Source organism: Corvus moneduloides, chromosome Z, assembly GCF_009650955.1.
Source record: "Corvus moneduloides isolate bCorMon1 chromosome Z, bCorMon1.pri, whole genome shotgun sequence".
Lineage (NCBI taxonomy): Eukaryota > Metazoa > Chordata > Aves > Passeriformes > Corvidae > Corvus > Corvus moneduloides.
In genome coordinates this window covers 49,702,457-49,846,635 of record NC_045511.1, presented here as the reverse complement: position 1 = coordinate 49,846,635, position 144,179 = coordinate 49,702,457, and the positions used below count along the sequence as shown (strand labels likewise).

The following is a 144,179-nucleotide window of genomic DNA, read 5'->3' as shown; positions in this document are numbered from 1 at the left end:
AGAGATCTGCTTGCATGCTATAGCAGGAAAGATCCTTTGGTTTCATACAGGAAGCTCCAGACAGTTTTACTAAACTGACTATATCTGAAATGTAGATTTTATTGTTTGAAGAAATGTCTTGCCTTCTTAGATGACTCTGGTTCTTAAAATCCCCTTTAAATAGGTTTGCTTTTCTGTGTATTTCTTCATAAACAATTTGAGATGCCAGGATTTTCATGCTGAAAAAAAGCGTTTGAAGCAGGTGTCTGAGACAGAGAAGAAAGGGTAGCTTTTTGATTAGTTATTTTTAGCTTGGGGAATATTTGGGTTTTGCTGTCCTTTGTTCTTAATGTGTTAGAATGGAAAATGAAACAGTAACCATTGTGTGAAGATGTCACTGAGAAGGTTTTTCAGTCACTCTGTAAATGTATTCCTGCTAATATATTCACATCTTTAAAACAATAATTTAGAAAATGCATGAGAAAAGGGGCGCTCAGTGTGTATGTGAATAAAAACTGGGATTAACAGGTAAAAATGTAGAATTGCAGCTGTTATGTTACTTTCCCTAGTCTGATTGAATATTTATGGAAGCATAAAATACTCAAAAATACCGTCAAATACTTGTGTATTTGTAATGATCCACTGTATGTAGCGTAAAATAGTCAGTCTTTCGACTAACAAGCTCTGTTTCATGAAGAAACTATATTTTTGGATAAAGAAAATTGATGCTTCACAAATTCAAACTGAATGTGTAGCTCAGTCTTTTGACACTGAGGATATATAATTTTTTAAGTGGTTTACCAAAGAGGAGGTGGTTGATTTTCTCTTTAGGTGCAAGACTAAATGTCACTCTAAAAGAAATTCTGGTTTACCCACAAATTATATGGTCCACACAGGATATTAGGAGGTAAAGAGGTCTGTGACTGATTATGGAAGGAGTAGAGGGTACACTTGGACAGTTATAAAATAGTTATTTTAACAGATTCTGTACATCTGAAGGCCAAAGCTAGTGATGAAGGGTATAGTGGCTAATCTGCTACAAGCTAAAAAGTGAAAAGAGGAGAAAGCTACATGACAAATGTTGGTTTAATGATGTTTGTAAGCATAGGCAGACTTTTAACGCAGACACACTCAAGTGGCCAGGAGCTAGTGAAGAGGTCTGAGGAGCTCCGAAGTTCAGTTGAAGCTTCCAGGTGTGACTCCCAGACCATGTGTTGGAAGCTCAGCCTCAGTGAAAAGGAGAGTTGAGGGTGCAGTAGTAACGCTGAACATTGTGTATGTGCGGCTAATGATCTGACGCTGAAGTGAGAAGTATTTCACTTTCAGCTACTTTATACAAGGGGATTGCAGTAGTTGAAGAACATTGGGATGTCTATAGAAGTAGATTTAGTGTGGATTATTTTTAAAAATCTACATTACAAGATCCAAGATCGCTGGCTTTTACTGCAAAAATGAACTATACCCATTGTTACAATGAAACCCCAAATCGAGGTCAATTTTGAATGGCAAACTCCTAAAGATTTTCTTTTGGTAATTAATCAAATAAAGGTAGAGCATTTGACCTCAAGTGAAACCTGATTTTTTTAACAGGAACGGAGGATAAAAAGACATTGCTAGAAGACAGGCATTACCCCACTATATATTATACTAATTGCTAGTATAGGGTATGCAGCAGTATATGTGGGATTTTCAGCTTCTGCCTTTGATGTCTTCGTGGTCCATATTAGAATGGTAACATGAAGCAGGTTTTTTTTCCTCCTGCCATGCTGCTCAGTAACTTCAGAACAATGTTTGTGTTCGTCTGTATCCTACAATGCTGTGGTAAATATGTGCATGTGTCTTATGGCGTCAATCTGTATTGCATTTACAGATTCCAGCAACTGTCATGCTATAAATAACCCTGTCACATTTTCTTGTTTTCATTCCTTTTGCCCCAGATGAAACAAATTGTGTGTTAAAGTCCATAAGAAGAGTATAGCAATTAACTGCATGGCATAATTTCATTCTAGTGTTGTTTGGTGGCATGTCACCTACTGTGGAAGGTACCAAGTGGTTTCAGGCTTTGATTTGACTGAATTCCTTCTTGAGATCTGAAGGGAATGTTCTTAATGCTGTTGTGTTAAAACTATGTATCATGAGTGCACCTTTTAAAATACATGCCAATACCGATTAAAATGATTGTGATGTGAATGTCCTTCTTTGATAGAAGGAAACTGTATAAAGCTCTAGAAAACTTCATCTTCATTCTACAAGTCTTATGCAATATATTTAAAAAACAACAGGAGAGAAGTCTAATATCTCAAAGGAAAAGTAAAATAGTAACAGATATCAGAGTGAATGTAATATGTAGCCTGTAAAACAATGGATATTGTGTTACAAACACAAGTGAGAGCTTGCATTGCACCTTTATCATATTTAGTTTTGAATACCACATTTCAGGAGAGAGAGAGATCACTGCATTCCTGAAAGTGCTTGGAGATTTTTTTTAGACATGATTAGCATTTTTTTAATCCAAATGAGATTACTAAAGAATGAGCTCACCTGTTTTGTTCCTTTTAGAGCTCAGAACAACACAGGGGTTATAAAATCACAGAGCACTCACTGTTTCAAGAAGCTAGTACTCCCTCCTGTAAGTAGTCATGGATTTGCTTTGACATTTTGCAGTCACCTCTCATGCATGAATGTTTTCCAAGCTAGAATTGTGTTCAATTAGGCAACAAATCAACTGCTCTTGTGCTCCTACAGGCTGCTTACTCTGTGTACAACATTGATTGGACCCTGTAATGTATCATCCTGCATCCCACTAACTCCAAAACTAGCATTTGTTAGAACCTTTTTTTATTTTATGATAGTGAATGGGGAAATCCAAACTGTAGAACTAGAGCACAGAATTAGTACTTAACCCCACAGATTTGACTCACCTTCTGCTCTCACCCCAAAGACTAAAAAATGTGGGGTTCCTTTGTTTCACATGCTTTTGCTTACCCTCCCTTGTAAAAACAATAATCTTCATAAAACATTAAGGCAGTGAAACGGGGGCCTTTTGTTGAGAGTTGTCTGGACAGTTCAATTGAGAAGCAGGAAGAATCACCTGGCCCCAGTATTAGAGATCTTGATTACTCAATTTGAGAACTTTTTTTTTATTTCACAGATAACTTTCTTACTACTGATGAAGAGAATGAAAAGATTGCTATGGTTATACATACCATGTACACAGCTTTGTAAATCATAGCAATGCTTTGACAATTTGGCATTTTGTGCAATCCCTTCTGTAGTTAATTAGAATTCAAGATTAATAGGACAGGGTGATGGGGAAAAAAGTATCCCTCTAGTACAGGAAAGAAGGACAAAGGAAAATAAGCTTGTGAGAGGTGAGAAAGAATTATTACTAACCAGGTGCTGTAATACCTTATCACATATGCATGAGGAAAGCATTGCCAGAGTTACAAATTGCAGGGCAAAAGGAAAACCAAGAAGGTAAAACCATAATGAAAAAGAAACAATGGGAAATTTAGAGGAGTGAGAGTACAGTACACAGGCAAATTGGAACTGCTAGATTTTTTTTTTTTTTAAATGTAGTTTGGGGGATAGTTTAATGAATCTAGACACAGAAAATAAAGGGCTGTGAGGACAGGACAACAACTGCTGTGGTTCGTAGCACAGCTGCTGCAGCTCCATGGAGATGTGGGCCCTTGAATCTATCAGTGAGACTACTGACTTCAGGCTGTTACGCCATAAGACTCTGTAAGCAGCTCTGCACCTCTCCCCTTCAAAACTGAAAGAATGGTAGTTTTTATGTTCCTGGCCACATCAGGGTCATCTTTGTGATAACCTGTTTGTGAGTGGATCAGATGGCCACTCTGATTGCTTTTCCTACAAGCTCAGAATTTAATTAGTTGAACTGGTGGGTGTTTTTTGTAGAACACATTTGGAAGTCCATATGCAGTAGTTGTTTTCTGCAGGACACTTTGTACCTCATGTATTTATTAATCTGTGCAGCTGGATCAGATGAGGAAGCTAGCTGGTAATTTGAGCACAGGTGACGGGATAAACACGGGCTGTAGCTGATAGATTACTTCAGAGAATCACTGAAACTTAGCAGGTTAATAATTTAGTTGTGATTGTTGGGTTGAATGCTAGATTGCTTTGAGAAAATTCCATTAATATAATTATGCTTATGCAATCAAATCTTTTAATCCAAAATGAATTGCAAGGTTCACAGGCTTAGTTTCAAATAAGATACAGTCCCTTGAGCTATCTGGTTGATAGAGAGAATCATAGATTAACTGAGGCTCTAGAGAATTTCTGGAGGTCACTGGGCACAACCTTCCACTGGAGGCAGAGCCAGCTTTAAAGCTGGATCCAAATTCAAAGTTAGATGAGGTTGCTCAGGAGTTTACCAGTCATTCTGATAGTGTCTTAGAGAGTGGTGGTAGCACCACTTCTCTAGCAACCACTTCTCTAGTACTTCAGTGTTTGGCCACACTTGCTATGAAGGTGGTCATTCCTAATGAGACTTCCTCTTGATGCTGCTTGTGTCTCTTGCCCTCTTCTCTTTTGCCGTGCATCCTCAAAAAGAGGCTGGCTCTGTCTGCTCTGTAACTATCTGGTAACAAGTTGCCTATGTTGGTAAGGGCCACTGTTACTTTGATCAAGCCTAGCACTCTCAACCCATCTTCAGTTATCAGGCGCTCCACGTCCCTAACCATGCTGGTGACGGTCTGCAGGACCTGCTTCAGTTTGTCAGCTTCTTTTTTGGGGAGATATTGAGGAGCCCAATACTGTTCACAGTATTGCTCTACCAGTATTTTTTCATCTTCCAGATTTGTTTGTTGTACTGGAGACTTAGTTTCCCAGTCTTCTTTCATTTATGTTGATGATAGCATTTGCTGTACTATAGTACTTACACCTGTGGGTTGTTTTCTTTGGGGACTTGGCAAACTATGGACTACCACAAATGAGACAGAGGTTAGAGACCAGGAGCAAAATCCAGGAAATCTCTGCAGAATCAAAAGAGGTATCTGGGTGAGGGAGGGGCCTTGCACAAACATCTGGTAAAGCTGTATTCTTTACCAGTACTATTTCCAAGTGTACTAACAGGTTAAATGAATTGCTTCTAAGAATAATGAGTGTTTTGTAATACATTAGCCAGGACTAGCTTAAGAAAAATGTAATGCTGAAACACTAATTGTAATTTGCAATTTTCATTCAAAAACACGCATAATTTTTTTTTATCGATTTATCATTTGGTCAAATCTTCGACTAAATATTACAGTTTTGGAAGGGTTCTTAAATGCTGCTTTTTGAGAGGCAAAATGCATCCCCTCTCCACTCAGTCATTTAGTGTCATTCTAATAATAAATGAAGGAAATGAAAACTATATTGCAGGTTTCATTGCAAGCTTTGGGACTGATTTTTTGCTACAATTAGATTACAAAGTGTGGTAAGACAAAAGCATTTCATAAAGAGGTATGAAAGATTTTTATGCTATTTCATGAAACAACTACTGGTTTTCATTTTTCCATACTCAACAGAAGTAGTAGGTTAAAATCTATTTCATAATGGCTTTAAAGCAAAAATTACTTTTTTTCATATTTAAAGATTATTTTTTCATGTTTGCATATTGGTTAGGAATTCATAGATCCGGTAATATCCAGCAGTAGAACTGTTGTTAGTAGCAATTGCTGTTTATGAGTTTGTAAGAAATGAGTGCTTAAACTGACTGTTTCAGTTATATTAATGAGTTGCACTAATCTGAACAACAGCCTTATACATACTGACAATAAGGTGTTTTTTTGTGGTCAGAAATCTGAAAGTTACAGATGTTCATGTTTTCTTGGTTTGCGTAATTGTATTTGATGAGCTGCTTGTGTTTTTTAATGCTAGGTGTACACTTCCTGTTTTGTGGACGCATTCTGTCCTGACTACAGAACAGGATACACAGTGGGATTAGCAATAAAATGCAATTGCCAAAAACTTGGTTGTTTTAACCATCATGTCAGCAAAAGCATTAGCGTTAACCCTGTTGTCATTTGGGGACAGTCTTACTTTGAGGGAGAAGGGGAGAAACTGAGAGACCTGTTCTTTGAGGTATTCATTGCACATTCATAACTGTGGGATGTTTTCTCACAAATTTTGTTCTTATTACTAAGATTCCCTGACAGTGGGAAGTAGAGAGCTCATGTCTCTCGGTGTCATGTTGGACTCAGTCTGGAGAACTTGGGATTCAAAATCTTCCCTACAGAACTGTTTCAGCAGAAGCAATATAGAGGATTGGCTACACACTGTATGAACTAATTTAATTTTCCCTACCTTTTGCAGAATTTAGTATCAGTGTTTTAACTATGCAGATTAGTGGTGAAAGATCAGATATTCTGTTTTGCATAGCAATAAGGAAAACCTACCTTTCAGTCAGTTTGACATATAATATACAAATGTCAGAGTGTCTGCAGAGAATCCTGTTCCTGCTGGCAGTTTGTAGTAATGAGAATAAATTGCAGTAAAGTGGGAATAAGCACCTCGTTTATTTGAGAGCATTTATCTTTGAAAAGTTTGAAACCTGAAATTCCAGGGACATTTTCTGCGATGATTTTATGTATCTATAAAGGCCAGTAATTGCAAGTTTTTCTAAGGCATTTGTAGCTGCCCTGGGATTTCAGTGGATCTCTAAGAATGTGATACCCTCAAGTCTCTATCCCAAAATGTTTACATTCATACAGGAATTAATAAAGCACAGACTTAGTGCATGCACAGACAAGCATCCACTTAATTAACTTCAAAGAGATGTGGAGAAAACTTTGAAAAATGCAGAAACTCCATTGTTTTAAAACCTGAGGCTTTCATGAGGAATGGTTTTTGCTTTTACTATGTCACTTCACAAAACTATTCTACAAAGATTTTATTTATAGAAAGAGTAAAATTTTGGTTTAATATTAACAGAAGTAAGCAGATGACATCGGTGAATACTTCAGCTACTGATTCCAAGGGCTATTTTTTACCAGTTGCAAATAAGAAAATGAATGGATGTTTCTGTTCACTTAAAAACATTTGTTTTAAAACATTCACTGAGAAATAGTGATGTAGACTTTATTTTAGGAACTTGAAACAGTGAATCATAAATTGGAGTATCTGTGAACAGAAGTGGTGGATACTTCAGGAAGGGGTAGGAATAACATTTGACTGGTGCTAAGATGTCCTCATCAAGCTCACAGCCTTGTCCTCAATTCTGGAAATTAGAGATTTAAATTCTGTGATGCAAGACATTGCATCCTGGATGTATGATTACGCTCACCTTTCTTTGCAACAAGCAGTTGGTATCAAAATCAGTTGAAAGAGATGTAACTTGCAGTTAAATGTTGATCCTTTTGTTGTGGCTTGTTACCTAATGCCATGCAGTTGGGGAGAACAGCAGTATGATGAGGAAAAGAGCAACTGTTGACATTTTTATTTCAGTGGCATATATGTATTTGAAATTTAGATTGATGGTGTTTCTATTCACCACTTGAGGGCTTTCCTTCTCCAGGGTCAAATTTGTGTTCCCTCCTTCTTACTATGGGCAATAATCTGGGAAATCTCAAGGTACAACAACCTTTCCTGCTGCTGTATGTCCCTTCATAGTTGATCAGTGCTGTCCATTGCTTAGTTGAAAATGTCATTTGATGCCAGTGCAAAGCAAAGAAGCTAAATGGTCAAATTCTGCAGCAGTCAACAGCTGTAAAAAACAGTGCAGTCAAGTCTCATATGCTTTGGCCCAAGAAGTGAATTACAAAGTAGATGCAGGTTTTACAAATCACAGAAGATTTGAGGCTGAAAGGGACCTCTGGAGGCTGTCAAGTTTTTAGTCAGTAAACATACTTGTGACCTTTAAAAATAAATAGGTTACTACTGCTTTGCTAGATAACGAAGTTCTGTGTCTAAATAATACCGCTTGCTGATGTAAAAGATAATGACCGTGTCAGACATAATGTTTAACCAGAAGATTCAATTTTACAGAAGATTAAGTTGCTAACAGTATTGAAGACCTAATTTTTCTCTTATGTTTTATATTCCATTAGAACTTAATGACGTTAGTGAAAGCAAAACCAAACTCTTAAAATATGTAGGGAGCTGGACTGGTGTTTTGACAGTCTTAATCGATGTTTGAGAATTTTGGTGTTGTTAAGTCAAATATTTTAAAGGCAGGCTTGGGTGGCACTAGTGGAAACAAAGAGGAATCAAAGCAAAGCCTTTGAAAGATAAACTGTGTGCTTGGGTCTTGGAGAGCCTGTTCTGAGCTGACAGCGAGGGAGTAGAGAAGTGAAGAAAAGATTCAACCACTGGTTTCACAACTGGATGTTTGGATAAAGGTCATGGTAGTTGTAGTATGGATACAGAAACAGGCTGTAGCTGCTAAATATTGGGAAAAGAACTTAAAACCCAGGGGTTAGTTTATTTTGCTCCTTGTGGGAGAATAAAGTACACGTTAGGTGTGCAGAGAAAATTACCATTTCAGCCACCAAATGTAGTCTTTCAAAATCATGGATACCATGAGTGGCTGGTATGGAAGGGTAGACAAAGCACATATTCTCTGTAGAGCCACACATTGAATACCATAAAATTTATCCTTTGTGCTACAAGACAGGAAAAAGGGTAGTGAAAAATTAAAAACTGAAAAAGAGATGAAGGGTGTCATTAGTGTCTTAGGCCTAAAGAACAGCCAATATCTGATAAGTAAAACTCTTAGATGGCATATTTTCTTGTGTTTTATAATCTACATTTCAATGATGATATTGGAAATGAATATATCAACCAGACACCTGAGAACTGAAAGCCCTGTGAATCACTACTAGATTTTATGTAGCTGACCTGTAGCTATGACAGTCTTCAGTGCCTTGGAAGTTAGTTTTATATATATACACATATATATTTTTTTAAAAATATGTATTTACACACACACATAAAGTGAATAGTGGCAATCCAGTGTACTTTAAACATAAGAGACAGATACCAAGGGACTTCCATCCTCTCTGTAAGAAACAGTGTAGCTACAGACTGAGAGGGAGAAGAACAGAGAACCAGAACCAGAAATACAGGAAAAACATTATTAACTAGTTTCAAAGACATTGTAAGATCCCTCACAAACTTCTGCGTTCATTTGAACTCTCTGAAGCCTCTTTGACTTTCTTTACATGTCATTCAAATACATGCTCTTTGCATTTTGACAGCCAGGTTGTGACATTTCCTTGTGTTTGTGTTCCCTGTCCCTCTTATGCCAGATTGTCGTCTCGTCTGGACCTTCCAGTTCATTGTATTTTTGCAACACATATCTTAATCTTAAATTCTACCCCTTGCCCCTGTGTCAAATTTAAGTTTCGCCAATGGATTCCAAGTTCTCCGAGGCTGCTGGCCTCAGAGGTTGTCCTTCTGTGTTCAAGCCAGGAACTCTTTTTTTATATGTATATAGGTCCTGTGCCTACAGCTAAGTGTTCGGGGGATTTTTTTTGTGCGAAAACTTTCTTTTTGCCAGGATGGTTGTAAGAGCAATTAGGTACCACTTACTTAAACTTCAGGTTTTGGGTCCCACTTGGCTTAGGGAGCTTTGCACTGTTGCCTTGCTGCAGGTTGGTATTTGTTTCTAAGGCTGGACAAAATATAGAGTACCTGCATTGCATTTGATTGATTGGAAGGAAGGACGTAAGACACGCTTTATTTTCTGTGAAAAGATTTGTCAGTATTAGTGTTCACTGTGCATGGACACCTGGTAGATAGAGAGGAACCTGATACAGCCCTGAAAAGCCAACAGCTGAAATATACAGGCTGTGTATTTAACAGCACTGCATCAGTTGTTACATTCCAGCAAGGATAACAAATGGTGGCAGAGGACTGAAATACCAAATTAAGTTCATGGCACTGCTCTGTGTGACTGTCATTTTCTCGGTTTAATGCCCAACGTATTCTGAAGTATTCTGAGAGCTGTCATCAGAAGTTAATCTGATTTTTTTTTTCCTTCTCTTTAAAGCTACACTGTTAATTAAAATACATGCAGAGGTTTTGGGAAAAATGGCTTTTAGAAGGCTTTTTAAAATTTCTAAATCAGCTACAGTATATGTATCATGTGATGCACAGGCTGGCTGTGGGAAGCACAAGCATGTAAAACCAGAATAACTTGTTGGCACTGGCTGCTCCCATGGGACTGCAAAACTCTGCAACATTCTTATTGGAAATAGCATCATTCCTTGCCACTCTACCCAGCCTTAACCTTCAGGTACATTTTCTGGCAATTCTTGTCACCTCTCGATCAAAAAAATATTTTGTTTTCTGGGTTTTTTAATGGCTTGGTTTTGCTTTTGCAGCTAGAATCTTTCGCTGATGATAAAATTTTGGACGTGTTAATAGACTAATGTTAGAATTAAATAGCAAAATCCAGAAGCATATGACAATATCACATGCGTTTTGCAAACATATTGGCAATGACTTATTCAGCATTTTATTGAGTGAAAAGGAGCTGTTCTAAGTGGTGTGTGCTGGCTTTTCTTTTATTTTTCTCATGTTTCTGCAGCTGAATATATGCTCACTTTCAGTATGAGTATGCAGGTCAGATATACTCTGTATTTTCAAAAATGCTTCATTACCCACATTTTTTTCTGAAATTGCTTGATTAACTGTTGCTTCAGAGTGACTCACAGCCTTATAGCTGATTCCCAAATCTAGTAAGACTGCTCATGCAATATTTGCCATGCATTAGGCTTGGCTTCAGATGGGGTGTTTTTTGTTTTAAAGGTCTCCCAGTGTGAGTGCTAGAACTAGTGCACATTGCTTGAATAATTAATATTCTCATTAATACACTCAGTTGGTAACAATTATGGCAAGTGAGAATTTAGTACAATTTACTTTACCTGTTAGGAGAACTGTAGGCCCATGTTTCTTATGAAAGAATGCTTTGTATGCACTGAAAATTCTAGTTTAAACTGTTTTCTAGTTAAAATTGGTATTCATATATAAATCCCTCTTTTTAAACACAAGGTGCCAAGTAAAATATTTGATCTTCCAATAAGGACCTTGTGTACATCAATTAAAAAAGTAGAGGTATATGTGAAAGAAGCAAGTACTGTACAGGCCCCTTGTTTGAGGGTGTTTTTCTCATTCCTCCTTCTGCACTTAGCCATTTGCTCTCTGGGTTTTCCACTGCCTGATGGTGCTTGCCCAACCTATCTGCCCTGCTGACATCCTTCTGTCAATAACCTCTGTGGCAGTCCTGGTCACTTCCCACTCCTGCCCTCGGCCAGCTGTGAAGTTGCAGTCCCAGTGTCTGAGGTTGAAGAGTGAAAACTCTGAGTGCTTCTGGTCTTGCATGTCTGATACAAGCCTCAGTTTTCATCAGCTTTTGAAAAGCCAACAAGTGAACAAATGCTTGTGAATGTAGAGACTGGCCTATATACTGAAGTGGCCGTTTGAGAACTGCTGTATTTTTGGAAGGAATTCTGGAAGAATTTCTGGAAGGATTGTAAGGATTTTAACATACCTTTCACCCAGGAAACTTTGAAGCACTTAGATAAGAATCAAAACACTGACTCTTCTGTTAAAAAAGAAAAGAGAAAACTGCATTAAAAAACCTTTTTGAAACTGTGACTCACTCAGTCAAATGGTTATTAAGAAGAAGCTATATATATCATGTGGCAGCTAGAAAAATCAACTTACCTTATTCATATCTGAAGAATTAATAATCTGTATCCTACTACTCAAGTTTTTAAATCATATTGTCATGTAATAAGTATATTGTGAAAATTGTTACAGCCCTGATAATAGGTTTAGAATACTTCTGTCTATTTTGTACTTCAGGACTTGTTTGTTCACTGATGCTAGCTCTTGTGGTTTATCTCCATTGGAGCTTTACCTGACTGAAGTCATGTATTTATATATACGAATTCATATATTTATATGCTTCTCTATTTGGTTTTTTTAATGTTTCTGCCCTGTATCATTCCTGAAAATAAGGGTAGACCTGTAAAGACCCAGAAAGCAGAAGGCAAGAAAAGATTAAAAATTCAGTAATTCTCTTATCCCTTCATATCTAGGCAATCTCATGATTTTGGAGGTGCATGACTCATGGTCACATACACTCAGAGAGCATAACACTGTCAATTCCACTTGATTTCAAGTTGCCTCCCTCTGGGGAAATAGTGCTCTTTCACTACAGGAGTCTGACTGAACATGTAATTTGTATTTTAGCTGTAGTTCTCATACACAGTCTATAGAGAGGCAAACACACATCCACACAGGATTCCCAGCAGGAAGTCCATTGCCACATTTCTCAATGCTATGTGATAATCTTTTAAATGCTGCCTGAAGCTCTCAGTCAGTGCTGTCTCTTTCTTCCCAAGCCCATGTCAGTGTTCTTTGTGCCTTACCCAAAAACACTTGTCATTTTTGGGCCTTACTAGTGCAGCATGTGATGTGCAAGTCACTAAAATGAGAACTGGGTCTCAGGCAGCAGCATTTCACAGTCCTATTTTCTCTTCCTTCAGAACGTATCAACACAGTGAGTATCAGAAAGCTCAGCTCTAGACTTGACCATGGAATTTAACATGGTTCACTGTAATTTTTTGCTGGGTGCCTTCTTTTCCTGCTCCTTCATTATGACAAGTTTAAAAATACTCAGTGACTCAAGTATTCATTGTCAATGTAAGTGAGACTGCGTACACTCAGCTGCAAGTGATGTTGAATCTACCATAGACTGTTGTCTTGTGGAAAAAAAAAGCTGGGTTTTTTCCAAATCCTACCTTTTTTTTTTTTTTTTTTTTGTTTAATTAATTTTAAATAGAGTTGAGACATAGGGTATGTGGTAACAGTGTAATAGTCATTTGCCACAGTATGGAGGGAGGTGTGCTAGCTTCCATGTGAGGGAAAAGTCAGCATTGCAGCCATAAATATGAGCCTTCTTGTACTTTCATAGCAGTCTCCTGAGAGTCTATTAACCACAATTGTCACTGAAAGTTTATACTTCCACCACAGTTTAAGGAAAACCTCTGTATGGTAAAATATTTTGGGAAAAACACATCTAGAATTCTACATGTCCAGTATTTATTCATTTTAATGAACACAAAATACCATGTTAAACTAGCATACTGTGTGCTTGGCTTCAAAAATCAAGGTGTTTCATAATCACTAAACTCACAACTTTCACAGGAGGCTGTCTCTAGCACCTTGTTTGGTCATCTAAATCATGAATTAGGAGATTTTGCAGGTGTTTGCATTATTCCTAAATTGATCTTGTGAATTTCAAAGTAATGGAAGCAGGATTTCCTCTGAGAGCCTTTCCTCTTGGACTACTTTCCTCTGTGGAGGTGTGGCTTTACTGCACATAATCATGCTTATATGTGTAGTTTGTGCAGAAAATGGCATCCCATTGATTTCAAAGGGTTATTTTTTGATTAGAACGTTTTAAAAAGTAAAGTGTAAAACTGCAGAGGAAAGAAATTGGAGCTATAAAGAGCAGTCATGAGGTAAACCAAACTGTGACGTGCTTAAAATTGGTGGGATTACCTGCAGGTCACCAGAGAAATGACACTATTTCAGTTTAGAGTGCAAGGATGTAACCCGTCGATACAAAAGGTGTGGTCAGATATCCAGGCCAGCTACTGCAATCACTTTCAGAAGGTGGCTACATACAGTCATCCCTAAGTAGTTGTATAAAGGTGCATTTTCAGGTGCTCATATCTGAAATTGCAGTCAGAAGTTTGAAAGGGGGTGCCCGGCAGCCTTCACATTGGGAACGCTGCCCTCCCCAGCATGACCTGTGAGTCAGGCACCTCTGATACACTGAGCATCTCCACTTGCAGATACCAGGTTAATGTTTTAACCTCTTCTTGACACGTCACTTGTCCTCTCAAGTCACAGGACCTTTCTTCTCCCTCCCTGTCTGTGAATTGTCCCAGTTGTCAGTTGGCAGGAACAGCTCTAGTGTTGCACTGCTTGCTCAGCGCTGCAATTTCCTTTCAGCTCTCTCTTCGAGGAAGTGAAACCATTGTGATGTATTTTTGCATTTTGAGGTGCCAAAGCAAAATGAAGCACTGCAGGCAGGAGAAAAAGGTAGCTGAGAAGAGCTGCTGTTACAGCGAGGAGGAAAACCCCATATTCACTCTGTGATAGCTTCTGACAACGTTTCAAAGCACATGATAAAGTGTGCACTGGATTTACCAGAATAAATAAGCCACAGGCCAGTCTTCACCTTGGGTATTTTGCTTCTCTTTCTGCTGTCAGCAATAAAAACTGCAATTACATTAGATGAACAAGTAAGTAATAGTTTTACTGTTAAGGTAGTATGTGTGTTCACTCTGAAGAAGCTCTATAATCTTACTGCTTAAACTGAGTTTTATTCAAGCTGTGAAATACATTTTAAGTCTGTCATTGGTAAGGAGGAAAAATTCTGATTATAAAATACAAACAGTTAGCAAGTTCCTTTTTTGGATTGGCTGAAATCCTGAAGTATGAAATTTACATATTTAGTAATTAAATTAGAACCCATGTAACAGCATAGGAAAATGAAGCTAACTTCTGGGGTATTTATAGCAAAGGAGATAGAAAGTAAGCCATGCTGGATAGCCCCAAAACTTGGACAGATTTTAGAAAAATACCATTAAGAGTTCAACAGCTTTTGGAATGGAGCAATTCCTGTTTTGGTTAGCAGAGGTACCTACATATTGAGCTGTACTTTGTAAAATGTAAATTATGTAATGTAAGATTTTTTTGTTGTTGTTCAAAAACTGTATGATATTTAAGAAACTGCCATGTTTTCAGTTTCTCGTAACTGATACTTTGCATGTTATGATGTTAGGACCATTCCTGAGTGTTTGCATGGCTTTCTGGAGATAGGTTATGTGGATTTAAAAAGATAGAATTGTTCAGGCTGGAAGTACAGTGGAGCATTCGCTGTGATATTATTTTATAAAAAATAACACCTACAGCATCCTGAGAAAGAATGCTTAAAAATACAGATATATTGTATCATGTAAGTTTTTCACAACTGCTATTAGTATGAACATCTATATACGTGTAGTGTGTCAGAAGGAAGACGTCATGAGCATTAATAAGAAGACTTTAAGTAAATGAAAGTTACGAAACAACAATTGATATTCCTGATTTGGAAGGTAAAGAAAAAGTTACCATTCATCGGCAGATCATTGTAAAGCGTTGGCTGTTGAGTTCTAATATTTGACCACCCTTTGGAAAACTTGGATTAGTTTTACTTTAATAGTAACAGTTGCAGTTTTAAATTTAAAAACACAGTAAGCGAATTAAATATTTTCAGTTCAGAATGACTGCTCAGCATCTTTAATGTCTTCCTGTATCTTTGTGGTTGAGAAGTGTGTCTGTCTTGTGATCTTGAGTGCTTTGCCCAAGATAGTTAACAAGGGGTTCTTTGGTTTTTGAGTGTCCTCTTGTAGTAAAGATTTTAGAAAATGTGCTCAGACACTTCACGCTTCAAAACAAAATACTGATATGCACTGAAAGTTTTAAGAAACAAACCTGCTTGAAAGTTTTTGGGATGGTAATAAAAGGAGCTTGTTATTAAGTTTCTCAAAGATACTCTTGAATTAAAAATACAGATTTGTGTTTCATGTCCTGAAGGACAAGTTTCTTCTATTTGCTGGAACCCCTGAGGCACTCCGCGTCTGAACACACCCAGCTGCCCACATACCAGCAGTTAAGAGGAAACCTTTTCCAAATTCAGGGACTTACTGTCTGACATCTGCAGAGTTGATGTTTTCATTAAAGGAAAAAAAAAAAAAGAAAATATTTCCAGTCCCTGTGTTTGCTAAGCAAACATTTCATATGTATAGTAAATGTAAACAGATGTAGCTTTCCTTTGGCCTGTCTGAGACTCCAGGAGAGCTGCAGCACAAAGGCAGCCATTTCCTAGACAATTCTACCTGAAAATACGAACTCACGTGTGTCTTATTGGAGAGAGCCCTGCCAAGGGAGTGTGCTTTAAAAAACTGTTGCTGACAACAGAATGTATGGTAAAATTTCACAAGTCAAGTTTGTGAAGGGCTGTTTGGGGTCTTTTTAAGTATCTGAACAAAATTACAAACCAGTCAGTGGGTTTATTCATGCAATAGAACATAGTTTTAGAGGTGGAAATCTGTTCTAGGATCTGCTTCACTGTTCACAGAAAGATACTTTTAAAAGGTTATGCTCACAAGTGTTATGACAATCCCTAGAAAGTTAATTTCTTGCTTTTACTCCATTAAGTATAGAACATAGAAATGTTAATCTGTACTTGCTCTTCTGAAAACTAGTGTCTTCAGATTGCACCCAGAGAATCTCAGTGTTGTTTGCTGACCATGGATTTTTGCCTTTCTTTTATATTTCTACATGGATATCTATAGATATGTATAAAATAGGTATCTAAAAAAAAAATAATAGATGTGTGGTGTTTGTGTTCACTGATCATGTAAAATGCTAAGCAGGAGAAGGCTTTATAATGGTCACTTCACTGAATTATTATCTTTATTTGAGTAGCAGTTGTTATTTGTTATGGCATTGGGATAATTCTGGTTTCCGATTTCATTATGAATGCGAGAATCAGATTAGATTTGTGACTCACCTAATCAAATAGGGCAGTTTTATTGCCTCAGTTTGAAATTCCATCTACCCATATATAGAGAGATCTTCTAAACCATTTCTGTGCAAGTTCAGTTGGTATTTTCTCAAAAGTAAAACAGTCTGAAAGAATGTAAACCTAAAGAGAAAAAAGTTTTAGGGATTTAAATATGGGGGTTTTTTCCTGCAACTGTGTTGCATTATTTTTGTGACATTTAGTAAGATTAACTTACTGAATATATAAATATGGAAATATTCGTCAACTTGCTGTCCAGAGACTGACTGTTTGGAAGTACTGACTGTGTACTTTTTTCTTCCCCTAGTGGCCACAGATGTCTTCAACTCCAAAAGTCTGGCCATTCAGGCCCAGAAGAAGATCCTTGGGAAAATGGTGTCCAAATCAATAGCAACTACTTTGATCGACGATACAAGCAGCGATGTTTTAGATGAGCTTTACAGAGTAACAAAGGAATATACACAAAATAAAAAAGAAGCAGAGAAGATCATCAAAAACCTCATTAAAATAGTCCTCAAATTGGCAATTCTCTACAGGAACAACCAGTTTAATCAGGATGAAATAGCATTGATGGAGAAATTCAAGAAGAAGGTTCATCAGCTGGCTAAGACGGTGGTCAGTTTCCATCAGGTGGATTATACCTTCGACAGGAACTTTTTGTCCAAATTGTTAAACGAATGTAGAGAGCTGCTTCATGAAATCATTCAGCGTCACCTAACTGCGAAGTCACACGGACGCGTCAACAATGTGTTTGATCACTTCTCTGATTGTGAATTTTTGGCTGCCTTGTACAATCCCTTTGGACCTTATAAAACCCATTTGCAGAAACTTTGTGATGGGGTCAACAAAATGCTAGATGAGGGGAACATATAAGTACTTGTATTAGAGGTGCTGCCTATGAGTTATTTGTAGATGGAACACTGTTGATTTATGAAGGAATAAGGGAGCATGCAAAGAGGTTTTTTACATTATGACAAATCTTTCCTAAATATCTTTATTAATTGATTTCTTACTATGCTCTATCTGTTGCTATTCACAGTCCATCTGGAAGAAAAACTGCACATGACCTTTTTTATTGTGCTTTGCCTATGGAAACAGCTTTATAAAGACAATCAAACAGAATGGTTCAAGTAGAGTAAGAGTCTTGCAAGATAGATATACAAACCAAAACAATAGGCTGTCAGACAATCTGCATCTTTCATAGATTTACAGAATTAATTCTAAACTATCAGAATCCAGTAATGTTGGTAACAGATTATCATGGTGATGGTACACTCTGTAATTTCTTTCATTTACTTGTAAAATAGACATATTTGATTCATTTATAGTCTTTTATGCTCTCTGCACAGATAACAGCTTCCTAGTGTTGCCATTATGAAGCATTGAGTTTTAAATAAAATCAGTGATGCTGTCACATAGAGTCTTAACAGCAGGCTTGTGCATCTCCAGCTCAGAGGTGAAAACTTCCTGTCTGCAAGGCAGGATCTCTCAAGTAGAGATCCTTATAGACCTGCACAGGTGCTTGCTTCCTTTGATTACATGGGGATTATTTGAGGAATAAGCTACAGGAAAACAGCCGAACTGGGGAAGAGTATTCCCAAGAAACCGCTTGTGGTACAGAATTTTAACTCTGCCTATGATAAGGTAAAACACAGTGACTTCTCTGTGCAATTCCTTAAGATATTTAGAATTCTGCTAGTAGAATCATAGAATCAATCATTTGGGTTGGAAGGGTCACAATTCTTTTCAAAAAGATGTGAGTCAGTATATTTGATATACTAGTCTGATGTGTATGATGATGTGAATTCACCAAAGTTGATAAATAAATTTCAAGCTAATTTCCTTTGTGTACAATGAAACTAGAAAGAAAAATTAGTGTTATCATTGTGTTACATACCATTTAACTAATGGAAAAATGGAATTTTGAATAAATTTTTTCTTCTTTTCATACTTCCTACCTTTTATCCTTCTTTTTCTTCCTCATCTTTTCTCTGCCTTGACATTGGGGATAAAAAATGTGACTTTCTAGACACTGTAATGTACTAAAAGCATGAAGTTAATACATTTCAAACAGCCAAAGACTTTTTGTTAGGAAGCATATAAAGAATTTGCTGTTTATTTAATTGCCAGTGTTTTTGCTGTTTGCTGTGTCCTTTTGTTTTAATGAGTAAACCAAAGAATATTTGCACTCCAAACTTATCTTGTCTTTTTTTCCCTTTCTCATATTTTTAATTCTAAATTGTGCCAGCAACAAAAGCATTGCAGCATCTGACATGATTGCAGCATGACTTGTGATTTTTAAGAGAGAAAACTAAGTTTTATTCATGTTAGGTTGGTCATTAGGCTCTCAATATTTCTAGAAATGTGCCAGAGAAATGTGTTCAAAAGGTGAACTCATTTTATTGAAGCCACTGGTGTTCAGCAGAGAGAGAAGATTGATGTACTACTACTCTGGAAACAACCGGGAACTGATGTAAGGATAGTACACCAAAATTTGCCGGGAAATAAATGATTAGGTTGACATCTGAAGGAACATCATGTAAGATCCCTTCCCATGTTTTATGTACACAGAAAATACACTGTGTTTCTGTCCATCAGAAGTCATGTATAGGGATGCAACATCATGGAGAAAGTCGCACAAATTTTAAGGAGTTTAGTTTCTGGTGTATTTATTTTATCTTCCCACCTAGAAAGAGAAAGCTGTTTGTTTTCTTTACCAATTCTTCCTCCTGGGAGGGGAATAAAAAGGAACTTGACTTCTAGAAATTAAAGTTTTAGCTACAAATCCTATTTTTAAATCATGTCCTGATTTTCCCAAAATGGCATAGTTTATAATGAATGGTAACAGTTACTGAAAGGAGGGGACAGTACCTTGTTTAGAACCATGTGTATTATACGCGTGTGCTGTGTAAAGCACAGAAGATTCTCTTTGGCCGTGACCTAGAATATTTTGATTGCTGAAATTTGAATTTTCTCTGGGATAAAAATTGCTGAAATAATCTTTGTACTTTGATAATTAACACCTACTTACATGTATATGAACCATGTATATTTTCAGGACCCAGGACCTTCTTATTGAGCTGCAGTACCCAGCCATTTATTGTTAGAAAAAGTGAAAATTGCCCATGGAGATTTGATTATAAGCATGAAAACTTGACAGCCAAGAGAACTTACATTTAGCTCACAACTGAGTTACATTCTTCTGAGATGCTGTAACAATGGTTCTTGTCTGGCATTCATTTTGAGTTACAAAAAAGGGGCTTCCATAAGTATGAAAGAAACCAGTTGTGTTGGGTTTCCAAACACCTACCACGTACTTCTGACATGACATAGCACTCGAGCTGTATATTTTTGCAGTAAATTTATTTTACCTGCGGCATACATAAATAGTAGCTTTAATTATGAAAATTCAGAAATAAACTGACGGCATTTTTCCTTGTAGTACGCTTGTATGAAGGCATTGACCCTCTAGCAGAAACTTGACATAGTCAGGATTTTAAAAAAGGTTACAGGGGTACTGTTAAATTACGGGTAGCATAATGCCATTATATGTGGTAGAGAATTGATAATACTGTGTTTTTAAAGAGTAATAATTATTAATACATTAAAATCCAGTCACCATAGGTTCATTTTATAATAGGCTTTTAAATCTCAGTACCTCACGTGTTGCATATTTTTAATGTCTTTTCAACACTTAGTTAATATGTAAAGCCTAATGCCATCAAAATAAAGGTTGAAGTTCTGGAAGTTAAAACTAATTTTATAGCCTTCTAGAGGCATTGAAAAATTTCTAAGTCAGACCTTGGATACCTTTTGCAATATGCAAACAAACATGATCTCGTCCATACAATGAAAACAAATTTTAGGGAGGTTATGGCCATTTTGTGTGGGCCGCCTTAGAAGGAATTCACTGGAACTTTTGCCACCCCTTAATTATGTTTGTATGCACAGACAAACAAAAAGAAACAATTGGGTAAATTACAAGTCTTATTCCTGGTTTTGAGTTCTCTTGAGATTTATCTCCATTTAGGAGGTACAGAGATCATCAGGAATCTGGAAGCTTTCAGCAACTGATGTGGGATGATTTGGGTTTTGGGTTTGGGGTTTTTTTTTTTTTTCCTAAAAGGAAAATATCAAATCATGTCTCTTCTAAAAAAAGATCCAACCCCACCCATAAATTCCTGTAAAACAATGGAGTGAGGAGATGGCCAATTGCTTTCTCATATCTCTCCCTAGTGAGATTACATTTTCCCAAGAAAATAGGGAACTGATTGTCATGGCAGTTGGCTTCAGTCACTTTCCAGCTCCTTCTAGCTGTAATGGCTATAATGTGACTATTTAAAGGTAAACTGGAATTCTGCATGTAGCTCTTAAAGGGAGCAGAATGTGCTCATTTTCAGGGTCTGGCAGAGAGAGACCCACACCACCTCATAGACAGAGAGGACAGCATTAAGAAAAGGATGGGTAAGTTTTATGTCGTATGGGCTCGGATGGTCTCTCTATGATGAGCACTGGCTGTCTGGTGACCTGGTACCACAGCTTTCCTTTGCCTTTGCCTGCCCTTCTGAGCAGCTGAACTACTCTTAAGACAGATCAACTACTTTCCTACTGTTTTTACCTCAGGATTACATTACATTGTGTATGCATCTAAGGATGATCTAAGGATCTAAGGAGGATCTAAGAGTAGATAGACTACGTTACCTGCTTCACTTAATGAAAAAACACAAACACCACTTTCCTGTTTGGTTGGGTTTTTTCTAAGGGGGGGAGTGGTGGGTTTGCAATGTAATTTGATCTCTGAAAGAATAATCTGCATCTTGATTTAGCTGTTAATACTGTTTTGGCTATAATCTGTACCCTCATCAGTGTAGTAAGCATTTAGCTGTGATTTCAATACGTGTACTTCTGAGCCTTTTTTTTTTTTTTCCAGAAGTGCTTTTGAATGTATTAGAGACTATATACTTCATACAAATGAGATGAAGATGCCTGTTTGCATATCCATTTGCAGAAAAACTTTGGTACAACTGCTCAACTGCTTTTTATTGAGATTTGGGCAGGTCATGCAACATTCATGGTTAAGTGGCAAACATCCGTGCTCTGGATAAAACAACTGTCAAAAGAGATTATAGTTGTCCAAAAAAGTTCTGTAATACCTTACTTCTATGTTTTTCACATAAATGAAACTTCTTTTGGGAAGGGAAAGTTTCCTATTTATCTTAAAACCAAATTGCTGTGCAAAACCACACTGTGGCTATTACTCTTAGTAATGTAGTTATTTCCAGTTTGTAAAAAAAAAAGACACCAAAACCCAACAGAAGAAAACTTACATTTGGAAGAAGTTCTGACATAATTTTGCATTCTAATTTTCTAATCTTTTCATGCTGAATTTTGCATACTGCAGTTGAAATTGTTACAGCTTTGTAATTCATATACACTATTAATATTATAGGTTAATGTGATTTTTTTTTAATGTCTATAAAAAGAAAGGAATAGTATCTCCATACAGGCTATGTCAAAGACCTTTCTCAGTTACAATAGTGCTCTGTCTGTGTAACAAATCAAGATTTCTTATGTTTAAACTACAAATTGCTGAAGTAGCCCCTCTTTTCTCAGTACTCAGTTTTATTATTTAGAGTTATGTTTTCTGATTTTAAAGTTGAGATTTATGGGCAAGACATTCCTGAATCAATACCCACTTTTTCTTATGAGCTTGGGAAATACAGGTGCTGATGTACATCTTCTAACCATCTGTAAATTTCTACTTGCTAGCACAGCACCAGTTTCTGGAGAAACACCCCTTACGGCACTTCTTTCTACTAGGGAGCAAATTGAAAAGAGGCGTCTTATAACTTTGGGATATACCATAATTACACAGTATCAAACAAAGAAGCAAACTATAATGATTAAGAATAATGTAATTAAGAAGGTACTTTGCTTGCCCAGCTTTCGCAAGCAATCAAAACTTATTTGCTATTTGTTGTTCTCCCCTGTGGGAAAGTCTTGGTTTGGTAGGTGGAGGACAAAGGCGGAGCTTCCTACAGTTACTGTGATTTAGATTTAAATTACTTTTACATGTAAGGCCTTCCATTGTTTACTCTAAAAATCTTAGTAGTGGATTTTAAAATCACACTTTTCATTGGCTTCATGACAAATTAATTCCTCTTTCAGTTTGTATTAAATATTTGGGTTTTAAATGTGCTTTTATTGTGCAAATAAATATGAGCTGAAACAAAATAGCAGCTGGCCTTGTGCATCATATCATGCTTCCTAGATACCTGGGGGTTTTTCCTTAGTCAGTAGGTGTTTTGTGTCCTATAAAGAAACTTCTTAGTGGATATAATTCTGAAGGTTTTCATAAATTCAGGTCACTCTAAGAGAAGAATTGTTGGCTTTCCACACACTTGTTCTCCGGTTTCCGCTAGCACCTCATGGCAACCCAGAGCTCTTCATTTGCAAGATATTTGTGGGACGTTTTGAAGTACATTTTTTTTAGAATTCATTTATTGTTGATTGTTCTGGCCAAGCTGCAGCTAATGGTGGATGAAAAATGTTGTTACATTTAAGTTGTGTGAGGGTTTTGTAATACAGGGAGAATGGTGGTGCAGATGGAATAAATCAGCTCAAGCAGGGCCCACATACCACCAACCCCTCTTCTTTTGTGTGCAAATATAAATGCACTAGTTATGCTCCATTACTGAACAGTGTTGAAAAACTACTTGGCTTTCTTGAGCAGGATTTACTCTTTTGTTTGGGGAATCTATTTCAGTAGCTGGGCTTGGCTAGGGTTCTGAGAAGAAAGTCCCCTGGCTGTTGATAGCCTACTGTTAATTAAGGGTTTCTGTGACATGAAAGGACAGCCTTTCCCCATTCCAGAAGCACTGAGCTGATGTCTTCAGCTTACTTCACTGACCGGAATGGAGATACTGTGGTTTTTTGCTTTGTTTGTTAAGGGGTCACTTTAATTTTTGTGGAGAGTCACAACTATGTATGATCTGCTAGGCCTACTAAGAGATTGCAGAAATAAAAGAGACAGAGGCTGACTGGTTTATTACCCCATGAGGCTTTGAGCCAGAGGGGGAATTAAGTGCATTGGTCCAGGGACATGACATGAGATCAGCTGTTACTTTCAAGAGAGCTGGTTCTGTATCTTAAGGATCTTGATAATTCAGCAACCGAAAAATTATCTCATCCTTGGAACTAAAGTGAGTCTCTTTGCCCAACTAAAGAGCTGTCTCACTTACCGGCTGCCTAACTTGATTGCAATGGTATGGACACTCCCAAAGGTACTTTTGCTGTGCCATCATATGAGAAACTACTAGGCAAAAGTGGAAAGAAAAGCTCAGCACTTTTCTGGGAGGAAGGGCTGTGATCAAACAAAGATCTCATTAAGTTTGCTTTGCCATCCACACTGTGATAAGGACTACTGCCTGCTGTAAGCACAGGCACAGGCATTTGACTTTGGCTAAGTAAGACATTTCCAGTGTATGTGATACCGCAATCTACAATTTACCCCAAAGCTAGAACTGAGAGGCTCATGCTATAAAATACAGAAACAGGGAAGGAGGCCCTTTGTAAAACAGTATCAAAGAAAACTAGTCTTTGCTACTGTTTGGAGCTGGGAGAACCTTGGCTGGGGTATTTTGACTTCTCATCTCATTTCTGATAGGAGAGCAAGTGCTGAAGAGGAGTACAATCAAGCTACAGGAAAGGCATTTATGTTGCTAGTTGGTTGACTGTTCTCCATCTTGCTTCTAGATAGAAGGCAATTCCATACTTCATGTATTCTTGACTAAAATGGTTCTTTACTTAGGTAGGGGAGGAATTCTCACCATGGAATATAGACAATCTAAACCTGTGGAGTTTTGCTTTCATTTGCATTCTTGGGGTGTTTGGAATGGAAGCTGGCAGAGTGGGTATTTCTGAGAGACAACAGGAACTCTGCTGTTAATCTGGGGGAAACGAATGTATGTTGTCCACAGAGAAAACTTCTGTAAAATTGGAATTAAGAAATGTTAAATGTCCTTTGTGGCAGCTTGAGAGAAGAGGCCATTTTAGAAGGCACAGTTTAAAAGTACCTTACCTTTGTGCACTTTGTGTTCATTACAGGAGCTGCCTGGATTTGTTCCTGTGAGGGTACTGCAACACGATGTATCAGACAACGAGGCCCGTGGAAAGAAATCTATATGGACTGATTCTTGATAGCTGTTTCAGAGATGTTTATTTCTCCAGCCGCACGGCCGGGGCTCTGCCGAGGAACCCTCACAGTCTGGACTGAGGGTCCTTGCCCACGCAGGGGAACACAAACCAACAACGGGGAATGAGGCTGACTGGGGCAGGGAAACCCCGTGCCTTCCCCCAGGGCCCCTCTCCCAGGGCCCCATGGCAGGGGGGAAGGGCCTCAACATGGAGTTACTGTACAAGCAGAACCTCTTGGAATTTTTTGCTGTTCTAAATCTCACTATGGCTGTTAATTCAGGAAGCAACTGCATCAAATCAGTTTTCTCAGGAGGCGTTTCAAGTCTTCCATCCATTCACTAAAGATTCAGCTCATGTGCAGAATTTGTTTACATGTAACTTGCTAGTAGTGCAAACATGCACCTGATTTCCACAGAATGTGACATATGGTTATTTGCCAGTCTTTCTACTTCTTGTTTTAGTTCTCGTTTTTTGTCCTTGTGGGTTTTTATTGTCTTTTTTTTTTTTTTTTTTTTCTTCAAGGGGACCAATTTAATGGATTTTTCATGAAGAATCATTTAGGACGAAATAGTGTGGTTGTGTTGTGGGAGTAACACCATAACCTTTTGCTGGCACCTCTCTAACATCTCACCACAGGATGCATTTTCAAAGCTGTAGATGTGCATAAGCAACTAGTTTCTGCTTCAAAAGTTTGTTCTACTACTGTGTTACGTCATACCTGCTCAGCAGTCCACCGAGCCCTGACTGACCCAGAGCTTTGGTCTCCCTTAAATCCTAAGTCTCTGATGGAATCCAATGGAGAGCTTCCATAGCGCTCTGCTTGTGCCCCCTGCATGAATTTTCCACTTAATTGAGTGGTATGTGCAGCAAATGCCAAAATTAATGTTTCTTGCCAAAACAGGGATATGAGACCTCCTGTGATGTGTGTTGTTGACAACAGCTATAAAAATGTTTGCATTTACATTTGCAGTTGGTGCATAAGAATGTGTGCACTGTTAACTACGCAGTAGGCTGCTCCCCAACATCTCATCAGGAAAGCTGCCTTTCAAGTTTGGAGGGTAACAAACAATGGATTCAATGGCAAAAAGACCCCACTTACCAATTGCTGTAGGCTCACAGAAAAATAAAAGAAGACAAGAGAATGCAAGCTGGAAGGGAAATACTGCTATATGCTGCTCCTGCAGAGGAAAGGAATTAATAGAAATATTATGTTCAAGCTATGAAGAATTCCTCAGTGGGGGTTTCTAAGTAGTTTTATCTAAACACTTTTACTGAGAGAGTAATTACTATGATGAGCCAGGCCATACAGTTAGTTTCTGTGAGATAAACATGTGACTAGCTCAGTGCTTAGAGCCCTCAATGACCAGCTCAGGGCCTGAGACCCCTCAATGACCTCTCTGCACTGGCAGCCAGAGAATGGCTGCAGAGAGAGAGAGAGGAAATGGGGAGGATGACCCGGCTGTAAGCAAAGTGTCTTTGGTCCCAGCAAAAAACATGGGTCTTCAAAACCTCAGGGACTTATAGAGCACCAGGGCTATGGGCAGGCACCATCTATTGGAGGCCATGCTTTTGCAGTATTCAGTGAAAGGTGCTACAGTTTTTAACATGGATTCAACATCCAGCTCCTGGCCACAGCAAGAAACGTCTCCCCCTTCAATCATGTTTGTAGAGAAGTCTTTGTTCCCAGTGAATAGGCCTCTGCAAATCTCCATGAGCAAAACCATTAAGCAAGCAAGTAAAGTGCTTGAAAATGATCTTTATAATCCAAAAAGATTTTTTAGCAATGTTAAAAAATACAGAATAAAAGCAAGTCAGTCAATTCTTTTATTCTCCCTGAATAAAAGTTTCTAAGGTGCTCACCATCTCCAGGAGCAGACAGTAGAAACCATTTCCGATGGGATTAAGGATCCCACAGTACCCACAACACATGCAATCCCCTAGTTTATAAATGACTTAGAAAAGAAAAAAAGCCCAACCCAATTATCTAACCTGTTAGTCAAAAGATGCTAGAACATACACCAAATTTGTTTCAGTGCACAGCATTAAAATTTACTGTTAATAAAAAGAACTTACCTGCTCTAGGCATTGAAGCATAACAGAAAAGAAACACCATCACAGTCAGTATTACCAGGTACTCTGTAGGTTTTTTGGCAAATTTTTCTAGTGAAAAATGTCTAATATGTCAGTATAAATGTTAATGACAAACATATGTTAGTCCACACTGCTCACTAAAAGACAAAATAAAGCAAATTTGCTCCTTCTTTTTGAACTCACTTATTTTGTTACCAGTTTCAACCAGTTTAAACCCTGTCTGGCTGAGTTTGGAATGTGGATATCCTGCTATTGCTCTCACACTCACTGAAAACTCTCTATGGCACCTGATCTTGATTTGTGGCTTGACACCTACTGTGTTCATGTTTCCACCTACCGTCACCTCACTTGGGTAAGCCTCATACCTTTTTTCAGACTGAAACAGAAATTTTCTGATACCTGTTTGACTTTTGGAACAAAGCTCTTCTGACTGCTAAGGAAACCCATCAAACACCTTTCCATCCTGAGTGGTTCTTTGTATTTTGCATCTTTTTAATACAGACAAGTTTCACTTTAAAAACATAAAATATAGAAGTGATGTACTGTTTCTCCAGTGCACTTTCTTTTGTGTTTTACAGGAAAACCCCCCAATCTGTTGAGGAAACTCGTAATTGTTTTGAAGTGTGAGCTCTCTCTTGATTTTAATCCCAGTCTATGCACAAAAATAAGGTAGCTGTAAAAGTTCCTGACTTGTTAACAAGGCCTGTTTATTCAGTATGTAAAGAACAAATTCTGCTATAGAAGTACCTCATGGACTGATTTTATTTGGGCCATATAACCACTAACTTCCAGGAAAATTCAAGAGTAAGTCCGGTCCTTGAATAGCCCTTTATCTATAAAAAACAGGACATGGAAGACTATGGAATGTGAAAGACTAGAGCTGAAATGGCTTCCTCAAGATCATGAAAGATCTGGTGCTGGACAGAACCAGCACTGAAAATGGACCAGGTTCTCTTAGGACTTGTTTATAGAAGTGCCCACAGATCTGAGCTGCTCTGGAGTGATACGGTTACATAGGAGATTATGCAAATAAAATTGGCACTGTAAGGATGACCACTCAGTCCTTGTGGGTATTTCCAGTCTTTACTAGACGCTGCTTTCACAGCATCTTGGAGACTTCCCTTTCTTTTCCCAGGTGGGAGCCCAATCCCACACTGTAGCAACAATAAACAAAATATTGAGTGTTGAGGCTGAACCAAAGCTCACAGATGTTAAGGCCTCAATCTGTTACTTCCTCAGGAAGAGCAATTGCAATCTGACTCACAGCTCTGCCCTCCTCCCCCCCAGGAAAGAGCTTCCTCCTCCTGCCAAGCACAGCACAGCCAAACAACAATCAGCGTTCTCTCTGCAAAACACACCCAGTTGCACCGGGCCTCTCACTGCTGGGAAATTTGCTCTTCTATTGAGCTCCATTCAAATGACATAGACAAACTTCAGAAGTTTAATTAGTTGTGAGGCTATTTAGTGCTGCGACAGAAAAACACACCTCCAGTGCAATGGGTTGTTTCTGTGCACATTCAACAATATTTCCCACACTTAAAAATTGTGATTTATTGTAGATTATTTATCTGATGCATGTTCCCTTGCCTGCCTCCAGAAATGTTTATCTTCTGTAGTTTCCAGTCGTTTCCCTGTGGGTGTTACTGTGCATGTGGGTACTTGGGGCAGTCTTACCGTAGCACGAGCTCGCTCTAGTGCCCGTGGTGTGAGTTGCAGATGGAGCTTTCAAACCCCTGGAAGCCGAACCGTGTCATAAAACCGCAGACCATTCGTCTCTGTTCCTACTGTTTCTAAAGGAGTGAATACCACAGATGATTTGAGGTAAGGATTTATAATTTATTCTATTTTGGGAGCCTCCAAATAGCTGTCACTCAGGAAACTATCGCCTTTCTTTGGTGTAGACAATAAAGCGTTTACAGCCAAGAAGATAAGCGGGCAGCAAAACCAATTTTTCTTTTCTATTAGCTCCAGAAATAATCCAAAGTTTACAAGAAAGCTTAATAATGAACTAAAGTTCATCTGTGCAGAGGGAATATGTAGATGATTTCCCCAAAAAATAATTCTGTGTGTTCCTTACAAAACCCTGTGTTCCCTGAGCACTCCCCAGATTTAAGCACTGTCCCTATGAAATGCCAGAACAATTACATTCTGAATAACACTGTCTCGCACAATACCCGCAGTAATATAATGATTAAGCATGTACATTTGTACTTAACTCACTGGCTGGTTCAACTAAACACAATGCACTCTGCTACTCTTCGTGCCTCACTCTGTTCCTCTGCTTCACCATGGGGTCACTCCCACAGGCTGCAGGTCTCAATGAACTGCTCCAGCATGGGTCCCTCCCACAGGGTGCATTCCTTCAAAACAGGCTGCTCCAGTCACCCACGGGGTCACAAGTCCTGCCAGAAACCCTGCTCCAGTGTGGACCTCCAGGGGCTGCCTCACTATGGTCTTCTCTACGGGCTCTGGGGAATCTGTTCCTGCAGCTGGACCACCTGCTCTCCCTGATCCTTCACCGGCCTGGGCATCTGCAGGGCTGTTTCTTCCTCAGCTTCCCTGCTCTTTCACAAATGCAAAAGGGCGTTTTATATTTTCTTAAAAAAGTTCCCAGAGAGGCACCACCAGCACCCTCTCTGAGGTGGGTCCTTTGGATCTGGTGGGAATGCTGTGCCTGGCACTGGCATCTCAGGCCTGTTCCCCATGGCCACCCTGCAGCCCACGGGCACCTGCACCCAGCACCGCCCTCCGCACATGGGCAGCCAAAGAAAGGGCGGTGTACTGCACTTTAACTGCTCGATATAGAAAGTTCCCACAACCAGGGCTGAAAGCAGTGATTTGGATAGGGAAATAGTACATAGAGCAAAAAAAAAAAAAAATTGCACACCATAAACTGTAGGGTTAATATAAAAGAAGTAACTGTGGATTAACTTCAAACGGAGGCGTGATGTCTTACACCAGGGCAGCCTGGTCTCACAACCCAGCCTGGCAACGGCCTCGTTGGACACGTGGATATGTCTGACAGGACAGCCCGCTCCTTCCCACCTTTCACAACCTCTTCCCTTCCCTCCTCTATCCTCTCCTCTGCATTGCTTCCTTCTCCTTCCTTTTCCTTTTCTTCCTCCATCCTCCCCTCCATATCCCTTCCTTTCCCCTCCCCAACTCTTCCTTTCCCCTCTCCATCCCTTCTTCTCCTCTTCTCATCCCACTGTATTGTGTGGAAAATCACACCATGAAAAGCCAGTGTCCACAAAGGAGACAGAGGAGTCCTCCAACTTTGTCTGAATAAAGGGAGCGAGTCCACCGGGGCACACGTCGGCGGGGTTTTCTCTCTCGAGGTTTCAGAGGACACAGCCTCCTTTCATCCTAAATTCCCGGCCGCATGTCACCCTCTTCCTTTCCCCACTGGCTGCGGTACTAGGAAGGTACAGCCTTCCTGAACCGCCTACCACATATCCCCCCTTGAACCTACTGTTTTACCCCAAAGTTCAGAAACTCAAGCTTGTGCAGACCCTTGTCTGTTTCGGGAGCCAAGCTGTCTGGGTTCTGTAGCAGACCTGCTGCCCAAAGTTACTAGAGACATTAAAACCCATTTCCAAGATGTTAACACCCATTCATACCTTCGCCAATAGAATTGTTTGTAAATACATCAGCACACATCTTCCCGATCACTTTTCCCTCCCCATCCTCTCCCTTTCTTTATCCCTTCCTCTCCTCATCCCATTCCATCATATCCCTTCCCTTACTTTCCACAACCCTTCCTCTCCCCTCCTTCCAGCCCTTCCATTCCCCATCGCTTTCTTTCCCCTTCCTTTCCCTTTCTCGTCCCGTCCCGTCCCGTCCCACCGCACACTACAGTTCCCAGCGGGCTGCGGTGCTGGCGCATGCGCGGTGCCGCCGCGTCTCCCCGCCCCGTGGCGGTGGGAGGGCGGGGGCCAGGGCCGGGGCCGGGCAGTGGGGCCGAGCGGCGCAGCGGGGCTTGGACCGGCAGCGCAGCGGGGCCGGGTGGCGCGGAGCGATGGCGGCGGCGGGGCTGAGGTTCGACGGGCGGGTGGTGCTGGTGACCGGCGCTGGAGGAGGTGAGCGCTAGCCGGGGGTTCCTCACCCGCGGGAGGCGGCGGAGTTGCTCGGGGACAGCCCGGGCGGTGCGGGCTCCGCGCAGCCGCCGCTGCCCGCGGCCCTGGCAGGTGCCTCGGGGGCGGCCGGTCCGGTTTCGCGGGGAAAAGCGGGTTGTTTCCCTCAGAGAAGGGAAGCGGGGCTGCGGGGGAGGCGCTGTCCGTGCCGGCCCCGGCCGTGCCAAGGCTGTGCAGGGGTCACGGCCGTGCCTCCTGCTGCCCTCAGAGCTGCTGCCGTCCGAGCGCGGCCCGGCACTGCCCAAGTTGGTAACCTCTCCGAACGCGTGATTTGTGCTCTTTAAACACGGGGAGCAGCGCCGTTGCTCCCCGGTCAGCAGTGGATGTCCTGGTATCCTAATTCCTTCCAGTTGTGCCTTGGACCTAGTGGCTGAGGCGTGTGACCCGTGTGGGTTTGGCACAGTGCTGCTCCAGCAGGGGTTTCACGTGTGCCACCGGTGCTGCAGAAAGCAGCCGCCCACCTGTTGCTGCCTTCCCCGCCCGCGGTGCTCCCGGGAGCCGGCCTGGAGGCAGGTGGGAGCGGGCAGCAGAGGGGAGAGGGAAGGACTGACCTCTGGCAGCAGCAGGGCTGGCCTGCGCTGTTGGTGGTCTGCAGGCGTGATCTCTCCAGGGAACGTGGTCTGCAGTGGAATGCTTGGTTTTGCCAGGAAGTGTTTTTGTATTTGTTATTATGGCGTGGAGTTGGTTGGTTGAGTTTTTTTGTTGTTTGTTTCTTCTCCCTTATTTTTTTTCCTTTCTCTGCATCCATGCTTTGACTTTTGCCTACTATCATAGTTAAGCAAAAATACGAGCTGTCAGTGTGGATGGGTGAGAGACAAAGTTAGTGCTTACGATGAGCTGCTTAGGAAACTTGTTCTACCATACTCTGAGAACGTTCTGCCCTCCTGACAGTGGAGTTTTGCTCTCATTTTGTGGCACTGCACATAGCCAGAGGAGTCATTTTGGGGCCCTAGATTAAGTGATATCTTGTGAAGAAGATGTTTTGGTAAGCACTGAACAGTCCATCTACATCATCTGAAGGTGACCAACTTGATAATAATTCAGAGCAGGTTTTTTAATGGTGCTTTTCTGCTTTTACTGGATCTATATTTATGGGCTTTTCCGTATATAGTAGGTTTCACTGAAGAACAGGTTAAGACCTTGCGTAATAGCAAAAGAAGGTCAGTGTGGCAGTAGCAAACCTTCTAAAAAGCATTGCACCAAGTAAAAGTTGCTTGTCATAAGTGTGTGTACAGTGACCCTTGTACTCCTAGTGTTAGACTGCTTGAAAATGGTTTGTTAATAGAGAAAACTCCCCTTGGATGTTTTATTTCACAACAGCTTCTTAATAAGTGGTTGATTAAATTTAAGCCAAGATAAAGGGAGGTCCTATTATCTACGGATTAGTTCTCCTTTTGCTTTTATTTTATTTACAACACTGTAGTTAGACTGCATTACTAATAGCATTGTTCTTCAGCGTTGATATTTTGGATGCTGGTGAACAGATCTAAGCTGGGAATTTATTTAGACATGTGTATCACTAATTTGTGTTACAGTGATGCCTGTTTTCACATACACAGATACCTAAAAAGTGTTTCTTTTCACTTTGAGCAGATCCTTTGTGAATTACTGTTCCTGCCTGTGTTGGGCATTGTTTGTGCAACCTATCTTGGTTTTTTTAAAATTAGTTTTGATTCTCAAGCATTCAATCCTTGCTTAGCAGTTGAGAAGGCCAGCACATATAACTGGTCTGGGTTTTGTGCACTTCTCATTTGTGTGGCTTTTCAAAACAAAGACAAAAAAAGATTTTCTTGGACTTGGGTTACATGAGGCAGTATGTGTATGCACCTCACATGTGATACTCTCTGTTGCAGAGGCCTGAGGAAGCCTTAAGGAAATTTTCAGCTTGTTGCTGTGAGATAAGTGTGCTTCAAAACAGTCTGAACAGTTCTTATTTTTTCCCCCCATTGTCTTTTGGAGAACTGGCTTTGAATGTCCTGGTGAGGGGCAAAGAGATACTGTTTGCATTCTGAGAAACTTCTTTCTGACTGATCATCTTTTGATCATTCAAATGGCTTTTTCTTTTGAAATTAATAAAAAAGGATCATTGCCATTGATCCAAATAACTTTTGACTGGTACAGTGGATAATATATCTGTAAATCATTTATTTTGATGAATGTTAAACACAGCTAGAATCTAAGCCAGAGTGAAGATCCAAGAACCTCGCTTTCGTATGTGATGCAGAAATTACAGTCTTCTCTTAGGATAGGCAAACTATGTATGTGTTTGATTAACTGAGGTATTAGGCATTTCTTTGTATGTAAGTGATTTTGTCAATACATCTTCAGTCACAGTTAAATTTTGTTTGGTTTCTTTTTCAAATAGTAACTTTAACTAGGGAAGTATCTTATTCACTTAGAATGTAATTAATTAACTTGAAACATCCCCTCCTTCAGTGTTACATCAGGACATTAGAGGTTCTTCCTTTCAAGTGTATTTTTCTATCACAAGAACAAACTCAGCAGCATACAGCTTTCCCAGATGCTTCTGTTGAATGCAGTAACAAAGAGTAAGCATGGTTTATTTGGATTTTTTTTTCCTCTTGACTGGAGGTTTTGTTTACTATTTATCTGTTTGTTTACTTTTATATTTTGTTCTTATAAAAGACTTAGAACTCCTGGGGGAAATAATGTTTTACTTTGAACCTCCAAGGTGTTTGTGTTGAATTGGTGCATTTTTCTTAACACAATAATTTTTGTGTAGCTTTTGTCTGAATTGTGATCTGAGTAACAAATTCACTCTTGTTTTTAACTTTTTTTTTTTTTTGTTTAAACTAGGTTTGGGCAGAGCATATGCTCTGGCTTTTGCTGAAAGAGGTGCTTCAGTAGTTGGTAAGTTTTATCTTAACTAACTTGATCCAGGCAGTAACCTTTGCCTTTTCACATAGCTTGCATTCAACAGTCCATGGCCTTTTTGACAGTAACCTTTGCTATTTAATGGTTTTCTGTCTTATCTTTTGCTGTTTAAATTTTGCTTCTAAGCTTTATTTTCTTATGAAACAAGTTGCCTAAGTTTGTCCCAGGGCTTACCTTTGCTGGAAAGCCTGTTGGAGTCAGATAATTTCCTAGATTTGACTTTCATCTGTGCATACAAGTCTTTACCACAATCTGAGGCCAGAGAATGTGTTGTCCTAGGTAAATACTGCTCAGAAGCTTCCAATATGACCATGTGAATATGCGAATATGTTGCCTTATAGTGCCTTTATAAATTTTATATCGTTTATAAAATTTCATAAAAATTATTTGGTTTTACTTCATTGATTAAAAATGAGTATGTGTGTAGACAACTTTAAAAAAATATCTAGGTTGTTTTTTCTTTTTTTTCTGGTAATTGCCATCTTTGATACTTGCTGTATTTACCATGGACGTGAATAATTTATGTTGAGTTCTTATTTAGCAAAAATTATGTCACTAAAGCAGCCCAAATATTTTGTGTTGACTCTCTGTAGCTGGTGGTGGTCTGGCTTTCCAGAATGATCTGAAAGAAAATGCATTCTGTTGCCTGATCACAGCTAACGCTCCTTTATCTCTTGGCCTTATTGTGTAATAACTAAACAGTAAGTTAAGAATTGACTGTAAGGGCAACTTCTTGTTTCCTTTTGGAAACTTCACAGTTCAGCTTGTCTTACAGTATTACCTCTACATGCTTGTATTTGTTTCTCTTGTTCTCTTACGATTCTGAATTCAAAGAGTTGAGAAGTTACTTGTATAAACATTTAGTGTTTTAAAACTGGAGCAGATTGAGACTTATGCCTTGTGTCTTTAAAACAAATTCCCTTTTTAAGTTATGGAAATGAAGGTATGTTGTAAGAACATACCTTCAAACCAAATACTCCAGAAGAATGTTTTCAGTTGGAAGGATAATGCTGGGTTCCAACATGGCACCTTTGTCCAGTCCTGCATCTCTGTTGAGTGAGTGGCCGTTGGTGTGTTAGACTTACAAGAGCAAGCTAGGTGGAAAACTCCCTGTTCTCATCAACCAAAGGCTGCCTGCTACCACTATTTTTTGTCATTCTTTCTCTCTTTCATGCCTGTCATCAGGAAAAGTTGAAAGCAGGAGGAAAGGATGGTTTGCTTTTTTCTTGCTTCATATGTCATGTCCTGACCTGCTGTTTCTTCCAGTCTGAGGGCTCTTGTGTTGCTGTTTCAGTTTAGCTTAGAGTCATGCTTTTGAAACATCTCTCCTGATACATTATTTTATTTGTATTTTTGTTTGCATAGTGAAATGGTAGTGAATTACATGAGTCCTTTATAAAACAAACTGGAAGATGCAATCCAGAAGCACACCTACGTTGTTCATGTGTGTTTGGTTTGTGACGCTAGACTACAGCAAGAAATGAGCTGGCTTATTTTTAAAAAAACTTGCGCTGTATGTGTCAGGTCCTCAGCACCGTTTCACCCTTCAGGCTTGCTTCTGCTGCTCTGCTAATGACACACTCATAGCCTCAGAGGAATTCTTCTCTGAGGTTCAGACTATAACCATGCTCTGTCACAACTACTGCAGTCTCTGGCTCTTTTCTGCTGTATGTTTTCAACTGAAAATTGCATGATGTAAAGCTTGGGCTTAAAATAATGTTATTTGTCTATTTTGTTGTTAGGGTTTTTTTTCATTGCTCTAACACTCTCTTGGAGTTATTATTTTCAAAGCCTAGAATAGCTCAACTCTTTCTTGCATACTCATTTTTGTTTCAACTCCATTAGTGCCTGTGCTTGGCCTAATGTACTTTTTTGCCCCTGAAAATTTTCCCAAATATTTAATTAAATTTTTGTCAGCAAAGTACTATTGAAGTGTAGGATAAACATATATAAACTTGTCTGTGATAGAGAGCTGTAAGGTCTTAACAAGACTGAATGGTTTGTATATATATTTACCACCAAATTATTCACTCTTCTTTCCCAGGACAAGTTAGAAATTCTAGTGTTGTTCCTGACTCACTTTACTTTAATATCGTGGATGTTGCAGACTGACCAGTCAGCCTGTGTTGTCTATCCTAACACTTCACTACACTTAGAAATCTTCCTTAGTGCCTCACTTGAATTGTGTTACCTGCATGTTTGGATTGTTAGATATTGATCTGTTAGCTTGGAGATTCTGTCTCCTTTCTTTTTTTGCATCAGTCTGTTAAGGTACTTGTACTTACTGCTTCAGGCTGGGCATTTTTGGGTCTGGTTTGATGGTTGATTGTTTTTTTTTGGGTTTTTTTTGTCATGTTGTATCTGTCCCATTTTGATGCTCTCTTCTTCTGGACTTTGGCATGTTCATTTACATAAATTTTCTGCAGTATTTCTACATTTCTCTTGAAGTGCTGCTCACAAAGCTGCATATAGGATTCCAAATGAGACTTCTTGATCTGGGTAATATAGAATGATTTTGTGATGTGTCATGCAAGCTGTGTTCCTGTTTACATGGAGAGTTTAAAAAAAAAAAGCATAAAGTGGGTCTATTTCATTTTGTGCTAATACAACAGACTTGCCATTGCTGTTTATCATCAAGACCAGCAAGAGCATCCTGCATATTTTGTGGCTTTCACTGTGTCTGGCTTCTTGAGGTTAGGAGGCAGAAGCTGGAATTCACCATTTCAAAAGATCATTTAGCAAAATACCAGTGTTGCATGTAAATTCACTCAGTTCTGGCTTTCTTACGATTCCAATTTGAACCCCTTTGAACAAAACTTCCTACCATTTTTTGAAGTTCTTTGTCCAAATACAATGTTTTTGGGATTTTTTGGGAGTGTTTTTGTTCCCCTGGTAATTCCATGAAGCTGTAGGATGTGCAAATACAGGAGTGCAGCAGAGTGTGGTGATGGTACGTTCCAGCTGCTGTTAGTGATGTGTCCCCCAGTGCGGAGAGCAGCCCGGAACAGCTCTGTGTGTCAGGTGGGCCTCCTATCCCACAGGAGCAGGATCTGAAGCTCCAGAGCAGGCACTTCTCACTTTGTTTAGACTGCTGGATCTCTTATTTAGTGGTGTTGACTAGTAACAGTTTGGCTACTCTATTAAACAGGAACAAAGTCTTCGTAGTCTTGCTTACAGTTCATGCAATAGTTAGAGACTGGAATAAATTGCCTGTGGTTGGGGTATAATCTAGATCTTAATCTCTGAGCTACAACACAATTACAGAGGTAGCCTGGGCAGGGCAAGCAGGTTGAATACATGGTGGAGGGGGAAAAAAAGTTCTATTTTCCATGTTATTTAAAGAAGAAGAAATAATATATGTTGCACTGCTTTTAAAAAAAATAATCATGTGTCCTACTATTTTTTTGTTGTCGTCTCTGGTTTTCAGTAAGATCCAGATGCAGCAGTCTTTATTAATACTCCTTGTAACCTCCAGTGTGATAATGAGGTAAGGACAGACCATGAAGTCTTGAGTGTTAACAAAAATTTCATTTCTTTGTCATGCACAGTGAATGATCTTGGAGGTGATTTCAAGGGATATGGCAAAAGCTCCTCAGCTGCTGACAAAGTTGTCGATGAAATCAGAGCAAAAGGAGGGAAAGCAGTACCCAATTATGGTATGTTATTTTTCCAGATCAGTGTAATGTTTTATCTGTAGGAGTAGTGGACATGTTGAATAAAAAGTTGATGTTTCTTAGTGAAAGACTACTACCAGCTTGGCAATAACATATAGATTAAACAAATATAATATCATATAGAGTGGGAAGACAGATGCTAAAAGCAAGTGCATCAATTGCTTCTTTTAATTAAGATTTGTTCACTAATGCCCTTCTCTGTTATCTGATTTTTTGACATTGAAGTATTAAGCAGCTGTCCATCTGGAGTTTTCAGCAGCAAAATGGGAATGGATGATTCTTGCTTGGTTTGCTTCATGTTTTTCTTGCGATGGCAAGTGTTGTGCCATTTAGACTTACTTTGTGGGATTTGCTTTAGGCCACGTGCAGATAATGGCTGAATTTGAATTTAGTTTTCACTGGGGTTGTACACAATTTATTTTTCTTAGCTCTGTGGAATTAATTGTTAATATCCTGGAAGTGCAGTGTATCCAGTTAATTTTATTTGAAAATTTGTACTTCTTTCTTACAGATTCCGTGGAAGATGGTGAAAAGCTTGTGAAGACAGCCCTTGAGGCTTTTGGGAGGATAGGTACAGTTGCTTAATTCATGTTGAAACTTGTTTGCAAAGGCAAAGCCATTATAAACAGTGCAATTAACAACACATGTATGAACTGTGTGATAACAGTAGTACACACCAACCCCGATGCCTCTGGTCAGTGAAATGTGAATAAGGGGCTTTTAGCTTTTAATCTGAATGGTCAGCTTTTCTGGGTTTTTTGGTGGTTTTTGCTGAAGTTTAAAGCTTAGTATATGATTCTTCTTTTCCTGCCCTTCAGAATTTTGGAGCTCCAGTAGTGGTTAACAATTTCTGTCACAAAACACAGAGTCTCTGAAGTGTTACAACTAGCTGCATAAAATTAGCATAGATAATGTTGCTTTCTGTTTTGGAAGCTCTTCTGCTTACATAATGTCAAAATGCATTAAATGAAATGAAAAAAGAAAACCCTGAGGTATTTTATCTAACAGTTAAAGTTCTTTTTAACCATGCAATTGCCACTATTTAAAACCACTTGGTGATTTTAACTCAGGGTTAAATGGCTAAAAGTACATGTAATCAAAGCCAACAGGAACCTAATTAAATATCTGACAAGAAATTGTTATGATCCAGGTTGCTTTATCAGCTTTGTGACTCTAGTTCCTCCAGTTATCATTTGGGCTGCTGCAACAAAGATGGTGGCACAAACTGCATAATTGGGGCGCTCTGAAATTCAAAGCCGGCTTCAAAATGGTACAGGATGGTTGCATCCTGCCGTTATTGGATTCCTAAGTGGCCAGCACTTCATAGCTATGCCTCCCTGTCAGGCTTGGTCCCATTGATGTCCCTGTCGGGTTGAGACTTACCTGTCCTGAAGTATTATGTTGTAATTATTTTCCAAGGGTAGAATTCATTAATCAGGACAAGGAACTATAGAATATATGGAATATGATGTATATGTCCAGTGTTCTTGTCTGTATATATTTAGAAGTGGGAGGAAAATAGAAACAGGCTTGTATTTTATCAGTGCATTGAATTAGTTTCCTTTTTTTAATTTCAGATATTGTTATAAACAATGCTGGGTGAGTATACCTGACGGTTTTGTCCTTTTTGAGTGTGGGCTTTCCCTTTAATATAAACAAATGTTGATCTTGTGTTTGTTTTGTTTTCCTAATGTTGCATTTAGGATCCTAAGAGACCGTTCATTTGTTCGGATAAGTGATGAAGACTGGGGTGAGTTGATTTTAAAATGGCTTCAGAATGTATTTTCTGTGTGAAAGGTGACAGGTACATCCCTCCCACTGGAACAAGAGAGAAGAGAAGGCGGGGAAGGCTTACCTTTTGCCCTGCAAGCTTAGTGACAAGCTGCTCGCGTTCAGTGTGCAAACCAGGTCTGTGCTGCAATGTGTGGTAGGTGTATGTAGTTCCAAAGGGGCAGAAGGGCTTTTCTTCCCACTACTGGTTGCCAAATGCAGTAAGAAGAAGAGCCATGTGATGACACAAAATAGTTTCTATGAGCAGAACATTCCTCGGGTCAGCACTGAGTGGCTGAATACAAAACAGGCTTAAAAGACTCTGAACTAACTAGAGAGGAAAGCAAGCTCATGTGCCATGAGATGGTGGATGGTAGTTAGCCAGTGGAGAAGACTTCTACAAAGATAGTCTATCTTCTGTAGTTCTTCTCTGAGTCTGCTTAAGTGCGGGAATTTTGAATGGTTTTGAATTCTGTACAGGAGGGCCCCATCCAAGAGGCAGTGTATGTGGGCAGCCCCCTCATAATCAGTGTATGTTCAGGCAGGCACTAAAAAATGGCTTGTAAAGAGAAAAAAAAAAAGGCCCATCATTCTTTTAGTAACAGTTTCAGAGTGTGGAAAAAGTGTGTTTTTTGTCATGAAGAAGAAACATGTTGCATTTCAAGTTGGGAGCCAAATCCTGGAATTATTAAACTGATATCAATTTGTTCCTAGATATAATTCATAGAATTCATTTGAGGGGATCATTCCTGGTCACCCGAGCTGCATGGAATCACATGAAAAATCAGAAATTTGGCAGGTAAAAATGTGTCTTCTGTTTTGCGATTTTCAGTAGGGTGTAACAGACTGATGCATGCCCAAACAGTGAAGGAAGAGTCTTGCGTTCTTTTCTTTCACTTTCTCGGGGCTGAAGCAAAATAAGTTGAAATGTCTTTTCTGACTATCCCAGACAAAAGTTTTAAGACTATAAATATACCATTTTTATTAATGAGGACTGGTTAGAAGCATTTGTTACTTGTATGTTATGGCAAGTTTAAGGGACTCTTGTTGTGCTCCTTCTTATTCAAATGACTGGTACATGCAGTTCTGCTTGTAGGTTGTGGGTTTTTTTGTTTAATGTTGGGTTGTTGTGGGTTTTTTTGTTTGTTTGTTAGTTTTAACTGTTTAGACAAATGTACTTTTCTTAAAAGTTATGGGATTGTTCTTAGTCTGTTTTGGTATGTATTAACTCAAAAAGAGTGCAGTGAAATCAGATCTTCTAAATTTTTTCATTTTTGTGGTTTTATCAAAAACCTTATCAAGCACTGATGTGATTATATTAATCTTAGCCATACCCACATACTGAAAACTGTGTGAGCTGTTTTCTCATCCTGTGACCTAAATAACTTTCGTTCTCATCCAGGGAAGTGAACTGTGAGGATAGCAGAAATCTTAAGTCTGGGAGTTGAAAATTAAATTACTTCTTCAAAAACAGCTTAAGTCTAGATTTGCATCCTTTTAGGAAAATGCTTCCCTTGTCTTCTTTTCTGTATTTTCTCAGATAACAGTGGTAGTGAGTGCTTCTGCAGTTTATGTATAGACATGTGCCACCTGCAAAATGCTTGCTTTACATAGAGTTTGTGGCTTTTTTTCATCTTCATCATATTGAGCCAGTACTTGGAACACATCTCTTTACTTAGACTAAAAAGCATTAGATTATTGGCAGTGAGGCAGATAAAAAGAATTAAATATGTTGATCCCAGCTACGCAGTATGTTTACAAGTAGATTTGAACAGAATCTGATAAGGCTTCCTTTAAAAGTGAATATGTAGACCCATTTCTTTTGAATTGAGATGACCTGCAGCACAACTTTTGCTTGCCTCAAACCAGCTGGTTTTAGAGCTCTCACGTGAGTAGTTCATTCACCTCCGAAGGAATAATGGGGACAGCAAAGAACAAGACTTTCTTGTCTTCTTCCGTCGTGCATTTAATGCCTATTAGAATTCTTTGAATGTGAATTCTGTGAGAATGGACCTTCAGGTATTACCAGGTAGATAATAATAAGGGAAATAATTTTCAGTAAAATAATTTTCTTCTGAGTGCTGAAACATTATTAGCTGTAAGAATAACACCACCTGAAAACTGTTAGAAATGAAAAGAAATTACTTTTCTCTATACTGGACCCAGTGTCACAGAGTGTCCTTCCTAGTTTTGCAGTATAACTCAGAAAGCCTCATGACTTTGTTCATTTTCTGCTACTCTGACAATGCTTCAGGATTTGTCAGATGATTGCTATCCATCAAATATTAAATAGGTACCTGATTGTTAGCGAAAGCAACAAATAATCTTTTCTTATTTGCATACTTTGTTTTGTGGAATATGGAGACTATAATGCCAAAGCTGGAAAATGCTTTTTTGTGGAATCAAATCACTTGAAGAAATAACTTAATTTTTTTCCTCTCCTCTCCCCTAAGAATAATTATGACATCCTCAGCTGCTGGAATATATGGAAACTTTGGTCAGGCAAACTACAGTGCTGCAAAACTTGGCCTTTTGGGTCTTGCAAACACAATTGCAATTGAAGGTCGGAAGTATAACATCCACTGCAACACAATTGCTCCTACTGCTGGATCCAGGCTGACCCAGACCGTCATGCCGCAAGGTGAATCATTTAAAATCTACATGTTCTGATAATTTTTAGTGAATTGAAGCACTACAAACTTTCTTATCTCTTAGAAAATGCAAGTTCTTCACACTTCATATACTACAAATTCATTGTTCCTACTATATTTTTGTCTCTGAACTGTTACTTGCTTTGTCTGTTGTGAGGAATTCTTACTTTCTGCCACAAGATACGAAGCAAGTTTCCTCATTTGCGAAAGCACTTTCATGTGGCAAGGCTCTTCAATTGTAATCTCTTTCAAGATCCTCCTACAGTGGTGGAAAGGCTTGTTTGTTTCATCACATGTGCAGTCAGGCATGTGCACAAGATGTCTGCACTTGTTACAGTGTTGTCTCATTGCAAAATACTGAATTTTTGCACAACATGTCATGTGTGTACTTAGTGGTTCCATGATCAGCAGGAGATGATAGTGAACTGAGTTGCTTAATTTTTCCTTATTGCACAGGTACTAACCTTTGAATGTTTGAACAGATTTTAACAGAGTATTGCATTGGGAAGTCAGTGTAAGGAACATTTTAGGAGACAGTTGTGTGTAAGTGTAAATTTAGTATAAATAGACTGGCTGATTACTTTCGCAAATGACCAGAAGAAAGAAAAATAATTTGGAAAAAAAAAAGTCTGTAAAAGGAAATTACTCTCAGAATATCTTCTGGAATTAGCCTATTTCATTTTGCTCCTGACCTTTTCCCTGATGATAGGCAGATTTCAAAGCCAAGGAAATTATCACATTTGTCAGACTGATAGACAGGCTATTGGAGAGTAATATATTCTGTATGTTATGCACAGATTGAATGCTTGATTTTGTCTGACTGATGTAACCTGGTTTAGATCTAAATACTCCAGGTGGTCATGACTCTAGCAGTCTTATATGTTGTAGGTTACAGTGATTTATTGCAATTGTTTATAGAAGATCCAAATACATCGAGCATGCAGTATAAAATGGAGTACAGTAGCTGGCATGTTCGGAAGATACTTAATCTACATAGGATGATAAAAACATCTCATAATTTTCTTTCTTAGTCATTTTAAGAAGAGTGGGATCCTTTGGTCTCTCTGTAAGATACTTTCAGCTCTGAGGATTCATTTGTTATCTAGTTCACTCCATCCCTGTCCAGTTTTTCAAATACTCTTGAAAGATTCGAACACCTTTGAACACAACTTTAAAAGCATTTTCAGATGTCTTATCAAATTATCCTTGTTATCTGACTCTTTGTCTTCAGGTGTCTGCAAGCACCTACGCTTTTTCATTGCTGTACATTCCCATACATTGTTATATATGTTCAACTTGGTGCACATATTGTTGTTCTTGCTTATAACTCTTAAACGCAGTTTGCATCTTCTGTATGGTTGTGGGGTTTTTTTAATTTCTACCACCTATTTTTTAATAATTTTAATAGTGGATTACAAGCATTAATGCTAATAGTCTAGGGCTAGATTTTGAGGCTAAATTGTGCGTGGCATAAAGTGGAATACTTTGGAAAAGCCTAAGGGGTTTGCTATGCACTTACAACAGCCATTTTAACTGGAATTCAACTTCCTTCTACTTTTATGTAACTTCTAAAAATGATATTCTGTTTACTTTAGTTTTGCTACTAAATAAGTACTCACAATGATAAGCTTTCTCAGCTCTTCATCTGGGGAAACCTGGCTATAACCGAAAATGCTTGATGACCTTTAGCTGAGGAACAGCTATATATCTATTGCTGTTGAAAGTATAATATTCTAAAAGGTGAAAAAAGATATTAAGCAAAGTTATTATTCAGACAGTGGACAGAATATGTGATAAGAGCTGCCTGGAAAACCATACTGTTCCATGACAATGTCTCAATTTTCAGATAGCTTTCTATTGTGCCAGATGTCAATGAAAATCCCAAAATAGGATTGATATGTAAATTTAGCAGGGCTGATAATTTCCTGTACCATTTGGAAAAGTCAGCATTTCCAAGTGAGATAATTCTTAAACAATCAGCAGCTGTAATTATTTTCATAATGTCTTGTCTATATAGCTGACTAGCAGACTAAAAGGAAGATTGCTTGGGTACATTTGTGTCAGGTTTATGTGTAGCTGGCTTGTCCTTGTGTCAGGCTGCCTGTCGGATGGAAGTTTAGGAAGGTTATCTGGCTTTGCAGTTGGCATGTAACAGTGTTCGCAACAGTTAAACAGGCTTTCATCTCTCTGGCTGAGAAGCCATGTCATGGGGTTTGGCGGCATATATGTATCTCACGAGTTGTTCCTATTTATTGAGTCTTCAAATGTTTCTTTTAGTTTGTCCTTTTGTTTCATGACACAACACTATTGATTAAATTCTTCTGGCGCTGCTGTTCAAAAGAGGGTGTTAGATTAAATAATGCGGTGAAACTGTAGAGTACTTCTATTTCATGATTCTCCTTCTAATTTGCTCTAGATCTGGTTGATGCTTTCAAACCAGAATATGTTGCTCCCTTAGTAGTTTGGCTTTGCCATGAGAGCTGTGCTGAGAACGGCAGTCTGTTTGAGGTAAGTTTTTTTTTACTTTCATATCCCTCTTTCCCTTCCTTTACTCCTTTCCCCAAAATCAGTTGTTTGTTTTATCTTGTCCAGTCTTAAACTTCTTGCCGAAACTAAATCACCATGTGTGAACTACATACTCAGCATAGACAGAAGAAATATTGATCTGTTGTGCAGTATTTGACAAGTGCTTCAGGCAGTAGCAGCCTTGTCAAATTCTGGTCTGTGCTCAAAATGCTACCAATTTGATTGTTAAAATTCTTATTGTACTCTTTTAAGGTTGAAAAGATACCAAATTCAAAAGACATTTTTGTTTTCTAAACTATTCAAATGTAGAAAGTAGCTTGCAGGAAGAATTAATTACTTAATTATGATATTCATTATAGATATTGGCATCAAACTGCTAACTCATATTGGATAGAAACTGTTTTGTCTGCATCATATTCAGGTGCTTAACTAAACTGTTAAATACAACCAGCAGTAGTTCAGAAATTTTTGATATATTGAGTTTGTTGTGGAGTATAGTTTTGTTTCCCAACGTTACCAAAGCTTTGCTTTGTGAGATGTCATAAGCTGATGATATTCTTTTTTTCTTGGCAGGTGGGAGCTGGATGGATTGGAAAACGTAAGTTCTTTATGTTTCAGGATTGATCTTGTGTTTTGAATTGACATTGAGACTGTGCAAACTTTCTTTAGTGTTAACCTGTATACTCAAGACATCTTTTACTCGGCAGAGAAGATGAATAAAAGCCTGGGGTTCTGAAGAAACTGCTTATATTCAGTAAAAGTCACAAATTTAACTTCATGTGGGGAAAAACTGGTAACTTAGGTTTGTGCATTGTTGTGCTTTTGAACTAACAGTAACTGAAAATCTGCCTAAGTAACTTTAACTCTTGGATCCCAGGCATAATTCGAAGTAGAATTTGTGGTGCTAAGTATACATTGCTGCCTTTTCTTGATAACTTTAATATGATATAAAAGTACTACATGCTGATAAACAGGTATGTTTTTTAATTTTTCATTTCATCCTTTTTCATTGCTTTCCACCTTTACTTACGCTTCTATTAAAATGCTAGTGTATAAGCATGTAGAAGCAATTAGTCTTCTTAAATAACCAGTAGCTATGCTACCTATGTATTTTCCTTAGTGACTACCTCCAGTAACCGGCTTAAATATGAATGTAAGGAAAGCTTGCAGACAATACTGAGGACTTACGAGAAGAAAAAATATTCAGTGTGTGAGATGTCTTGACTTTTTTCCTAAATCCATTGAACCTAGTGCAAACATTATTTTCATGAACCGTTGAACTTTTCAGCCTACATGAGTATCACCAGTAGGTTGGAAGTAGGGCTGTTAATTCAGGAAGTCATTTTGTTTTCTTTTAATTTTTTTTTTCCCCACTTGATAACCATTTTGTACCTTTCTAACTAACTGCAAGTGTTCTGTGTAACTGGAACAGTGTTTCCAAGAAGTGTGGTGAACAGATTTAAAGAAGCGGAGCAGCAGCACAAAATGTCTTGGTGCACTTCACAAGGAGTTAGCTTTTAATACAGCTGAAAATCTGCAGTTTGATCAAGAAAACCCACAATTTTTCATCATTATAATGGCTATTGTTGAAGTTAATGAAATGAAACCAGGTTGTTAATTAGGTACCAGTTTGGCCTTATTCATTGCTGTTTGCTAATTAAGGGCAAACCCTGGTTAAGTATTTAAATTACAATCCAGGAAGTCTGTATCCTTGTGGAACTAATTTCACATTGGCCTTACCAGTTTCTCTCAGGTTACAGTATTGAAATACGACTTCTGAGACCATTTAGAGGTGCTGGCTACTGGTATTAATGTTCTTTTATAGCAAACAAGTGATGTTCACTTCTCCCCAGTAGTTTTCCATGCTTTCTGAAGGTTCCTAAGCATTAATAGTCAAAGTCCTGTCAGAAGAGATAGTCTGTAGATCCATACTAGCTACAACTTTTCAGTACACAATATCCTAAAACTAGTATTTCTGGAGAATAGTAAGTCTGTTTAACTACAGTGAAATTTAAAACCAGTGCTATTTCCTTTCTAAATGTTAGTTGAAGCAGTGAGCCCTTTAGTCCAGCTAGAAGTTGTATTTGTGAGTTATTTTGGAGTACTTAAAATGTTTCCCTTACTGCACCATCTTGAAGGTAGTTGCCTGGATGCAAGTTACCTAAAAACCAAAAAACTTTTGTTTGTTACTTGAACTCTCTGGCTGATGTTTCCCATTAGTGCGCTGGGAGCGATCCTTGGGTGCCATTGTCAGAGGAAAGAATCAGCCAATGACGCCTGAAGCAGTGAGAGATAAGTGGGAGAAGGTGTGTGACTTTGATAACGCCAGCAAACCCAGAACCATCCAAGGTAAGGGAGACTTCTGAGAGTTGGGGCTGTTCTGCCTGGGGAAGTGAATGTTCTAGGGAGACCATATTGTAGCCTTTCAGTACTTTACGGAGGCCTGTGAGAAGTATGGGAAAGGTGGAACAGATGTACCCTGCTGCATAGGACAAGGGGTAATGGTTTTAAACTAAAAGAGGATCAATTTAGATTAGCTATAAGAGGGAAGATTTTTACAGTGAGAGTGCTGAAATACTGACATAAGTTGCCCAGAGAGGTGTTGGGTGCTCCATGCCTGGAAATATTCAAGGTCTGGTCAGACAGGGCTCTCAGCAAACTGATTTATTTGAAGATGTCCCTACTCAGGGGAGTTGTGGGGGGGTTGAACTAGCTGCCATCTAAAGGTCCCTTCCAACCCAAACTATGCTTTGATTCTTGGTGGATAGCTTGAGTAAGCAAAGCTTAGAAGAGAATGCTTTCTTTCAAGTGTTTGCTGAAACTTCAAAATCTACAGAACTAGTGAATTTTTTTGTAAATGTGTTACATTAATAATTTACTGCTTCATTATGGTCAGATCTTTCTAAAGAAACTTTTGTATTCTTGCCTGTAGAATTAAGATATGATTTATCTTACGAGTTTCTAGAGAAGTTACATCACTGAGTCAGACTAATGACAGTGTTTTTATTTGATTGTACCTGCATGCAGACAGAATAGAGTAATAGAATGTATTTTCCTTTCAACCCTGGAATCTTGGTTTTTGGTGAACATTTCACTGGTTAAGTCTTGGAATATATCACTGCAAAGAAGTTCTTACTGTGCCTTATGTTCTTGTGGCACATCACTCCCTTGGCTGGTGACCAAAATGATTTTCTCTTTCAATGCTTTGTTTACCTTTCTTGTTCCTTGCCAGCATTTAAGAATGTAGGGCAGGAGGGAAAAAGGCATCCTTATGTACAATGCCAGTTGAATTTCCAAGATATTTAAACGCACAGTAGATGTTTAAGCTGTTGGTTCAGAAATCTATTAGGACATTTTGTTAAAAACCTTAGGGGATATGTTTTTAGATGCCTGTACCAAAACCGTAATAGGAGACACTTTGTCCTTTCTGTCACATCTTGGCACACTGGAGAATGTAACCATCCAAAGAGTAGTTCTAGGTCACCTTACTGATCTTTGGTTTACAGATACCCTGTTTCCAAATGCGTGCAAGTTTATATGTGTTTTCTGTTCTGCTATGGAATGGTATTTATAACAACATAATTCCAGCTTTATCACTTCTGATCTGTTCTACAACCTGTCATATGTACTATGTTATTTTTAGGGGTTGCTAGCAAAAAAATGTTGTAGATGGGGATTTCTTTTCAAAGTTGCTTCAGCATTAGATACGGTATTTCACAACTGCCAGTTGATGCTATGAGGAGAAAAAAGCTGAAGAAGATTTTGAACTTCTGAAGTAAAAGTGCTCGCAATACAACATGGCAGGTTTTTACAGTCAGGTAATCGTAAATGTTACATTGGCATGAATCTTCCATGCCTTAGCTTCTGTTTTGTTATGAACTTAGCCGAGATAGAGGTTTTTCCTTCCAGTACCGTCATGCCACAGATACTGAATAAAAACTTGTGCATTAATTGTTGTATTGTGTATTTGTGAGAATCAGCATAAGGGTTGAGGACAATTCTTAAGTTAGCTGAATAGAATTTTTAGTTCTATTAGAATTTTTTTCTACTGTCAAATTCTCCACTTTATTGCTTGGAGGTATTTGACTGTGAAATAAATGAAACTAATTAGAATACTTGCATTCAAAATTGAAAGGTACAATAGCTAACATCTGCAAGTTAAAACTTCCTGCAGATTTCCTTAATTTGAGTAATTTGATGTTGTGAAGAGCATTTGTGTACTAAGCATTACATGCAGTAGAAAAAAAATCCAAAAAAGTAATTAGATAAAGTATTTGATTATAATGTAGTAGAAAACCCTGTAATTGGAGATGCTTATCTTTAGTAATACTGATAAGAGAGGCTTGACTTTATAACTTCGTATTCTGTACGTAATCAGAAAGACCAAATTAAGTGTGATGCAGAAACTTCTGGATGTGTGGTGCAGGTTGCAGTAGGCCACAGTTGCACCATGCACTGTGTGTTGGTGTCTTTTCTCCTTGCCTCCACAGTGTACTACTTGCTCTTGTGTCTTTGTCTGATTCTTCCTCTCATGAAAAGGGAATGAGATTGTGTTGTGGTAGAGGCAGAGGACAGTCATTCCTGTCTTGCAGACTGCGTACCGTACACAGCATTCTGTAGTATCTATGGCACAAGTTAGTGTGTTGTTCTCTTACTTAGGGAAGCAAAATTTGTATTGTGTCTGTGACCCACATGAGGCACTCGTCTCAAGTTTCTCTTCAGTTGTGAAGATGTGAGTCAGTTTCAGCTAAATCTAGTATTCTATAGGTCTGTAATTGGCTCTTAGAAATTTATGTGCATTTTTAATTCTCTTAGAAGCTATTTACAGAAAACAACTCATTGTCCGACTTCTGGCACATCTTAAAAGCTTACGTCAGACATAGAGTAAATAAATGTATAATGTATCAAAGGTGTGTGTGTATATGTATGCACACTTTGTGTGTATATGAAGACAGAATTTGCATAAGAGGAGAAGTGTTCCAGCTTCAGTGTCAGCTTTCCTTATATATATTTACAGAAGGTTTAAACACTTGTGCTGTTTCCTCCATTGTTAAGGGATATGGTTCATATGCAATGTCCCCGTATTGGAAAATGAATCTTTTGGAAACAGACGGCCTTTGTTGTGACTATTTTCAACCTTTGTTCTCCAGCTTAATCTTTTCTTTCTGTCTGCTAATGATTTGCTGTATAATAACAGGCCATTCTGAGGTGGTGAACGTTTAAGGTTTTAGAGTTCACTGATAGTATAGCCATTTAAAAAATACCCCTATACCAATAATAAAATAATTGCGTTAATTAAAATGTTTCCTATTGGGTTTGTTTCTGCCCAAATTATACCCGTTGGTATAATTGTATATTTATTTGGTCTTAAAAAGAACCTTACTCAGTATGTGGAGTCATGTATTAAAAAATTACAAAGTGTCATAGTTAAGTCTACTGCTGAAGCATTAATTTCAGACATCCTTGTGTGTTTACTGAAAACTCATGTACCACTCTGTGCTTTCCTCCTCAACCTTGCACTACTCAAAATTAATGCGAAGACATCCTTATCAATGTCCAAACATCACTTATCGGTGACTTTTAATGTTTCATCTTTCTTTTTGGGTAGTCTGATATTGCATTAGTAGCTCATAACAATGTATTTGATCATAACCTTAAGTCCAACTTCTTATGCCAAGCAGCAGAAGTGCAGGGGAGACTGAAACAAATTAATGTGTTGGGACATTACACTTGCATGCTGCTGCCATAGTCCCTGGAAGATGTAAAGAATATGTTAGCACCGGGGTTCTTACCTGCCAAAGTTATGTAACTTAGTAATTCAGGGTGGGGGAAAAGAGAAATTAACATTTTTTCCCCATCTCTTTATTAAAAAAATAAAAGCTGAACTCCCCATCCCCCATCACAGTTTTGCTACCTGTATTTGATGGTATCTAATAGCTTGTTCAAGCATTTTCAGGTAACCCAAAGGAGTAGGATCTTAAAAGTAGCTTTGATGTCAAAATATGAAAACCACCTTGAAGCATAAAGAAACACAAGGAATAGCGTACACTTTTTGCTGATACCTCTCCAAAAGTTTGGGCCTGGAACCACAGACATATCTCACACAGTTGATGTCTGTTATAGATATAAAGAATAAACCCAGGAGTACTTAAAAGAATATTCCATATTTGAAAATCAATAAATGCGTTACTAAATGATTCTGGTATGATCCAGTTCACGTGCTTTTGCTGATTACAAATACAACAGTAGGCCAAGGTCTTAAAAAAAACCAAAACAATTTTATGAGGCCTTCGACAACATACATTTCAAAAGTTAGAAAAGTTGGGAATTACCAACCTATCAGCCTTACCTCTGTGTGTGGGAGGATCATGGAGAACAGGGAGCTGATTTGAGACAGCCAGTAGAGATTCACCAAGGGCAAATCCTGTCTGACCAACCCAATGGCCTTCTGTGATGGAATGACTCCATCAGTGAGTAAAGGAAGGGCTATGAGTGTCATTTGTCTGAACTGGTGTAAGGCCTTTGACACAGCCCCCTTAACATGTCTAAATTACAGAGATGCGGATCTGGTGGAGAAGGTGTTTGTTGGATGGTCAATGTCTCAATGTCCACAGGGAGATCAGTAATGAATAGTGTCCCTTAGGGGCCTGTATTGTGAACAGTACCATGTAAGAGCTTCATCAGTGACATAGGTGAAGGGGATTGAGTGCACCCTCTTCAAACTTGATGAGGGTGCACTGGGCTGAGTGGTGCAGTGACACACCTGAGGGATGGGATGTCATCCAGAGGGACCTGGACAAGCTTGAGGAGTGAGCCCATGGGAACCTCATGAGCTTCAACAATGCCAAGTACAAGGCGTTGCACCTAGGTTAGGGCAAGCCCCAGTATGAAGGATGAAGGCATCAGAAACATCCCTATGGAGAAAGACTTGGAGATCCTGGTGGATGAAAAGTTGGACAAAAGCTGGCAATGTGCACCTGCAGCCCAGGTCATTTGTATCCTGGGGAAGGATACACAGGAAGGACATAGGCCAGCTGGAGCAAGGCTAGAGGAGGGCCACAAAAATGATCAAAGTCATGGGATTCCTCTCCTAAAAGGAAAGGTGGAGAGAGTTGGGTTTGCTCAGTCTAGAGAAGAGAAGGCTTCAGTGACACCTTTTTGTAGTCTTTCAGTAGTTAACTTTTTGGCAGGGCCTGTTGCAATAGGATGAGATTTAATGGCTTTAAACCAAGAGAGGGTTGTTTTAGATTAACTATAAGGAAGAAGCTTTTTGCAATGAGGATGCTTAAACACTGGAAGAGTTTTCCTAGACAGGTAGTAGATGCCCCATCCTGTATACATTCAAGGTCAGGTATGATGGGGCTCTGATCTAGTTGAAGATATATCTGATCATTACAAGGGAGGGGGACTAGCTGACCTTTAAGGGTCCATTCCAACCCACACTATTCTGTGATCTTAGTATTCAGCCAGACACTAGCCAGCTAACTAATTTTATAGTCAAGTCGTGTCATACATTCTGGAAGAAATGACTCCTCGAAGAGGAGATTGTAGTATTCTGCACCATTATTAATGTACGGGTTGCCTTTGTACTGTTGGTCTTAATTATGACATTTTGTCAAAAATGCATGCTTTTAATCTTTGGGTCTCACCATGAAAAGTGATCTTTATATTCCTGCATGTAAATGGTTTGTGATCATGCTAAGTTGAGGAAACATTCAGGTTTGCTTGGAGGTCAAACCTATATTTTCCTGTGAAGATTTTAAAGCAATGTGAAACCTTCCTTTGATTCATGCAGAAAAAGTAGGAACAGTCTGTTACTTCTGCCAGTAGCTTTGTATTGCTTTTCTTTTATTCATTTAATGAATGAACAAAGGGATAAGATTACGTTTTAAAAGGTTCTTATAAATTACAAGTCTCGTTTTGCACATTTTCACATTATGCAAATGTCATAACCTCATGCCATATTGTGACAGAGCTTGTATCCGAAGAGGAAACTTGTCTTTGACAGAAGAGGTGACAACATATGTTTGTTTCCTAGCCATTCCTTTTCTTATTAAGATTCAGGCCACAAATAAAATGTTATGATGATTCTGTCAGTGAGATTGGTAAGCAAGAGATAGTTTAGGAAAACAGGATTCTGCAAGAGGGCATGCAGTTACCTTGTAGGGTGTTTAGAGTAGTGCTGTGTGATAGAGCAACACGGTGTTAATCCAAGCAGCAATGCAAGTCAGTATGGGCACAGGGGTTTTGAAGTGGAGGGCAGTAACTCTGGGTTAAGGTAGTTAATACTCTTCTGATTTAAACACATTTTTATTTTTCTGTGCAAGATTCTCACCACCTTTAGTTTGATTCTTTCTTATGTTTAATACTGATTTTTGCCATACTAAGCTTCAAGGAACAAGCTGTTCTTTATGGCCTGTGTTTTCCATAGCTGAATTCAGCCATGCATCATCTCATTTATAATTTTGTCATTATTCAGTCTCAGACTTACTTGCTTTTCTATCTATCTGTCTGATCCAGGAAAGAGGGTAACAGTCAGGAGACTTAGACCTGTGACTGGTATTGCAAATAATTTTCATTATAAGAAAATCAGTAGTAATTTTCAGATATTCGTTTCTCAGACAGTTGAAACGTATAGTGCTCATTATCTTCTCCTTAACACATTGATGTAGGTGTCATGGTTGAGTGGTGGGTGCAGAACTGATGGAACCTGTGTGGAAATCACTTATCCTCTACTTTGTGTGGATGCTTGTAAAATGCAGCACTGTGCTCAATTTGCAGATGTATATTTACTGTGTTTAAAACTGAACTGAGAAATACCAGTCTATGTCTCATTTGCTTGTGTGTATGTTGTGTGTCTGTAACTGGAGTGTGTCATGCATGATTATCTAAAAGTGAGTTTTTTTCAATTCCTTTGTCTAGAGTCTATAAGTGTATTGAGTGATGCTCTAAGTCAGATAGAGTCTCAAGGGAATGTGTCTATGAATGCAACAAGATCAGTGGTCTCTTCATCTGTTGACACGGTAAGTACATCTGTATACCAGATGCACTCAAAGCTGGGTGGAAACCTTGAGCAGAGAGACTTGTGTTGCTGGCCAGCTTGTACTCTGGATTGCTGTCTGCAAAAAGAAAGGTGGGGTTTAAACTGAAGCGAGGAGGCAGAATAAAAAAACATCTCCAGACTCCAGTCTCTGTTTTTCCTATTGATGACTGGAAAATGTACGGCTGAATAGACTGGATAATGCAGAATCTAACTGCATGTAAGTTCTGTTAAGCCTCTTTAATTAAGGTACTGTTCAGAAAAGCAGGAGGGCTTGGGTGTTGCTGGGCAGTGTCGTTTTGCTTTGGCTCCTTCTCTATAGATAATTTTTCCTCGTTTCAGTCTTACTATGGTGTTAAGTATTTCATTTGTGGTTTGTTTTAGAAAAAATCTTAGGCACTGCTGGGAGTGCAGCTGTATGAAGTTACACCATTTATTCTTGAAGTAGATTGCTTGAAGCAAAGTATAATGCCTTGCGTATGGGTTGCTTGTATTGCAATGAATACATTAATATTTTATGGTATACTCTATGCCTACATGTGACTGTAAAGAAAATGCTCAAATGTCAAGTTTGTGTGATAGAGAATTATAGAAAGAATGCAAGTTCAATATTAACTATTTTTAATTTTTATTTTATACTGACTTCTAATTTCCAGACAGGCATTGTTGGCCGTGAATTGGCTACCAACGTGTATACATATACTCACTTGGAGCCTATTCTGTATGCACTTGGTGTGGGAATGTCAACTAAGGATCCAGACCACCTAAAATTTCTCTTTGAAGGAAATGAAGAGTTCTGCTGTTTACCCAGCTTTGGAGTCATTCCTGCTCAAACTTCAATGTTTGATGGTGTTCCTTCTCTTCCAGGGCTAAATATTGATCTTGCAAAGGTATGGAAGAGTTAAGTAGCTAATTTTGGTTGTGTGTCATGTAACTGAAAGGTGTCTTCAATTAGTATTTTTGTAATATTGTTAAGTTCCTTTTGTTCTAGAAAAGAAAAGTCCAGTGTTTTGAATTCTTACATCCGAAGAATTAATTTACTTCTCTTGTATAATGTGTCTTCCTATGATGAGATTTATCATGAATTTGATACTCAATTTTAATTTGTGTTCACTACACTTTTTTTTAAACCACAAAAGCTTAAAGCTTTATTTGAAAATATTCTGAATTTCAAATATTCTATATTTGAAAATATACTGGGGATGAAGTTAGAAAAACAGAAGAATAAAACTTGGTTGTTTTTTAAATTTGTTTGCTCTGAACATTTTCTAAAATAGCTGTGTATTGACTTGGGGGAGAAAGCAATCTATTTATTGTTGTTACAGCACTGTCTTTCTTTATATAGATGCTGCATGGTGAGCAGTATCTGGAGCTTTATAAACCATTACCAACCTCAGGTCAGTCTTTCTGTGTTGCTGATTTGTTTTTTCACTATGACAACAGTTCCTGTAGCCATATTGTAAATAGAAATAGGGAAGCTTTGTTTCAAACTGTATTACTGCATATAATTTTTACAAGGAGTGTGCGAGAAGAGAGGCAACCTGTTATATTCTTGAAGGAGTTCTGAAACTATGTTTTTGAGATCAAGTGTTGCTTTCCTACAGTATACTTAGTAAAGTATGCTTAATCTTTGATACAGTAGGCAAATATACTACATGTCTATGTATTATTCATCTGCTACTAATTACCAGAACTGATAAATATTTCAGTAAGGTGGTATCATAAAACTTCTGGGGTGTTTATCTAATTCTTCAATGTTGATTGTGTCAGTGTGCCTGTAAGAGGATAAGATTTAAATTATGTATGTAAAGAACAAATGGACATCTTAATGAGGCGGCAAAAAACAATTACTTTTGTTCCTGTCAAAATTCTCAAGGTATTAGTTACTGCAGTAGCAAATTCTTTTCAGAGATGGCTGAGTTTTCCCAGATTACAGCCCCTGAGAGTTGCTTGTTAGACTCATTCAGGATATGCGTATGTCTGGATTTCTTCATTAGTAGTTTTTAAAAATTTTTTGAGAGTGTAGCAGAAAAATAAAATTGCAAGCTATAAATAAATGGCAGAATTTCTTGTTGAAACAAAAAAGAGGTATCTGAAAGTTACACTTACTTCAAAGAAGTCTGATAATTAGTAATGGATTGCCAGGATTTCATAAAGGTTTTTATTTTTACATTCTGTAGGCTGATTTATAAATACATGGTGTCTCTAAAGCAATAACTTCTAGTGACAAACTTCAGAGACCCCTGTGCCCAGGCTCTGAGCTGAGCTTCTCTTCTGTAAGACTGTGGTTGTCTCAGCCCTCTTGAAACCTGTGGACAATTTTTAAATGATTGGAGCTGTCTTTGAAGTTAGCAATGTATTTGAGTCTGAAAAGGGAAGTGTTTAGCTCCAAATACATGAACTATAGCAAAATTCTATTGAAAAAAAACCCCTAAAACTTAAAAAAAATACCTGAAGCAAAACAATACTCAGATCTTCAAGATTTGCAAAGATTCCCAGACACTGTTGTTACAGTCATGATGATTATGTTTACTATGACTATTACAATGATTATGATGATGTTGATAATAATAATGAAAAAAATAATAACAGCAACAATAATGATAGTAGTAAGAAAGATAGTTAGTAACGAAGCGTAAAGAGTGATCTGTGGGCTTCATTCCTGAAGCAAAACCTTACAGTGTGTCCATGTTCTTTTTTTCTTACAGGACAATTAACTTCAGTTTCAACTGTTGCTGATATTCTTGACAAAGGATCAGGCGCAGTCTTGCTGATAGATGGTAAAACGGTTTATGGCTTTTGAAGGGGGTGCAGTAAAATTTATTAGGCTTCATTTTTTAACTAGCTGTGCCAATAACTGCCCGCCCTTCCACGGGGGCTAAATAAGACTTTTAGCTTATTAAATCTTAGTGAGATGTGGCTGTGTAATTGTTCTTGGGCAGTTAAAATACTGAAATAAGAACACTTTCTTCCTGTGTAGGTAAATAATGCACCATGCAAAATGATCAAAGTGTAATTGTTCTTGGGTAGCGAGCATACTGAAGTAAGAACACTTTCTTCCTGTGTAGGTAGAATAATGCAGTATGCAAACTGATCAAAGTTCTTAATAATGCTAATGCTTCTTCCTGCCTGAAGGCAGCCAGTTTATATTCCGCCACCCCACAGTAAGGGGTGTGTGTCTGCATGTTTGCATGTGTTTTGTGGGCAGTTTTGCAAAGGTTAATAATATCTTTATGTTGTGTAGATTCATCTGCAAAGTATCGATCTTCAAGACCATGTCCTGCATTCCTTTTTTATGTCTACATTATTCTATTCTAAACAAAACCCATATCTTTCCTCTTGTATCCAAGTTAGAGGATCAGAATGTCTCCAGAAGTTGATAACTTGCAGTTTTCAGAATCTTACTGTCATTAGATGTGATTATGCCAAGGTCCTTTGGGAAAACCAGACAGCAAGAGTAGGCTAACAGGCAGTGAATCTTTAAACACTGTTGACTTTTTATTCCTTCAGTGGTCAAATAAAATGGTAAAAGGTTTTTACTGACCCTTCCTCATAGCTGTGTTGTGGTTTCATACGGGGCTAATATGAAGCCTGTCTATTCCTGCAAAATGCAAAAGTTCTTTTTGTGAGCAGAGTCTCAGTGGTTTTTAAATTTCTTCTGGAACTGGAAATAAACATTATTAACACAAAATGCTGTGAATTCCAGGCTAAAGTGTAAGGGAGTGAAATAGATATGACCTGGAAATAGGAAGCTGAATTTTAATTCAGTGTAAGAAGTATGACTTGTTCAAAAGAAGGAACAGGAACAGGACCTTAAACTCTGGAAACTCTTCTCATACGAGATACTAATACCACTTTTTGTATGAGTTCATAATCTACTTTACACACTGGGTATTCTCAGTAGCTTTTAATGCATCATATTTTATAGTACAGTTCTGTATTTAAATAAATTGTTAATGCAGTCTTGAGATGCTAAAATAAATCTAATTTCAGCACTGTGTTGTCAGATGTTTTTAGCACCTTGAATGTTGTCACCATTTTGATAGTTCATTTTTTAATTTTAATGCTTTTATGTAGATAAAGTTCATGATATTATTTGGAACAGATCATTAGTCTTCCCTGCTCAGGAAGTGACTTGCAACAATGCAGTGTGAGTGTGACCATTGCCCTCTCAGTTGTTAAAATGAGTTTTGTCATGTTTCCAGCTGAACTTGTCTCTTGTAACAACATATGCTAGCTGTATGAAAAAGGAGATTGAACACAATATATGACCTTCCTCTTTTTTGTCTTTCAGTGAATACCTATTGTGGAAAGGAGCTGGTGTGTTATAATCAGTTCTCTTTGTTTTTTGTTGGAGCTGGAGGATTTGGTGGAAAACGAACATCAGAAAAGGCCAAGGTAAATCCACACATGTCCATATTTAAAAAAAACCACCAAACACATAAAGATTTCTGTCAGCAGTGCAAGAAAAATACTTGCTATATGAACTAGGAAGTATAAACCAGCATTTAAGCAGTGTGGCTGTGCAAACTCAGATGGAATTTAAATACTTTTGTTCTCTGCAGAGCCTGAGTGAAAATGTACTGTTCAAGGCTTGGGAAACCAGTGGTTTCATTTTGAGAGTTAGGGAGAAAAGTGAATTGCTAAACATTAAACAGATGAGAAACTCCTACATCGAAATACTTGAAATGGTAGAATATCCTAATGGCAAGCAGTGTTAGGGTTGAGCTTGCAGTTTCTAGAAAAGATCTCTAGGTGTAGCTCTTTCTAAATCAATGTGTTTGCATGAAAGACGTTTGGAAAGCATGAAGAGGGAAAGAGAAATAGCATTATAGTTTGGAGCTGAACTTTTTTGTTTTCAGAGAGTTAGCAAGTAGCAAACAATGTCACATGAACACAGAGTGTTTCTGTCGAAATGCTTGAAGTAGCTATTAGGGTACTTGACATTGTCCCCTTCAATACTGTGTTTGAGGGCAGTGTCAGCAGGGACTGCATGTTGTTATTGTGAACTAGAGCCCTGAGGCACTACAGTAATAATCAGTTGAATAGAGGGTATGTTAAACTCAGTATTTTTGAACATTTTTAATGAAATACCAAGGTTTCATACATCTGAAATACTGTAGGTGATGTTCTTTGGGATTTCTGCATGTAAACTTACAAGTTTTTTTATTTAAATCGATATCAATTTTATCAAAGTTTTACCGTATATAACTGTACAAATCAGGTCCTGAAATGCCTGCTGCTTCAAAGAGCCTCTGTTTGGTATAAAAAATTTCACAGGAAATTATTGCAGACAGTATATAGAGGTCTTTGAAGGAACCCTTAATTCTTCTGTAATCAGATTTTATAAACAGTGCATGTAACAAAAGCCGTTTGAGAGTTAGGGAGAAAAATGAATTGATAAACGTTAAACAGATGAGATATTCCTACATGGAGATATTTGAAATGGTTCAAGGCTAACCTGTAATGGTGACGTCAGTGAGTCCAGTGTAGTGCTTTTGCACTTTTTAGTTAAACTTTTCACTTTAGGCAACTGCAATTTCTTCACTCTATTTAGTGAAGTATGAGAATGTTACATACATTATTTTACATTTAAAAATATGAAGAATACTGTTTCAGGCAGCTCCTTCCTGTGATAGAAAAAACCCTCCAGGTACAGTCTCATTAAGACAACACAATGATACAGCAATTTCAACAGAGGCATCTGCATGCAAGAGACCAGTTTCAAATGCTGAATTTTCCTGCTTTTTCCTTGCAAACCTTCCCATTAAAAAGAGTTTCATGCCCCTCTGCAAGAAGAAATGCCAAGCTGATGAGACATATGTTATAGTGTGTCTTTTTGGCACTTTACACTTCTATTGTATTTGAAAATTGTATTGCAAGTCAAGAGGAGCAAATTTCCAAGGTGAGGTCTATGATGAGCAACATGGTGTTTAAGTCATGTGTCTCTTCTTGAGTTGAGGGTTTCTTGACCTGCAGGTATAGGGCTTTCATTGATTATTCATACATTGTCTAGTTTTAATGGCTCATTAGGTCAAGTTGAGTTTCTTTAAACCAGCTGGAACTAGATTGGCAAGCCATGCTTGTTTTGAAAGCATGTTTAGGTAATGTTCTTGTTATCAAGTGGCTTGTGTAGGTCCACTGTGATTCTCTGAAGTGACAAGAGGAGTGCTGTTATCCAGTCTTCCACCCTGGAAGTGGTCTTGCTCTGCTGTTAATATACATGGAAGAGCCTTTTTTTTTTTTTCTTATTAGACATGAAACTACACAGCACTTGGTTTCTTTTGATTTCTCATTTCTTTGGTAAAGACCTTACGCAAATTCAGATAAGTAAAATTACTACAGGTGAGAATCAGTTTGCTTCCTTTAATTTTGGAGCTTATGCCTGTTTCTTTCTGGGCTTTTTTGTTTGTTTTGAAAACTCAAGTAGAGGAGGAAAAAAGATTTCAGCTACGTTAATAGCTTGAGTTGGTTATTATGGTTTCCTTTATGTTTGTCATGATCTAGGATGTTCTCTGTCAGTCTGTTGGTAAAATTTATATCTTCAAAACTGAACTATGAAGCTGTAGATTGCACAAGGAACAGCTTTTTTGCGGTAATGTGGGGTTTAATATGCAGTATGTAATTGCAAAAAAAGTAGTGAAAGAAAAGTGCGTAAAACAAAAAGAAGCTGGAACCTCTTAAAGGGGAAAAGTAATGCAACATAGTCCGTGGGTGAGGTAGTAAATAATTTTGTTCTTAACCGTGCCTTTAAAAGTAGTATTTTAAAAGCTTCATTTTTCTTTCTGTGTTCGAAAGCATTTTAATTTTCTGTGAGACAACTGTTTTTTCTAAGTGAATAATTCTTGCTTGAGTTGTTTTGGATAATTTGGAAGAAATGTTTTCAAACTTATCAGGTGTATCATGTAACTGTAGGCAGGATCTGATGCCTCAGGATCACTACCTTTGTAAGGCTAACCTTGATAAGAGACCTTTTCTGGATGAAATACCTTCTTCTATTTTCCCATAAGTGTAGAAAGGATAGGAGGAACTTTAACAAATTGCTAAATATTGTTTCTTTTTATACATAACTGGTATAATCTGGCATTAGGTATGGATAAAAGATTTATGCTGTGAAATATTAATAATACTGTTACTTTTGCTTTAGTTAACTGCAAATCCACCCAAGAGACCTCCTGATGCTGTAATTTCTGATGTCACAACACCTGATCAGGTAAAGCTTTGTATGCTTTAGGTACGGAAATCTTTGTTTTGGTTGGAGAAAGGAGTGTTAAATGATGTTAATTAATAGTTCAGGTTTTCTGGTATACCTGAGGTATTTGTATTCTTTTTTAGTTATGTTTTTGTGTGTATAGATGTGTGTGTATGTATTTATAAAGCTAAAATTTTTTCTAGCTTATGACTGTGTTCAGTGTACTGCGTAAAACACTCTTTTCTTAAGACTGACAAAATTTTGTAGTAGTTTATCACAAATTTTGCATAGAAGGAGAAGATCAGTGTTTGTATTCTGTTTTATTTTTGAAAAAAAAGGTTCAGGCTTCCTGAAATTTGTGCAAAAAAGAAAACAAACCCAAAAAACTTATTTTGACTCACAGTGTTGAAAAAGTTAAATTTGTGTAGTAGGAGGAGTCAAGGGAAACTTGGAATACTGACAGACACCTGTCCAGGTGTATTTCTATTTGTCCACATTCCCACTGGTTTACAGGCATCTGCTTTCCGCCAGGCAGAAACCTGTGCAAAGAAGTATGACCTCTCTCAAGGTAAACATGCAGGTGTCAGACAAACAAGAAAGTAAAGTGTGGAGCTACCAACATTGGGACACTGAGTGGTGTTTTCAAAAGCAACTTAGTCATACCAGGTGGCTCTTCCTGATTATATATGGAGTAATTAAGTCTCATCCAGCTTATTCCTGCGCTTGGAGTCCAAGTTAGCCCTACTTCAGCTGGGAAAGAGAGCCAAGATTAGCATTTCTGATTCTGTCACTGATGTGTTAGCTGCATCCTAAAATTCACAGCATTGGTCTAGGAGGTACAGGTGTCTAATTCTCAATAGGCTTCATTGAAAATTGCCAGGGTGAGCAAGGAGCAGGAATGGTGAGGGAGTTCTTTTTTCCTGGGAGGTGGCTAAATGTAGTGGAAGGTTGCTCTACAGCAGCTGACCCTTTTTTAGATGAGCTACAGCATCTCTAAAGGTCCAGTATTTACAACTTTTTATTTTGAATGTTAGAAAGATTCTTCACTGCATGATTATATTGGAATTGATTTCAGGTCCATCAATTTTTACAAGATATTTGTGATTGCCTTGTTCATATGGTAATTTTAGTTTCTGAGCCTTAAACCCTTATGTCCAGAATTGTTGTTGTGTGTAAAATGCTGAAAGTTCATGAGATAAAATATAGTAATGACACTGTAACACGGAACTTGGGAAACTTTGCTACTGCAAAATTGATTCTTGGAAATAAAAGTAGCAGAGAGTAGCCACTTCATTTGTTTTTTTTTTTTTTTTAAGATCTTCTCTGACCGGTAGATATATAAAGAGATTTATTCTCCAGTTAGAGGAGATAGAGCCAGTGGACTTTGATAATCACAAGAAAGCTTATGTACCAAATTATTCAGTAGCATCTGTGTTTCAGTGATGATGACAGGACGAGTATACAGGAGGGGGGAATGTGTAGCACTCGGGAACTTTATGGGCAGATACAGACTTTCATGTGAACGACAGCTTGGGAAAATGCTTTACATTTACCAAGACTTTACATTTGTGTGTCTCTGGAATGACACATAACTGCCCAAAATCTTCTTTAAAAAAATGGAAGCTGGCACACAAATTGCTTCAAAGTTTCTGAATGTCTTAGTGTTTACATGAAAAGTGTATTGGCAGAAATGACTGTTGGCATTCAACTGTTGATACAGAGTATAAGAGACTGGAAGAGTCAGTTTGCAAATAGCGTTTGACTTAACTTAAACGGTACAAATGTCCAGTGATAATAGTGACATTCAGTTTTTTTCTCATACCATGAATATGTGGCTAAACTGCTCTTCATAATTAGCATTTTCCCCCTTAACTTTTCATATCATGATCATGTAGTAAACCATCTGATAAATAGACTTCCATGCATATTTTAGAAATATTTACACACCTGTTTTTCACTGGAGATAATGACTCATTACTTTGAAAGTTTATTCATTCCTAACTACTGCAGTGCTTTTTTTCCAAGAGGAAGGTCAGACCAGATGAAGCGCTGCTTAGTGAAGAGGATACTGGGAACAGAGTGCTAAATAACTGGTTTTGCCCATCACTGTGTGTTCAGTGGAAGAGAGGGTACAGCCACCTACAGTTCCTAGAAAAATCTTTGTGCTATGTGACCATTGAGAGAACAAAGTAATCCTTTTGGTTAGTGGCATCATAGCAGGAGGTATGATATATGTTTATCCCTCTTAGATCTGCACCCATTTCTGGGAAGTTCTTTAAACTCCAGCCAGTGCTTAGGAATGAGTTGCAGTACTATGATGTAAACTGCTTAAAGGTGAAAGTGATTAAGAAAAATTTAGAAGTATCTGATCTTCTAAAAGCCTTTAAGGCTTAAAATTGCATCTTGCGTGAAGAAGGACATAAAATATTTCTTCTGTATTCATGAGTTTTTCTGCAAAGAACTAGATGACAATTTTTCCATCTTGCCCTGTAGAGATGTGCATGTGTGGTGACATTTTTGTGTCTTGTTCTCTTTCTATAACCTGAGCTTTGCTGTACTAGACACACTGCCATAAATCTTTTGAATAAAATAGACCTTCTGACAGAAGATCAAGACGTCTAGAGGGTGTTTGACTATTAGCCATTAGCAAGGAATGAATCATTCAATTTCAACCCTATAGGGAATGTTTAATGTAGATACAGAGCTTTCGTCCTGACGGTTTTCAAACTGGGGGCTTAAATTAATCAATCAAACTGATTTTGCTAAATGGTTACTAAAGCAATGAAAAATAACTGGCAGGGAATGACCTGTGTCTCTGGAGAATTTTGTCTACATATAGCTTTCAATCTCTTCCTAAATGTAGTGATTTCTTGGGAACTCATTTTCTGATGACACACAAGGTAAGCTGCAGTGGTTATTAAAATGGATAATACCTTAAGTAATGCAAGTCACTTTTGAGGAAGAAAACAAATAAGGTCTCTTGAATTTGTTGTGGACTTTTCTGTGGTTTGTTAGAGGGTTTTTGTGTTTGTTTGCTCATGGCAAAACTCACAGCGTTCTGATATTCTACATGTTTCCTTCCAAAAAATTGTTCTCTTTTTTCAAATGTCAGAAATAATATTCAGAATGTAGTGACAACGAATAAACAGCATAACAGTAGCGCATAGAATGAAATTTTTTGCAAAGTCATTTCAGTTTTACTGTTCTCTGTTTTCTCTCACCTTTTTCTGAAAGCTACTTATTTTGTTTGCTATATGGCAAAACTAAAGCTGTAGTACGTGGAATTTGCAGGACTTCCAAGTTAATGTCAGCTCATCTCAATAGAACATCTAGTAATTTTACAAAATATTTGCCGGTAGAAAAATTCTCTTTGCTTGCAACCGTATCATATATTTCACTGAAGCATTCTCCCGCATTGAATTCTGACTCTGTGCTTGTTACTTATATCGGTACAGAGGAATAGACATGACAAAAAAGTAAAGAGGACCATTTAAGCAGGCTTTGAAAAACATGGTGTCTCAGCCTGTAATGCTTTTGAACCAGCTGTGTACATGCAACTGTGACCCCTTTAAGACTCTGCAATGCAGCGTCATGTGAGCTGTCATGTGGGGATTTCTGCCACAGCAACTTTTCTATGCGATTTGGGTATCTCAAGCACACAGTACTTCTGTTCTGAGTCTTCCAGCATCAGGCAGTTTGGCCATTCTTTCTTTCAAGAATTTTTAAATTCTTCTTTAGAGCTGATGAAACTGAGCCTAATACTAGTCTGTTGAAGGACCTTATTTATATCCAATCATTTTTAATTTGGAAAACCATGTGTAGCGGGTTGGGTTTGTAACGGGGTGGAAACACCAATTTAGTGTAGTGGTTTGGTCCAAAATACTCATTACTGTTTATCTGCTGTGAGATAAGATTTAGGAGAAACACAAAGCAGGCACCAAACTTGAAAGAATATAAAGAAGTTTATTAACAGACCTAAAAGAAGAAAAAAAATTATACCACCTTCAGAACTCTCCTCCTCCCCCCACCTTCCTCCCTTCTCCCACTGACAATGTAAAAAGACAACCCTCAAGACGTTCAGTCTGTTTACCACTTCCATAATAACCTTGTTCAGTCCATTTAGAAAGAGAAGTCTCTTCTTGCTCGTGCTATGAACATGTTACCACAACGAGACAGCCGCCCACTTCCAAATAACTTTGTTCAGTCCATTTAGGAAGAGGAGTCTCTCTGCCTGCATGTGAGTCCCTTCCCCCGACTTGCAGCTTTTCCCACAACTGCTTTCGAGGGTCCACTCTTGAAGGTTTTTGGGGTAGAATTTTAAGGTTGAGCCGTTCAGAAACAAAAGTTCTCTTCACCCATCTCTGGGAGCATTTCATCTCTAAGAACAGAGGCCCTTCTCCTTCCCTGGGAGCAAAGGGTCCTCCTCATCTTTAGGACTATCTCTGGGAGCATCTTTAGGAACTGAGGTTTTCTCCTTTCCCATTTGAAGCAAAAGGTCTGGTCCATCTCTCCCTGTCCAAACTTCTCATGAAATTACAGCTGCGTCAGCATCTGCCTATCTCAGCGCAGGTGCTTTTGCTCACGAGTTGAACACTCCACCTCCCATATCTTCATGGAATTACAACAGGATACTCTGATATATCATAGCTTCACAACAGAATTTCAGCTTTAAGCATCTCCTCTCTCTCTTCCCTCAGGTTTTCAGCTCTTCACAGCACTGAAAGGGTTAATCTCACCTCGGCCTTGCAGTGGAGGGGGGGGGGAAGCCAAGCTGCTCCGGCTGCACAGAGCAGGGCTGGGGGGGGGGGGTGGGTGGGGGGTGTTCCACGGCTGGAACAGGTCCATCGGCTCCAGGATGGCCGTGGCCCGGCCCAGCCTGGCCCAAGCAGGGCCTGGGCTGGGCCCACTGGCCCCCACAGCCACCTGTGCCAGCGCCGGAAACAAGAGAGAGCTGTGGGGGACGGTTTTGTTTATTCTTAAGTGTGGATCACAGAGGTGGTCACAACTTTAAGTGGCTTAAAGAATTGTCCATATTCCAACTGGCCAGCTGATAGGTTCTGTCAGGTCATAGAGGAAGCTGTAAGAAGAACATCACTTCCAAGACTTAGCTTGCTAACCTATGACACCATGACAGTGTTTTAAGCGTTACAGATATCTAAAAAGATAAAAATTCCAAGTAAAGGTTGCAGTTTTTGTAGTCTCAATCTGCTTTGTGTGCAATGTTTAATACAGTTTTTAAAGCAGTGCAATACAGTTTTCAGTGATGCAGGCATGGAATGGTGTGCTTGTTTCCCTCTTCTTCAGGAACTCGTTCCACATGCAAGGAGAGAGCTGTAGGCATGAGCTGAGACAGTGTAGGAACAGTTTTCCTCTGTTATTTGTTGCAAGAAGTTATGTTCTGAGAAGGAGTTATGAGAGGAAAATGATCTCATGGTTAGAGACTGGTTGAAAATGCAGTTGTTTGACAATGGATTTTCTGTACTTTGGTTGTGGGCAGCTGTCACCCAGATATCCCAAAACACTCAGACATGGGTGCTCCTGAATCAGTGACTGGTAGGACAGGATTAGATGATAAAATGTGGAAGATGAAATTTGTGAGTAGGACTAGCGGGAGGATGTCTGAGCATCACAGGCTGAAATGAAATCCACAGGGGCTGTGTTCTGAGCTTGTACACTGTACATCAAAAGTGTGAGGTGCTTTAGAAAACAAGGCATTCAAATGTTGTGTTGGAGAGCTGGAATTTGTTTCTGCTGCTTACAATTACAACTTTTTTTCCTTGTAGTTTCTAATCTATAAAGCAGGGATGTTTATAAATGTTTGAGGCATTGTAATTGTACAAAGAATGTTTAAAGGAATGGTATATAGCATCGGATGGTGATTTTTCTGGATGTGATACAGTGAGCAGCATAGAAAAGAGACACATATATATATATATATATACATTATCTATATTATTGAATATGATTCTTTATTTATTCAGAGATTTTGAGAAAGATTCAGTAAATAATACCTAGACTAATAAAAAAAACCTATGTAAAGCCTTCTGTTCCAGGTATAAATCTAGCACTGATTGACAGGATGTGAAAAATTGCTGGTTTTTAGTGGTTTGGGGTTTTTTTTCAAACATACAGTTATCTTTCATTTTCTCTGAAAGAGGAGAAAATAAATGGCCCCTGTCCTGTTTGAAGTAGTGTTATCAGGATCCTGTGAATAAGACTACAAGAGTCCCCTTCCCCTTCTGAGTCGTTCTCAGTCCTGCAGTCCTGCTCATACTGCAGCTACCTGAGTTTAGGTTTTCACTGTGTCAAACTCAGTTAAAATTACAGTTCTTAATGTAACTGGAAAGAACTGTGAAGACAATTATGCAGAAATCTAGCTTGTTGTAAAAGGGTGGACTTTACAATAAAAACTTATTAAAAAGAATTCTTGGAATGAAAGAGAGGCGTGGGAAGCATTTAATGAATGCTTAAGGCATTATTAAGCTAAAATCTTCTGTGAAATGTTTTCTGTCTGTTTCCAGCAGGTCCATTATTATGAGGCTTTGCTTTATGTCTGAGGATAGTGTGATAAGACCCTTACAAGCTTCAGTGTGGTTGGAATGTGAATCCTTACCTGTGGAAAGCCATCTTTTGTTCTACAGTCTTCATATGTGTTTTAATCCTAAGCGTATGTAAATATATGTGGTTTTAGAGAACATAGGGAATGATGAGGGAAGAAGCAGGAAGACCCAACAGATTGACACCAGGCTCAAAGCCAGCTATTAGTGGCAGAATTTTGGCTTTTTTGATCACGGGTCAGTTTGCACAACAGCAGGCTTGCTGTCAACACATGGGGTACACCTGTCTCAAAGGGGTAAAAGTGCTTTTGCACAGGAGTTAACAGGGCTCATTAAACGAGTTTTAAACTAGATTTGAAGGGGGAACAGGGTAAAACTAGTGTGACTAGAGATAAGCATGAAGGCAACATGTCAGTATTTGAGGGAAGGTGTGCTGGTGAGGTCCTTTAGTCTGCTGTCTCAGTGGAGATGGAATCTGTGTGTCAGCAGAGACAGAAGAGTTACTGATATGTTAGAAAACATGGAAACACTTGAGAGCATAATGTAGAAATTAGGTTTTCTCCCCCACAAAAAGGTGGTGGGATTAGTAGCCCAGCTGAAGTGCATCTACACCAATGCACGGGACATGGGCAACAAACGGTAGAAACTGGAAGACGTTGTGCAACAGGGAGTGGTATGACATAGTTGCCATCAAAATATGGTTGTAGAACACATTCTGATTTCTATCCTGTTCTGTCCAGACTGTAGTACAGCATTACCTGAAAGTGTGTAAATTTAAGTGAACTTCAGGCAATAGCACAAAAGAGCCTCCTCCTGAGACATTCAGGTGATTTTTTTATCTATTTGTAGCATAAATAATTTGTTTTGTGATAGAGCAAATGATGTTATGCAGGTTCACAAATATGGAAAGAATGACAGAAAGAAAAGTACTAAATAACAAAGGATGATACAAGCTAAACAAAGGGATGTGAAACCTTTGCTAGGATTTGATAACCTTTTCCTCATTTGTTTAGAAGTTCCAGTGTACAAAGATGGTACTTTCAGAACCATTGTGTAGTCAGTAATGGTAATTACTTTGAAAGTTTGTTACATGTTATAATACTAATGTCAAGGTTTATATAACCCCCAGTCCTCTGTGTTTATTCCTGTTGGGAAGATCAGGATATAATTTTTTTAATCATGGAAATTTTGACAAATAGTTGAGGGCTTGGACTATGGTAGAATTTTCTGTGCTGAGGTGATAAAAGAAGAGAAGGTACTAGTCTGGTAGTCAATTTGTTTAAACAAGATGGTCTTCCTTACCAACTTTATTACCTCCCCTTATCGATGCATATCTTAGTAAAGGCTATAAAAATTGTTATTCCATTTGAAGTTCCCCAAAATGAAGTGATTTGTCCTTTTTAATTAAGAGAGGCATTGCTAAGGGAAAGGCTTTTTGTATATTTGCTCTGCTACTGAAAAATTACTAATGTTTTGTGAAGTCTCTGTCAGAATATGTAAGTTGATACTAAATTTGAGAAATGCTTGATATGGACAAACAGAAAGTACATAAATAGTGTGGGGTGGGGAGGTTTTATGTGCAGTGAATTACTTAAGTACTGTGCTAAATTTGAGCCCTTGAAGCATCAACACTTCCAGTTTAACTGGAAATTTTCACTGTTCTTAATGTGAATGAGAGCTCACTGGCACATGCAGAGGCGATTGCTGCTGTTTTTTCTTCACGAGTTGGCTTGACTACTTTTTAAGCTGTATAGTATAAATAAAGTATAAATACATATGTGTCCATGTCCATACATGTATTCATATATACACACATATACTTGGTAAGATAAGCTCTTGGGTAGAGCTATTTTTCTACCCAGTTAGAAGGGAAAATACATGGATAGTTGGCTTCCTTTTTCATTAGCTTTACCACTGACCTTTATTACAATCTGCAGGAAGACTAAAAAACTGGCACAGACAGGTTTGATATCACCTTTTCTTTTGTAGTCTGGCAGAACTCCTAAATTGTTAGGAAATGAGACTTGACAGTTTGTGCTATTAACTGGAGAACAATTTAACCATATTATGACTGACTTCAATCTAATGCTCCACATAAATGAATTCTTGTAATCCTCCAAGGATGCATCTTTGGTTGGTTGGTTGGGTTTTTCCTTCCCACCCCAGCCCCCTTCCCCCGAATGCTATCACTTGTGAAATGTCCTTATTGGAGGAAAATAGAAAGTAGAGCTAATAAGGCTTTAAAACAGTTAGTTGTGTTTTCATGTTGACTGTAGTTTATATAATGAAGATTTGCCAAAGATCATGGTAAAAGAAATTTCTTGGCAGACCTGATTTGGCTGCACTGGATCTGAAAAAATCTACTGTAACTGTTTTATTCAGTACTGCCTGTGTGTTTTTTGATTGTGACCAGTGCCACTGTAGTTATTGAAAATATAGACAGACAAGTATCATTTCCCAGATTCATATTTAACTTCTAGTTAAATACATTGACCACATTTAATTCTCTGAACACAGTTGTTTTCTGTTACATTTGTTTTGTTAGCAAAGCTTGTGAACAAATTTGTTAGCAAATACTTGTTAACAAATATTTTTTACTACAGTAATTTTGAAAAGCATTTGGTAAAGGTATTGTCTCCCAAGTAGTGTTTATTATAACTCTAAATAAATGGCTAGTTCTTATTACAGCTTTAGTAAGCAACAGCTGCATAGCTAGATTTAAGTTGGGTTTTGGGCTTAACACAGAAATTTGTCTTCTTTTTATGATACATAAATTGAATTTTCCAGTACTGCAACTAAATGTTATTTAGCTAGAACTAAAATTTATTACAACAGCTCTTTTGTGAAAATAGCTTCCTGACAGTTTTTGTAAAAACCCAAATTAATTGAAGAATGAAAGAAAGACCCTAGGATTTTAATTTAGCTAGGAAATTCTTTAATAATTTAATATCTGCCATTTTTTTCTAATTCTTGAGTGGCAATTTGCTGTTAGATTTTAGACTCTTTTGAAAGAAAAATTTAGTAATGAAGGGGGATAACCTACTTCATAGAATTCTGTTGAAGAATTCTCTTTAGATTGTCAGTTTTAAATTTACTTGTTTGCAAAGAAGCTATGGGTCCCTTACTAAAAATCTCTTTCATAGGGATCTAACTTTGATATATTCAGCAAATTACTTGCCCTCTCTTTGGTCCTTTTTAGAATGTCAAACGACCCAACTGAACTTCAGTCTTACACTAACATGAAATTTCCAGTCTTCACTATTTTCTTAATAAATTACAGGATTAATTAGAAGGTAATTAAAAAAGAAAAAAGACGTTATAATAAATACACCTTTTTGGCAAAAGTAAAATTACAGTTAGAAATTTGAGATCCACTGATGTTATCCTACTGATACTTTTTTTTCTCCAAAAGGAAAAGTGTTTCAAAGCAGTAAACAGATACGTAAACAGCCATGGAGGAGTATTACCTTACTGTTTGCCTTTCTAAGATTTGCATGCTTATGGTATGGTGGAGTTTAGGATTTTCTTCTTGTTTTTAATGCGTGGTTCCAGCTCTTACAGAGAGCAGTGATGAGCTCTTTACATTCCACCTTAACTGAGGCTCAAAACAATTGCTGTATTGCTGCAAGTTGCTATGAGAAGTAAGAGAAAGGTAGAGCTTGGTGTTAAAGCTGTAGTTAGGGGGAGAAATGACCCGAATATTAACAGATTAAAAAATAAAACAGATGGATTATGGTTTAAAATTGTAATTAGAGTTCAAAACCTCTCTAGTTACACTGTCTGCTTCAGACTTGGTAGAAAAACAGCATTAGACATATACTGGAAAATTCTTCCTTTCGGGAATCTTTTTTTTTATCCTTCCCTTTGAGAAATCTGCTATCTTTCTTTCCTCCAAACAGAATGTAGTACAGTTTACCCTCATTTGGATAAATGCAACCATTTTTTGTAGTCCTAGTTCAAAATGCTGGGAAAAAATATTTACTGACAAAGGGTTCCAGAGGCCAAGAATGTGCTTGACTAAAATACAATTTGTTTTCAGTTTAAAAGCTTTTTTCAATTAAATCCATGTTCAATTTGTATATGTCATCATAACTAAGCTGCTAAATTCTTGGAATCTTCATTAGTTAATGTGATGTACTGATTTTCTCTGTACTTCCGGGAAATTTTTACTAGAGAGTTCTCCGCTATAATTTAGTCACTGGATTTCACTGTAATCTGTTGACCAGAGAAAAAGGTTTTATTTCAGAAATATGCACAGGTTGGCTCTCATAAGATGGACTGCTGGCTGTTCTGCATGTACAGCAAATACTAGATTTGATAATGAAAACGCTAAAGCTACACAGGGACAGAAACCTGAAGTACAGTAGCCATGTTCTTCATAGTTTCTCGGGTTTATTCACATTCACAGTATATAAAAAACACTAAATCTGTATTTCTCTACTTTGTAGTAATGAAAGAGAATATTTAACATGAAGCAGAAGTCTTCTAGAAAGTTTGGGGTGTTACTCTGGGGTTTGTTTGTTTTTGATACTGGAATCAGCTGCCCATGAATCTGCTATAAGAGAGGTGTATCACAATTTAAAAGGAAAAAAAAAATAAGGATATTTCTGATCTCTGTAAGATGAATCTGTTGTTGGAAAAACATGATTGTGTGTGTGTGTGTTATAAAAAAAGGTCATATATATACTTCTGTTTTACATTGTGGATAAACTTTTCAAGGAAAACTCTCTTTAAAATTAGACTTCAAGCTGAAGAACGCGTGAACAAATTCTAGAAAATGCATTGCTTCACTGTTGCCAAATTTTAGTGAAGGTGGATCTGTATTTCAGCCAAGTAGGTTATTTCTTCACCCCATTAAGCACTTGCATTATTTTCCTATGGACTAAGACCACACATTTCCCTAGAGCTTTGACAATTTGCTGTACAGTAGTAATTATTTTCCATTTTACCTGCTTTGTTGTAGAGTATATAATGAGTAAAATAGATTGTGATACATTTCTTAATCTGTCATGAATTTCCAGGTGACTCCTGCTTGTTCTGACTCCTACTTGTTCTGACTCCTTCTCCTGCAGGCTGCCTTATATCGTCTGAGTGGGGATTGGAATCCTTTACATCTGGATCCAAGTTTTGCTGCTCTTGGAGGTGAGCTGAGGGAAATACCATTGTGTTCATATTTGGATGAAGGATAATGTAAATGTATTTTTAATCTATTTTTCACTGTGTACATATTTAACAACCTGGAAAAAGCAGTGCTTGTTTTATAGCTGTTCTCAGAGTCACCATTAAATATCTTCAAAGTTCTGCGTGACACTTCAGTTTGAAGCATTGCTTCTTGTAGCTAGAAATGGGGAATGGTGCTTGGACTTCACTTACAATGGAAAAATACTTTCTACCTATTTTCCTTTAGATCTTGTTTATTGTCACTATCCTATTTTTACAATGTCTGTTTCACAAGCAGAAATAATTGACTATCAAAGCTTCTGAAGGAATCCCATAAATTCTATGATGTATAGTTCTTTCCATCGAAATAATTTTGAGATTATGTGGTCTCAGTGGAGCTCTTTGTTCTTCAGTGTAATCTTCTCAATCCCAGTAAATCCAGGAGGGCAGGAGAGAGGGAGCTTGTTAGCACTTCTTTCCTATAAAATTGCTTAACTGCACCTCTTGCTAGTGCATTAGCTTGTTCATTTGCATAATTCAACATGCCAAAGCACCAGATCAGAGGCTGCACTAATTCTTGAAGAGATCTAATTACTGAAAAAGGGTGTTTTCATAACATCCTGTTGTGAAGTTATTTTTTCGGACTTCTTTTCAGGCCTTGCAAGTAGTAGAGTGTGATTATTCCACACAGACAGCAATTTGATTTACTTAAGAATGGTATCATCATAAACATTACATGAAACTACTAATCTGTAATAATTAGTCAGCAGTTTTCTGGTGAATTTCTTTTTAATATGCAAGTATCACTGGATGGTGTTGTTACCAAGATAAATAGAGCAGAGCTATGCTTCCTTGTTCGGATCATGCTTAACATTTCTGGCAAATTATCTCCTTTCATAAATGCATACTAATTGTTTTGTATAAATCTACGTAAATTTGTGTTCCTAAGTAATGATTGTCAAATATTAGAGTCCATGAAGAGATTTCCCTGGTTTGTTAAACCATTCTGTTTGTTAATGATGTTGGTTTGTTAATGATGGTGATGGAGGTGAAAAATACATGTTTATAATTGAAAACCCAGTGGTTTGAGTAATAATGATAATAATACTTTAAAAAACTTACAAAAGAAGAGGAGTAGAAATCTTCTACCTGCTCACACAAAGAGCACTGGCACTTAGGGAGAATGAAATTAACTCTGTAGATGAGGTGTCCCTTTGTCTCAACATAAAACTGGTGCACTGGATTTTGGAACTATGACAGTACCCTACCTATACTAAATGCAAGTACAATCAAAGAAGATGTGACTGTAGAGGTATTCCATGACTTTTTTTTTTTTTCTAGGTATGCGAATGCTTTTTTTCTTTGGGCATATTCACACACCTTCTTGTCATGTAACAATCTCTGTGAACATTCTCTTTTACTGGCTCTCACCAGTGTGCACTGGAAGCAAGCATTCAGCATAATGCATTCAGGTCATTCCAGGAATATTGTTAAGACTTCCCATGGGTAATGTTTCAGAAGACATATATGACATGAAAACACCTGTTTATATTCCTGTGCCTTAATTCCTGTATCTTGTATTTCCAGATACTCGAAGTGAAAGCAACATTTATTTTGGTTTTGTTTTAGTCTAGATACAAAATAACTTGAATAACTTACGGAATTTTTCTTTGAGTATGCATTAGTTTTATAAAGAAAATACTGGGAAAATAGAACTGGATATATTTGGCTGTTTCTGAATTCTGAATAGAGTGGTTGGCTTCAGATTCTTGCATGGTGTATTGAACTGAGTTATTAAAGAGCTAGATGTCACTACAACATTCTGAATGAGAGATACTGAAAACTGATTATGTAACAAGAGTGCAGTAATCAGTTTTAAAATTGACTGCATGGTAGCTTTGTGCTTTCAGAACAGTGCCCATTGTACACAAAGAAGAGTGCTGTTAAAAGTGTGCATACTCAAATATTTTATGGGAAAGAAATGACAGAATGATCAGGCTAGAATACTTATAGTGAGGAAACAGACTCATATTCCGTTAAACCTGTCCTTCTGTCATGTCTTCTAACCTAATGTGTCAGAATTTCTCTTTCTCACCTGTAATCCTGCTACCCTTGTCTTTCCTTTGGTCTCAGAATTCCCATCTTTTCCAGAATTGAGTCTTCCATGGCTTAACTTCAGCTTGCAACTAATAACCACACAGCCACTTGCTCATTCTCCTTCCCTCCCCTTTTTTCCCTTCACTTCTCTTTCCTCCCCCACCCCCACTCCCAGTGGGATGGAGAGTTGGAGAGGAAAAAAGGTAAAAGTTTTGGGTTGAGATAAGAACACTTTAATAACTGAAACAAAGGAAGATATTATAATACTAATGTTGCTGCTACTACTTCAAATAATAATAGAAATGACAGACAAAAAGTGAGGAATAAAACCCAAGAGAAACAAGTGCACAACACAATTCCTCACCACCTGCTGACCTACGCCCAACCCATCCCCGAGCCATGATCAGTGGCTCCTGGACAGCTTCCCCCAGTTTATATCCTGGACATGAGGTTCTATGATAGAGAATGTCCTTTTGGCCAGTTCAGGTCAGCAGTCCCAGTTATGGTCTCTCACAGCTTCTTGTGTATCTGCTTGGTGGCAGATCATAGGACACTGAAGAGTGTTTTGCCTATGTTAGGCACTATTTAGCAACAGCTAAAACATCATTGTATTATCAACATTACTGTCACACTAAATTCAAAGCACAGCACTGTATAGGCTACTAGAGAAGAAAATTCATTATCCCAGCCAAAGCTAGGATGGACTCCTTGTGGCTTTTTTATCTCTGTCTTGATGGTGGTTTCTTTTCTTCTTCATCTTCCATTTCTCTGCAGGCTAGACTTTCTCCTGTCTCCTCTTTTTATTTTGTTTGTTTGGTTTTGCTTTTTTTTTTTCCTCCCAGCTGTTGTCCCTTGGGAGAACATTTTGTGCTGTGTGGGTGCTATGAGAAGTTGTTTGGAGCTCAAGAAAAACAGACTCTGGCACACAAGAGTAGCAGATGAGTTCTGGGCAAAGCAACTAGTTTCAGTGCCAAACCTGGACAGATCTGTCTGGATTCCATGGTCTGTTTCAAGTGTGATCAATTACTGTTTACCTGCCTTGTCAGGTCAGAACAACCTGTTAAAGGACTAAGAATATACAAGCAGCATCTTTGTAACTTAACTTTTGTACTTTAGCAAATCTGAGGCCAGTTGTCAAAGGTTTATTTTGTCAGATTTTGGCAGTACTGGAAAAAGATGCAACACAAATATAGAGCTTATCCTCTGCCAAGGTTGAGCTCCTGCTTCAAAGCATAGGAGTGTGAGGAAACTTGACAAAAATATTAATATAAGAGAAACAGAAAAACACTGCAAATTTTCCTTCTTTTTAAAATTTCTAAATAAAGATAAATTAATCCTGAAGTGGGCATTATATTAGAAGACTTCAACCAACCATGAATAGGAATTCAAAACAGAAAGTATCAAATAATCTTCGTATTGCCACTTTTTAATGATTACAATACCTCTTACCCTTGATATACATGCTTTCATGTAACTGCTTGTCTAGTGTGCCTATGCCCGTGTACTAAAACAGACAATCTCCTTATTTTTCCTTTTTTCACTTCTACAGACAGGGACTAATTCTACTTGTGAGTCTCACAGAGCAAAGGCAGTGCTAAGAGTGCAAGTTGTCAGCAAGCACTTTCCGTTGTCCAAAAGTAGAGGAAACAATAAATAGTGACAGACACTTTTTCAGTGAGATAAATTAGGTTAAAAAGAAAAAGGATTAAGAACACTAATGTAGAAAAATACTATGAATAAAGTACAGCTATTAATAGAAGCTGCATTCAAAGTCCTAATATTAAAAACACTAAAATGTTATTATTTTAAATAGGGTTTAAGAAGCCTATACTTCATGGACTATGCACCTTTGGGTTTGCTGCAAGGAACGTTTTGAAGCAGTTTGCAGATAATGATGTGAACAGATTCAAGGCAATCAAGGTCTGTTTGTTCATTCTTTGCAGTTAATTTTCTTGATTTTTTTCTGGTTTTAGTCCCAAAAGAAATCTTCAGTGTGGGGGAAGTCTTACACATATCTTAACTGCCAGAATTGCTTTTACTTATGGCTGCATGCATTTTAATGCCTCTGTCCTGTATGCTTACTTAAATATTTAGGCTTTCTATGTTGATAGTTGACTTAATTTTTCTCTTTACTTTTTATCATTTCATTAGGGCCTTTGTGTTTAAGCTTACATATGACACACAAATCTTTTCGCAACCCCACCTTTTTTTTTTCTTTTTTTTTTGTTTTTAGGTTCGCTTTGCAAAACCAGTCTATCCGGGGCAAACTTTGCAAACAGAAATGTGGAAGGAAGGAAATAGAATCCATTTTCAGACCAAGGTCAGAACAATCTCTTCATTGTGGGCTCCAGAGAAAGATGTATTGGTTAAAAAACTGGGGATATGAGGGTGAGCAAGGAAAGATGAGTCATTAAGCACACCATTGGCAAAGACTTTGTAAAGAGATGAAGTAAATAGAATGAAATAGTCTTACTTACTTTATGGTGTCACTGAGATTCTAATAGAAGTACCATTATAGTCATAGGACTTAATACCCTCATATTAAATGAGGAATCTTTCCATTCTGTTGCATTTTTTGTGTTTGTCCACTGGGGAAGAGAAAAAAGCAGTCATCCTCAAGTCATCATAGTGTGTACTTGTTTTCTGGAGTTAACTCATAACTTTTTGTATACATCTTTTTGTTTTGTTTTACATTTATTTATCTTAATCGATTCCTGACAGTTTATGCAGGTAAATGTGCTACAGATTTAGCTTAGATTGAGTTAAACTTAAGCTGCAGCTACACAGAACAACTTCCTGAAAATGGAAATTTCATAGCAGTTGGACATAGTAACTACAATAAAACAGAGTTTACACTCTTACAAAATATGGGTTTGCATTATTCTATTTTCTTTGTTCTTGCTATTAGCATTTTATGTGGGTATCCTGTAATCTTCACCTCCATGTCATAGGCTACTTAGTGGGAGCTAAGGGCAAAACTCCAGGTAAAGGGCAAAAACTAAATGTTCATCGCTTCTGCAGCATTGTATGACATTGTCACTTTCTTAACCTATGGTTTGATACTGGTATTTATCAGTATTTGCTTTGGCCTGTGCAGTGCAATTTATATTGCTTTGCTGGCCAAAGTTTTGCAGCCTCATCTCTGAAAAATTGTAGCCAGCTGTTGATTAGTGAGTAGGGCAGCAAGTACAGTTGCACCTGCAGGGAGGATTGGGCAGGCAAACTCAAACAAGGAGAGTCATCATAGGAGCAGAGGATTGCTGTTTCCACAGGAATACAGCTTTCTGGGATATAAATTGACTGAAGGAGGCAGATTATGTTTGCAGACCTGATGAGCAGCTACAGAATTCCAGAATGGTAACAGTGCAGACAGAGACTACTGTGTACGAACTCTCCATCTCTAATTACTAGCAGTAAATAGTTTGGTGTCTCATGTGAGCTTTGGAGATTACTGTAGCTATATTTAAAAGGTACTAACACCCAGTCCTGACAGAATTTCTAGAACTGATATATTAACTTTTCCATATACCATGTTAATTAATAGAGTTCATAATAAGCTTCCAAGCCCTTGTAAACAGAGTGAGTTGTTCTGTTGTGTTTAAAGGCTGAATTTGTAGTAATGCTTGGTTTAGTAATTGCTAATATGTAGAGTTTGGTGAATTTTGCTAAGGTTTTTTCTTCTTCCACAACTTAGGAGTAACTGATTTTGGATAGAAGTTACAAGGTTTAACAGGATTGTAGAAAACCATCTTAAACAGTTATGAGTTGTGCAGAATTTTGTTTCTTATTGCATGCTGAATTTTTCTGAATTAAAGCCATTGTGTTGAAATAAACTCTGGTTAAATCAAACTAAAGTGGACATACAACTTTGATAGGGTGGTTTGAATCCGTTTTCACCATTGTCTGAAGTGCAGTGGCAGCAGGTGACAAGCTGTTAAGCATGGTTTGAGTGATTGTTAATGTAGTGCCATAAACTGGGCTATGATACTTGATATTCCTCCAGCTTGGCTATTTACCATACACCTCTATATGCATAGTCAGTGCATCAATTTGCCATCTTCTGTTAGCTGCCGTAAGTCAGTATGGTTTGTCACATCCCTCAAAGAGACAATGCCAAATTGAAATCCAGTTTCTTCTCTGAATTAACTATTTCAAAAAATTAATCCAGGAGGGAATTCAGGTATTTTCCATCATTCTTTTTGTAATCTTTCTTGTTTTACAATGCTTAAAAAGCTGTTTCTACTGGAAGTTGCAGTATAAGGCATGTGGAGATAGTGAAATTGTCTAAATGGACTCTTGACAACTGAATATCTACCTCAAGGAAAAACATTTTAGAACAATGTCTTTTTAAGAACTATTTATGAAGAAATATTGTCAGCAACTTATAAACACTGGAGGTAAATAAGGTTTTTCAACTGTTTTGTGAACAGAGCATCAGCAATATATATATTGGTACAATTTCTCCAGAGGCAAATAATTACTTTGCTTGAAGAGCTGTTTGAAAAACATGGTATAACAACTTGCCTCAAGACTACACCACATTTATGAGGTGTTTTTTTTCACTCTGTAACTTTTATGTTTTCTCTTTTCATCTCTGATTTTAAAATACCAGGAATAATACTCCTTAGATGCCCTTCTGTTGTGACTTTTTGCAAATACATCACCTCTTTAATGCATTTTTTTCCCCTCCACTACAGGTCAAGGAGACTGGAGAAGTTGCCATTGCAGGGGGCTATGTGGATATAGTACCAGCATTGGCTAAGCCTGCTCAAGAGCCTCTGATGGTAGGTGGAAGCAATAGAAGTCTTAACTTGCAGAGAAGCATAGTTAGGCTTTATTTTTGCGAAAAACACAGGAAAAATATTTATGTCTCTTACCAGTCTTATTTATTTGCAGTATTCAGAGGAGTTATGAGTTCAGAGATGTTAACACGCATGCCGTTTAAGATACAGATGTAAATTGATCTGTTTGAGAGGAAAATTTCAGTTGTTCTGATGGCTGATGTAGTACGATGTACTTGATGCTAACTGAACTCTCAGGATAAGCATTTTGCTGTATGTTACAAAACAAAGTGGGGCATGTACCAGGGAGGGCCCCATGTTTTGAGCACTTGCATAACTTAAAATTGAAATTATTTCGTATAATTTGGATCTGTATTTGTAGAACAATGATTCTGTTTTTATTTTGTAGATGTTGAAGATCAAACTCTGTGTGGGATGTAAAAGTGTGTGACCTTTCTCAATTTTTTCAGAGACACGGGGAGAGTGGCAGGGAAGCATTAGCATAAGTGAAAATGAGATAATGTACTCACAGAAGTTTTGTCATTGAATCATTTTGAAATAAGACTCTGAGAGCTGTTTGTACATGTGGTTAGGTCTAGCACAAATACGCAGTTTATACTGTGTATATTTTAAGAAATGCCCTGCATGCACGTATGCCTTAAGCCTTGGGTACCAGACTTCCCACAAAAGAATTGTACATGCAATTGTGAGGATGACCGGGGTTCCTAATGTGGTCTAAAAGTCGCTTAAGGCAGTGCATAATGTGTTGCCTTAATAAACTGTTACGTTTTTTCCCCACTGATTCTTGCCTGCAAACAATGAAACTTTAATCCTTTGAAGTTTATGAAAGACTGAGATAGTGACATTCATATAAAGATTGTGATCACAGAATGACGAATAGTGGATGATACCTGGGCTGCATCCAAAGCAGTGTGGCCAGCAGGGCAAGGGAGGGATTCTGCCCCTCTGCTCTGGTGAGACCCCACCTGCAGTGCTGCGTCCATTTCTGGGGTCTCCTACACAGGAAGGGCATTGGCCTGTTGGAGTGAGTCCAGAGGAGGGACATCAAGAAAATTAGGGAAGTTAAGCATCTCTCTCATGAGAAAAAGCTAAGAAAATTGGGTTTGTTCAGCCAGGAAAAGAGAAAGCTTCAGGGTGACCTAATTGTGGCCTTTTACTACCTGAAGGGAGACAAAGATGAACTTTTTACAAGAGCATGTAGTGACAGGATAAGGGGGAATGGTATCAAACTAAAGGAGAATAGGTTTAGATTAGATCTGAAGAACAAATTCGTTACTGTTAGTTTGGTGAGGCACTGGAACAGGTTTCCCAGCTGTGGCTGCCTCATCCCTGGAAATGTTGAAGACTAGGCTGGGTGGGGCTTGGAGCAACTTCATGGAGGGAAAAGTGTCCCTGCCCCCTAACAGGGGGGTTAGAACTAGTTTATCTTTAGGATTCCTTCAAATTCAGGCCATCCTATGATTCTCTGATTTTTCCAGGAACTTGTTTCTTTTTGCTGCTTGTGTTTAATCTTCTGCTGTTTGGAATTGTTGAATGAAGTTCAAACTTTTAGAACTTTTCTGATCTACTTAGATTTTCTTGTTTTTTTAAACTTGGGCATAACAGGTGTTTTTATTTAAGCTTATTTTGAGAAATTAAGGTGCTTTGACAGAAATTTGCTGACAGGGTCAGACACCCACCAGGGAAACCGGCCTGACTGAGTGAAGATTGGCAAATTTAAATGCCATTGGGAACCCTATTACATAATGAAAAATGTTAGGTTTAACCAAAGAGGTGACAAGATAGCATCCTGAGGAGTTTTTTGTTCTGCTGTACAGGTAGGTACAGTGAACAATTAAAGCTCTGAGACCTTCTTTGCTCCAGTTCCAGTTAGACGAAAAATGTCACTGAAGTAGCTTCCTAAAGTGTAGCCTTTTATCCAGTATAAATATTTGTTAAAAGAAAGACAGTGAAAGGCTTGCAAAATAATGTGTTTGAAAAAGTTGAAAATGTAAGTGTAGCTAATCCCACTCTCAAATTTTGTCTGCACTGGAGTTTTGACTGTGTTCATAGTGCAGTATGTTTTGAACATTTTCCATGTCAAGTTAAAGTAATGTACTGGTAAAAACATTTTTTTGTTCTGAAAACTAACATGACATTCACCGTGGAGAAAGTGGCAGTGGTTATCCTCCAAAGGAAAAAAAGGGCAATTTAGAAACTCTTAGGGCGTTAATTAAAAAACATGTCTTAAATTGTAATGATAAATGATAAAAACTGCAAAAGCAAGATTTGAAATAATTTTAAATGAAAATTTGAAATGAAGAATATTCTGCTTGAATGTATTTTTTAGTGCTGATGGTCGCTAGAGGTAATTATTTTGTGGTAGAGAGGTAATTGCTTTTAATAATTCTGCTCAATTGCTTTTAATAATTCTGCTATAGATCCTTTACAGCACACAATTTTTGAACTAAGAGACATATTCAGTACCTTTTAACAAAGTTTCAATTTTAAATTCTTCATCCTCTTTTTTTTTTTTTAAGACTGAAGGGCTGCAGAGTAACCTTGTGTTCGAAGAAATTGGTCGTCGTGTAAAAGAGATGGGAAATGAATTGGTAAAGAAAGTAAATGCCATATTCCAGTGGGACATCACTAAAGATGGAAAAACAGCAATGCAGTGGAGTAAGTTGTAGCATTTATATAACTCCCTGATGCATTTTTATGAAGTGGGATTAATTCTATTCATTCTAATTAAACTAATAGCTTGGAACTAAGCATAGTGTAGTAGATAAATATACACTGGGACCTACAGGTCTGAATGCATTCTGGGTGCACAAATGACAAGGAGGTCAGATAAAATTTGCAGTTACTAACCTTTCTAGGAACATACTTCTGTAACTTGCCTATTTAGATGTAGGCAGAGGCAAACCATCCTTTAGAACTTTTGTGCATTTCTATTTACATTTTACACATTGGATTTCCACTGCACTTAGGAAAGCATGCAAAATTAGCCTAGTAGGAGTATTACAGTAATTAGTCTGCTGGTGATGTACATGCTAACTGATCTAAAACAAATAAGTAATTATTTCTACTGAATTGTTCTTGTCACTTCAGTGAAAATGTAGCCCGATTTGTTTCCATTTAAATTTTCTGAGATCAAGGTTTAATGGAGGCATAATAATGATTTCCCATTGTTTAAGCATGGGACTAGTTGATGACAAGAAACAAAAGCCTGTAATAGCAATGGGTCAGAGCAGAACTGTTTCCTGATTAAGTGAATAATAGAATTGTGTGAAGTGGTCTGATGGGGGCACAACTACGTTCTCAAAAACCTTTTCTTCTTAAATTCTGCTTTGCTCTCTTTATAAGGATATGTATTTTTGAAAACAACCCCCAAATCTAATTTTATTGATTGGACAGATTTTATTATCTTTGGAAATTTTTTTTGGTTTTTAGTTGACATGTCTACTGGTCTATTGGCGGAGTGTAAAGTTTTTCCAAGGGAAAAAGCTTAGTCAGGTTGTAACTTCCAGACCTTTTTGTGGAGAAGTGAAAGTCTTTGGGTCAAGTCTGGTGCTTAGACTTCTTCTTTTAGATTGGTCTCAGTGGTTGGATGTAGACAAAAGAGTTTTGGGGACGATGCAGGTGAAGTGAGCTGCCTTTTGGCGGGCTGAAGGAGGAGACTCACAGTAGGTCAGATCAGGTCTGCATTATGTTTTTTTCTGTACACTGATTTTTTTAAAACTATTGTTACATTTTTACAGTAGTCTGTTCTCAAAAAATTGTATAAGAAACTGCTTGTCCTCTTACAGAGCAATTTAGAAGCCTATAATCTCACTTTATCTTTTCCTGATGTTAACCAGCAGAGATTCTGAGTAGCAAGACTACTGTTAAGTTTCAGGAAAAATATTATACATAGGTTGACCAGGATAGTTATGTTCTGTTTGCATTGCTTTTTAAGCAGTTTTTGAGGGTTAAGGAGTGATTTCCATTTGGATAGAAGTTAATAAATATTCTGAATATACCTGTGTAGATTATGCCACCTGACTGCCGATACATCAAAATGAGACAAGGGAAATATTCAATAATCCAACTCAGAAATCCTGTCTTAAAATTCATTACTGCTCTTAATCATTTCTACTCTCTGCAGTTTTCCATTTTTGCATGAACTAATGTAAATTATGGACATGGTTTGAACTTGGATAGAAGGCTTATGAAGTTTTACTTGTGTTTTTGCTTACATTTTTAGATGATAATTAGAAGTGCATAGGTTAAACTCGTGAATATTTAAAGTGGAAGACTTGGGGTTGTTGGGCAATCACTCTATACTCTACATCAATCTCGTCTATTGTTTCATGCATAACTAAATTTGATATAAGTCATGGTCATGTTTATAATAACCACCAGAAAACTATTTCAAGTTGATTGATCATTGACTTTAACTTTGGAACTGCTTTATAGATCGCCTAAATTCAGTACTATGTATGTCCAGAGAATAGAGGGACAAGTCACTGGAGGAGAAATTGGTTGAGGGGTGTTCCAAGACACGATTAAAATTTCTCACTCCAGAAGTTCTGAAACTGCAAGTTGCTGAATGCAGAACGAGCATACTTAGAGATTTAGGCCTAAGCAGTGCCCTTACCTGCCTCATGAGACCAAGTTTTATTAGAGTGGAAACAGGTGAATGTTTTTGCTATTGTATTCAGATCAAGAGAGTGCTCCTGCTTTGAATAAATCAATATTCAGTCTTTTGTTCTCTCCTGTTTCTCCTAATGAAGCAGTAGGAGGAAGGTACTGCCTTCTTCCTACTCATATGTCCCTAGCTAAAAGGGATTAAATAGACATAACTTCTGTTTGTCCCTTTACTTCTGTTCCAGTGAAAATTTTCTGTACTATAATATTAATTTGGAAAAACCTTAAAGCTCCCTGTGGGATGGTGGGTGGAGGAGCTAATCTAATATTTTAAACATTTCCTGTTGCTGACCGCTGTTGAGAGCTGAAATGAAACATTTACAGAGTCTTGGAAAAGGTACTGTGAATATTTTTACAGTGTGGTCAGTTCCTTCAAGCTTATGAATTACTGCAACATCTGTGGTGTAGTAAATATGTAAGACTGAATGTAAATATCTAGGTGACCCAGCAGGGTGTCTGCAGAAAATGTTGTTTACTTTTCCCTTCAGGAGTATTGGTATGCTACTACGTCCCTTGTATATCACTCTTTTTGAAAGAACTTCCTGTGTCATCCTATTTCTGTATTTGTTTGTGTTTTCTGAATATTTTTGTGTGTCTTTGAAAGTACTTATAGGATGAAGAAAACAGGAGTTGGTTAGTACTAAAATAGTTAAAGCCCTACCAATAATCTAAACTTTCATATTGTCAATATGAAAATAGTTAGGAAAACTCACTAGCAGAATGTCAGGAGCTATGACAACTGTAGTGTCAGCCTTCACTGTCCTTATATGGATCAAGAGCCGTCTACTGTTGATGTCTATTCAACTCGTATGGTACATTTTTAATGGCAAAGTATATATGTATCTGCATGATGGAATTTTTATTTTGGGAATATTTGAAAACACTTTCCTGCCATTGAAAACCATATACCCAAACAAACACAAAGCAAAATACCTCCCAAGAGGTGAGTACTTCAGATTTATAAGCAGTTGCCAACTTAATTCTTTTTGTTTGTTTGCATATCTTATGTTATTATTCAGTATTCAAGAGCATGATCTTGTACTGTCTCTTCTACCAGATGCTGGTATAATTTATTTTCCATGGTTAATGTGGAAGAAGATGGTAGTTTATGAGTTTACATTCAAAGGAAGACAGCTTTCTTGCAGTTAGGATATTGTCAATAATCCAAAAGATTTCTGAATTTATGTGATCTTTAGAAGATCTCTATCTGGTCATCAGCAAGACTTTTGTAATGCAGATGAGTGCTGACAGTTCAGAATATGTAACATTGGCAGTGTCATTTGCTGACTTGAATGCTTGACTTTTTCAGTTGTTAGTGTAATGTAAGCTTCTGTGCATAATTAGAAATTTTATTGACAAATTAATTTTTTACTTTAGAAACTTAAAATGGTAGTAAGATGTTACCTTTGCTATAGCTTGAATTTATTTCTATGTCCTTATTTTGACTGGTTTTCAAACATGCTTCAGAATTTAATGTTACTCAGCTCTGTTAAGTAGAATTGCACTCTTTACCATGTATTTAAATTTGGCCTGGTAGTTATTAGTTGATCTTCTGTGTACAAGCATTTTAAATCATTTTTGTAAATATTATGCTGCTAGATTAGATCAATTCTGAACTATCTTTCTGTCTTTTCTAAGTAAAAGTGCCATTTTGGAGCGTTGATCCCATAATGTAAATAGCAACAAGAAAGCAAAAAGGAAAATATGACGTTAAAATTAATTTAGAATTTGGTTCACGTAGCTAAATATTACATACTTTTTCAGTGTATGGTCAAAATTCTTGACAACTTATCACTGAAACAACTAATATGTGAAGAGGAATATTATTGTGGCTGAGTTTTTTGTTTTGTTTTAAGCCATGACTTGATGTTAATTAATTCATTATCTATCTTCTTTTCAAGCCTCTCTTTTTAAGGGCCTCCCAGGCCTTTACAAGCAGTGTTTCTGATTCTTTTGGGCTACTTGCTAGGCTTCTTTCTCTTATTACATTGGATATATAGTTCTGTCTTGTGTTTTAATTTTTTGACTTGTCACCTTTGCACAGCTTTTGTGCTGTTGTGATAACTGTGGCAGTTGACAGTGCTGGAAACAATCCGGGCTCTGCAAGCCCATTGCTGTCTTACTCAATGATTGTAACTCCAGCATCTTCTGCTAATGTCCTTTAGCCTCTTAGAGATCTGGGAAGAAAGCAGAAGAGAGAAGGCAGCAGCCACAGCTTGAGTGCTGTGTCCAGTTCTGGGCCCCTCAGTTCAGGAACGGCACTGAGGAGCTGGAGCATGTCCGGAGAAGGGCCTGGAGTACAAGTCCAATGAGGAGTAGCTGAGGGAGCTGGGGCTGTTTAGCCTGGAGGAAAGGAGGCTCAGGGTGCACCATATCACTCTCTACAATTGCCTGCAAAGAGGTTATAGGCAAGTGAGAGTCTCTTCTGCCAGGTAGGAAATGACGGGACCAGCAAAAATGGCCCCCAACCATGTGATGTTCATGTTGGACATCAGGAAGAATTTCTTGATGGAAAGAATAGGCTGCCCAGGGAGGTGCTGGGGTCAGTATCCATGAGGTGCTCAAGAAATAACTTGAGTGTGGCACTCAGTGCTATGGTCTAGTTGTTAAGGTATTGATCTGTCAAAACTTGGACTTGGTGATCTCAGAGATCTTTTCCAACCTTCATGATTCTCCGATTCTGTGAAATTTGTTCTCATGTATGCTGTCATTCTGCAGGAATGACTTTTAAGGAACTATAAGGAACCAAAAATTCTCTTTTTTTACTGTATTTACATTTATTTCTAGTGTTTTAACTGCAGTTGTTAAGAGACCTTCTGATCTCTACTTTCTGCAGTAAACCAGGATTTTTATAAGTTTAAGTGAAGGGAAATTTGTGAGTTGAATTTGGCTTTTGTTGTTACAGAGACACTTCTTGATGGAGGCACTAGTATTATAACACTAGCCTGTTTAGGCAGCAGTGGACTTTCCTTTTACGGAGTGCTCTGTGGATGGTGTGAAGGCATGGGGAGGTGTAGAACATTTGACGTGCACTCAGGATATGAAATTCTGGACAGCTCATCTGCTGTTTAAACAACGTTGAACTGTAGCCCCTGACAACTGGCCTTAATTAGTGGTATTTCTGTATAAAAGCAAGCTGTTCTAAATCAAGAGGATGCTGAAAATCCTTTTAAGATGACAAAGCAAGTATCAAAACCTAAGTAGTAAGTGTAGGGGTACTGAAGCTACCTTCTGTCACTTTTTAACAAAAACCTTAATTGACACTCACCCCAGCTTTCTCCAGTTTGCTTCACTACCTAAAGCATGCTTTGCTCTCTCCTGCATATTTATTACTGTACAACAATTGCCTTTGTTTTCAGGGGTTATAAAATATTAATCTTTTTTTTTTTTTAGAGTTAAGGTACTTCATTTCAACTTCTCTTTTCATAGAGAAAAGTTAATGCTGTTGAGATCTGTTAGCTGATAGCTAATGGTGCTCTAGAACAGTACTCAGATGAGTTTGCCCATCTGTTGCTTTTCTTTGTGTTTCTGAAGTTAGTGCTGAAGGCAGGAGATGTTTCTGTTCCTTTCTAGTTCTCAGAAGAATAAAACTTTGTTATGAGAACTGGAAAGAAATCGTTACATGTAGTCGGTTGTGGATAGCTGACAAATTAAGGTGAAATTGCTCAATAATTTAGGATGCAATATGACTTCAGGCAATGAAGAATGGATGATAGTTGTTTTCTTTTGCTTAGAAGATGAGCCTTATATTGCCCTTGTTTAGCCACTGTAAAGCAGAATAAAACCCAAACCAAACAAAAAAAAGTCTTGACTGTTTTTTCTCCTAGGAAGTGTAAGGCACTCTTCAAAGTCGAAACAAAATCTGTACACCAAATACTAGATTTTTAGGTTTTTGACAACCTGCTATAAAATGTCAGTGTTTTCTGTTTTGTCTAGTGTTTTAATTTCTATATATGTGAATTTTTCATTCTTTTTATTACATCTCTTACAACAGCATCTTGTGGATGATAATAATTCATAGATTCTTAATTATTGTAACACTTATGTATCCAAGCAACAGTTTGAAGGAAAACTAGCATTTCATTCACTTGAACTTCTTGATTCTACTTTTCTGCCAGATGTGTAATACTAGAATTCTACATATTTAAGAAGGCAATTAGTTTTTAAAATGGGCTTTGGCTTTGAGGTTAGTTTGTGTTGCCACACAGTAAGGGGGAGTACCCATACCCATGTTGCAAACATCAGCCGTGTGAATGGCTAGCAGAGCTCTAGCTGTAGCAGCCATGGAGGGTCTGCATGTGCTCAGGAGCAGAGGACACTGGAGGCACTTTTGGGCTGCTCCTCTTTACTGGCAGCACTGGAGCTGCAGTGGCAGTGTGGAGGGCAGACCTGGCAGCTACCCATGTCTGCAGCCACCTGAGCTCTAACGTGGCTGCCCCAGTGCCACATCCTTATTGAGCTGGCTGCCAGCTGCACTGGCAACACGCTAGCTATGGCCACAGAGTGTATCCAGCACGTGTGTGCAGACAACTTGCATAGTCCTGCATCGAGACCATTTCTTGCTACAGCAGGCAGCTGTGTTTTGTATATATATATATATATAGCTTTATCTCATAAAGTTGTATTTTACACGAGGGCACTCTCTCTGGTCATTGGAAAGCTAGGATTTTTCTGCTCTGATGCTTGGAACCTGTTCTGGCATTCAGCTTGTGTCTTTCGTTGCTAGTTTATTTGTCCATGAGCCAGTGCTCTAGTCTCAACTGTCTTGAATATTCTATAGGTCAAGAGGGAAGAAAATGGATTGTGTGTGTTTCTAATCCTTCTGTTTGTTTTCCTGCCCTGAAAAAAAATTGAATGAGCAAGTTTCTGTGGTAATACTTCATTCTTTATAAGGAGGGGAGTTACTTTCCGATGTATTTTGGATCACTCTTTCTCCACAGTGGCACATTTTTTTTTCACCTTTTTTTTTTTTTTATTACTTGCATTAGAGAGGTCAACTCATTTATGATGAAGCCTACAAAAATGAATGGATAAAGTAGCAATAGAAGGTTCTCTGTGTTTTTGTGGAAAAGACAGTTTTGCTGTCACAGAATGCTCTGCTTTTGTGGCTGCTCAGTAATTTTTTTTCATTTTTTTTCTTCCTTATCACAAATTTTAATATTCTTTAAAAAGAATACAGAAGCAGCGGAAATAACATTTTCACCTTTTTGGGAAAGGAATATATGACTATATCGGTCCTATTTTTTTTTTATTTTTTTAAATTTTTTTTTAAATTTGGGATTTCTAGTAAGGATTAACTTGATATGAGGTTAAGGATTTGAGGTGATCAGCTTGACTTCGGTGTCCAGCAAGGTTATGGAGCAGGTCATCTTGATTATGATCACTCAGCACATACGGGACAACCAAGGGGCCAGGATCACAGCCAGCACAGGTTTAGGAAAGGCAGATCCTGCCTGACCAACCTGGTCTCCTTTTATGACCAGGTGACCCACCTGGTGGATGGGTCTACCTCAGCAAAGCCTTTGGCACTGTTTCCCACAGAATTCTCCTGGAAAAGGTGGCGGTCTACATCTTGGAAAGGCATAATCTTTCCTGGGTAAAAATCTGTATGAATAGCTGGGGCCAAAGAGTGGTGGAGCCAGTCACTAGTGGAGTTTCCCAAGGCTCAGTATTGGGGCCAGTCCTGTTTAATATCTTTAATATCATCTTTTTTGATCTGGATGAGGGGATTGACTGTCCCCTCAGTCATTTCACAGATGACACCAGCTTGGGTGCAAATGTTGATTTGCTGGAAGGTAGGAAAGCTCTGCCGAGGGATCTGTATAGGCTGGATCAATGGACCAAGGGCAATTGGATGAGGTTCAGCAAGGTCAAGTTTCAGGTCCTGTCCTTGGGTCACAACAACCCCAGGCAGTGCTACAGACTGGGCAAAGAGTGGCTGAAAAGCTGCCCAGTAGAAAAGGATCTGAGGATTTTGGATGACAACTGGCTGAACATGAGCCAGTGGATGCACAGATGTCCAAGAAGGCCAATGGCATCCTGGCCTGTATCAGCAATAGTGTGACGAGCAGGACCAGGGGCAGTGATTGTCCCCCTGTACTCGGCACTGGTGAGGCCACACCTCAGGTGCTGTGTCCAGTTTTGGGACGCTCACAACAAGAAAGACGTTGAGGTACTGGAGTGAGTCCAGAGAAGGGAAATGGAGCTGGGGAAGGGTCTGGAGCACAGGTCCTGTGAGGGAGCTGGGGGTGTTTAGCCTGGAGAAACAGAGGCTTGGGGGAGACCTTACCACTCTGTACAACTGCCTGAAAGGAGGGCGTAGGCAGGTGGGGGTTGGTTTCTCCTGCTGGTTCCACAGCCAGCGACATGACAAGAAGAAATGGCCTCAAGCTGCACCACAGGAGGTTTGGATTGTACATCAGGAGAAATTACTTCACAGAAAGGGTGGAGTCCCTGGAAGTGTTCAAGGAACAACTTGCTGTGGTCTAGTTGTCAAGGTAGTGATCAGTCAAAGGTTGGACTCAATGATCTTGGAGGTCTTTTCCAACCTTAATGATTCTGTGATTTTGTAAACGTGAAAGGTTTACCTTGATTATGGGTGCCGTGATTATGCAATGTTTGAAGGTCTGGTTGTGCTTTGAGAGGTTACTGTTAATCGTAGATACTGACTGGTAAATTATGGTCTTGGGATTTGGCTAGGAAATGGGGAAGGAGATCAAGGACTGTAATAATGTAAGTGATATATCTTAATGTACAACAATGCAACGACTGTTAATTATGTACTATATTCAAAATAAAATGTGTCATTATAACTTTTCTGAGTCACTACACCTTTTTAATTTTTTTTTGTCATCTAAAATTGACACTGCTGAGACTGATGGATGAGTATTATCAGTAAAGTATGTCAAAATTGCTTTTCAGCCAGTACTTAGTGAAGAAGGAGAAGTTGTGTCTTGGGTATGTCAGGCTTTCAGCATTTGGGTTCCTTCTGGAGCAGTGTAGGAAGGGTAGGGACAGGAAAAAAATCTAGTGCCAGCAGAATGAAGTACAAGAAGGGATTCCTAAGGTCCAGAAGTAATTCAAAACAGTTGATTAAGAACTGTAGGCATCCTAGACATGTCTGTGGTTTGTGAATTAATCTGTTGGGCTTGCTGGCATTGCTGTTTGGCTCAGAGGGAGCAGTTCCTACACTGGCATGGTGTGTAACATTGCCAGCATTTGGGTAGAGCTGTATTTTAAAAGCGCATGGACAGTTAGGCTTGGTTAACTTAGTGTGAGAGCTGGTATCCACTCTCAGAGTTTGGTTTGTGTGTGCAGCTTGCACTTCATGATTCAGTAGATGATTTTCTTGATTTTTGTTTTTCTAATAATAGTCTGTGCCTGCGTAACCTACAGGAGTAATGTGTAAAGGCTCACATATGTTAGACTATATAGCTACTGTTTCGGATCACAAGGATGTTACACAGCCCCTACCCACAAACACAAATGTATAGATAATTCATCTGGTACTCAGTAACCTTTTTAATTTCTTCCCATATTGCCTGAAGTTAGTGATATGCATTAAATCTGTTCCATAAATTATAATTTACCTTAAAATCAACTGGAAAATAATAATCCAGTACGTCACTTCTCACTGAGCAATTTTGTATACTTAAGTCCCCTTCTAGTTCTGCCATAACTGGATAAATATTACTTTCAGAAAATGAAAGACTTAAATAGACTAAAGCTCCTCTCAATCTTTATCGTTTCCCTTACCCTGTCAAAAAGTTATTTGGAAGAAATTTGCACATAAGAGAGTTTATGCAGAAACAAGTCTCAATGGTTAGGTGAGGGCCCTAAAATTCGTCCATGAAGAGCAGCCAACTTGGCAGCCATGATTCTGTGACGAGAGACGCCACGTCCTTGCAGGACTATCCACATGAATAATGTGTGGGATGGATCAAGAGGCAAAAGTGTAAAGGAAAGATGGGAATTCGTAAAATCTGAGAATTACTTGGCACAGCACATCCTGTCAAAATACTCTTCTAAACAAATGACACAATACCTGATAGTGTTAGCTTTGTAATAGATTATTTTGGCAGGTCATTTGGCATGGGAAAAGAACACTCTGAAGCTACAGACACTTGGAGGAATTTTTGTCTTTCCAGAAGAGAAAGACAGATAACTGGCAAGGCTTTAAACACTCCTTGCATGAAGCAGAATAGGCTATATTATATTGCCTGTGGGACAGACCAGGGAAAATGCAGCAGTGTGTCTGAACACAGCTACGTTTGTCTTGTCTGACTGTAGGATGTTTTTGAACTTGAGAGCTTTATTATTAACTTGAACATTTTTGCAATAATTGCACTAATTAATATCTTGTGCATCTTTAGCATCATTCAAAAATAGTTTTTACCATCGCTGCAAGAATTTTAAATGGCAGTCCTTGCTATAAACACCCTCCCCTTTAGTACAGGAATAATTTTTTATTTTCTTTCATTGATGAAGAAGAATTAAACCTAATTTATTTTATAAGTGGCTGATAGCTCAAGATTTATGTTTAGACTGGATGTTTTATGATAATAGGTAAGGAAAGTACTGTTCCTAAGCCTGAAAATTTTATCTTTATTAAACTATCTTTACTTTTATTTCTCAGCAATTGACTTAAAGAATGGCTCTGGAGCAGTGTATCAAGGACCTGCCAGAAGTTCTGCTGACACCACCTTCACTCTCTCGGATGAGGATTTCATGGATGTGGTACAGCAAAAGATCAACCCCCAAAAGGTAAAGCCTGGGTGTCATAGACATACTCTCTTGTATGTAGACATATTGCTTGCCTTAAATCAAGCTGTGGTTCATGACTGTTTGCATTCTGAAATTCTAAACCCTGGGATGTTTTGACAGTGCAGACCAGAGTCAATGAGGTATAAGCACATCAGTACCTTGTACTGAATTTGCCAGAAAGCATGAGGAGACATTTATGCCATCTTTGTCATGTGTAGACAAAGATAACCACAAAGGGCTAAAGCAGGGCCCTGGTAACACCAAGGCTGTGGGTTTGATACCTGTGTGGGCCATTCCCTTTATAGTTGGACAATGATTCTTCTGAGTCCCTTCCAACTCAGACTACTCTGTGATTCTGTAACATAAAGCCTGGCAGCACAAAATTAATAGTTTGTTTGCTTCCTGGTGCTTCACGGTATACGATTTGCAAGCTTAGATTTGTCAGTTTGGTCATTCAAGCTGTTTTGATTCTTGTGTTGCAGGAAGTTGATGTTTGTTGCAATGGTCTGATTTATTGCTAATACTGCAGCAAAGAGAAATGTCAAGACAATGCATGCATGTAGATGGTCAAAATTCCCCCAAACCAGGGTATTTTTCAGGGAAAGAAAGATTTAAGGAAGGTCTAATCTGGGTCTGCACTTTTAGCTTGTTGGAGTAATCAACTGCTTAAAACTACTAATTTTACGAATAAAACAGCCTTGTGCAAAAGTAAATTAAACTGTCACAAATTTAATATGTCAGCTTACAGATTAAAGCTTGAGCAAATGAAAACTTTAATTAAACTCATCATATATCAAACAGTTCTTTTTCTTTGATCCCAAGCAGAAGTTGTTGGAGACTTTGATTGTGAAATTGGAGACTAATGATCATGGCAAATGTTTGTTATGAGTCTTACATATCGCATGAGTAAAATCCTTTGTGACCCTCTGTATACAGCAGGCATAAAGCATAAACAAGATGTTGATGTCTAATCATCAGAATGCTAAAGAACAGTGATTGCAATTCAGGAATATCATCTATGCATAGGTACTACTGTTTCCTTTGAGTTTCTGTGAAGTTTTTGATTTGAAGAAGCTCAAAGAATCCATTAAAATTCTTTTCTGCTGGCTCTTTCTATTCTTTATATGAATGTATTTCAAGGTAATGGAACTACGCAAAAGCACATCTAAAGAACTTTCAAAGAGCTTTCAAACTGCAAAGCCACAGCAAAGCAAAACTAGTTTTAAAAAAATACAAACTAGATTGAAACAGGGTATACAGCTCTTTGAAGTAGGGACAATAAAAATGTAATATACCAGCATTGAAGTGAAAATACTGGTTGATGTATAACTCTGCAAATGCAACAAAGTCTTGCTTATTTCCTATTTGTTGTAATATGCTATGTACAAAACCATTGCATTTCTTCAGCCTATGTGTGTAATGCATTTTGCAAGTTTGTGTTTGTATTTGTTAGGAATTTGAGTGTGTAGCTTACATTTTCATTAGGTCTTTAATTTTCATTATATAGCCTTTTAATTCCATTTTTTCATTTCTTATAATGATACATGGATATCTGCAGCATGAGGGGATGATGCTGGGAGCTTTATCTTTGTGCCCTGCTGAAGTTTTGCCATCAGCTTCTGTGAAGGCATTTGTCTTACGCCTGGAGAAGTCCTCTGTGCTATATGTAGAAAGGAAGCAGAGGCCGCTGAAGTTGCTTTGTATTTATTTTATTTTATTTTATTTCTTTCCCTGAGTGACAGACTTGGCCTTGTCTGCACTATAGATAAAAAAATCTGGTTCTGGATGGTATTAGAAATGAGCAGTTTTTGTTAGTAGCTGATAACCATTAGGCACTGTGCACTGAAGGCTTTCTCCTGATGGCTAAATAACCATTCTTATCTTTGTTGTCTTGTTTCGTTCTAGCAGCTGTTTGGTTTGTGAGTAAACAATTGAATACATGCCTTTTTTTCCCCCCCCTCTTCTGTTCCTTTTAGGCATTCTTTTCTGGTAAACTAAAAGTGAAGGGGAACATCATGCTGAGCCAGAAATTGGAAATGATCCTGAAGTATTATGCCAAACTCTGAACTGCTTGATCGTCTACCCAGCAATGAAGAACTTTAGAAGATAAAAACTCAATTAGTTCAGAACCAATGATTTGCAGGCTAGTTAACATCAATGTACTGATTCATTATACTGCTAATACACAAGCTGATTTAATCGCTGTAGACAGAAGTTATGAAATGAACATAACTGTTACTATTGTCCCTTTTTAGTTTCTCAGCAATGGTAGAGAATCATACTTTTCTCATTGCACATCTTTATCTAAATAAAATGTATGTAGTTCTTACAATGAAGCATATATTTCTATCTTAATTCTGAAGAAAATTAAACCAATAGACTTCTTTAATATCTCTTTCTATGTGTCTGTCAGTCTTCATTCATGTTGCCTTAGGTAGATTTAGCTTCTATGAGTCTGTGTGGTTTCTTATTAAAACTAATGTTTTGTGTCTCAAGCTCTCACAATTCTGTCAAAATGGAAGATGGAAGTAAATTCCATTTATTTACATTTTGTCACTATGTGGTTTTTTTCTGCACTGGAAAAAACTCTTGGAACTTTGGAACTCATATTGATTAGTCATTTTCATATGTTTTTCTTGTAAATTACTTACGAAGTGGTTAACCTTAATTCTTTAGGAGAAACTTCTTCATGTGAGAGGCATTAACACCAAAGGCCATCACTGTAACCAAATTGTTCTTCATGTAGATTCATTCTCATGAGTGCCAGCATGATGGCAGCAGGGAAAGATGGAAGTGAATTCCTCATTTTGAACCTATGGCCAGAACTGAGTTAGCAGCTGTGGCCATATGTTTTCCTGAAGAAAGTATGCTCTTAGTCACTGATTGTCACATGAACACTTGGAAATTTGATTTCATCAGTGTGACCAACATTTTGTGTGCTCAGTTATCTTTTTTTCACCGTCAGACTGTGTTGAAACTTTTTGAAGATGGAAGAATTCAGGCCATCTAAGGCTTTTCTTCTTGGTCAGAGGAGGCCTTATTTTAGAAGATGAAATTTTAAATTTTTTTTTTTTCGGTCCCAACACTGGTAGGTACTTCCATTCCTTGACTTTTTGAGCAGACTGTAGCCATTAAGAAACCCTATGGGGCTGCAGATGAGCTTGACAGTTTGAGAATAAATTGTGCATGTTCTAATAATAAATCATATTCTCAACAAATTTGTTTCTTCACAGCTATACTATCAGCCAATTCTTTGGTTCAGGTGTGAAAACATGAATCTTAATTATGTCAACAAGTATCCCACATAATTCACATCATGAATAGATGGGAAACAGAACAAGTAAGTTTTCTGTCTCAAAGAGGCCATCAAGTAGAAATGATCGAAGAAGTGTCCTCTTACCACTTAGCATTTACTTTTTTCACAGCAGTCATTTTCATATGTAGTAGGACTTAATAATTGCTTGTATTGCCCAGCTTCTGTTTATCAAGCAGGTTTGTGTCAAATAGGTAAAGGTGTCTTCTACTAGTTTCTCTCAAGATATTGTATGAGAAAGAGAGATTTATTCCAGCTTTATAATTTCATGCATGTACCTGGTATACCAAACATGCCATTTTTCTACCTACATCTTTCCTGCCTATAAATCTATATATAATGCCATAAAAATATGCATATTAAGAAAAAGGAACTGTGAGTAACTAACTTTGAGACTAGGAGGGCAATTACCAATACATCTATATAGGAATATGGTATTTATTGTAAGTTACATGGTCTCTATAATTCACAACAGGTGATTTTTTTTTTCAACTCCATAAATAGTTTGAAATTTGGAAGTACTGCTTCACAAGGAGGGAACAGAGTGCTAATAGCCTTTTTTTTCCTTTCCTGTATTTAAGTGAGAAGCAAAAATATTCAGGCGAGGGAAATTGAAATCTGTTGCAATTTAACAGGTTGGAGATTACTAAAGAATGTAGTTTTACTAAACGTGTAGGTATGTGTTGGTTGGGGATGAAAGAATTACCCATTTATAGCTACTCTTGTGATTTCTACCCTGCATAGTTTCAGCTGGACCCAAAATCCACATGCCTCAGTAGTATCCCCAATTCTGGCCTTAATTAAAATCACGGAAGATACACTCCAGAGTTACACTGCTGTTTGGCATCTGTACATCCTTGACTTTACTCTGGCCTCAGCTTTCTCCTGTGCCATGAACTGGTCATAGATGTTAACCTTAAGTGGAACAGAAAGTCCTGCTCTTCCTTTTGCTTCCCATACCCAGGCTACCTGAACACGGCTCTCAGTATTGTGATAGTCTTTTCTAGGAGCATAACTCAGGTGTTTAATTCTTTAATCTGTTTTATGGCCTGAATAGCCACTATTGATTATTTCGGCATCTTGGTTTTATTTCTAGCCTGATGTATTTACCCTAAGAATGTTCTCATTAGCTGATCCTAATTAGTAACTTGATGTGTTTACTGTTGAAGGTAAGGTCAGTCTGCTGTGTTGAACATACATGATGTGGTTTGGAGGTTTTGGCTTTTGTTTTTTTCCTAGTACTTGGAAACTTTCTGTTTATGGTTGCTAGCTTTTGGGAGTAGTATTCTCAAGAACAAGTAGTTAACTCAGTATTTTTACAAGAATCTATGGAAGGGGATGTTAGCCAGTTTGGAAGGTGGTTGGTTGGGCATGAATGATTCTCAGCTGCTTTCATCTAGAACAGTCTTTCTGTTTCGGAGTATTGTCTTTCAAACCTGTCCATATCACTTTTGTCTGGAGTGGTTTTGGAAACCTTTCCTGTCATATAACTGCAACAGTACCAGTGTAGTAGTGGCCGGTCCTAAAGACATGCAACAGCAACACATCATGTTGTTTCAGGGTAGCTGCTTCTTTGAATATTCTTTCTTTGCCAGTAATGAGTGCCTTGGGTTGCAAAGCCACACTTGTTTACCAAACAGCTCAGATCAGTGTTCTTCAGTGATATTGCAAAATCTAGTAGAAAATAAGGAGGCTTTTGCAAGCATTTCAGCAGTAAGATTCTTAGCAGTGCATATACTATTTAATGTAGAGTAGAAGATTGTCTGTCCTTTATTGCCATGTGTGCCGTACAGAGTTTTGATTAGTAGTGTGAAAAAGGTGATGTCTGGACATGAATGTAAAGTCTGGGCATCAGATTTCATGACAATGAGATAATGAGATAAGAATTCAGTTGTTCATCTTTCTGGAACAACTGAGTTACTGCTAAACATGGCACAGTATCATTTTATTTTTCTTTTTCCTTCTCCTTACATTCATTACAGTCTTCCTGCTGGGTTGCAATCCTCCAAAAAGTAAATTGTGGCTCTACTGGCATATGTCCTCCTCAGTCATTTATGGGTTTTCTAATTAAAGAAGGAGAGCAGTAATAATGGATGGGGTAAGTTTATGCTTTCTAGTCAGTGGAATTGTTCTTAATTAGTTTATTTCACAGGAGTTCAATACACCTTCCAGCTACCATCAATAATTACAGTTAACAGCTCTTTAAAAGTTGACAAGTGCATTCATAATCAGAGAATATTAAAATGAGTAAAAGTGGGGAGGAGCAGAGGCATGAGAAGTGGTGAACTTGAGCAACTACAGACTGAGGAACTTGGATGCTTTCTCCTCTAAGGCTTATTCCCATCTCCCTTTGAGGAGCTCACTCCTAAGGGTTATTTGTATTCTAGTTCACTGGGCAGCATTCCCTGTAGAAGGTTCTTCGTCACTCAGGAGTTAGTTCATTAAATTAAAAAGCTTTATGAAAAATGGAACAATCCAGTGGTATAATAAAAAAAGTATTATATGTTGGATAAACAGGCATTTTTAAATTGTTTCGTATACTTAAAAAAAAAAAAAAAAAGACTCTCTAATATAATGCAATATACCCCAGCAGAGGTTAATGTCACTGAAATTATGTCTTCTATTTCTTTCCACAACCCTTGGGGGCAGAGCAGCATTCAGAAGGTGATGACTTTGTTTTTACATAACACTGCCTCCTAGCATGAAAAAAGATCTGTGTAGAGAAAGGCTAAGTCTCACTACAGCGTTTCCTTTCTGAGCATAATCTTTGAAAGGGTAAAGGGAGAAAAGGAAATATTAATATCTCCACATTCCTGCAATTTTTTTTATTCTACTTCAGTTGGTGCAGATATCTTCCTACTCGTGTGAGAATGAGTTCTCCACGATTCATCTGCATAAGAAATTTTGTCCTTTAGGCTGTTTGCTGTTTCTCCAGCAGACTGACCTAAAAAGCATCAGACATCAGCAGATATGAAGTCAGTTAGGAAAAATAAAATAGACTATGAATGTGGTTTCATTTATATGACTTCAATATTAGCCTCATGATACAATTCAAATGTTTCATCTGTCTGAAAATCAGTTCACTGAACTGGCATGATAGGATCTTAGATGAGTGGGTAGGCTGAGCTCTGTAAGAGGTGCATCTGTTTGTATCTCAGTGAATACTATCAAAGTTCCCATTGTCTGCTAACTTAAATCACATATTGAAGGGTCACTGTGTCTTAAAGATAGAATCAAGCAAGGTATAATAATATGTAAAACTGTCCAAATTATATGGTGTAATGGTGCGTGCATCTTTCTAAGAGCCATTTTAGAATACTAATTTTCTTATATTCCCCTATGCTACATTTGCCCTGATGATGTCAAGAGCCTGTTTTCCACTGGAATAAAAAATGTGCATCACATTAGCTGAAAGAACAATTGAGAATACCCACATTTAAATAAATATCTCATTTAGGTTAAGATTAAATGTTTCTGAATTTTTAATTATAGAAGCATATAATCTCATACAATCATAAAATAGTTTTTAAAAAAGTTCAGCAAGTCGGTGTACTGAATTTGTCATTTCTTTTTAACCAGTTCTTCCCCTCTCCCTTTTTCTGCCTGTGCTCTCTTGCATTTTTCCAGTTCTCTTGTGAAGGCATGTCAGAAGAAGCACGAACATAGGTTAGCATAGCAGTCAGTAGCTTGTGAAGACTTGAATTTGGAACAGGAAGCAACAGTCCATTGTGGTAACCTAGATTTCGTCTGGATCTCACTCAGTGTTGGATCATGACAAGTGGAGTTGCTGTAAAAGTCTTAGAGTTATGACTCCAGCTCTACTGTAAACTGAAAAAATGGAATAAGTAGAAGCTTGTGTTCCTAGATAAGTTTGTGTCTCTAACCATAGCCCACACAAAAAAGAATATGTTACTGTAAATGCTAAAAAAATAATCATAGTGAGTTGCTGAGGTTTCATTGCATTCTCTAACTAACTGAATAGTTTCCTGTTCCTGCACATTTACAAAGAAAAAGAAAGGAACATACTCATCTCATACTATGAGTCAAAGATTCTACAATCTGGTTAGTGTTTCCAAAATTATTAGGACAGCAAGTACACATAGAAAATAGAAACTGAATTGCTGTGCCATCCAATCAATGTGCCTAGGCTACATTTCAAAGCACTACGCAAGTGTTTTTCTCTTATATTGCTCTTTGTGTGCTGTTCTTTACTTGCAGTCTCTCCATTGAGATGAAGCACATCAGATTTGTGAAGCTGCCTGGCCTTTCATGGAGCTGCCTGACCCTTCTGTTCTCAGCTCCCCAGTGTCTGCTTCTCTTCTGGCCAGAGGTGGTCTGTGCTCTGCTCAGTTCACCCTTCTGCTGCGTGAATCTCAGCCTGATTTTCGTGAACAATGGGCAATGCAATTCTGGATATCTGCTGTAACCTTATCTGAGCTCATAATAGCTCTGGTGCTGAGAGCATTGTAATCCTGTTAGGAAATGATGATAAAAGGTAGCAGAGTTTCTCACTGAATATAATACATGTGGGTTTTTAGGTGTTTCTTTTTTCATGAAGATAAAATGAGTCCACCTGAAGACTGTATCAGGGAAAATACAACCTTCCTGGCTCAAAACGTACTTTAAATGAATTCTTGATTATTTTTTCAGTCTGTTTTTCACATGTGTGACTGTTCCAGTTTGGGCAAATTTAGAAATATATCCTCTGAGAGAAGGCACAACCACCCCTCCCCCACCAGGTTCGGGAAAAAATAAATTTTCCTCGAAGGAAAGTGAAGAAGATAAAACTATTTATTTAACAAACACATGGGAAGGAAAATAATATTAGATGGTAAAATCTTTCGCGGTAGAGGAAAAAACCTGGGAAAGTGTTCAAGTCCTCCCTTTGGTCTCCTCGGAGCTGGGGCTTGGGCCGGGGCCAGGCCCTCTGTGCCCGGTGGAAAGTCCTCCCGATGTGCTCTGATGTTACAGCAATCAAGCAGTCCAGTAGAAAAGGGGAAAAATCCGGAATTCCAGAGAAGGAAATCCGAAGTCCAACTCTCAGTCTCTCTCCGGAGAACAAGAAGAAGAAAAACTGGCCAAAAACTGACTGGAAAAAAACAAGCTTCCTCCCTCCCCTGCCCCAGCTAGGGAAAAAAAAACCTGCTATCTTTTTGTAACCTTGAACGAGCTGCAAACTGCTTTGAGAAAGTTTTGCTCAGTTTTTTCCTTCCCCCTTTCAGGCTCAGTTTAGAGGCATAGAAAGGCACAAAAATTAATTTCTGGGCATAGGCAGCGATATGGGATACACATCATAAGGTCACCCCAAGACATTCCACCCCTTATCCCATATTGTTGGCTCAATGCCCAAACTAAGATATTCCAATTTTACACACACACTAATACATATATATATATATACACACAGCTATATACGAACAGTGACAGTGACAATCAGCAAGCAGGGGTATACAGGCATTTCACACTACAGGTGGTTTTCACCCAACAATCAGATCTCCCTGTGGTACACAACGTGTTGTGCCATCTTTCTGCATTACCCACCATGTGCAACCAGGTCCCTGAGCAAAGACAACCCCACGGATGGGTTTGTCTGTACTCGAGGCAGAATTCATCCACACAGTCTTTCCTAACAGACCTCTGACATGCACTACTGGGACCTTATCTCCATCTGTTGTATGCAGGGATTCAGATTGGGCTGGACCAGCTCTATTGGTGGAACCTCGGGTGTTAACTAACCAGGTGGCTTTTGCTAGATTCTGTTCCCAATTTTTGAAAGTTCCCCCACCCAGTGCCTTCAAAGTGGTTTTCAACAATCCATTGCACCGTTCCACTTTGCCTGCAGCTGGTGCATGGTAAGGGATGTGGTACACCCACTCAATGCCATGTTCTCTAGCCCAGGTGTTAATAAGGCTATTCTTAAAATGAGTCCCATTGTCAGACTCAATTCTCTCAGGGGGGCTATGCCTCCAAAGGACCTGCTTTTCCAGGCCCAGGAGGGTGTTCCGGGCAGTAGCGTGAGGCACAGGGTAGGTCTCCAACCATCCAGTGGTGGCTTCTATCATTGTGAGCACATAGCGCTTGCCTTGGCGGGTTTGAGGCAGTGTGACGTAATCAATCTGCCAGGCCTCCCCGTACTTGTATTTGGACCATCGCCCACCGTACCACAGAGGCTTCACCCGCTTGGCCTGCTTGATCGCAGCGCATGTCTCACAATCATGGATCACCTGGGAGATACTGTCCATGGTTAGATCCACCCCTCGGTCTCGTGCCCACTTATAGGTGGCATCTCTGCCCTGACGGCCTGAGGCATCATGGGCCCATCGAGCTAAGAACAACTCTCCCTTGTGTTTCCAGTCCAAGTCTACCTGTGACACTTCTATCTTTGCAGCCTGATCTACCTGCTTGTTGTTTCGGTGTTCTTCATTAGCCCTACTCTTGGGGACATGGGCATCTACATGGCGGACTCTCACAACCAGCTTTCTTACTCGGGCAGCGATGTCTTTCCACTCTTCAGCAGCCCAGACTGGTTTTCCGCTACGCTGCCAATTAGCTTTTTCCCACTTTTCTAGCCATCCCCACAGAGCATTGGCTACCATCCATGAATCAGTGTAGAGGTAGAGCTTTGGCCACTTCTCCCTTTCAGCAATGTCCAGGGCTAGTTGAACAGCTTTGAGTTCAGCGAGTTGGCTTGATCCACCTTCTCCTTCAGTAGTTTCTGCAACCCGTCGTGTGGGACTCCATACGGCTGCTTTCCACTTTTGTTTCATCCCTACGATGCGACAAGAACCATCGGTGAAAAGAGCGTAGCGTGTGTCGTCTGATGGCAGTTGGTTGTACGGTGGAGCTTCTTCAGCACGTGTCACTTGTTCTTCTTCATCAGCGAGACCAAAGTTTTCACCTTCAGGCCAGTTGGTAATTATTTCCAAAATCCCAGGGCGATTCAGTTTTCCGATACGGGCGCGCTGTGTGATGAGAGCAATCCATTTGCTCCATGTGGCATTGGTGGCATGGTGGGTAGAGGGAACCTCTGCTTTGAACATCCACCCCAGCACCGGTAGTCGGGGTGCCAGGAGGAGCTGTGCCTCAGTGCCAATTACCTCTGAGACGGCTTGGATTCCTTCATAGGCTGCCAAGATTTCCTTCTCTGTTGGGGTGTAGTTGGCCTCAGACCCTCTGTAGCTTCGGCTACAGAATCCCAGTGGTCGACCTTGAGTCTCACCGGACACCTTCTCCCAAAGGCTCCAGGACAGGCCATGGCTGCCGGCTGCAGAGTAGAGCACATTCTTCACTTCGGGTCCTGTCCTAACTGGGCCAAGGGCTACCGCATGAGCGATTTCCTGCTTGATCTGGGTGAAGGCTTGTTGCTGTTCAGGGCCCCATTGGAAATCGTTCTTCTTGCGGGTAACCAGGTAAAGAGGACTCACAATCTGGCTGTACTCGGGAATGTGCATCCTCCAGAAACCTATAGCGCCTAGGAAAGCTTGTGTTTCCTTCTTGTTGGTTGGTGGAGACATTGCTGTGATCTTATTGATGACCTCAGTGGGAATCTGACGCCGTCCATCTTGCCATTTCACTCCCAGGAACTGGATCCCTCGGGCAGGTCCCTTGACTTTGCTCTTCTTGATGGCGAAACCAGCTTCCAGGAGAATCCGGGTAACTTTCTCTCCTTTCTCAAACACTTCTGTTGCGGTGTTCCCCCACACAATGATGTCATCAATGTACTGCAAATGTTCTGGAGCCTCACCTTTTCTAGTGCAGTCTGGATCAGTCCATGGCAGATGGTAGGACTGTGCTTCCACCCCTGGGGCAGTCGGTTCCAGGTGTACTGCACACCCCTCCAGATGAAAGCAAACTGAGGCCTGCACTCTGCTGCCAGAGGAATGGAGAAAAATGCATTGGCAATGTCAATAGCGGCGTACCACTTCGCTGCTTTGGACTCCAGCTCGTACTGGAGTTCCAACATGTCCGGCACAGCAGCGCTCAACGGTGGAGTCACTTCATTCAGGGCACGATAGTCCACAGTCAATCTCCATTCTCCTTCCGATTTGCGCACAGGCCAGATGGGGCTGTTGAAGGGTGAGTGGGTCTTGCTGACCACCCCTTGGCTCTCCAGCTCACGGATCATCTTGTGGATGGGAATCACAGCATCTCGAGTTGTCCGGTACTGTCGGCGATGCACTGTCGAGGTGGCAATTGGTACTCTTTGTTCTTCCACCTTCAGAAGGCCGACTGCAGACGGGTTCTCTGATAGCCCAGGCAAAGCGTTCAATTGCTTAATGCCCTCTGTCTCCACAGCAGCTATTCCAAAAGCCCACCTGAGTCCCTTTGGGTCTCTAAAATACCCGTTCCGGAGGAAGTCTATGCCCAAAATGCACGGGGCCTCTGGGCCAGTCACAATGAGATGTCTCTTCCACTCATTTCCAGTCAGGCTCACCTCGGCTTCCACCAAGGTCAAATCTTGTGATCCACCTGTTACACCAGCAATAGAAACAGATTCTACCCCCACATGCTGCGATGGAATTATTGTACACTGCGCACCAGTGTCAACCAAGGCATCATATTTTTGTGGTTCTGATGTACCAGGCCAACAAATCCACAGAGTCCAAAAATCACGGTTTTCCCTGACCTGTACCTGGCTAGAGGCAGAGCCTCTCTATGCCTGGTTATCCTTCTTTCCCTGGGCCTGCACCTTAGAGGTTCCTTCATGGGAATTGGACATGCCATTGTCTTTTCCATCATTTCCGGCAGTTTGGCTACAGGCAACTGGAGCTACTTCCTTTTTGGTAGATCCTCCTTTCTGAGACTTGCACTCCTTCAATTCACTCACTCGTGCTGCCAGAGCAGAAGTGGGTTGTCCACCCCACTTCCTCATGTTTTCCCCACTGTCACACAGGAAATTCCACAGCTCACTTCGTGGGATGTACCTTCTCTCTGGGGAACGTCCGCGGAGAAGGCACTCTTTAATCTCCTGGTGATTCTTCTTCATTTCATCTTCAATTTTCTGCATACGTGTTTCCATAGCTGAAATTCTTGCATGTGTTGGGCCATGCACAGAGTCTGCATATGCTCTGAGCTTCACTGCCATATCCCGCACGGTCTCATTCGCACTGTAGTCCGGTTTCATTATTGCTAAAGCAGAAGCGTATTCTGGTGGCCCAAGTCGTATGAGTTTTCGCCACATGTATGGAATAACTCTGGCCCGGTCTGGACTTCTCAATCCTGGGTCATCTGTGAAGAAAACCTCTACCACCCCTAGTTCTCTCAGGCGCTGGATCCCTTGTTCTATGGTCTGCCACTGGGTTTGCTGCATGTAGAGATCATCTCCGCACATATATCTTTCAGCCACGCCTGTCAAAATCCGTCTCCAGAGACTGGTAGAGTTAGCCTCCCTTTTCATCTCTTGGTCGATCACTGGATCATGTGACAGGGATCCCAAATGCCTCGCTTCAGCACCGTCCAGCATCACATCATCACCTGCAGCATCCCAAATACGGACCATCCAACTTATTATGGATTCATCGGACCGTCGGGTGTAATCCTTTCTTAGGCTGTGAAGGTCCTTTATGGACATGGACTCAGTAATGGTTTCTGTGCCTGAGTCCGTTGGTGGTTTTGAGGTTCCTTCCCCTGCATCATCATCATCTTTCACTGGGCGATCAGTTTTGGTTGTGTGCTTTTTCCTCGTGACAGGAGCCACTGTCAGTGGCTTAGACTCTCCATCTGGTTTGGGCTGGTTGTCTGGTTTATCTGCAGTCTGAGTGACTGGGGTATCTGCAGGCTTTGCTGATTGATCTTCCTGCCTCTCTACCTTTACCTGCTGCAGTGTGTGATAGGCATATGCCAAAGCCCAGCATATTGCAAGGAGCTTGTTCTCATTAGAATTGTCATTGTATTTCTCTTTCAGATATTTTCCCACCTCAGCTGGTTTCTGAATTTGTTCAGATGGGAAATCCCAAACTATTGGGTCAGAGAATTTCTTTAGGGTTTGGCCGATGTCCTCCCATTCCCTGCACCACTCAAGATGTTCCACCTCTGGGTCAGGTGTCTCAGCAGTCACCCTGGAAATCTGAGCTCTCATTCTAGACAAGCTGTGAATTACATGGAGGAAGATTACCAGATTAAATACCAGGAGGGTGGTCTCTTTAACATCCAGGGGATACTGAACATTCTCAAAAGATAACCTATCAAATTTAAAGGGAAGGGAAACCCCATCTCCTCCTCCTCTAACAATCTGGGTACAATTCCTAATAAATTCCCAAAACAGGCTACTGAAGCTAGGACTGGGGTTAGGACGGAGAAACCACTTATCATACACACCTCGAACAGCTGCTTGTACCTCTATCAACTTCTTATAAATCATTATCACCGAGCACAGCAAAATAGAAATCCTGATTCGTCTCCCTTCTCTGTAAAATTTACATACCAGGGATAAGATTGGAGCAAGTTGTGGATAGGCAAACAACCCTAGGGACCAAAAAAGCACTAGTACCTCAATGAAGCCTAAGGACCAGAAAGACATGAGTACATCGAGCCAGAGAGACATTATGAACTCAACCAGCATGGTGACTACTTTACTCCAACACAGAATAAGTAAATTCAAACCAAAATGTAATTAGCACAGGTTTTTGTTTTTTTTTTTCACTTTCCTTCGGGCCACACAGTTGGGCGCCACTAAATTTGTTCCAGTTTGGGCAAATTTAGAAATATATCCTCTGAGAGAAGGCACAACCACCCCTCCCCCACCAGGTTCGGGAAAAAATAAATTTTCCTCGAAGGAAAGTGAAGAAGATAAAACTATTTATTTAACAAACACATGGGAAGGAAAATAATGTTAGATGGTAAAATCTTTCGCAGTAGAGGAAAAAAACCTGGGAAAGTGTTCAAGTCCTCCCTTTGGTCTCCTCGGAGCTGGGGCTTGGGCCAGGGCCAGGCCCTCTGTGCCCGGTGGAAAGTCCTCCCGATGTGCTCTGATGTTACAGCAATCAAGCAGTCCAGTAGAAAAGGGGAAAAATCCGGAATTCCAGAGAAGGAAATCCGAAGTCCAACTCTCAGTCTCTCTCCGGAGAACAAGAAGAAGAAAAACTGGCCAAAAAACTGACTGGAAAAAAACAAGCCGGGTGCTTCCTCCCTCCCCTGCCCCAGCTAGGGAAAAAAAAACCTGCTATCTTTTTGTAACCTTGAACGAGCTGCAAACTGCTTTGAGAAAGTTTTGCTCAGTTTTTTCCTTCCCCCTTTCAGGCTCAGTTTAGAGGCATAGAAAGGCACAAAAATTAATTTCTGGGCATAGGCAGCGATATGGGATACACATCATAAGGTCACCCCAAGACAGTGACCAAGCACAACAAGCAAAACTATAAATGTAGAAAAGAAGAAGGAAAAAACAAACAAACAAAACACACTTGTCATTTTTCCTTTTCTGAATTAAAAAGAGTTTTAAGTGGGAAAATATGTTCCCTGTGTGGTCTGTGACCCAAAGCATTGATTCAGGTGACTTAAGCAAATAGATGTCATCTATCTCTAAGGCTGCCAATGTTCAACACTGACTAAGGTCCAGCTTTGCTTTACAAAATTCTTCTGATAGCTGATCTTACTCATATCTGGAGGAAAATCAAACATTTGATCATTTGTGGTCATTCTAAGTGTGGGATTTGGGGGGTGGGGGGGGTTTGTTCTGTTTCCAGAAAAGATGTTTTTATCTGCATGCCTTTTGCAACTTCAAGTGTGTTGATTAATTCCAGGGCACTTAATGAGCCTGCAATTTCAGTAGTTTTCGTTGTCAGAATGTGAGGACAATGTTGTTTATTATCAAAATACCTTATTTTTAAGAAGATACCAATTTACAGTCAGAATGGCATGCTTTTATTTACTTTTCCAGTATTCCAAAAAGATCTGCTGAAGCCACTCATCAGAGGTCAAGCGCTCAGTTAATCAAGTCCCTGCTTGATGGTGTGAGATCATGTGATGGCCTCTTGCTATTTCCTAGCAGGATTATGATTAGTGAAGGAATTTTCATTTATTCATGGCAGTTTCTGTAACCACAATAGACAGTCTTACTAAGATAGGCCTTGAGAGTCTGGGGCACACTGGGAAGCTTTCTAGTGAAGGTCAAGGAGACCTAAGGAAATGTTTTTTTCGTAGTGGTTTAGACATCAAAGTCTGTAATGTATCTTCATAGCTCTTCATGTAACAGCTCTCCTATAACAGCTTTGGACTCACATGATTGTAATGCAATATATGTAAGCGTGTTTCAACTCTAGGCTCCAATAGTAAATGTATCACTACAGCCAGTTAGAAAGTAATTTTTGTTGTCAATTTCAGAAGTCTGTAAGAAGCTTTCATGGTTTCCGAGATTTTGTAGCTAGGGTAAAAATTACATAAAACATTGGTTTTGGGGGCTGATAAAACACTATTTTAAGTAGACCAAAATGAAGACATTAACCCATACCAAGCTAACAGTACTCCCACATAGTTTGATCTTCCCCACCCCCAAGAAGAGACCAAAATTGAAAGCCCCAGTGGGGTCCAGGGTTTTGAAACACTTCTAGGTGGTAGGTGCAAAGCCTGCTCTTTACATATAAATTTAGTCATCATGAAAACAGTCTGTCTGTAAACATTTTTGCTATGCTCTCTACTCCAAGAGGTTTAACATGTATATTTTATGGAGCACTCTGTCACTCTGTTGCTAGGTGATTGACAGAGACAACCAGAAGACATGTACATGATGTTATTTTCACTTATTTTTTAAGTATTTCCTGAAAGAGCCAGTCTGTACTTTGATGGTGTAGTCACTGATTTGATTGCCTTAGAGTTGTTGTATGAAGGGCAAATAAGAGCAAACGGCAAAATATCATAAATTCTAGTGAATTTGCACAGGGCTGATAGTGGACTGAAGAAAATTCTCTTCAAACCACCTGTGGGGTTCCTGGCCCCTCAGTTCTGCTACCCGAGAAGAGTTTGGGCAGACAGTAATTTTCACATTTTCTTCTAATACTTCTTACCTGCATTTTTAGCATTTAAGTGCATTTTAAGGATTATTTTGGAACAAGGCAAACGTTGTGTCAAGTAACTGAAGTAATCATGGCACTACAAACCACTTTGAGAAACATCAGTTCAAAACTTCTCAGTTCTGCAATTATCATTTAGTGAAATCCTGCTGATGCAAAGATGGGCATGGGTGTTATCAGTAATTGGTAAACTCAATGCTGTAAATAATGCTTGGTTTGCTCATCAAAAACACTGGATTATCAGTCTTTGACTCCAAGCAACAATGCACCTTTAAACAATGTACTTCTTTGCCTTTTTTGGTGGTCATGAAGGAATATGCAAATGTATACAGTTTGAGATTCTGATTTGATTAACAAGCATTGCTATGTAGATTGGATTTAATTAAAATGTACATTAACTATGTGTGTAGCCTGCATCTTGAAACTGCCAATTCCTTCTCTGATGCTTCTAATATGAAGTAGCGGTATTCAAAGACATACAAAGAGTCCTGATAATCTCAGATGGCAGTCTCGAGACTGCCAGTTAAAGCCCATTCTGATTCATCTGTTCAGCAATCTGGGAGCTTGTCTGGGCATTCAAGGCATGGGGAAGGAACTGGAGAGAAGGAGGGTAGGCAAATGAAGCTGAAATTTTAGTTATTTGAGGCACAGATGTATTGTCTGCATGAAATTAAGTGCCTCTGCTATGGTCCTCTCACAGCTTCATCATGTATGGAAAGCATCAGATGCATTGCTTAAACTTTTGAGACCCATGTGGTAGTATCACCATAGACACAGATATTTCATCTGAACACACATTTCAGTGTTGCCTTCCATGTAGCCACTTCTTAACAATTACATGATGATGGAAAATATGTGTCTTGTCCAGAAATGTTGTTTGTATCTTCTGCAATTGGAATATCAATATTGCTTTCATGGTGTTTTTTTATGGATAAAATGAAAGCAATGTTCTGATAAAAACAATGACAGGCACAATGCTACCTGTTGTTACCCACCAAAAATCTGTGAAGGCAATGTTGTGTTATCCAAAAATGAGTGAAAAGCCAGAAACTCTAGGCAGCCTAATTAGTGCAGCAAGTGGTTAAGCACAGTAGGACTGGTCAGCTGTACAAATCATTAATATAGATGGAGTGTTTTAGCAATATTATTTAGCTACTGGGATAACTGAAGTTTTAAAGGGTCATCAAATGTTGTGTTTCTCTGTGTACTCTATTATGAGCGTAATTGCTTTCATTGATTGCTAATACTGTTACAAAGTAAGAGTGGAGTGATACTAATCAATGGTTGCACAGAACCAGAAGAATAGGCTGTGATAAGAAGTTCCTTGGAAGTTTTTGTTTAATTAAAAATCCAGCTGGACAGAAAGAAGAAAGAAATCACGAGCACTGCTGTAGGATGCTTCTTACAGATTTGTAGGTGAACATTAACTCCATTCTGGCACTACAGTCTGATGGAAAGCTTTCCCTGGGGGGCTCAAACATTAGTGTTTTCCTCCAGTACAGCTCTATGTGATTTTGCTAAATTTCATTTTCATTCATACACAGCAAGATAAAACTTCAATAATAAAAAGGTTCCAGATGTATATGTCTTAACTTGAAGTAATTACAACATTATTTTTCTAGGTTGAAGTTACTTCTGGTTAAAACAGTTATTTTGTATCCTAAATTTTCTAAGTGTCTGGTTTCAAGAGATCTTAAAACCAGCTGTGATGTGTAGGTTTTTTTTTTTTTTTGGTAGAGCTTTTAAAAAAACTTTTCCACAAGGATTCTGGTGTTGATTTGGTACTAATAATTTCGTTTGGCAGTGCTTGCCCAGTATTTATCTTCCTGCTGGTATCGTTTACATAGCATTCATTTTCTCAACTTTTGAACTCATCTGAGTGAGGGACAAATTTGGTACTTGAAAACTACCTGACTTCCTCATGGCCACATAACAGATGAGTGCAGCAGGTTCTTAAACTAAATTGCCAAAGTTCTGCTCTACTGTGCAAAGAACTGTGAGTTTGTTTATCTTTCAGTTTCCCATTTCCTCAGGAGACCCATGGGCTAAAGATACTGAAACAAGAAGTGTGTAAGAATTCCAGTCTTTTTAAGACTAAAGGTATATAGTAACTTTTATAAAACTTTTAATAACTTTTCAGATGTCTAGAACATCTGAAAATATCAGGAATGGATGGACTGGAGTTTCTTTCCAATAATGGAAAAATAGGCTTTGCTTCCAATGCTGAATTTCTTCATTTATTACTCTGATAAATGTTGCATTAATAATAATCTCTTAAATATTTAAAATATTTTCCCAATATGCTGATGACTGTGCCCTGCATAAATGTCTCTTTAAAGTGATGCATAGATATCTGTCACAGAAGAACTAATTTAAAAAAGGTTCTTCAGCAGCAGCAGGAATGAAATCTGAGGGAAAGTTTATAAATCCTTAATAACAGGAATGCATTAAATCTCTTCCAGGAGGTAAAATGAAAATTCACCGGTTAGATATAAATTTAGTGTTTATTTAGCAAAGATGATAACTACGTTGTTGGAAAGACTAATTTGTAACAATTCAAGGTAATTTCAATGGTAGATTGACATGCAAAAATGGTGCTGAAGTGCTGCAAGATTTCTTCCTGATGTTTGTATAATTTTTGAATTCTCTCTCAAGTGGTATCATAGATGCCATATGTAGGTGGTAATAACAATTTTGGTGGTTTCTCACTGAAGCAGCTATTGATTATTATTTTCTTCTTCAATTTTACAACTGTTAAAATGGTTCACTGAGATATGCACTTTATGTAAGTCTTACTGGGATTTTTAGCAAGTTCTTCTTGTGTATCAGCAGATAATACAACACGTGTCACTGTTCATTGGACTTCAGAGAACAGTAGTAGTGCACTAAGACCATATGCATTCACAAGAAGCAAATAAAATTTAGATAATCTGATCAAACTGGAGCTGGCACATTGCTGAGTTTAGAAAAATTCCCTGTTAGATCTAGGTAAAATTTCAGTAGCTAAAACTTACACGCTTTGTGATCAGAGGGAAGATTTTCACTGTTAAAGTGTCTTTTACAAAGTCCATGGTGTTTCTGTTGTATTCTTAGACATCTGGTTTTGTCTGTTTAAGATTCAATGCATATATGAGAGAAATCTACTGATAACCAGTCTGTAATTTTATTGCACTACACTGAGCACGGTAGAAGCTGCACTAGGGAATGAGTAATCTTGCCCTGAAAACAAACAAATGTGTAACCTTATGCTTTTTCAAATATCCTTTGTTAATAGCAGCAATCCTTTCTCCTGCAAAATTTTGATTGTCTTATTAAGCCCATCCTGTATCAAATACCACAGTGTCACAAGGGACTGGGTTTTTGCTTCCCTTTTATCTCCCAGCTGGGAAAACTTGAGATATGCCCCCGTTTATTCCAAGGGTGAACACTGCAAATCATGAGATCTGGGGCTTCACCTGTCCCAAGGAAGCTATCCCAATAAGTTCTCGAAGTATCTTGCTAACAAATTTAACTCTGCCCTCTTGTAAGGACATATATTCTTTCTGGTAAGAGAGAAAAATGGTGCACTTTTTTGTCCTGTTGAGATGTCTCCAGAGCAAAATCCAGGTTGGTGATTCTCAGACTTACGAAGCTGCAAGTAATTTTTTGAATAATTGCTTTTCTCATTGATATATTTTGATAGAAGACTTCTCTCATCATGATAAAAGTCAGAGATTAAGAAATACGTTGACGACTTTGAAGTCATTGAAAGTTCATGGTTTCCAGAGAGTTGTATGGACACAGCACTTTGCTTTAAGAAGGAGATAAAAATAAAAAAATGGATCAAATTATGAACCCCCAAGAGTAAACTAGAAGAGGATATAACAATATGAGCTGTTGTGAGATCGTGTTTAGTTGCTAGGGTACAGCCACATTATATTGGTGTTATCTGCACGGTGCTATTTTTCTAACATGACAATTATTAATATTCCCTGACTCCAGTAAAATCAATTTAATTGACTTATATGTTGAGCACATTGAAAGAATCAAGTTGAAACTCTTGTGTGGCTTTATGGTAACAATATCTGTGCTATTATCACCCTCTGTTTTGCTATACTCACATTTCCTAAAGGCACTACTGTTCCCATAGCTGACCGTTTCAGAGGATGGAGAAACAGTTGTATTTTGCCATAACTTTGATTCTAAGAACATTACTTTTGTGTTAACTGTTAAATTACTTGGATCATCATTTCAATCGTCATTGCTTGAAAGAAAATCTGAAAGACTAAGAAGCCATGAAATTTATATGCTCTCTTACAATGCCTTTCTCCTTCATATTTTAAATACTGTCATTAGGGAATTGTATTTTTAATCTGAAGTATTACTCAGCCTGAACGCTAGTTGGTCATGATGAACATTCTTGTACTGGACATGGTCAGATTTGTTCTGCTGTGTGTCACGGGCTGGGTGGTGTGATTAAATTATACCTGTCTGAGCTCTTAACTGTGAAGGGAGAATCTTCCGCTTTCAGTTTTGGAGAATGTAAACTATCCAATGCTGTGAAAATCCAAGCAGCTATGAGAAGGCCTTGAAGTCTTTAGATGAGAGGCATATTTTAATTGCAGTATTATGCATGCTTTTCTACTCTGTCATTTCAAACATTTTGTATAATAGATTTTCAATATTCAATACAGGATTAAAAAAAAAAATTAGGTCATATAAAATAATGATTTTTATGAATGAATCCTCTTCAAACACAGTGAAGTGCTTCCAATGTCTCTGCATTCATTTGGTGAAAAATTTGGAAGCCGCTAGCAATGTTTTTTTAACATACTGATCTGGATTATGAATCCATTTTTTAGTGACTTTTTTCAGCTTTTGTTATTGTTTTTGTATTTTTTTTTAATATGAAGACAATCATAGAATCATTTTCATTGGAGAAGACCTTTCAGATCGTCAAGTCCAGCTGCACACCTAACACTGCACCACTAGAACATGCTTTTAAGTGACACACCTACACAAATTTTAAATACCTCCAGGGATGGGGACTCAGCAACTTCGCTGTGCAGCCTGTTCCAGGGCTTGATAACCATTTTGATGAAGAAATTTTCCATCCTGTCTAAACCTCCTCTGGTGCAGCTTGAGGTCATTTCCTCTCATACTATCACTTCCTGCTTGGAAGAAGAACTTGAGCCCCCACCTTATTATAACCTCCCTTGAGACAGTTGTATGGAGAGTGATTTGTGCTCCAGACCCTTCCCTAGCTCCGTTCACCACCTCCCTCTGGGCCTGACCATCCAGCCAGTTTTTAACCCAGCAAGGAGTACACCTGTCCACAGCATGGGAAGCCAGTTTCTCCTGGAAATGTTGTGGGAAATGGTGTAGAAGTCTTTACTAAAGTCTAGGTAGACACAACCACAGCCTTTCCCTCACCTACTAAGTGCATAACATTGTCATAAAAAGAGATCAGATTTGTCAATTTGCTAGATAGGGGGAAACTGTGAAATTGAAGTTAGGAAATTTGTATAAAATCTCTCTGAAATTTTAATGCTATTTGATACTGGGAGGGAACCTTAGTAAAAATGGTGTTAGCTGCCCCAGACCTTGCCATATCTCTTAATATCTTTCATTCAGAGCAACCTTTTCTTCTGCATTTTCCTTTTCCTACTAGGTACAGAGGAAGACCATATTTCTGTTATACCTTTGCAGGCATTTCTGCAGCCATAGGGCTGCTTGGCAGAGGGATGTCCAGGGACTTCAGAGTGGCGTGTGTGAGCTGGTGAGAAGCAGACCTCAGAGTGGGCCATGCAGCTTGTGCTGACCTCTGTAGTCCTGCTGGCACCTGTGGCAGCTCAGACAAAGATAACCTGGTGTGTTTTTGCCAAACTGTGGTCACTGTCCTGGCTTTGATGAAGGCTTGTTCTGAAGACTCAACAAAGCTTTTTCTCTGTGGAGACAATGAGATTTATGTGTACCAGCTGTGTGGTTTGAGTCTGTTGTCTTGCTTGACTGAAAACTGCAGTTTCTTCTTTTCAGCTTTAATGCATGTGGATCTGAGATCCTACCCATGTATCTGTGAACTAACACAAGGCTTTCCTCTGATAACTGGGCTGGGCTTGCTACTTGCTGCTTGGAGGGCAGAACAGTGAACATGGCATCTGGCAGTCAGAGTTTTGTTAAGAGATCTGAAAATTGGAAAAATTGATTTGTTTTCATTATGCTATTTGTGTTATTTGTGTTATTTTAACTATTCCAGTTTGTTCTTAATTATGTCCTTGATGTTAAGCATTAAGGAGGAAGCCTTTGGTAGGATCATTCTATTGGGAAAAATGCCCTGGCTGCCTTCTCCTGACCTGATGAACATAAAGGTCTCTTTTGGTCTTCTGATCTTTATACAATGCAGAGGGAAATGCTCCTTTGGGAGCAGCAGGTGTGAAACATTCCTGCAGCACTGCTGCTGGGGTAATTTGAACACAGTCTTGAACACAGTTTAGAGTGGTTAACAATGACATTGTACTCTGGGAGATGTTGATATAATTGTCAAAACATTTGAAGTAAGTCCAATAGACTTAATGCTCAGCATTGGTCACATTGTGAACATTGCTCTTTGAATATTGCTCAGGTTAATGCAGTTTGATGACAAGAATGCTGGCAATTTGTTTTCTCTAAATTAAGGAAATGATAGCACAGTGAGTTCAAAGTAATTCTGGGTTGGAGCGACTTAATAAAGTTGAATGTACTAGTGTTGCTTCTTTGTAAACCTAGACAACATCTCTTGATTTAGAAACAATTTGAAATATTTCATGCAGCAGTAGCAACACTACACAGCATATTTTCCAGCTGTTAATTGATAAGCACTATCAGCAAAGTGAGCTGCACTGTACTTGCTCAGGTAGCCAGAGAGCAGACTGACAGTCTGAGCAGCCCATAAATTTATGGTGAGGCTCCTTCCCTGAGAACAAACACTGCTCACAAACACTGGCCCCAGAGAAGCAGAGCACTGTGGTTGGTGACACACATGTTGTCCTCAGGATTGACACCTCCTCTCCGCTTGCTTTTCCTGTGTCTGTTTGCTTCCCATGCCTGTGTGATCCCACCTTGCTACTTCCAGCTTAGTCCAGCTAAACCTTGTGACTAAATACAAGATGTGATTATAGCATTTGGTCTTTTCCATGTGTTCCCTGTTGCTTCTGAACTCAGCCTTGTGATGCAGAGACATCTGAACTTCCATGATCACAGCAACATCTATGCGTACCTGGGGATTGTGTGAAACCCAATGTAACCAAGAAGAGTGATACTAATGGCATTTCCTGTTTCATGATGGAATTTTTGATATGGTTGTTTGCTTTCTCTTTCTGTCCTTCAAACTAGTTCTATCCAAAAGTGTCTCTTTTTTGTTTATTTGGGAGCAGGAGGTGTGGATACTTGAGGGTGAGGCCCCTTGCTCTTGAAGGCAACATGAACATAAAAATTATTTAGAATAATTAATGGAATTTCAAGTCTTGTGAATTAGCTGCATTTGAGTAGTCCTGTGCAATAGTTTACCTCATGAAATTAAATATAACATATGGCAATTCTGTCAATGGTATATGTAGAACAATATGAGTAGTTTCTGAGAAAAGAAGTGAGAAGAGTTAAGTCAATTATCCACTTTATTTAACGGAGTTAAAATTAAATGAATTTATTGGGAGACTGTAATTTGATGTTTATCTATGTCGTGCCTACCAGAGTGAGGTCATGCATTTTAACAGTGTAAGTTTTAAACAGCAGTGAAACACAGGCTCTTGATTATAAAAGGCCTGTAAAAGCATGTAGATTGATACAGGCATTTTGCTGCTCTGTCTGTCAAAAATACTTAAGAATTACCTGCACTGTGGTAATTGTCTACAAAGCAAAAGCACATGTTAAGCAATTGAAGGTAACAAAACACTTTAAAAGGAATTTGGAGTGATATGTAGCATAAACTGGTACTTAAGTGTTGCTAGATAACAGGAATGGCTCAACAGCTTAAGTGCTTGGGAAAAAAAGAGCTTTAAATTTCTTAAAAATCCTTTCAGTTTCTTAAAAACTTGCTTTTGACAATGGGACAGACAGTTTTTACAGTTGTAATTTTCTCTGTATTTTTTTTAATGAGTACCACTTCAGTAGGCAATGATTTGCAGGCAATGTGATAGATGATGTCTAGTGACAGGAAACACCTCATTCCACCCTGGATGTGAGTATTTTAATGAAAAGCTTAGCAAAGTGACATTTGCAGCAGGTGCAAAAATACTGCATTGAGGAGAAAAAGGTATTGGTAGGTTACTTTTAGTATTGACACATCAACAGCAATGAGCACATTTAGAAGGTATTTTTTAATGTTAAAGTTGTTTATTATAACCACTTTATTATTATTCTTCATACCTTCTGCTCTTCTCTCTTGCCTGAACCATTTTTTCCATCAATTTTCTCTTACTTGCTCCAGCCTTGACAATGCTTCGATGTTCTATGTAGGCATTTGTTGAAATGCTAAAGGTTTATTTTTTCTGAACAGATCTCCAGTTCTGAGGGAATTAGCACTATTAGTACTTACCTAAGTTGTACACTGTTGAGGTCCATTATCATATTTCAGATTTTTTTTCCCTTCCCCTGCAAAAAGTCCCTGCAAATATTTTATTAGGTGTGCTTAAGAGGGATGAGGACACAGAATAATTGCTGCACTTTCAGTTAACATATTCTGTTTTCAGTAGTATATCTATGACAGCAAAAAGTAGCAGGATGGAAAGATTTCTTTCAGTATAGCTCCAGCTGCAGACCTGTATACTCTTTTCAAAGTTAACTTTCTGTTTCCTCTATAACCATTGCAGAAGCGTATGGATGGCCCGATTATGCTCTTTCAGGTTTTTTTTCCCCTTATGTTTTAGTTATTTCTGAGGGATTACATAAAAGGAGGTTTTTCTTATCTACAGTAAAATGTAAATGTAATCAATTCTGATTGAACAGCCTTTCAAGTTGACTTTCTTCTGAATCCTGGGTAAGTCCAGTTCTTGCAGGATAATGCTATTCTCCCTGCTGATCTGAAAAATATGCTGGCCTGTTACTGTGAATATTATTTCTTTTGGAGAGAAGAGAGTAGTGAAAGAACACAGATCATCTAGTCTTAAATCTTCTTGCAGAAACAAGAAGTAGGTCCCTCTGGATTTCTCTTGGTGCAAGAAAGAGACTGCTAACCTGAGATACAGTCATTGAAGAATGTACTTCACAAGCAATGAGAGACTCAACATTTCTAGGAGGTGGTGGGGCAAAATGCTTGAGGTACACAGGGTGGTTTGAATGGGGCATGCAGCACAGGCAGTGACCAGACACTGGTGCAAAGAGCAGTAAATGGGTCTCTATTCTTTGGGTCACTTTCCATCATCCCGAAGAAGCTGCTTTGTTTCTTGAAGGCAAAGAGAAGAATTATTTTGATGAGCAAGGTGGCATGATAGAGACTGTTTCACACTCTAGATGCCCTCAAGGTATCACTTGCACCACCCCATGATGAAGGTTGACTGGCTGTGTGTGTATCTCCAGGTCCAGGTGTGCACATCTGTGTCATTCTGTCTTCCACTATGCACACTGTGTGTTCTGTTACACAAATAAATAATTCTATCACCTTGAAAAAGTCGTGAGCTAGTTTCCTCTCCTGGAAATACTTTTATCTCTGGAGGAGGAAAGTACAAAGCCAGAACATCCCAATTCCATCATTTTTTACAGCATCTCAGCATGTCTGTTACCAGTCACTGTTTTATCTCCCTTGCAGGACATGTATACTGTATTCTGAACTTTCAGACTCACAGGCCTGTAATGTCTCTGTCCCTAACAGCATCACCATTATTCTTACCCCATTTAGGTGAAACCGTATTTACTTGGATACAAGCCTGGTGAGCTAATTATCACCAGCCATCTCTGCAGTGCTCCCTGGAAAAAACTTTGAATTCTTCTAGCTTCCTTGGCTTTGGACAGCAGTGGCAAGCAGAGGCCCTCAGGAACTTTTGATTTCCCTAATACCTTAAGTAATAGTTTCTTTTTCTCCTTATTCCATACTCATTATTTTTCCTAGGCACTGTTGTTTTGGTTTAAAATTAATGTTAAGGCTGTAGTTTAGCTGAAAACAATTGTGAGAGAGGAAAGCATGACTTCAAAAACTGCTTGTGTTGCCAAGTGCAGTATTTAATTTGGCTTTGTTTCCTTACTAATTATCTCTTCAATGAGCGATCTCAGAACTTTTTGTCATGTTTCATTATTCCTTGTTATCATAGTTTACAGCCTGAAGCAGGTGACAGGATGCTTGCCTTCTCTTTACTAAGTTTCACCTTTCTAAAAGGTGTTACATTTGATTTAAAAAAAGATCAGTGTGTTCTGACTTGAAGCTGTACTCATAATTGGTAATTTGGTAAAAACTATTAAGCTATCTAGCTGTTGATAAGAAAAGTGTCTGTCTCCTGGTTAAAGGTGAACCACATATTTTTTAGCAGTATTTTAAACATTATAAATAGCCATGGTACAACTTTGTGAAAGCAGAAGTGAGTAATCTTGTCTGTATCTACTCTTTCCCTCCTCTGAAATCTTTGGAAAGCTTCATTGGGACAAGATTTTGGTCTTCAGAAGACAGGATATAATATTAATAAAAAATAATGGCAATAGGAGCAACACACTTCCTGGACTGTGTGCTCTCTGTTCCGTAAATGTCTGACTTTCTAGACGTCTGGCAAAACAGCCTGTGATTCTTCCAGGCCACTTAATAACAATCTCAATTGTCACTCTGCAAACTCATTTAGCATTTCAGACCCAAAATTGTTCTTCTTTAACCTGGTATCATGAAAGAGATCTTTTTTGATGCAGTGTGGTAAATCCACTCACAGGAATTATTTCTCTACTTGAAAATACTAGCATTTGTTTTTCTCACATTCCAGAGGGCAACATAGACCTATGTCTAATGTTGCTCTCAACATCTGTTTCAAATATTTTTGGAGAGAGTTCTCTTTTTTTTTTATGGTAGCTTGTAATGATCAACATCTCATGCATGGCTGCTTTTATGCCAGTAAACTGAAGGATAATATGCCTATATAAGACTGTGTCAGCTGCTGTTAAAAGCTGAAGCTTGGGATGTGAGGCGATTTTCCAAAGCTGGTGTCTGACCTTGATCTGTAGTCATAGTTGAAGTGTTTAATCTCCCTGAACTTCATGACCCCTCAGTCATGCAGCATTAGGCAATATTTTGTAGGACTTAAAATTTTTTTTGTAATCCTCAAGTTTTATTTGTTTTTTTCCTTTCATTTAAAAGAATATTGGTCAATGACATTTATTTAACAAGGGGATAGACTCATCTAGATTCCTGAAAATTTAGAAATGCCATAATCATTCCTGTTTCTAGTGCATTTAATATTGCCATCTTTTTAAGATGAAGAAACTGAATGAAAGAAGTCCATCATGGAGACTGACACAGGAGGAAAGTCCTCACTGTCTTGACATACCTGTATCACTTCCACCCATCATTTCTAATGTCTTTTTTGGGGATCACCACAGGAAGAAACATCTGTCCTGACTTTTCCTTGTTGCAATTTAGATGCACCATTTAATTTCCTCACTACTGGAGAGTTTTTCAGTATTCCTCTGTAAGGAGACAATATTTTTTGTTATATTTGTTTGGTTAAATTCCTTTTCTAGGTAGGTCCAACTTAGAGCAGCTGCTTGTGTTTACTGAAATTAGAGCTGAGTCTTTTTTGATGGGTCTTCTTTTCAACAGGCATACAATTTCAATAATGTTGCTTTTTTCAATAAAATCTCCAAACAATTCTTTAAAATAATAAACATTTTTATCAGTGGAGCATTTTGATATTTTAATTTGAAAGTTTTTGTTTTGAACTGACTTTAAAAGTTGTAGTAAACTAATTTCATGTATCTAAAGAGAATTTTAGTATATGAAAGTGCATTTGTTTGCAAACGTCTTGTTGCCACAAGATGTCTCTGTCCTTGCATTCCCTATAAATGATCATGCTATGTTAAGTCGCAGCTGAAAGAGAAGAAATTCAATGGAACTTAAAAAATATTGTAAACCAGAAACAATCTTCAAGTTTTAATTTTCTCTTGATCAGTTCTGAACTATAAATTAGCAGGAGGTTTATATACTCAGAGTGTTACTCTGAAATTATTGTATAACTATCTGGAAACATTAAATGTAATCTCTCCTTAGATTTAGAAGGTTGTAAATTGATTTTATTTTAGTCTGCACTTTTATAATGGGTATTTCTAGATCTAGCCTGCAATGACAGTCTTTTGTTTGAACAAACTGAAATAAAGTAATTGGAATAAGTAAACAGGAAACAAGATTGAAGACATTAGAGTCAAAAGAGTGCTTAAAAAAATAGTAAAACCCAATGGGACAAAGAGAGGAAAACTGATAAATTGCATAATCGAGTTCTGAGGAGCAGTTTGGAGAAAAATGATGATTGCTTTAGTTATCTCATGAAATCTATCCCCCTCCAATAACAAAGTCTAAAAATTCATGGACACAGTATGTATCTGTTTTCTCTCTCTTTTCCCTTCCCTCTCAAATCTGTTTCTTCATGACATGCTACTTCTCTGTCAGCTGTGACTGTAATTAACGCTCACAGTGGGACTGGAGAAATATAATTGGAAGCAAAGAAGAAGGTCCAGGAACTCCCATCATCTACACTTAGGGAAGCCAGCTTTGCATCCCTGCCTGCTTCCCGTTGATGATTATTCGTGTCCAGGACATTACAGATTTACAATTCAAAGACTTTAGTCTCATGAGGCTTAATTTTACAATACTGCATAACAATTTGTGAAGTTTAAGAGATCTTCATATTGAAAGCTCTCTTTAAATAGGTTGAAAATGCCTCCTAAGCTACATAAAATAGCTTTACAGCCAGTGAAGAAAAATAAAGCTAAGTGTGTGACTATTCTTTTTGAATGCCAATGCTGTTGGAAAAAAAATTCTGACCTTTCTACTTCCTGCCTCTGTCAGGAGAGCTACCCAAAGCCACATGAAAGAAAAGTGTCCTCCAAATTTACCTCTGGCTCCATTCCAAGTCTTAGATGTGACAGCCAAGTCCCAGGGTAAGAAATGCTTCTCAACATCTGCCCTTCTAGACTGCTGTGCAGAACGGGAAGGATGTACCCCCAAACTTAAATGCTGCAGCAATCAGGTTTCCTTTCTATAATACGTGAGGCCTGAAATATGTTAAGTGTGTTCAGAAGTTCTCAGAATATGGCTCTTCCTCGCTATGCTAATCAGGCACTCAGGAAAAAAAGCCAACTCCTCAGAATTTGAGACTCACAACTGTTTAAAATCTTAGCAAATACCACAGTATATGTATATTTTAAATGTCAGCCATATCTTTTCTGGGGAGATTGGGTTTTTGCAGGAGAGAGTAAAGAATATCAATCAACTGTAGCCCAGTGACCCTTTACTCATCGAGCTTATTAGCAGATGTATGTGTAGCTTTAAATCAGTGGCAGAGACAACTGCTTTGGGAAGAACCTCCTTGAACCATGGAAAGTATTTTAAGTGTGTAGAGGCTCCTGTCATTTTGCCTTTCTTAATTTATCTTCATTGACTTGTAAATGAAACTTGATCTCCTTCCAGATATTTTTGTGGGGCTGTTTATTGGTTCTTGGGGGGACTTAAAAATTTACTGCGATCAGTTTCCTGTAAAGGATTGAAGTTTTCACCTTTTGTTCACCTTCTCTATCTGTAATCTCTGCCATAGTCTGGCTTGCCTTTAAAAACCGTACCCTTGATCAACTTGAGCAACCTTTTCTGTATTGATTCCCTATCTCAGCTTGCAGGTAGTACTTCTGAATATTATCACTCATGTAAATAGCTTCATCAAAATTGATTTATTAGTTTTAGTGGTATTATAATTATTACTCTCAGAAGATATCCCCATCAACTAAGAAGTCAGGAAAAAAATCTGTTTAAGCTGTGCTGCCCATGAAAATATTGTCTTCTAAAGCCCTTGCAGAGCTTTGAAGATCATCCATCTAAGAAACAGCAAGGGTCTAGGAGATGGTTGAAGTTGGACAGGAAAGATCTGACCTACCACTGCTTTTTTTTCTGTCAGATTTCTCTTTTCAGCTCCTGAGACCAAGCAGAGTCTGATTTATTTTGTATGCTGCCTTTCACTGTGGAGAGTTGTTAGAAGTTAGCTTTTTAGTCAGCTGCTTGACCAACACCAGATTCCTGTAATAATTCTCTTGCACTCCAAGCTTATGATGTAAATTTAAACACATTTAAAAGCATATAAAAGTAACCATTACTCTGTCAAGTTTTCTTTAAGCTTTTCTTTTTTTCTGTTAAGCTTTCTTTAAGAATCAATGAAGATATTTGCTGGGCAGAGAAGACTCATTCATACTTTGGCAGAATCTAAAGGTGCATATTGTTAAATTGCTGCTCTCATTTGAGCTCCGTGTGTTTTATCTGCTTTCAGTATTTTGGTCAGTTTGCTGGTACCAGATTCTGTTCAGCCAGAGCAGAAACAGGAGCTGCCAAGAAACAGGAGTGCCAGCAGCCTCAGGAGTTTTGGTCATCTCTGCTCTTTCTCAGAGCAGCCTGAAACTGGCACATTTTCCCCTCATTTCAAAGTCTTTGCTCACTGCTGTGAAACTGTCTCCTTCAAGTGCTCACTCTAACCATTCTTCTTCTTTTCAGGGGGCAATAAACATAGAAGGGGAAGGGAAAAAAAGAGTACAATATTCTACAGTGAAATTTTAATAAACTTCTTTCTAGAGACAAAATCTTTGGAGTTTTTTATGCTTTAAGATGAGAAAGAACTGTAAATAGAATGGAACACATTTAGGATGTGAAAGTCTGTGTTGTTAAGTTTGTCTGTAAGAAACCCAAACTGGAAGATGTATTTTTTCAAACCTGCACGTAACATCTTTGAGAAAAGGTTATATGAAAATGTCTTGAAATAAATAGCTGTTTTCTTAGCACATTATTCCAGTTTTTGGGGGATCTTAAATGTTAGCATATTGAAAACTCAAAGCTACCCACACTGACACATGGTTAATTTTGTAAATTCAGCCTGTAAGACCTTGGAAAATGTGATCATCTAGTCTGAACGGTAGTAGACTAAAGTAATTTTGTGGACTTCAGTTATTAGGAGAAAAGAACTAATGTCAAATGGCCAGTCAGGGAGATTCTGTTATGATCTGCAATGCAGTTTGGTACTGCCTTTAAACAGCTTTAGCTTCCATCCACTTGATGATGTTATGTTTATGTTACTTGTGAGATGTGGAGATTTTGTAAGTTTTGTTAGGTACTTACAGTGTTCTCCCCCTCTCTTGGAGATATAAAGGAGACTGAAATTCTGCAGTTTGTCATTAAGTGTGCTTTACAACTTCATTATTTTTGGTGGATTTTTCAGATTTCCTTTGATTTACCAACTTTCATCCTAAACTATTGACACCAACTTTGAATGTAGTTGTAGAGTGCTTATGGTGGGTGATTGAAGTCCTCAGCATTTCTCTGTTTATACAATCAGGAAGAGCACTTGCCCTCTTGACCTAGGAAGTGCATGTCCAGCTTTTTACTAGATGTGATTCTTAATCCTGTTTGGAGTTGCATCTTCCCAGTGTGATTCCCCATTTTGTGAATATTTACTTCACTCTCATACTGCTCCAGTTTGGGCTAAAATAAAATACAGACTGTAGCTGTGCTCTCTGTGGTAGCAGAGAAACAATCTGTGATTTCATGCAATCCAGGATGAGGCATTCATTAATGGTGTTGCTTTCTCTGTGAGGTTATGAGCTGTAATTCTTTTTTTCATCTATTTAATTTCTGTTATTGTATTTTGTAGCCTTCTTGTTTATAATTTGGATCTTCTTGTAGTGTTATGTTAAATGTTTTTCAAAGGTCTGACTAGTAGTGCATTGAGTACTTTGTGGTGGGTTGGCCAGCTCCCACCAAGCCACTCTGTCACTACCCCCTCCTCAAGAGCGCAGGGCAGAAAAATATGACAAAAAGCTCATGGTTTGAGACAGGAATAGGGAGGTCACTTACTAATTACTGTCATAGTTAAAATGATCCCAGCTTGGGGAAATTAATCTATTGCCAGTCAAAATCAGACTAGAATAATGGACAAATCTAGAAAACACCTTGCCCCTCCCTCACCCCCTCTTCCAATTCCTCTATCCGCTCTGCCACCGAGCACCACAGGGGGTGGGGAATAAGGCTTGCACTCAGTTCATCACTCTGTCTCTGCTTCTCCTTCCTAGTCATGTTCTTCCCCTGCTCCAGCATGGGTCGCTTCCATGGGGTGCAGTTATTCAGGAACAGGCTGCTCCAGCATGGGTCTCCTGTGAGGTCACAAGTCCTGCCACCAAACCTGCTCCTTGGTGGGCCATCTCTTCACAGGTCCATGGGTCCTGCCAAGACTCTGCTCTAGTCTCCTGTGGGGTCACTGCCTCCTTCAGGCAGCCACCTCCTCCAGTGTGGGGTCCTCCAGGGATTGCTCCCCCATGGACCTCTGTGGGCTGCAGGGGCACAGCTGGCTCACCATGATCTTCATGGACATCAGGGAAATCTCTGCCCCAGCCTCTGAAGCACTTCCATCCCCTCCTTCTTCACCGATGTTGGTGTCTGCAGGGCTGTTTCTCACATTGTTCTTCTCACTCTTCTCTCCTGCCTCCTGATGTGCTAGTGCTTTTACCCTGTTCTTAGATATGTTACTACACAGGTGCTTCCAGTATTGCTGAAGGGTTCAGCTTTGACCAGTGGCAGCAGCTTCTGGCATCTCCTCACAGAAACCACCTCTGCAGCCCCCTGCCACCAAAACACTGTGACATAAACCCAGTACATATCTACATGTATACACTTACTGCTGCAGGACAAGAGGCTGGACATGATCGATGGGTTTTGGCAGCCCAGAAAGCCAAACACGTCCTGGGCTGCATCCAAAGCAACGTGGGCAGCAGGGGAGGGAGGGCATTCTGCCCCCCTGCTCCGCTCTGCTAAGACCCCACCTGGAACACAGCACAGGAAGGACATGGACCTGTTGGAGCAAGTCCAGAGGAGGGACACCAAGATTATTTGGGGGATGGAGCACCACTCCTATGAAGAAAGACAGAGAATTTGGTTTATTAAGTGAGGAAAAGAGAGGGCTTCAGGGTGACCCAATTGTGGTGTTTTAGTACCTGAAAGGGACTTACAAGACAGGGACTATTTACAAGGATATGCAGTGACCGGACGAGAGGGAAGGGATTCAAACTAAAAGAGAGCACTTTTAGGTTAGATTTTAGGATGAAATTCTTTACTGTGAGGTTGGTGGGGCACTGGAGGAGGTTTCCCAGAGAAGCTGTGGTTGCCCCATCCCTGGAAGTGTTGAAGGCCAGGCTGGATGGACTCTGAGAAAACTGGTCTGGTGACAGATGTCCCTGGGCATTTGAACTAGATAATCTTAGGGTCTCTTCCAACCCAAACCATTCTGTGATTCTGTGATTCTATGAGCTGTGTATATTATATTACAAGATAAGATGTGTTTGTAGTTGGAGTTGGTTTTGAATGATCCTGTGTCAGACTTACAGTTTTTCTTTTTTCCTCCTGGTTAAATAATACCTAGGTTAGTGAATCCATTATTTTGACTTCAGTGACATTTCTCAGCTCCTTAAAGTACTGTGTGCTCTCAGACTTGCAGGAGTACAGCTGCATCCAGAACATTTGAGTCCCTACAATGGGAAACAAAGAAAGACAATGTAATATTTTTGAAGTTTTTCCTCCTCTCTCTTGGCTTCAGAGTTACTTGGCAGCTGATGTTTCTTAAGCCATTTTACTGTTGTTTATGCATCTTCAGTCACAGATGCTTTGAATTATCACTCTATCATTTTTACAGCCCTTCATTTTCCACACTATTTTATCTGAACCCTGTGGAGGATGCTCAAACCACTATGATCAATTTGCACCAAGGGCACAGAGCTGTAGTATTATAATAGGGCTAGCCATTAATGGGATACTATTTGCATTTGTTTAAAAGAAAAATTTGTTCCTTTGACTCCCTGTTAGCAGTTTATTGTGAATTGCTTTGATCATTCACTGCTTTCACTCCTGAATCCATTAGCATTTTCTATATATGGCTTTTACTATCAGCCCATTTTCCTAACCCTCTTTCAAGAAACACTTAATTGTTATATTTAGTGCACAAAATCGAAGTAGAATCTCATCTTTAGAGATTGTGCTTTTCTCTCACCTTAGTTGGAACTTGTTTCTGTAGACTTTAACTATTGCCTGATGTTTATTGTAAGACATTTATTATATGATGACATGGGAAAACGTTAGAAATATGTGTTCTATACAAAGTACTAATAAAACCTATATACAGTTCCAAGAAATGTTTGTGGGTTTCTTCTTACTGGTGCTTCAACTTTGGCCTTAAAACAGCTGTAAATTAGAAAAGTAACAACATTGACTTATATTGTTGTAAAACTGTTCTGAGTTTAGTTTAATGGCACAAGAAGTTCCTGCCACCAATTTAGTTTTTTTTGGCTGTATTACAATGTACAATAGTGTGCAAAAGTTTGTTGCCACATTTTGGTGTGAGGGAGGTACAGGCTACTATTCCATGTTTATTCATGCCATGTCTGTGCATTAGTAGATTACCTGATTTCAGTATTAGGCTTGTATCAGTCATAAGCCCATGACAGCATTCCTGTAAGTTATGCAAAAATTCAAGTAACACCATGATGCTTGTGGGAGAACAGGCAACATGTGCTGGAAGAAAGTACTTGTCAAGCAATCGTTTTGTCAAAAAATCTTTCAAAATGTTCTGAACAAGTTTGTATAAACTGAGATCATGCTGATTTAGTGCTTAATTTGGGTTGCTTAGGTCAGTATCATGTTTTTTTGTGCAATAACAGCCTTGTTAAAAAATGCAAACATGATTGCAAGAGGATCATCTGTTTTTAATCTTAGACATGGTCATAGCTTGTAGAAAATCAAACTGACATTTCTATGACTATTTTTTTTTCATATAGTGAAGAACCATCAGCTTAGGATTCTTTGGGCTTTTTAACAAGACTACCCAGCAGGTTTTTTTAAGAGGAAATACTGACCAGGAGGAGGCTATTTGTATCATATCACTGTCATTTTCTGGAAAAGTATATGCTGTCTTGTGGGAGAAAGATGGTTGGAAATCAGCAGCAGGGTGTAGGAGTTCCTAGTGAGGGAAAGACGCAGGCAAAAGAGAGAAAAAGTAAGGGAGTAATTTTGGGGCTTACTGGAGTGACGACTGCATGTTGAAAAGGCAGGCTAACAAAAAACCCCAAACTGTGTTGAGAAGTTGGAGGGAATTTGAGCAAGGAGGTTGGCAGGAGAGATTAGAAATAGATCACAAAGACCAGGTGCCACAGGGTAAACTGACTGCAGTTTATGGAGTTCAGACTAAGCCATGTAGCCTGTGAATGTCCAAGCCCTTTTCCCTGTTAGAAATGCTGGGCTCAGAAAGTCACTGTAAAGAAGGAGACCGTACACAAAACAACTCTTCTGTTGAGGAGTAAGATGTACTGGACTTTGCAGGAAAAAGGAAATGGAGATCAAGTAGGTGGATGCCTTTGTTTACTTTGCAGTAATTCTTTGTGTCATGACAGAATGCACCTCACAGAAAGTTTAGAAATTTCTAGTCACAAAATGCAATCCACTGGTGTAATATTTTGTACTACATTGTGTCTATCTAAGGAAAACCTGACTTACATCTTGAATTGCTGTAAACAGTTGAAAATTTGCAATATATTTTCCAAATGGTATTCCAAATGGTATCCAAATTCCTAAAAGATTCTGCATCAGAGTTACATTGTCATTAGCTGTGATACCCAAAATGGCTTTTTTTTCTTTTTACTTTGTTTGGATTACACTGCACTCTTTTCTGAAATGGGGTAATTTCATACTTTGGATTTGTGAAGATGTGAAAATGTGAAATCTCACATCCTGTTATTTCTGGTTTGTCAGTTCTGGACATCTCTTGCAGACCAGTGCTTTGCTCTCTGAAGAGATAGTCCTTTCTGCATTGGCACTTTATTCTGTGTTCTTCACACCATTACTTCTGGCTTATGGACTTCAGAGAGTTAGGAAAGTGCTTGTCAGTTGTTGTTTTCTGTGACTTGACCTTCACTTTTTTCCAGAGAGGGTCTTAAAGGTGATGAGGAGAGAAAACTTAAAATTCTGATCTCACACAGAGCATAGAAGATGTGATCAAATACATCGGCTAAGAGGAACTGGTGATGTACTCAGTTACTAAAAGAAACTCTATTCATTTGAAAAAGTAAATATAGTTGAGAGCCTCTAAACATGTAGGAATCAAACACAAGGAAGCAGTTAATTAACAGTTCAGTTAATCTCATATTTCCTTGTCTTAAGTTAACCAGTATTCAGCACCAGAACCTTTTCCTTGATTTCCTCAGTTACTCCACCTGTCTATTCTGACATGGCCTGTGCCTTATTCTTTTCTTGCAGAGTCTCATGTTGTTTCTCTACATATGCACAAAGGTGAAAACTGCAACAAGTCAATCCTCCTATTTTGGCATTTAATGTCAGCCCATGTAATCAAAATTCCTGGAGAACTTCCAGTGTGACTTGTGGTTTGTGTGATGGCTTTTATTTTTCCCCCCTCTCTAGTCAAAGGGACATTTCACTGTTCCCTTGGGCTTGAGATAAAAGGTGTTTTCGTTTACCAGTTCCAGTCTGGTTTCTCTCAAGCCATAATTACATTCCTATTTTCCATACTTTATAAAATTGCACATTGAGAATTGAACTGTCAGTGCTGGTTACACAGGTATTGAGGAAAGAAAAAAGTAAGGAAATGTATGTGCAAGGGTTTTAAAAATGGAAAAGGAATTCTTGGGTAAAAGCACCTCTCTATTCCTTTAGGCTTTCCTGAGACTCAGAGCAGTAAATCAAGGAAGAAAAGTTATTTTGTTTAGTAGAAAAACTATAAAGACTTAGCTAATAATCCAAGAGCAAAATCTGATGGGGAAGAAGTAATATTCTGAATAACTAAGAATGAAATTTAAACTATAGAAAAAAGTTTAGCTCTCAGATGAGCTCAACCGCCATATTCCTAGTAAACATTTCCTGTTAAACTCCATATATACTTAAATTTTCTGGTGCTGCATGATGGTTCTGCACAACTCACTTTCTAAGTATACTATATAATTCTCTTACATATAATGTAGGAGGATTTATGTATCCTAAATCAGGTTAGCCTAATAACAACTAGTATTTTATGTATTTACTGAACAATCAAACAGCAATCATAACAGTGTATGCGAGAAATAACTTGTACTTCACCCTGGAGGAATTCATGTAAAGTGTATTGCTTCTCTGTTCTTTTCCCCTGATAGAAACTTATCTCAGTAATTAATTGTATACTGAAAAACATTGGGTAACTGTAGGTTACTTTGCACTGCCCTTAGATAATGCACCCTTCTGCACTGCTGTGCTTAAGCAGGATTAACAGAGGTAGCACAGTAGCCATAACACTTTATCCTTATTAGTAAAATATTACAACTGAGTCACCCTTACAAACACTAATTTGGTTACTTTTAAAAGCCCGGGGGGATGGCGTGCAGAATACAGTGTCTTGCAGGGCTGTCATAGTTTGCTGAAAACCTTGAAAGCAGTGTGAAATTTCATATTTTTTCTTTTATCAACATTTCTTCTTTTACTATAATAAGGATCCTATTAAGACAGCCATTTTACTGTCCTTTAAAACCTTAATGAAATGATTAAAAAAAAAAAATCACTAAAATGTCAAGCTGACATTAATTTTCTTTATTGTCCAAGAACTTAAATTAATCAACATAATGTGCTGCTTTAATCTGTTGCCTCATTTTCTTTTATATTTGCTTCAGTGCTCATTATTAACAAAAAAAAAAATTAAAAACTTTTATTAATATTTTATTCCTATTGTTTCTCAGTCAGTAGTGGAAAGTCTAATTTTATAATGCAAATTAAAGCTGTTCTGCTATATGCACAAAATATGTGAAACAACTCTCAACACATAAAAATATATATAAAAATGAAATTGTGAAGGTGGAACGATCAGTGGAGGAATTTCTTCTGGTCTTATATGGCTGTCACCATTAATGAGAGGATGGGCTTGACAAGACCCTTCTAGCCTGCTGTGTCATGCTGGAACAGGAGGCTGGCTGTCACTGAGGTTTTCTGGAGCCAGGAGCAGATTCATTCTCTCACACTGTGCTTTGAGGCCATGGTGCTGTAGCCTGGAGAAAGTCTGAGCTTGTAAACACCATGAGGAAGAGGGCTGAGAGCAGCTTCCTGGGAATAAGCAGGCTGAGCAGTGGGAAAAAATGCTGGTTATAAAAAAAAGGCTGTTAAGGAGTATGAAGATTGATAAAGAGACTGATGAAAAGCATGGTAATGGAGAGGGGCTGATGTAGCTGACAGCCAAGAGAGGTTGATTGCCCAGGGTGGGGACGGACTTCTGTTCCTCTGTGTCCAGGCCAGGAGGGCCACCACTGGCAGGCTGTTATTGCCTGCCTTTCTGCCTACAGTCTCCTGAACACTTGGGACAAATAATAATCTTGTCTCAGCCCTAATCTGCAGAGCATATAAAAGTGTATCAGAATCTGGGAGAGGTGGAAGGCTCTGCTGGGGTGTGCTTGTGGCGCTGCCTGGGGAAACCTCAATAAACGCGTGTGACTCATGAAACAGCTGTGCAGGAGGCTGAGCAGAAAACACCGAGCGCTTTATTAATGCAGATATTTTGCTGTGCTCAGGACCTTTTCTGCCTCTCATTGCATGGTGTATCCTGCTGTGTCATGGAGCTCTTTCAGGTTTCAGCCTGCTTGGCCTCTGTCATGCAGCTTGCTGCATTTGCTGTTTAGAATGCAAGCTTTGTAAATTGTTATAGCTGTCTAACCTCTCACAGGACTGTTCCAGGTTGCTTATAATTTACATGTCTGCCACAGTCAGGCTGTGGGGTTTCTATGATAGATAAACGTTTTGGCCTCTTTTTTTCTGGAAACCCCAAATGGCTGAACTGTTTCTGATCATGAGAACAGGGAAAAATACTGCTTGTTACTTTACATCGAATAAAAAATTTATGGTGTTTTTTCTGAAAATGCTACAACATCTCCAGGCTTTGATCTGGGAACCTGAACTCTGTCAGTGTGGCTTTGTCAGGTGCCTGACATTTGGTATAACTGTAAAAATCTGTCCAGATTTGTCTTTTTAAGCACCACAAATAGGCATTTTGAAGAGAGACTTGACAACGACTATGTTCACTGAAGGTTTTTCCTAGTTCTGAGTATTTTCCAGAAAGTCCATTTAGTGTTATCAGTGACTGCATATGACTAAGGTGATTTTCTTTGAAATGACTACTGGAGTGAAGAGAGGTTGGCAACTTAACCATGACCCTTTTCCTACTGCATAGAGTAGTATTATGTTCATCTAGGCTCAAGGAAAGCAAAGGAAAGGGAACAAAAGTTAGAAACAAATTTAGAGAGGAGCAGGTTAGGGCAAAACAACCTAGTGAGATGTCAGCTGGGGTGGGAATGTAAGAAAACTCTTGCTGTAAGTTAAGTACTTAGAAGAAAACTGAGCTAGGGATGTTCGGGAAGAACATTCTCAGCTTTGACAGGGAAAAAAGTCTAGGACTGTTTGTCTGAATTGTGAGTTTTCAAATGTAGGCAAATCTTACCTGTGTAAACTGCCTCTCACCAACAATGTAGAGATATCCTGGCAGTAGTATGAAATGAGGACTAGATGAAATTGATGAAATGGAGGACTAGATACTGCTGGTGTTTTTGTGAAGGGGTCTGAGACTGAGACCAAATATATGGTACTTGGACTTGCCTGCTGGAATCTGAGGCTGATAAATCACCAAATAGCCAGGACCTGACAAGACAATAAAATATGTTTGATATTAGAACTAGCTCTGAGCTAGCTAATATGGACTGTCTTGAACAGTGCTGTATGGCATGATTATGTATGTTTTGCTCTAGTGTCCAGTGGGTCATGAAGCTTTTTTAGAAAAGGTGCCCTTCAGCCTGGTTGTCCTTTATTAACATGAAGCTTCACTGAAGTGCTCTTCTAAGTATGATTTAACTCCTTGGCTTTTGGGGGAACACGTCTCACACAAATAAGATGAAATTTCTCTCTTGTAGTAGGTTTCTTTCATAGGAAAAGGGTCTGAGATGAGTTCTGTCTATATTGATAGACATCTAAAGGTCTATGGATTTGCTTAAAAGATCTGCAGATGGATATAAAATCCGTTGATCTATCCATCCATTATCACATGTGATTTACTTTCAAGATCTGGGATTCAAGCATTCTGATATTTGGAAACTTTTTTCCTAATCTCAGCAATCTGTATACAGGATTTGCTCTTCCTGAATTTGGTTGTCAATTTATTGCCATAAACAAACCAAGAAGACTGATGTCAGCTATGCATTCAGAAATACCACACTGTTGACATCACTTGATTCACTTTTGTCTTTAATTTGAGTAAGATATTTGCTGTGTTTGAAGCCCTGATTTTGAAAAAGAATCACATACTGATAGATTCCATGGCATAATATGTTTTAGTATATTGGCATGTGCACCCTTTGAAATAAGACAGAAAGAAGAAAATAAATTTGGAGTTATTTTTGCATGTTGATATTTGAAATTATTTACTTCAAAATATTGTTTTGCATAACAATTTAATGTTTGTTTTTTGGATTTTTGTCTTTTTAAAAAATGTATTTATCAGCATAGTAAGCCTTTCAGCTTTTTTTTTTTCTTGACACATAAAAAAATATTTTGCTTCATGTGATGAGTCAGTAACTTTATGGGGTTCGAAAATTTCTCCCTGATAGACAACTCACCACTTAGCAGTTGAAACAGGGGAAATTAGAAAGTCAGTTACAATTACTTTTCAGCAGATAGGAGGGCTGGAGGAGAAGCAAGAAGTGGGGTGTACATACAAAGCTGGCACCCAAGATTGACTGAGAGGACCTTCTTGACTCCTTTTTAGGATGATATGCAGGAGCTAAATATCTGCAACAGCTTCATTACCGTATATTGCCATTCACTTATTTGAAGCACCCTGCCATAGCTGCACATGTATACGTTGTCTAGGGGCTAAGTTAGGAGAAAAAAAACTCTGCAAATTTTGATGTTAAAAGAGGCGGGAACAGCTTGAGAGCATTTCAAGAGGAGGCCTTTGCTGACCTGAGCATGGAGCTGTACAAGGCATTGTATGTTACTGTGCCTTTTGAAGAAATGACTTGGCCCCAGGGAAGATGCAGCCTTTTACCAGAAAGGTTTTAAACCAGTGAAAGAATTCGTCAAAGCCAGCCTATCAATGCCCAGTTTTTCAGTCCTAATCTCTGCTCTGGAAAGGCTGCAGAAAACAGTAGATTTTCGTTCACTGGGCACTGTCATGTCTTTCAATGAAAATTTTATTGGTATGTTTAAAAGGCTCTAGCTCATTTGCATTATAAAAAGCCTTGTAATCTTATTATGCTGATAGATACACTACTTGTGCTTAATTGATAGAATTAAGCAATTATATTTTTTTATGTCAGAAGTGCCTAGATTGAAAAACCAATGTGCTGCAGCATGCTGGATCATATTTTTGATGCACTGAAGAGCCTAGTCTAGTTAACAAAGCACTTAGTAGAAAAAACCCTTTTATTTAATGCATATGAGTTTAAAAACAGGCCCAGAAAAACGAGGAATATATTAATATCCATGCACTATCTAATTCAGTTTATGTCAACTCAGTTGAGAATGGATTTATATGAATTTAAGGAATTAATATCCATATCCTGTTACTTGGATCTGAAATAATTCATCGCTTTGTGAGCAAAGATCAAATATACAACCATCATGCAATTAAAAGGTTAGTTATTATGGCAAAGGTACTTACTGTGCTATACAATCTATATGTAATTGGATTTTGCTCTACTACTCCTAAGAGGAAGATGTGATATATGTGCTCTGGGATATGGCCTAGAATTTCTCACCTGTGATTATAGTGCATTTCTCTACTGAAATTGGATTTTTTTTCTGGCAGGGAATAACTGGATTCAAGAAGGCAGCTGGAGTATCAACATTCTGGGCAGTTCAGATCATCTTTATCATGTCTAAGAACATCAATAAATCTTCACCCTGTCCTACACAGCCTGAGATAATAATTGGCATCTCATTACCTTTTCTTCATATGAAGAGCTGAGTGAAATTTACCCTTATGTACTGTATGAAAAGGGGGGGTGGATGGCTTTTTCTGGACCTTGTTGTGTCCTTGGACAAATGTTTAGTGTGCTGGTTTTTTGTAAAATTTCCCTTGTAGATGTTCAAAAAAATTTCCATTTTCTAAAAGGAAGATTTTACTTGAGATTTGGCTGCTTTCAGTTATAAATGCCAGTGAAATACAAGATATAAAAAGAAACTGGCTCACAATTGAAATACAGTATGTGAACCAGTCTAAACAATTAATCTGTTAATCATATTTAATATTTTAAAGCTCCCATTTCTAACAATTGTTTGTTGCCATTCTTCTGACATTCTTGTTTCTCGCCCTAGGAAATTGCTTCCATACCCTCAACAATACTTTTTAGGTTAAGTTGTCAAAGAAAAATAAAGCCTGTACCAGACAACTTCATAAACATTTAGGTTTCAGGAAGATGAAGGTATGTCTAGCTACTTTCTTTCATTATGCATCACTCTTAGCTACACTGAATGTAAGAATTTAAATATTTTTGTATATATTAAGATTAAAACACCAAACCAAACCAAAGCTGTAAAAGAAGTTTATTGCATACCACCACTCTGATTTACGAGTATCTAAGTATTTAGTAGTAGAAATAAAATGTGTTATTGAATCATAATAGTTAAACCTGGAACTTTTGATGCTTATTGATCTAAACGAGAGATTTCGGAAAAGAGACATAATTTGAAAGACATATGGTTTGAAAAGGTTTATGACATCTAAAAATGAATGATGCATATACTTTGAATTTCTTTGGCAGAAATTATCTTTGTATGAGGTGATAATTTTTGGCTCTTATTTAACCAGGCTGAGAATGCCCAAGAAGGACAGGAGAAACTTGGTAAAACAATATATCCATCAAAACTGTCCTGAAGGAAAACAAGACGAGTTAGTTTTTCAACAAAGTGTTGTGTCAGGGAAGGTTTAGGTCAGATATCAGGAAAAGTTCTTCACCCAGAGTGTGGCTGGGCACTGAACAGGCTCCCCAGGGAAGTGGTCACAGCACCAGCCTGACAGAGTTCAAGAGGCATTTGGGCAATGCTCTCAGGCACGTGGTGTGACTCTTGGGGTGTCCTGTGCAGGACCAGAAGATGGAATCAATGATCCTTGTGGGTCCTTTCCAAGGCAGGTTATTCTGTGATTCTGTGAAAAGTGATCTTTTCCCTTAGTGGTGAAACCAAAAAAAGGTGGGAATCAAACTTCTTAATAGAAGAAAAGAAAAAAAAAGAAAATAAATGAAAATATGCTGGTGATATTGTTAGACGTAAGTGAAAAGAAATATTGTATTTACTGGGAAACAAAGCATTTCACTTTCATTTACGGCATTTCAACAAGACAAATATATGTAAATCTCTGAGCAGTTGCTTTTAGAACAATGGACTTTGTTTTCCTCCCTAGGATCTTTCAGGACATTAAATTATCAAATGATTCTGTCTTGAATGTGTGGACAGTTGGACCACATGTCCTATGTTTAACATGCTCTTAAATTTACTGAAAAAGCAAATTTGTTCACTTTTTCATTCTTCACTTCATACTATCACTTTCCCCATTCTAATAATAGATTTTGTTTCAAAAACATTTTATGGGGAAATAGGCAATTAAAACAGAAACAGTTCTTGCACTGTAATTTCTCTTATATATATATTAGAAGCTTGTGCTATGAGCAATAGGCACATTTACTGAGGAAATCCTCATCCCTGTAAATGTAGTAAAGAAATTATGTGAATAGACCAAACCAGAAAAATCCTGGCTGTGATCAGTGTCTCCAAGCCATATGGCAGGCTCCGGTCCCAATCCCTAATGGATAGCCTCTTTGACTTCAGTAGGACTGCAGGGTGATGCAGCCCACACTCTCTGCAGCTCATTTATTAGCTAGGTTTGTGCCCTCAGAGTATCAGCCCTATCAGCCTTCATTGCTACCCTTTCTTTTGCATAAGAGGATGAACTGCACAGTTTTATTGCTGTCCTGAAGGCAGCCTACATTAGCTTACAGCTTGTGTACTGTTAATATTCTGAAGTAAATGAATTCTCTGCTGTTTTGTGGTTTGATAACACACAGATGATTATATTGAGAGAGAATTCACGGCTGAATTCTGTTAGTTAGTCAGTACTGAACACTAAATCTTTTTGTGGTAGGTTTGTCATCTTCTTTCCCTTTTCTTTCAGTGGAAGTTTAATTTATAAACAGATGATTTCTATTCTTTGCAAATAAAGTACTGAGGAGTTAATAATTTTCTTAGTAATTTTCTTCTTGTGCATCCTGATCTGACCATTATATAAAAGGCAGTTTCTTTTTTATCATTCCTAAAGAAAAAATAAGCCCAGAGAAAAACAAACCCATTTTGGCCAGGTTAAGGGTATAAAACCAGGTTAACCTCTCATTGTAGCTCATTATTTTTGCATTAGCATGTGTCCTTTTATTTCTCTATCTCCTGAATTCAAAGAAATCCATGGCACACTTTGATATCTTTCCTCTGTTTCTGTAATTTTGAGACAGCTCAGGCTAAGCTGAGAGCATGCTGTTGTTGATGGGGCAGGCAGGCATTTTGACTGTCCTGTCTCTGACACCTTTCCTTAACTTCAAACTGCCTTTGGAAAAGCTTCCCTGATTAGCTCTAAGAAACACACTTAAATCTCTTGATCAGCCTGAAGATTACTCCTCCGTAACCTTTCCTTGTGTTTAGCAAGTGGGTTGGTTTGTCTGCTGAGACTTGTTTAAAGCAGTCACATGTGTTTCTTCCACTTTCGCTCGTGAGGCAGTTTCTGCAGTTCTCCCCTGTGTAGACTTGACTGCAACTAGACACGTCGTAGTTGTTGTTAAACTAGAAAATTGCTTTATCCTGGAAAACACTCAGGCACACTTTTGCCAGCGCAGGATCAAAGTGGAAGAATGCTGTCAGCTGGTGATTTATAAAATCCAGCCAGCTCAGCTGGTGCTCATAAAGAAGCACAAAAGCATAAAAGAAGCTCATGTTATCCCAGGTGGTATCCCAGAGACAGGTAGAGAGCAAAATGATTTTAGAACCCTGATGTTTCTGTAGACACAGCAAATACCATTTTCTGGCTTTGTAATATCTATGTTGACTTGAAAACTGTGTCATACAGAAGTCCTCTAACTCTTCACATATAGGAAAATACATCAACATCCAGCTATTTATTTGCTTGCTCATGTTTCTGAAATACTCCATCCAGGGTAGGGTAGTGTTGGGATATTCATGCTTTAAAGGCAGGCAGAATATACTTGGTTTCCTTGAGGCATCCTAAAACGTTAATTTTTCCTTTAAACCTTCATCAAATGGGATATTCGTTTGTTTGTTTGTTCTATTGCTTTTCTTTTTTAGTTAGAAAACTCTGGTTTTGTTAGGAAATATTGAAGTGTAGCTTTGCAAAATTCTTACCTGATTCACAAAGTAAAAATAATGACAATTTGCACGCCATGTAACCAAAAATGTGTATATAATTGCTTATTTTAAATGCTGACATGGTTATACCTGATTAGTATGGAATTTTGTGAAATTAGTTTTCGTTATAAATCAAGTTAAGTCTTCCCCAGCTTTTTCTTTGTTCTCTCAATCATGATTTTGAACTGAGCTTAAAACTGACTGACTAACCAGTACAGGCTGGCTAGAATCCTCATTTTTTGGAGCAGAAAGGTTAAGAGGACAGATGAAGCAAAGGCAAATGGTATCTTCTTACTACTCCTTGGAGATCTCACTACTAAACATCTCCCACACCTAATATGTCATGAAATACCTGCTAATGTCCATACAGCCTCTGTGGCATTTAGCACTCTTCATTTTATGTTGTCTGGTTTTGAAGCCTTATAAAGTGTAATGTTCTGTAACCTTTCAAAGACATTCATAGGTGTGATGTCAATGTTTCCCAAGTACTCAGATGTCGTTATTGTAAGCCTGACTTTTGTTTACAAAAGCCCAGCTGCAATTCATTGCCTTGCAGGGAAAAAAAAGGGGGGAAAAAGTAGTATTTTGCATCTTAATACTTTCTCTATTTTCTCTTTAAAGTTCCATTCATCTTTGAAAAGTGAAATGACCTTTTTTATGTACATTTATTTAAAGTACTTTGATGCATCCTGAACCTTTGCGGTTATTTATCTTAACATTTTACCTTGTGCTAGCTCATTGGCTACTATAGTTACACAAAAAAAATCCCTTCCACTCTTGATTTTTGCCTAATCCAAATTTAAAATAATCTGTATGATTGAAGACTAGCCTCCTGGTAGAAAACTGTGATAGTACAGTTTATATGTTAGCAACTTGACCATAATTATAATTTCTTTATGTTTTTGCTATTCCTTTGGTGTGATATTATTTTCATAGGTAGATGTTTTTATTCTAAAGTGTTGTAGTTATTCTTTTTTTGTCCACTTACCCATTTGGAGAATTGAAGAAAAGGTTGTTTTGTTTTTTTTTTTTAAATTCTCTTTTATATGTCTTTGCAAGTTGTTAACCTTGCTAGTCTCTACTGCAGTTTTGATGAAATCTGATTGAATACTGAGTAGGGAAGGCAGCTCCCAGTTGTGTCGTCTTCTCCACTCTGCTGTTTGGAAATACAGAGGCAGTTGAGAAGCAGCAATCATTTTCAGTGATGCAGTATGCCTGGACAGGAAAAAAATTGCTCTTTCAGGTGAAATTTTGTCTATTGTTTGAACACTCTGAGTCTGCATGCAGTGTAAGAAGGTTTTCAGTGAGGGGTTAAAAAATGTTATTAGTGATAAGAATGACTATTTGTTGTTGGTGGTGTGAAATAATGGATGTGCTGTTACTTCTTCTGCATCCATGGCATGGTAACATCTTCCTTGAAAAAAAGCATGGACAGCAGCTGTTGACATGTTAAAAACTTCTAGTAACAATCACTGTGTGCTCATAAACTGATTCTTTTAAATAAAAATAATGGTTAAAATTCTATAGTTTCATTACCTAATTTTTGATACAGACAAAATGTTTAGCCAAGGCATTTTTTTTTCACTACTAAATGTCACCTTCTTTTGGTATGATAAAATTCCTTTTTTTCTTTCAGTTTGCTTCTTTATTCTCTAGCTTTCTGATTTTTTTTTCTGCTTTACCATATATAATCTTCTTGCTCCTTTCTTTCTCACAGGAAGGATGGTGAATTTTGACCAGAAGCACAGCAGCAACATTCAGTAGAAATACCTGATTTTATTTCATTTGAGGTACGTTGATGGAGTGTGTTTTAAAGGGTTTATAGGCTTATAGAACAATAGGGAGATGGGCTTTTTTCTTGTTTTGGTCAGCATCACTGAATTCCAGTGTGATGCTCAAATCTGATAAGCATATGAAAGGCAAATACGCCTCAGTTTTGTATGTAACTAAACAAAAAAGGAAAACCAAGGTCTGTGGGTATGAATCCTAACTTTACAGGGTCAGTAAAATTTATTGTGTTGGAAAACACTTTTTAGTTTTTCCTCCCCTGGAGGTTAAAAAAATAAGCTTACTGGCGTGAGTGTCTGTCATAGGTTAGCAAGCGTAGTCCCGGAAGGGACGTCCTTGCTAAGGGGTGCTTACAGTTTCCTCTGGGAACTGATAGAACCTATCAGCTGGCCAGTTTGAATATGGACAATTCTCTAAGCCACTTAAAGTTGTGATCACCTCTGTGATCCACATTTAAGAATAGGCAAACTCCCCCTCCAAGCTCTCTCTCGTTTCCGGCGCTGGCACAGGTGGCTGCGGGCCCCGAGCGGGGGCCAGTGGGCCCAGCCCAGGCCCTGCTTGGGCCAGGCCGGGCCGGGCCACGGCCATCCTGGAGCCGATGGACCTGTTCCAGCCATGGAACCCCCCCCACTGCCTTGCCGTGGGCAGCCGGAGCGGCTCGGCTCTCCCCCCTCTCCACTGCGATAAGAAAAATTCAACATTCCAGCTGCAAAGCTGCAAGGCCGAGGTGAGATTAACCCTTTTATTGCTGTGAAGAGCTGAAAACCTGAGGGAAGAGAGAGAGGAGATGCTTAAAGCTGAAATTCTGTTGTGAAGCTATGATATATCAGAGTATCCCTTTGTAATTCCATGAAGATATGGGGGGTGGAGTGTTCAACTCGTGAGCAAAAGCACCTGCGCTGAGATAGGCAGATGCCGATGCAGCTGTAATTTCATGAGAAGTTTGGACAGGGAGAGATGAACCAGATGAGGACTTTTGCTCCAAACGGGAAAGGAGAAAACCTCAGTCCCTAGAGATGCTCCCAGAGATAGTCCTAACGATGAAGATGATGAAGACCCTTTGCTCCCAGGGAAGGAGAAGGGCCTCTGGTTTTGTTTCTGAACGGCTCAACCTTAAAATTGTACCCCAGAAAACTTCAAGAGTGGACCCTCGAAAGCAGTTGCGGGAAAAGCTGCAAGTTGGGGGAAAGGACTCACACGCAGGCAGAGAGACTCCTCTTCCTAAATGGACTGAACAATATTTGGAAGTGGGCGGCTGTCTCGTTGTGATAATGTTTCATAGCATGAGCAAGAAGAGACTTCTCTTTCTAAATGGACTGAACAAGGTTATTATGGAAGTGGTAAACAGACTGAACATCTGAAGGGTTGTCTTTTCACACTGTCAGTGGGAGAAGGGAGGAAGGTGGGGGGAGGAGGAGAGTTCTGAAGGTGGTATAATTTTTTTTCTTCTTTTAGGTCTGTTAATAAACTTCTTTATATTCTTTCAAGTTTGGTGCCTGTTTTGCATTTCTCCTAATTCTTATCTCACAGCAGATAAACAGTAATGAGTATTTTGGACCAAACCACTAGAGTGTCTTTGCTTCACTGCTTTGAGATCAACTGTTTTAGGGAAACAGAATATTTACTTGAGTGAGTGCCAGATTCCTTTGACAATCTCTGTTTAAATTAAAATATGATGGATCTAATCCATAGCCTTTTACACATAAGAATGTATTTGTTATTTAATTTATTATGCTTATCGAAATATAGACATTAATGACAAAATTGCGATCATGGAAAACGGTAAAATGCAGCAAAATATAAGAAAGATTTTTTCATTTGGCTTTGCCTTTTTTTATTTTTTTTGTTTGTTGAAATGAAAGGCTATTGGAAATAGAAAGTCTGAGGTGTCTGAATAAACACCAGATTAACATTTAAACAATGTTTTTCCAGTCAGCTGTGTTTGTAGCAAGGCTGACTTTAATTAGTTTTAAATTTGACAGGAATTCCAATAAGTGGTAAAATAGGCATATGAAAGTTTCTGGAGGAATTGATCAGGGTAAGTTCAAGAACATTGTAATTCTTTACTTTTGCTATTTGAATGAGTAAATATGAAATCCCCTCTCCTGCCCCTTTCACCAGAACCTTTAAGAAAAGGGGCATGAAAATCCTGGTTCCTTGCTAGGATTTTAATACCAAAATTTAGCTGCAAGAGACCTCCATCCTTTGCTGCATAAGCAAAAAGTCTTTAAAGCTGGCAAAAAAACCCCTTCAGGCACTGCAGGAAATGAGTTCAAATGGTTTACCTATTTTCTTTCATCTCGTCTGCTGAAAATAAGATACAACATCAACTTTTTTGGTTGATTTCACAGTTAAGGAAAAACGTTTCATTTGTAATAAAATTTTCTTTCTTACACAAAGAACATGACAGCACCATTCTTATGGATTATAAGTGCTGAATTATGAATACTTGAGATTTTTGTTTTCTTTTACATTACACCTAACAGTTTTTTTTAGTATGGAGGCAGATATATGTAAATGCACGCCCTTTATCTCTAGATACACAGTAATATTGATAAAAGTGGGACTTAGAGAAAAAGCTGGGGTTTTAGAAGTAGTTTTCTTTGAAACTGAGAGAAGACTTGATCAGACCACATGGCCTAAGAGTATTTATTTAGGAAATATAAGAATTGCTATTTTAGGACAGTGAAAATGTCCTTGAAATATATAATTACATGAGGGAAACTGCATTGGCATGGTATTTCTCCATTGATATTTTGCTTGGTGGGTTTGCAGAGGAAGAAACTCTATTTTTATTTCTACAGCACTTCTACTAAAATTTTGCTGAGTCTCTAACCCCATGTCATCTGTAGTAAGTATTGGTTTTCTTTCCTAAATTCTGCTTTTCTCTGAATCATTTACGGGAACTTAGGTATTAAGGGAATTAATCTGTATATATATTTAAAACTCTGTTGATCCTTGTGATTTTTTTCAATTAAATACTGTGTAATACACAGAAGTTTAAAGAAAATGCAGGCAGCTGTTTTGTGAGACAGTCAAATTATTTGCACTAACCCAGAGGCCAGGCACCAACTAATGATACTAATTTTTAAATTCTTCTTGGAGCTTTGTGCTTTCTGCTCAGATTGGTCTGCCTTGCCAATGGACATACTTGGTGGGAATGATGTTACACTAAACCCACCTGAATTCCTCCAGAGAAGGAAACTCCAGAGAAGGAAAGGATCAGAGCAGGGACAACACACTCCTGTGTGCACCTTCACATGGCGAGTGGCCATTTGGTGAGATGCTGTTCTGTCCATGCTGCTGAGGCTGGCTGTCAGATGTGAAGCTCTGCAAGATATTCCTTGCATCTTCAAGAGACAGTTCATTATTCCTTCTCCTTTGTATGACAACAACGAAGGGGCTTTATCAGCAAGTAATGTAGCTGTGCTTGTAACAGCTACAGCCATTTTGGCATCCTCAGATGCTCAATTGATTCCCCCCCCCCTCCCCGGTACTTACAAAAGAAGGAAAAGTTTCTGGTAAGGTTATATGAAAACAGATGCTTTCCTTCTTGTCTGTAATTTGTGGACAATAATAATGAACTTTTCACATCTTAAACAGTCATTTATTTTCGTTTATTTGCTACACTCAGAGCACCTCTTTTGGGCT

The 144,179-nt window shown here is 38.5% G+C and overlaps 2 protein-coding genes across 4 annotated transcripts in view; both read left to right on the top strand.

Moving 5' to 3' along the window:
- Nucleotides 1-18,771, top strand: part of TNFAIP8 (TNF alpha induced protein 8) — a 20,190-nt gene extending 1,419 nt beyond the window's left edge. Inside the window, exons 1-2 of one of the 3 annotated variants that reach the window (XM_032096858.1) lie at nt 10,137-10,222; nt 16,884-18,771. In XM_032096858.1, the coding sequence (XP_031952749.1) occupies nt 16,949-17,449 (501 nt within the window). In that variant the 5' untranslated portion in view covers nt 10,137-10,222; nt 16,884-16,948 and the 3' untranslated portion in view covers nt 17,450-18,771. Of the gene's footprint in view, nt 1-10,136; nt 10,223-13,866; nt 14,250-16,883 lie in introns of those variants that run through there. The other 2 variants (XM_032096857.1, XM_032096856.1) reach the window with 2 other exon arrangements.
- A 12,065-nt stretch (nt 18,772-30,836) lies between these two features.
- Nucleotides 30,837-95,337, top strand: HSD17B4 (hydroxysteroid 17-beta dehydrogenase 4). The gene is made up of 24 exons (XM_032095889.1): nt 30,837-30,942; nt 33,814-33,867; nt 37,440-37,547; nt 38,077-38,136; nt 39,143-39,164; nt 39,269-39,315; nt 40,050-40,134; nt 41,789-41,976; nt 44,403-44,494; nt 45,086-45,110; nt 46,733-46,861; nt 53,435-53,535; nt 54,209-54,442; nt 54,898-54,949; nt 56,261-56,332; nt 57,847-57,950; nt 60,700-60,765; nt 72,374-72,443; nt 76,372-76,478; nt 76,792-76,878; nt 79,256-79,342; nt 81,880-82,018; nt 92,664-92,791; nt 94,768-95,337. Exons 1-24 carry the CDS (start codon nt 30,882-30,884, stop codon nt 94,855-94,857), a joined length of 2,208 nt encoding a protein of 735 aa, XP_031951780.1. The 5' UTR covers nt 30,837-30,881; the 3' UTR covers nt 94,858-95,337.
- Nucleotides 95,338-144,179: the final 48,842 nt, after the last annotated feature.

Coding starts and splice junctions, on each gene's coding strand:
- HSD17B4 (XM_032095889.1), top strand. CDS start 30,882: ATGGCGGCGGCGGGGCTGAGGTTCGACGGGCGGGTGGTGCTGGTGACC. Junction 46,862..53,434: donor CAAACCCAGAACCATCCAAG/GTAAGGGAGACT, acceptor TCCTTTGTCTAG/AGTCTATAAGTGTATTGAGT. Junction 79,343..81,879: donor CTGCTCAAGAGCCTCTGATG/GTAGGTGGAAGC, acceptor TTTTTTTTTAAG/ACTGAAGGGCTGCAGAGTAA.